The sequence below is a fragment of the Monocercomonoides exilis genome (assembly GCF_001643675.1).
Source record: "Monocercomonoides exilis strain PA203 chromosome Unknown scaffold40-978991, whole genome shotgun sequence".
NCBI lineage: Eukaryota > Preaxostyla > Oxymonadida > Polymastigidae > Monocercomonoides > Monocercomonoides exilis.
Window position 1 is genome coordinate 855,208 of NW_027150585.1, and position 119,793 is coordinate 975,000.

The following is a 119,793-nucleotide window of genomic DNA, read 5'->3' on the forward strand; positions in this document are numbered from 1 at the left end:
TCTTCACCTTCTCCAAATTCTTCACCTTCTTGACCTTCTTTTTTGGTTCCTCTTTTCACTTTGTGTTGCATCACATTCAACCTTCAGATGTTTGTAAGCTGTTCAATCAGCATCACCAGTTTGCCTTCCAAAATGAAATCTCAATAACTATTCTTCCTCTCTACAGTATCTTCGTCGCTGTATAAGCCTTCTGTGAGATAACGAAATGTGCTTTTGAACTATTTTCTTCTTCCGAAGAGGAACATTCAGCTCTGCTTCAGCGATTCGAATAGCATCAATTCGCAAGCTGTACAGAATGAGATGAAAGGAGTGAATGGACATCGAATGAGAAATGGCAGTGGGAGATGGAAGGAGCTTCAAGGCACATTGCGTTCATCCGCTTGCTTTATGACATCGCCAAGAAGCGAAGAGAAAGGAGAGTGAGAGTTCAAATGGAAGAAGCAATGAAGGTGGATTTCAGAAGCAAATTGAGCGCAGAGCAGAAGGAAGGAAATCAGAAGGAAGAGCCTAAGGCGAAGACGAAGACGAAACGGAAAGACGAGTTTTGCACATCGCAAATTGACGCTTTCGACACAAGGCTTGCACAGGCAGCGACAGAAAGGAGGAGGAGGGACAGAGGAAAAGAAGAAGGAGGTGATGAAAATGATGATGAACAGTACCAGACATTTTACTCGTTTGACAGCACATTCTCATCTTCCCAGTTGCATACTCAAAACATCACAGCCTCCTCGTCAGTTTCCACTCATCCTTTTTCTCCCTTGCCACACACACAATTGTCTGCCCCTTCTGTTCTTGTTGGAACTTCTCCAGAGCCACTCGCTCATTTATCTCCTGCTACATACTCCTCTTCACTCACACTAAAGTCCATTTGAGCATCCGGCCAAATCTCTTCCTCTCACTCTCATTCATCTATTTCTTCAGTTTCGCTGCATATCTCTTTTATGATTCTCCGGAAGAGCAGATTGGGCAATGCTGGTGTGTTTGCAAGCATCAGCGCGTCAGCGACGAGGGATGTGTTTGAGCCACAGAGTATCCTTCTGAACTATGCAGCGTATGTGGCTAGCTAGGGGATTCGTGTGCGTTGTGGCGAGAAGGAAGTGAAGGAAGGGAAGGGAGAGAAGAAGGATGAGAAGAGGAGTGAAAATGAGTTTGTGAGTGATAAAGACGAAAAGGGATCGTTGTGTCTGACAGATAAATGCATCGATAATGAGAAAAATGAAGGGGAAGAAGAGGAAGAAGAAGATGGATTTGACAAACACATTAAAAAGGCTCAGAAAGAAAGAGGAGCAAAAGAAAAGAAGAAAACAACAAATGAGAAGAATAAGCCTGTAACGATTCAAACCACTCTTGGCTCAGATTTTCTGCCTGAAATCAAAAATCGAAGAATGATGCAGCAACAAATATCGGAATACAATTCACTCTCTCAACATTTTCATCTGCTAACGCATCATCTTCATTCTCAACTTCTTCGTTTCCAACTTCATCACCATCCTTTTTTGCTTCAACTACTTAATCATGTTTTTATTTTTTCTTTTATTCAAGTTTTTTCATCAATTCATCATTTCTTTCTCTTCTTCTTCACCTGATTCATTTGCTAACAAAGAAGAAATTCCTCAAAATCATCATCCACTTCCACAAGTGACGCCAATCAATCCTCCTCTTCCAACAGCCAATTAGATACAGGCAAATCAATCCAAACTGTTCAAGATTCCTCGTTCAGGTATTCATCCTTCACCTGTATCATTGTCATTGGGAATATATGGAACTTATTCTTCTTCTTCCTCTTTCTCTTCTTCTTCTCATTTAAATTCTTCTTCCTCTTCTTCTTCTTCTTCCAATCAACCAAATGAAATTCCAGCTGTTTTTCAGCGTTGAACCGAAGACAAACAGAAAAGAGTAGTCGAAATGGCAATTTTGTGGGGGAAAAGAGAAAAAGAAAAAGAGGAAAAGAAGAGAAAAGAAGAAGAAAGAAAAAATGTGATTTGAAACGACAAATCGGAAGAATTAGCAGAAAGAAAGAGAATATGAGACGAAGAAGAAATGATAAAATGGATAGAGAAGAAGAAAGAGAAGGAGAAGAGAGAGAATGAAAAAGAGAAGGAGAGGAAGAATAAGGAGAGGAAGGATTTGGTAGTGAAAAAAGGAAAAGAAGGAGAAAAAGGAGGAAAGGGAAGAAAGGGAAGGAAAACAAGAAGAAGAAGAAAGAAGAAAAGAAGAAGAAGAAAATACAGATGAAGACTATCAAGATGAACTTTTGCTTTTGAAGCTAACTTCTCTTTTCACTCAGCGAAGACTGAAAGAAATCGAAGAGAAGAAGCAATTGACAAAAATGTTGGCTTTGAGAAAAGAAGAAGAAGAAGATGATGTTGTTGGGTTTTATTTTGCTGGCAAAAATAATTCGAAAAAACAAGGCGAAAAAGGGAATTAAAAAGGAGAAAATAAAAATAAAAATAAAAATGATGAAAAGAAAGACAAAAAGAAAGAAGAAATGAAAAAGAAGTGGGAAACCCAAAATGAAAAAGAAATTTCTCCGTCGCCGCTAATTCTCCAACTGTATTTTCACGATATAAACACACAAGCGGAATGGTTAGCAGCCGAAGAAGCGAAAAAGACGAAGGAAAACGAGAAAGAATTGACGTTTCATCCGATTATTTACAAAGGGACAGATTGGATTGAAAGAGAGAAGAAAAAGAAAACGAAAAAAAGACATAAAGAAATAAAGAAAAAATAGAAAAAAGAAAACATTAAAACATTATCTTCTAAGCCAACACACCATCAACCAATCTTTTCCAATCTTCTGGGAACAAATAAGGCATTCCATCTTTTGTCATTCTTTTCTTCCAAAACAAAAAGAAGTTGATTTCTTCATTGGACTTGTTGTGAATGGAGCTGATAGAAGAGATGGGTTTGGTGGGAGGATAAAGAAGAAGAAGAAGAAGAAGAAGAAGAAGAAGAGGGATCGGAAGAGGAAGAGGAAGAGGAAGAAAAAGAAAAAGAAAAAGAAGAAGCAAAAGCAGAACTTCTCTTTAAAGTGAGTGTTTCGCTTCCGAGCGGTCCAGCTTCTTTTCGTGTTTTTGAAGGGGACTGTTTGGAAGAGGATGTGAAACCGTTTTGCGAGAGGTATTTTTTGAGAGAAGAGAAAGAGAGGAGGATAAAATAGGTGGTGGAGAACGCATTGGAAGGGAGAGAGAGAGGGAAGAGAAGAAGGAAGAGAAGAAGGAAGAATGGAAGAAAGAGAAAGAGAAAAGAAAGAAAACTGTGCTGTGAGAGACAAACATTCTAATCAATCACTTCATCCTTCGTCTTCATCATCGTCATCGTCGTCATTTTCTTCTTCTCATTCTTCTTCATTTTTTAATTTTAATTTTTATTTTAATTTCTTCTTCTTCATCATCATCTTCTTTTTATTTTTCTTCTTCTTCTTCTTCTTCTTCTTCTTCCCACTCGAATTATGGATCAACCTCTTCTTCTTCATCCTCCTCCTTTGCTCACCTCGTCGCTCACACAGCGGCCAATGAACTTTGTGTAAAGGAAAATTTGTTTCCAGAAGAGTTTCACAAGCAATTGTAGTTATTGAGGAATTCAACGAGAAGAATGACGCAGAAAGAACCGGAGAGGAAGCCAACAACACCACAGGTATTTTCGAAGGGAGAATTTTCAAGAAGCGGAGTGGAAATGGAAGGAAGATGAGAGAGGATGGAGAAGGAAGAGGGAAGGACAAGTGATGAGAAGAATAAAGAGTAAAAAGACTAGTTCGAATAAGTTTTATTCATTGATTATCGATTTCATTGTATTTCATTCAACGTTTGATGAAGAAACTGAATCGAAAAGAAAGGACTGATATATTGTGATGATATTTCCGTCGAAGAAATAGATAAAGTCAAGAAAACAAATTGGTTTCAAAAGTTTGAAGTTAAATAATTTTTAATTGAAACAAATTTATAGCAAACTTCTTCAATTGTGTTTTTCAAAGTATTTTTTATTTATTAGGATAGTTTTAGCAAGTTGAGAAACTTGATATTTTTATCCAACAGTTTTATTTTTTATTTTTCACATTATTTTTCTTTGATCAAAAAAATTCTTTTCCACAAAAACCTCAAAAATGTATGTTTTTTTTATATAACAATAAAACAAATATATATTACAGATATTTTAGCTAAATGCTGAAGAAAAATCAATTTGATTTTTTGATCAGTAATACCACAATAGTATTTATTTTTTCGATTTTTGATCTTTTTATATGATATCAAAAAAAATCACCCAATTGAAAAAACAAGTTTGAAGGGACGTTTTTTTTTTTTGACTATAGAAAGTGATTGATAATAATTTTTGTAATAAACAAACTATTAAATTATTTTGTATTCAATTTCAATTTTATTGAAAAATTTTGTTTATTATTATTTTTTTAAAAATTTGCACCAAAAATAATTCAAATTCGAAAAAAAATAATTCAATTTCGAAACGTGAATTTTTTTGATTTGTGGAATGAATAACTTGTGTTTGTTGTTATAAATTCTTTAAATTTTTATCTCATCAGCAAATTTTGTTTATCAATATTTGTAAAATGATGCATTTTTATTTAAAAATATTCTTTCTTTTTGGATGAAGATTTATTGATTGAAGTTTATTTGAAAAGGAAAGAAATGCATTTTCATGTTTAAAACCGATATTATTCAAAATTTTGCCAATGAAACAATCACATTATTGTGAAAAAATAATACAATAATCGTGATTAAATTTTTTCAATTTTTATTTTGTTATTCAATGGAATGAATTTTTATGAAATTATAGTTATTTGAGTGATGATTTTCGAAAATGAAAAAAAAATTTTTGAAAAATTTATTTATTGATTGTTGCAATAAAAAAACAGTTTTCTATGAGTAATAAAATTTGATTGGTTAAAAAATAACTTAAACTTTTCTGAAATCCATTCTCGAGAAAAAATAAAAAATTACAGTTAATAATGAATTTCGAAATTGAAATAATCATTTTCGAATTCGAATTATTAATTCCGAAATCGAATTATTTTTTTTCGAATTCGAATTATTAATTCCGAATTTGAATTGTTTTTTTTCGAAATTGAAATATTAATTCCGAATTCGAATTATTAATTTTCGAAATTGAAATATTAATTACGAAATTGAATTATTCTTTTTCGATTTTGAATTATTTTTGGTGTAACAAACTAACAAATTAATAAATACATCTAAGTTTTATTAATTAAGAAATAACAAATATTTGTTAATGCTTATCCAATGAAACCGAATAACCTTCGGCTGAGGACTAGACTGATTCCATCCAGTTTCTTCATTCTTTTTTTTATAATTGAGAAACTTGAAGGACTTGGGTCCAGAATCAGTTTCCCAGGTAAATAAATGTTTATAATTATTATTTTTATAAAAATAAAAATTTCGAAAACAATTAATTGAATTATTTAATTAAACGTTGAAATTTTTATCTAAATGACGGGTGGAACAAAATTTGGAAAAAGAAAATTTCGCCCCATAAATATCATTCTTCAAATAATCTGTTGGTTATGATCAAAAAGAAACAAAAAATTACCATTTCTGGAATCGAACAGCCAATCTTTGTGGCTTCTTCTCAATTTCTTTTGCACTTCATTTTATATTACAAAAATTTAACTGTTTGTATTGCGATCATTTTAGTACTGCAAGATAATCAACGATGTGTGTATTTATCTTTCATTTTGTTATTTACCAAGCTTTGCCCTCTTTTTGAATATTTTTTATAACAAACAGAATGAGTTTGCCAGATGATGATAATCCTGAAGATAATAAATCAGAAGAAAATAATTCAGAAGATGATTGTTCTGAAGATGAAATTCCGACTACGGCCAGAACAGAACAGTTTTCAAGTTTGCCATTTTATTTGAATTGACCAATTCTGAACATAATTTTTGTTTTTTTAAATTCTATTGCAGAATTGTTTTGCGAACTGGAAGGTCGCAGAGAAGATGAACAGAAACAGAAAATTGAAGAAATGAATGAAATAGTTGATGAAATGGATGAAGAAGAATTTGAATCGATTTTCGCAAAAGATCTATACAATAAAATGTCAAAAATGATTGAAGAAAAGACATTATCATGGGGAAACACAATCTTGCTGTTGAAGCATGTTGGATACTGCAATGAATTGAAATGCTTGTCATGCTATGATTTTGATTATACATTATTGAGCGAAAGGATGAAAGAGATGATAATTGATGAAAATGAGAAGAAGAAAGAAGAAAAGAATGAAAAGTTTCTGACTGATCTTTGTGAATGTTATGCTTTGCTAATCTACCAGTTTTCATGTGAATTGCTTTCAATAATTGTGCCGTGCCTTCTGAAAGCTGCCTCGAAGAAAGAGGGAAATGAGGAGACTCAAAAAGAAGTGAAAATGGCTTTATTGGCGTTAAGCAACATTAAACAATGGGATGTGTGTTTATTTATATATTGATTGTTTTTTTTTCTTATCTTTTATTAGTTATTAGAAAAAGAACTGTATTTGAATGGGATAACAGAAGTCATCAAATATCACCAGGATAATCAGAATCTGACACGCCTTGCCTATCAGTCTGCTTGGAGGTTTTTGATAAAAAGATTTTACAACGACGAAAGCTTGGAAGACATAATTGTGAATGACCTGCATTTTGCGAGAGAAGCAAGAAGAGAACTGGAAGATCTGTCAAAGAGTGTGAATTGGAAGAGAAAAGAAGAAAGAAGAAAAGAAACGGAAGAAGCACTTGTTATCAGGAGATGGCTCCCTGAAATAAAAAAATACATTTACTTGTGCACATTGTGGAACGAAGAATGCTCTGGGCTTATCAGAAGCATTTGTCAAGTATTTCACGCATCAAGAGATATTTACCCAGATATAAGCCATGCATGCATTATTTCTTTAGGAATTGCAGCAGAAAAGCGAGATGTGGAGATTGATGTTTTACAGAAGAATGGTGTCATAGATGTATTTTTGGAGAAAATGAATCAATCAACTTTTGATTATAAAATGATAACTGATTGCTTGTATTTCTTTTCGAAAATTTCAGAAAGATTGAATGAAAAGGAGGATGAGGAAAAGGAAGAAGCGAAAAGAAAAGAGTTGAAAAGAAAGATATTTGAAAAGATGGAAGAAGAAGGATATGAAGATATTATAGTAGGATTTCACAAAGTATTTGATTTTCTTCGCAGACAATATTATTACAAATTGTCATTGGACTTTTCTGATTATTTCGTGAATTTTTAAGGAAATGAAACGAATTGAACAATGAAATTCAAAAATATTTATTTAATAATTTTTATTTTTATTTTTATTTTTTTTTAGTTGTCATTTCACAAAATTGAAAGCAAACCATTGAATTGTTTTGTTTTTAATTTGAAAAAATTGACATTTTTCCATAAAAAGAAAGAAAGAAATGTGAAATGAATGCATTTAAAACAACAATAGAAAGCACGAAAATTGTAATACATTACTGTTTTGCATTTCCAGTGGGCTTTAAATTCATCATATTTCTTTGGCGTATCTATTGATTAAAATAAAATAATTAATATCAAGTATTTCTTTGTAAAATCATTATGAAACGCATACAGAAGCTTCCATATATGACTAAGAAAAACGAAAATGAACAAAGCCAAAATATACTTATGTTTAACAAATTAACACAGCAAAAACACCTTTTCTTCACTTTTCTTTTTGTGATGCGTTGGATCTTCAGCATCAGGATCATGCAAAATAGTAAATTGTTCTGCAGTATATGTATCCTTTGTAGTTGATTTCCAATCACTGGTATCATCAATAAATCCAGAGTTATACTTCATCCAAAAAGATTGTTTATTTTCATCTTCATGAAAACAAAACAGCACACTCTACCCCAGAGAGTTTTGGAAAAATCTTTTGTTTTTTTAATGGATGCTTCTCTTTCTTCTTCACTCTCTCCTATATTCCGAGACATTGAAAAAAAGAAAAAACCGATTTTCTGATCAATAATGCTGTATTTTATTTCTTTTCTTTTTGAATTTTTATTTTTTGTTTTATTTTGAACAAGTTTGAGTTTAATAAAGTTGACACAATTTTAAAAAAGGTTATATGACTGCATATATCCATTATAGCAATGAAATAAATTCACGAAGCGAGGGTTTGGAAATTTTTAAATTATCAACAAATTTTCATTGTTCGATGAAGATCAATGTTCTTTGACCTTCGACAAATTGAAAAATGACTTGCATGGGAAAATTGCGGATCTCCTTTCATTTCAAAAAAATCATACAGAGCAACTTAATGAATCTTTTGAATATGCAAAGTTGCATTCAACTTCATTTGAATTGAAAAGTGAGACTTCAAACGCAGGTTCAACAGAAAGTCCTTGCTTCTGCATTGCAACAAATTGCCCTTTAACAAATTTTATTTGCTATTTAAAGCGATATGAAGACAAAAATAAACAAGGAAACAATTTTTCGACTTCTTCGAAAGAGCGCCAACGAAAAAAGCGTGACGAAGAGTGTATACAAAAAAATGACAGTCTTTGGCCTTGCCAACCAACATGTGGAAAAGGAAAATCAACGCTTAATTTGATAAGAAAGATACATTCTATCTTGAAAAAGAGTCGTGACATGGGAATTTCCACACCGACTCACCCTGCACAAAAACCTCCATATTCGAGCTTTGAAAAGTTTCACAGAGAATCTTTTTTCGAATCGTCTTCGATTGATTCAGCCCAACAATGCGATGTCAAGATTTCTGAATCAAAAATTCAAAATAAGAGTTTGGAATTGTTTCAAAGTGAAAATCAATCATCAAATACCAAAAGCCATTCGAAGCTGCAAGCGCCTTCTCTTTACACTGCAATGCCGTTGACGGACCTTCTTCATTCACCAGTAGTTCATGCAACAGCCAAGCTACATCTTACGTCTCATTCATCAAACCTTTCCTCATTTAGCCACTCTGAAGAGGATAGAATTTCCACAACTGCAAATGCTTCTTCTTCCTCTTCTTCTCCCTCTTTTTCCTCTTCGTCTTCTTCTTCTTCCTTCAATTTTCCTTCAGGAATCCTTCCTCCTCTTCCCTCTTCGCCTTCTTCGACTTATTACACCAAGTCTTCACGCCTTCCTTCACCTCCTCCATTGCGCCTGCAATCGTTTCACATGCGTCTGAACAAGAGCTGCTCTTCGGATGCCTTTTCCCAGCTGCCTCCTCCGCCATCACCGCCTTCTCCTTATTTTCTTTCTGCTTCTGCTTCTTCTTCTTCTTCGCCATCTTCTTTTTCTTCTTCACCGTCTTCTTCTCCTGCAACGTCATTCAAACAAAATAATTCTTGTACCAATTCTTTCAAGTATTTAAAAGAGAAAGAGAAAGAAGAGGAAGAGGAAGAATACGAGGAAGACGAGGAAGACGAGGAAGACGAGGAAGAAGAAAAATCTGTAAAAAATGGAAGGGAAGATATCGAAGAATCTGTCGCAGAAAAAGAAGAGGAACGCAAACACTCATTTTTCACTGCAGGTGTCGGAAATTCGCCTCTTTCTCCGATTTTTATTTTCTCGCATGCAACACAGAGGAAGGAGAAGAAGAAGAGTGTAGAGAAAGAAGTTAAAGTTGAAGAAGAGGAAGAAGAAGAAGATGATGATGAAGGATTTGATTCAAGTGCAATGAAAACACCAAAACGCACAAAATTATTGAAACACTCGAAATTTAGTGAAAAAGGAATATTTTCAGAAATTTTTGCAAAAGACGGACTTTCTCACGATGTCCAAAAGGAGACAAAAGCAGAAAATGAGAGGAAAATGAAGGAGCTCATTGGGAATATTCGCAAGGCTCAGAAAAAGAATGAAGGAGAAGCCAACGATGAAGAGAACAAAAGAGAAAAGGAAATATTTTCAGAAATCGAAGGAAAAACAGACAGAAAAGAGGAGATCGAAGAAGAGGAGAAAAAGAAAGAAGAGGAGAATCGAAGAGAAACAGAAGGAGAAAAAGAAGAGCGGAGAAATAAAGAGAATAAAGAGAATAAAGAGAAAATTGCAAAAGGAAAAGGAGATGAAAATACCAATTCAATTGAAAAAGAAGAAGAAGAAAAAGAAGAAAAATCAATAATGGATGTTAGTGACAGTGAAAGCAACTTGAGTGATGTTAGAGAAGAAAGAGAAGAAGAAGAAATGAAGATTGAATACATTAATACGAATAACGTTGACTCAAAAGCAAGAAATGAAGAAGAAATGACAGAAATGGATGAAAGAGGAGGAAAAAAAGGAGGAAGAGAAGGAGAAGGAGAAGGAGAAGGAGAAGGAGAAGGAGAAGGAGAAGGAGAAGGAGAAGGAGATAATGAAGAGGAGGAGGACGGAGAGAAGGAGGAAAAAGAAGAATTTGATGGAAATGCCGAAGAAATCTGCAGTCATCAGCAAAGAATGTTGAATAAGAGCAATAGAAGATCTATTTTTGAGCAGCAAAATGAATTCAAAAACGACAGAGAAGCTGAAATGGATGATGAAGTTTCAGATGAAGTGGACGGAGAGGAAGAGGAAGAGGAAGAGGAGGAAGAGGAAGAAGAAAAAGAAGAAGAAGAAAAATTCGAAGAAGAAAAGGGTGAGATAAAGGCAGACGATTCAAAAGAGGGCAAAGATATTGAAGAATCACATGTGAAGGAAAATGATCAGTTTCTTTTCGAAGACGAGGAAGAAGGAGAAGAAGCATGGGAAGCGTGCAATGAATCAGGAATATTTGAAGAGGAAGCAGTCAGAAAGGATTTGTTAACACAGGAAAAGAGAAAAATAAGCAGCAAAGAAGAGGAAGAGGAAGAGGTTGAGGAAGAGGAAGAGGTTGAGGAAGAGGAAGAGGAAGAGGAAGAGGAAGAGGAAGGTGAGGAAGAAGAACAAGAAGAAGAAAGAGAAGAAGACGAAAAAGTTAAAGCAGAAGAGGAAATGGAACCAACAGAGAGGGAAGGAGAAGGAGAAAGAGAAAGAGAACAAGCAACGGACCTCTTCTGGACAAACACATCAGCCTCATTCAGTTCGCTGGATGATTCGCTGGATGATTCGACCTCTTTTTCGCTTTCTGTGAAAGAGTCGATGGAAAGGAAGAAGAGGAGGAGGAAGAGGAAGAATGAGGAGGAAAAAGAAAAGGGGAAAGAGAAAGAGAAAGCGAAAGCGAAAGAGGAGAAAAGGAAGGAGGATATGGAGGATATGAAGAGTTTGGAAAGGAAAACTTCTTTGGTCCAGAAAAAAAGAAAGAAAATCAACACCAACGGACTGAAGAATGAGATTCGAAAGGAAGAGAATGCAAAAGCAGCAAAAGCCAAACAAGATTTGAGCATTCATTCAAGGCATTCAAATGGCCAAGTGAAAGTTAATTCAACTCGTCTCTCGCCTTCCTCAAAGATTTTCGAACAAGCGAAATCAAACAATTCTGATAAAGCCAGAAATCCTTCAACATCGTCGTCATCATCAACTTCTTCTTCTTCAGTTTCTTCTTCTCTGCAATCAGCAAAATCATCACAAAAGCTGAATGATAAACGGACCAAAATCCAATCAAAGCCAAAAGTATCGCAAAGAAAGCAATCAACAAAGGCATCATCGTCTGTGGCATTGGCAACTGCTCCATCGAGAATTCAGCCAAAAAACAGAGCAAAATCAGCACAAAATGAGCAAAAATCACAAATTAAACAGAAAGAAACAACCGAAAACAAGCCAAGGTGGAACTGTTCAGCCAATCCGGCCAGCAGGCAATTGAAGCAGAAGCCAGCAATGTTTTCGGTGTTCTTTCAGAAAGAGAAGAAGACAGAAAAAGAAAAAGAGAAGGATAATGAAAAAGAGAAGGAAAAGGAGCAAGTGAAGAAAGAGAATGAGAAAATTACATCAGATTCTTTTGAAGGTGGCATAGGAAAGACGAATGAAAAAGAAGATGAAAGAAAAGAAATAGATTTCTTGAGCAGACAAGAATCAGTTGCTGAAGAAGAAAAAGATGCGAAACAGAAAGATTCTGAAGCAGAAAAAGAAGAAGCGAAAAGAAGTTTTGCAAAAAAAGGAAAAGAAAACGAAATGTTGAGTAATGTTTACCCATCGGAGCAAGTTTCGGAGGCAGAAGCTGCAGAAGCAGAATCATTGAAGAAGGAATTGAGAGAGGAGAAAAAGATGACAAAGCAGACTTCAAAGCAACATAAGTCAACAGCAACTCCAAAGAAAACAGCACTTTCGGCTGCAAACAAGAAGTTTATCCATCTTTCTGCTCCTTCTCAAACAGAATCGGATGCAAAAAAAGAAATGAATGTTCATTTGCATCCAGTTGATGCTGAAAGAAACCAAAACAAACAAAGAAAAGCTCTTTCCCCCAAAATTGCAAAAGATGTTCAAAAGCCCAACGAAGCCGAAAAAACAAGCAAAAATGCCAATCGAACAAAATCGAGTTTCAGAAAATTTGTGCCAAAGAAGATAAGGCAGCTGGGCACGTTGAGAGAAATGTTGGAGAAGAAAAGCAATTTGACAACAGAAACAATTGGGAAAGCAAATGATCGTCAAGCAATTGACAGCCTGTTGAATGCATCTTTGAGTTCTCGGCTTTCTTCCTCGCGTTCTTCTTCTGCCTCAGCTTCTGCTCTTGTTTCTCCGCAAAGAATGCGAAATTCGTGTTTGACATCAGAAAATATAACACCTCCTCCAAATTCTCTCCATCTCAGTCAATCTCACTCTGTTTTAAAAGAAGATTCGCTGAATTGTTTGTCGAGTACTTACTCTTCCCAAAGTTCGTATATGACTTCTCCTCCTTCCATTCCTGTTCGCATGCAGAACCCACATCCCGTCACTTCTTACGCCTCTGCATTCATCAAGCGAATATCTTCTTCTGCTCATTAAATCAGGAAATGTGAATTTATTAGAATATTTTTTCTGGAATTTCTGTTGGAAATTTTATAACTTATGAAATAAATGTTTTCATTACAAACGAATATTGTTGTTTGCAGTGATATTTCGCAAATGATCGCATTCAAAATGATTTTTATTAAAATTGCGAAACTTTGATTGAAAAAATAATTATAATAAATATGAAAAAATGAAGGGGACAAAAAGAATTTAGCACTGGATTTGCTAACACTTGAATAGCACCTTTCGCACTTTGATGAATCAGTTTAAATTGCGTAGACTGATTTATAAAAAAGAAAAGTTTTTTTTCTTGAAAATTTGACAAAAGTTGAAAGAAAGGAATAAATTGTTTACAATAATTGGATGAAATTTGAATAAGACTTTTTTATTTGAATAAAGAAAGTTTATTTGAATAAGAAGCTTTTATTTCAAATACAGGCAGTTTATTCGAATAAACACGGTTTATTTGAGAACTGAGCCCTTTATTTGAGTTATTTATTATTGAGGGATATTCGATCAAAAAGTTAGAAAAAAATAAAGTTTCTTGATGTTTCACATATGTTTTTAAATGTGGATTGAACCTTATAATAACAATTAACATTCATTTCATGTTATATTTTGTTGAAATTCTTTGAAAATAGAAGAGTGAACGGAAAAATAAAATTTATTGAATTGTGAAAAAGAGTTTAATACTATTAGCAAAGGATTTCTAAAGAAAATATTACTCATTGATAGATCAAAACATATGACGAACAACTGGTTTAAATTTGTATTCAAAAGTGCATGTGCTTCCATAAAGGACAAAAATATCTTTGACAAAAATAAAGCAGTAAACAGAAATGGCAACATTAAAAATTGAAGTGCTGAATTGAATATCACTGCTGCATTTCACAAGATGAGCATCGTCAAACACGTTTCGCTCTTCATCAATAATCACTTGTCAGCAACAAAATCGATTCAAAATGGTTTCCTTTCCCATCGAATCAGCTAAGTTAACTTTCCATTCAACAATCGTTCCGCTTGAAAACTTCAGGAAAGATAGAGAACATAATTGAAGACAAGAAGACAACACTGAGCACAACGGCCTGCTCTTCTTCTTCTCCTCCTCCTTGTTCTATTTCATCATCATTATCTTCCTCCTCCTCCTCTTCTTCTTCTTCTCCTTCGTCACTTACAATGAAATTGCTTGCCAGCAGCCCTGCTGATATCGATTTCAGTGTTAATGTTAATGAAAATGCGCCTTCTATCGATCATCTCCTTCAGCCACTCCGCAATCTATTGGCAAACTTCTATCACGTTCTTATCAATTCAGTTCCTCTGCTCCTTCTCCAAAACAATTCTCATTCATTTCCCTTTCCTCCTTCCCTCTTCCCTCTTCCCCTCTTCTTCCATTCATCCAGTCCTCTCTCACAGCTCACATTTGCCAGTGCTGTGTGTAAAAGAATGTGGATGAAATTGCACCGAAGAAATTAAACCGATCGACAAATGCACTCATTTCCATTCGCCTTTCTGTTTCTTCCTTTTAATGATCGAATTGTTCTCATTGTTCTTCATTCATTCTTTCATTTCCCTTGCTGCTCTTTGAGCCTTCCTTTTCCTTTCTCCAGTGCCTCCCAATCTGTTCATTCTCCATGGCACCTCAGTTGCCAAGTCCTGTTATTTCCTTAAAGAATTCAGTTCTTCCCTTTGTAAAAAAAAGATAAATAATTAAATGAATCAATCATACAAACAAACAAACCTTTAAACAACATCAATTTGATAGTCTCTTCATCCATTTTCCCCTTTCCATTGCAAATATCAAATGAATATTTCACGCTTTCTTCATTTCTTCATCCAAATTGCTTTGCTGTCTCCTCCTCAATAAAGAAAACAATTTGCGAATAACGCTCCTCATTCATCTCTCTGCTTCGATCTCCTTCTTCTGGCCTGTCATTAATATGAGGTTGAACGTACAACGAAGAAATTATTTCATTTTCATCATCATCAGCATCAATTTTATGAGTGAAGCAGAGAAGAAAGATGAAGTTGTTGTTGAAGGCGGCTTTATATTACTAAAAAAGAAGCAATCAAATAAAACCAATGATGGAAGGGAAAGAATATTTATCATTGATTGAATGGCTAATGGCCGTCTCATTGTCTTTTCATATCGTTTATTTGGTAGAGTTTCTCAACTGCCGATGAAATAGGTGATTGAGCAATGGATGTGTGAAGAAACAAGTAGAATTTCTTTGTAGAAGGGCAATAATGTGCTTGGTCGAAAATCATGTTCCGATGATCCAACAAGGCTTCTTTGGAGGGAACGGAGAATAACTCAAAAGGATCAGTGAAAAATCATCAAGACTCAATCTGCAAAAATGCTTGCAAAAGCTTCATAGATTCAATCCATGATATAAATTATTGCATTTCGCTCATATGTGAGGACAAACAAATCGCTCTGTTCAAATCAACGGAGAAATTGTGGCAACCAAAAAATCGTCATCGGCTCAAGTCGTCAAAGGCATCGAAGAGAAAATATCCGATATATGCGAGGCCGTGTAGCAATACTCCAAGTATTCTCATTCCACGTGGTTTGTGAGGGATTCGGTTCTGCATTGTTTTGTAAAAAAATATTAAATGTAAGACAGCATCGGTTGTTGTCCAAAAAAAAAAAAAAAGTGCTTGAAATCCATGTTGCAGTATTCATATTTGGAGATGTACAACCAGTATTTTGAACAATCGCTCACAATCTTGAGTGTTCATGAAAACATCTCGTTTCTTGTAGTTTCGCTCCTTTCAAACAAAACACAAAATGGAAAGATTCAGTGAATCTGCTCATGCGCGAGACTCTGTTGGTGGATGCCCGGTAACTGCAAGCGTTTTTTGCGGAACAACTGCAGGAACAATGAGAATGAGGTAATTCAGTGATTTCGATTCAAAACTGTTCATTGTTCGTTCCATAAAAAACATGACATTTTCGGTAATGAAGCACCTGGCAAGCCTCTCCATTCTGCTCGCGATATCACATCATTTTTCATTTGAAACTTGTTATTACGAAAAAAAGGAAAAATCAATGATTTGGATTTTAATTTCCAACTTATGTTGTGATCAAAGTTGTCAAAAATTATAATTCAATAAAAAACCTTAAATTTTGTGATAAATAATGCTAATAAATAAATGAATCACGAAAAATTTTAATTAATAATCTTCATAAAACAATATTTCTCCAAATTTCACGGAAAGAATGTTTGATCATATATTTTTAATAATTTATAAACTGAGAATAACACATGAAAAACATCAAAAACATGTGCAATATTTCCATTATAACATCCTTTTGTTTTTAATTCGAATCTTACATGGTTGATTCGAGAAAGCAGACGTTTATTTGAATAAACTGTCTCTCATTCAATTATTAGGGGGTTTATTCGAATAAAGTCAGATCATTCGAATAAAAACTTTTTATTCGCATTTCATCCATTGTTCATCGAAACATTATGGCTTCAATGATATTTGTTATTTATTCCTTGTTTTTTGAAAATGAGTTATTCTTTTTCACAACTCAAAATTTCTATCAAATTTATCTAAACGTTTTTGTAAATAGTAGACCTGTGCGACACGACAAGCGATTTTTTGTTGCTGTCGGTCACCAAAAAAAAAAAAAGAAAAGAAAAGAAAAAAGAAAGAAAAAAATGAAAAAAAAAAAAATGAAAAATGAAAAATGAAAAATGAAAAATGAAAAATGAAAAATGAAAAATGAAAAATGAAAAATAGAATTTCATTTCTTTTCAATTTGTTCCATCAAGAATCTTCGTTGAATTGATTATTGCACTCCATCTTCATCAACAAGATTCATTTTGAGCTTTGTATGCAATTGTTCAGTTTTTTCCTCTTGAAGCCACTGTTCTCCTTTGCTTATTCTCTTTCTGATTATATTTTCAATGAACAAGAGAAGACGAAGAAAGAAATGTTTGTTGAAGAAACCTGTTATCAGCTTCTTTTGTGCAAAATAAAACAGAAATAAATCTGATGACGAAGAAGAAGAAGAAGAAATGAAAATCTTATTCAAAAACTGCTTGGCTGAAACAAGTCAATCTCAATTGAATTCTATCTCTGTTTTTCTTTCTCTTTTGCTCAGAAATCTTCAATTGAAATTCATCCAATTTTTGTTTCATTGCCCTTCACTTCCATTCCATCCATCATCTGAAAGTGACTCAACCCCAATTCATCTGAGTTGTGTGTCGTCTTCTTTGTCGAAACGAATGAAGAAGAAGAAGAAGAAGAAGAAGAAGAAGAAGAAGAAGAAGAAGAAAGGAAGATCACAATTGTTGAAATGAAGACAGATGCTGTGTGAATGTTTGAATGAGTGGGGGAGAGTGTGTGAGTGATGTCGAAGTGGAAGATGAGAATGAGAAGATTGAATGAAATGAATGAAGAACACGCAATTTTTGTTGAATATTCTTCGTGTGCAACAGAAAATGTTGATTCAATGCGAATTTTTTTCTCTTCTCTCTTCTCTTCTTTTCTTTTCATGTTTGTTTTTTCACATGCTCGTTTTCTTTCATCTTTCTTCTTCATCTCATTTTTCTCTTCTTCTTCAAATTTTCTTCTTTTCTGAGATGAGATGAGATGAAATGAAATGAATGGAAATGTGTTGAACATTCGCTTCACCGACTCCAAAGATAATCTGATGAGTATTTTGACAGCCGCAAAAATTTTGACTTATCTGCCAAATCAGGAAGAATTGCATGAAAGCTCGTCATGATATCTTCGTATCCTTCTTCTTCTATCCATTCAAACATCTTTCTTTTGATCGACTTTCTTTTCGATTCTTCCTTTTCATCTTTATTCTTTTCTTTCAATCTTTCTGAAATGCTCAAATAGAAATACAAGCAATCATACATAATTTTACCTTCCAAAGTTGATTGCTTCATTTCCTCCAAAAAGAGACCAATAGCTCCGCTTTTCAACAAGTCATCAATTTTCACATTTCTCTTTTCTGCTGCATTTCTCAAAGAAATAATGCATACATGGCTTATATCTGGGTAATCATCTCTTGATGCTTGAAATACTTGAACAATGCTGCAGAAAAGTCCAACAAGTTCTTCGTTCCACAATTCGCACGAGGATATGAGTTTTATTATTTCAGGGAGCCATCTCCAGATAACAAGTGCTTCTTTCGCTTCTTTTCCTCTTTCTTCTTTTCTCTTCCAATCCACACACTTTGACAGATCTTCCAGCTCTCTTCTTGCTTCTCTTGCGAAATGCAGTTCATTCATAATAACTCTTTCCAAGCTTTTGTCTCTTATTAATCGATAAATCAAAAACTGCCAAGCAGACTGATAGGCAAGTCGTGTCAGATTGTGATGTTCCTGATGATATCTGATGATCGCTTTGATCTCATTCAAATACAGTTCTTTTTTAATTTCCTTATAAAAATACAAGAAAAACAAAATAAATAGCTTCAAAAATGAAATAGAAGTGAACATACGCAAAATTGGCTAATGTGACTAAAAGCCAGTAAAGCTATTTCCGCTTCTTTTTGAGTCTCCTCGTTTCCCTCTTTCTTCGAGGCAGCTTTCAGAAGGGGAGGAACAATTATTGAACGATATTCATCCGAAATGAAGTAGAAATTTAGCAAAGCAAAACATTCGCAAAGATCAACCAAAAGCCTTTCGTTCTTGTCTTCTATTCTCCTTTCTTCTTCAATTATCATCCCTGGCATTTTTTTACTCAACAATGAATAATCAAAAGAATATGAGAAAAACTTTTTCAGCACTTTGCAATATCCAACATTCTTCAACAGCAAGATTGCACTTTCCAACGACAATGTCTTTTCTTCAATCATTTGGTGAATTTTATTGAATAGTTCTTCTGTGAAAACTGTTTCGATATCTCCTTCAGTCATTTCATTAATTAATCCATTCATCTCTTCGATTTTCTGCATTTGTTCATCTTCTCTGCAATGCTCAAGCTCATGGAACAATTCTGCAAATAGAATTTAAAAAAACAAAAATTTTGTTCAGAATTGGTCAATTCAAATAAAATGGCAAACTTGAAAACTGTTCTGTTCTGTACGTAGAAAGAATTTCATCTTCAGTAGAATCATCTTCAGAATAATCATCTTCAGAAATATCATCTTCAGAAATATCATCTTCAGAAATATCATCTTCAGAAATATCATCTTCAGAAATATCATCTTCAGAAATATCATCTTCTGACAAACTCATTCTGATTGTTATTAAAAATATTCAAAATGATACGTAATGCCTTGTAAATAAAAAAATGAAAGATAAATACAAACATCGTTGATTATCTTGCAGTACTAAAATGATCGCTTTCAAATTGTTTTGTTATTTTTATATAAAAAGAAATGCAAGAGAAATTGCGAAGAAGCCTCAATGATTGGCCGTATAAGTCCAGAAATGGAAATTTTTTGTTTCTTTTTGATCAAACCAACAGATTATTTGAAAAATGATATTTATTAAAAAAAATCTTTAAGTTTTTGAATCACATCTTTTTCACCAATGGAATAAATAGCGAATACATGACCACAGAGAAAAGGTGAAGCAAATAAACATAGTGAGTAACTGGAAGAGGTATTTTGTTTTTTTATGAAGAAGAATGAATTTGAAAACAAGAACAGATGATTTTTGAAGGTCTGACATGTTTTACGGATTGTTGCATTTTGAGATCATCTGTCAATGGATCATTGGGTTGCGAAAGATGAAAAGAAATGAATTTCTGAAAATCATCACAAATCGTCTGAACAAAAGAAAAGAAAAGAACATGATTTTGAACATGGAGAACATGTTTGAAGAGAGGAAGAAAATCAAGGCCCCAATGCTCCAATTGCCAAATAATCTTGTGCCATGAAGAAAAACAATGAAGTCCAGTTCTAACAAAAATGATGGATATTCTTCAGTTCATTGAGAGTGTATCATCAAAAGAAATATTTTCGTTTGATTGGATACTGTTAAAAGATTTGTTCATTCAAGTCCATTTTCGTTTCAGTTGAACTGAGATTTGGAATAGAAGGAGGAAGACGGCTTTTCCATGAGATACACTCCAGCAAGGTTATTTCTCAGCATATAAAAGGGAAAATGGGATTCTGGAGAAAAGAAAAAAATTCAATCAAATTTCAGTTTCCTTGGATCGAAGAGAACAGCTTCTTTTTTAAACAATACTCAGAAAATTCTTTCGTATGCCGCAATCAACCGTTGGTGAGATTGGATGTTTTCAATTCATCTTCAACGATGTCTGTCAAACATTGAGGAATTTGAAAAAAACAAATTCAGTTCGTAAAACATCACATCAATTCATTATCTTTGTGGATTGATTCCGATGCAAATAGGAATTTCTATTTGCATTTGATTTCATCACGTAATTTTTTGTTTTCCTTTTCTGTGTTTTCTTTCTGCTGTCAATATTCACCCTTCCAGTTTATTTTTATGAAATAAATTGATCATCGCTGCTTCAGTGTCTGTGTCTGTTTTGTTTCTTTTCTTTTCCTTTTTTATGATTTGCTGACATTCAAAATGATCATTGAAAGTGAAAAAATAAAAACGACAAATTCAAACAGAAATAACATTCTTTCGGTTATTCCGATATCAAAATGAATTTTCTCTTTCTTTCTTTCTTTCTTTTCCTTTTGTTTTTTTCAACAAATATTAATCGGTTATCCACATGATAAAATCCAACTTGGTTGTTGAGAAATCGTCTTTATTTTGCATGTAAATTTTAGTGAAAAAGGAAATTCAAAATACATAATAACAACACAAAATTGAAAACAGCTCATCAAAGAAACACACAAAAAAAATTAAAAATTATTTTTGATGAATAAATGTGCTTTTTGCCAACATTTTTTCACAAAATAAACAAATTCTTCAAAATGCACCCTTGCATTCTTCAACCACGATAAATAAGGATATCGAATGTTATATACTGAAAATTCCATTTTTATGAAAAAACAAACACCTTTTTTAGATGGAAAGCGGAAAAAGACTATAATTCTTGAGCATAAATATCGCAATTAAATAATCAGAAAAAGCTGATGCTTTTTTGTTTCTATTGTCATTTTCAGACTATTTTTCACATCATATTTTCTTTTTCACATCTTTTTTAAACTGACTCAATCTTCTTTGATTCAGCTGCCAAATTCTCAGAATCATTATCTTCTATCTTCCATTCTTCCTCCTCTTTATTTATTTATTTATTCATTCATTCATTTATTCATCTTCACTTTCTTTTTTCTTTTGTTTCATCCACAAAATTGCTTTTCTCCTTGTTGCAATCGCAAATTTCTGCTTTGGAACACTCAGAAAGCGACAAATTGTAATGCTCTGGCAAAACATGAGACGAAAGCGAATTATGAGAAGAGGAAGAGGAAGAAGAAGAAGAAGAAGAAGAAGAAGAAGAAGAAGAAGATAATAAAGAAGAGGAAGAAGAGGAAGAGGAAGAAGGATTTGACGAGATATATGAAGAAATGCAAGCCGAATTAGAATCAGGATTTGAATTTGAAGAACCAGAAGCCATGATAAGAGCAGAAGAGAACACAGTTGGAGAATAAGAAGAAGAAGAAGAAGAAGACAGAAGAGACGAATTCTGAGGAGTTGTTTGTTTTTTGGTAGAAGGATGAGAAGAAGCAGAAAAAGAGGAAGAGGAAGAGGAAGAGGAAGAAGAGGAATAAGAGGAAGAAGTTGAAGAAGAGGAAGAAGAAGATAATTTCTGAACATTTATAGTTTCACGAGGAGAAGGAGAAGAAGAAGAAGAAGAAGGGTTGACAGAAAACGAGGTGGAATGAGAAGGGGTGTTGGTGAGGAAGGAGTTTGAGCTGGAGAAGGAAGAAGAAGCAGAGCATGGGTTGTTGTGACCATTGAATGAGGAGGAGGAGGAGGAGGAGGAAGAAGAAGATGAAGATGAAGATGATGATGAAACATTTGATATGCTTGAAGAAGTATTTGAAGCATTTGAAGCATATGTCAAAGAAGAAGAAGAAGAAGAAGAAGAAGAAGAATTAAAAGAAGAAGAAGGATTTATTAAACGATCAGATTGAATTTCATCAGAAGTTTCTGTTTGATTTCGTTTGATGTGCAAAAAGGGGGCGAGTTGAGGAGAAGAAGAAGAAAACACAGGAAGACGAGGGTGAAGAGAAGAGGAAGAAGAAGAAGAAGAAGAAGAAGAAGAAGAAGAATGAGGAGAACAATGAGGAGAATGAGTATGAGAAGGAGAAGAAGGAGAAGAAGGAGAATGGAGAGGAATAAGAAAAGAGGAAGAGGAAGAGGAAGAGGAAGAGGAAGAAGAAGCAGATGAAGGAAAAAAAGAAAGTTTTTGATTGTCTTTTGATAAATTCATAACTTTCCTTTTGTTTTGAGCTGTTTTAATGAAATATCCAAGTTTTGCTGAAGGAAAAGGAGAAGTTTGTGTTTCTCGAGCAGAAAGAGAAGAAGGAGAATTGAAGGGAGGAAGAGGTGGAGAAAACAATAAGAGAGAAGAAGAGGAAGAGGAGGAAGAGGAGGAAGAGGAGGAAGAGGAGGAAGAGGAGGAAGAGGAGGAAGAGGAGGAAGAGGAGGAAGAGGAGGAAGAGGAGGAAGAGGAGGAAGAGGAGGAAGAGGAGGAAGAGGAGGAAGTCGAAAGAGGAGGAGGAGAAGGAGAAGGAGAAAAGGAGTTTGAAGAGAACAAAGAAGAAGAAGAAGAAGAAGAAGAAGAAAGATGAGCAGAATGAAGACTTCTTGCTGAGTTGCGTGCTTCTTCGTTGTCTGGAACAAATGGATGAGACAAGAAAATGGCGTCTTCTTCTTCTTCTTCTTCTTCTTCTCTTTCTTCTTCTTCTTTTTCCTCTTCTCTTCCTCTTCCTCTTCTTCTTCCTCCTCCTTCTCTTCCTTCTTCTTTTATTTCTGTTTTTTCTATTTCTTCTTTTTCTTCTTCTTCCCCTTCCTCTTTATCTTTCGCATCACTATGAATAACATCTTTCTTAACTTTCACTTCTTCTTCTTCTTCTTCTTCTTCTTCTTCTTCCTTTTCTCTTTCTCTTTCTCTTTCTCTTTCTCTTTCTCTTTCTCTTTCTCTTTCTCTTTCTCTTTCTCCTTCTCTTTCTCCTTCTTCTTCTTCTTCTTCTTCTTCCTTTTCTTCCTCTTCCTCTTCCTCTTCACGAGTGGATAGAGAAGACATAGAAGACAATGGAATGTTGAGTGTTGTTGAATCAGAAGGAGGAAGAAGAAGATGAAGATGTTGATGAAGATGAAAAGAAGGAGAAGAAAGAGGAGAAGAAGAGGAGAAGGAGGAAGAGGAAGAAGAGGAAGAAGAAGAAGAAGAAGAATTTGAAATGTTTTGTATAGGAATATTATTTTTTTTCATTTCTTTCTCTTTCTCTTTCTCTTTCTCTTTCTCTTTCTTTGACTCAACCCGAAGAATAGTAACTGGAGTGAATGAAACAGAACTTTCATATTCATTTGCTCCTTCAACAGCATTCTTTTCTCTTTCTTCTTTTCTTCTATCTTCTTCTTTTTCTTTTTCTTTTTCTTTTTCTTTTTCTTTTTCTTTTTCTTTTCCTCTTTCTCCTTCTTCTTCTTCTTCTCTTTCTCTTTCTCTTTCTCTTTCTCTTTCTTTCAATTCTTCTCTTTCATTTCTTCCATCTTCAATGTTTGTATCTTTTTCCATTTTATCTGAAACTTTATTGTTGAAATTAGCTTTGCTTAATCCTTCTTCTCTTGTCAATGTCGCATTTTTAACAGAAAATGATGGAGAAGAGGAAGAGGAAGAAGAAGAAAGAGAAGAAGAAGAAGAAGGAAATGTTAAAGAAGAAGATAAAGAAGAAGATAAAGAAGAAGATAAAGAAGAAGAATTTTGTGAATAAAGAGTATTATTATTATTATTATTATTATTATTATTAACAGAAGAAGAAGATGATGACGATGAAGAGAAAGAAAGAGGAGGAGGTAAAGGAAGAGGAACAGGAAGAGGTACAGGAAGAGAAACAGGAAGAGGAACAGGAAGAGGAACAGGAAGAGGTGGAGGAAGAGGTAATTTTGGATAAGAAGAAGAAGAAGAAGAAGAAGAAGAAGAATGAGGCGGAGGAGGAGGAGGAAGGAAATATGAAGAAGAAGAAGAAGAAGAAGAAGAAGAAGAAAGAGAAGAAACTGATTGTTGAAGTGGTTGAAATGATAAGTTATCGTCTTTTTTGTGAAGTGGAATGGGCAAATTCTGAGAAAGGGTGATCTTATGAGGTGGAGGAGGAGGAAGAGAAGAAGAAGGAAGAGGAAGATGAGGGAGTAAAAAAGGAAGAGAAGAAGAAGAAGAAGAAGATGGAGGAGGTGGTGGTGGTGGAAGCAGAAGAGGAAGGAACTGAGTGGAAGAAGGCAGCAAGGAGCTTCTATTGTTATCATTCAATGTGTTGATCGTATTGCTGTTTTTGTTGAGTGGTTGTGGAGTGAAAGAGCGGAAGGAAGAAAGAGAAGACAAAGCAGGAGGCAGAGAAGAAGGCAGAAGAGACGAGGAAGTGGACGATGAAAGGGTGAATGAAGAGAGCTGTGTGGAAAGAGAAGAAGAAGAGGAAGAGGAAGCAATAGAAGGCAATCCATTAAAGTGTCTATTTGAAGAATGAGAAGAAGCATGTCTTCTGCCATGCACAGACAATCCTACAGTTGTCTCTTTTCCTCCTCCTCCACCTCCACTTCCCCCTTTTCTTTCTTTTCTTTCTTCCTCTCCCTCATCCTCTCCCCTCTTCTCCTCCTCCTCCCTTCCCCTCATCATCATCATCCGTGCCCTCCTCCTCTCCTTCTCCTTCTCCTTCTCTGCAATCTCGTCGTCGATGAACTGCAGCGACTGCCCTGCCATCAGCGATGCAAACACTCTCTCTGCTTTGCTCTGCAGTGCTGCCCATCCTCTCCGTCCTGCTGCCATCTTCTGCTGCAGACGCATCTTCTTCTCCATCAGCTCCCCCAGCCACACTTTCCCTTGCTTTCCCCCTTCTGCCCCTCTCTTCTCGGACTCATTCTCTGCTTCTGCCTCTGCCTCTGCCTTCATCTCGTTAACTTCTGCTTCCCTTTCTTTTCTCCCTTCTTCTTTTCCTTCTCCTTCCTCATCTTCCTCCTTCTCTTTCTCTTTCTCCTTCTTCTCTCCTTCTTCTCCCCTCATTCTCGCAGCATTCCTCTGTCTATCTCCCTCTCTCCCTTCTTGATTCCCCCTCAGCCCCAGTAGCAGCTCTCTCTTCCGCATCACCTCCACCTCCACCTCTGACACTGCACACAGCATGTTCAGCTGCGACTGGCGGTGCAGCAGCAGCAGCCACTCCACCTCCTCTCGCGTGCTGCACTGGCCGAGCAGCGCAGACGTCGGAGGATCGAGCGACGGAGTGTGCGAAGGCGAGGGCGATAGATCGAAGTGTGGACTGTCTGCAGACGAGGGAAGCTGCGCGGGTGAAAGATAGCTCGGTGCTGGGACTGACATTAGTACAGGAAGCCCGAAAAAAGCAGAGGTTCCTCTCTTAAATATTCCTGTTCCGTCAATCGCCTTAGTTGATGGCCTCTTTGAAATCTGCCTTTCTTCTTCGACTGTTTCGTTCCAAGTCAGATGAATATCATCTGAAGATCCGTAAGACGTTTGCTGAACACGAACTGTACGATTGAACAGCGAGTTTCTTAGTGTAAACTCTTCCTCGTACTCTTCGGGCGTCAACGGAGATTTCAAAATACGCTTTTCAAATTGATGCAGTTGTTTCTCAAAAGAATGTCTCATCCTTAAACGACGTGTATGTGTTACAAAATCAATAGCCAAATCTGCTGTCCAGTGATATTTGTGCATCAGATACGCTGCAGCTACAAAAAGTGCTCGAGTATGACCCAAAAGAGAATGGATGAGTATTCCTTCACAAACAGCTTGCCCGTGATTTATAAACTGAACTAAGCAATTTATATTATAATCATCTTTATCAAAAAAATAAGAGTTATCTTGATCCAAAAGGAAATATGTAAGGTAGTGAATTCCAATTGCGGAAAAACGATTTGCTATTTGTGAACCGGCACAATTCACGACATGAGTGATTCTATTTGCTATTAAAAACTTAAAAATAACACAATAATTACAGACAGTAAATTCGAATCATACAAACTTCTTTTGACAATGCAGCATCAACAGTACCAATGTAAATGCCATCTTTCAATCTACTGACTGGTGGGATGCGCAAAGAATTCTGACAAGCGCTATTATTCATTTAAAAGATGCAATTTTTTTGATATTTTGCTATAGTATAAATTTCTTTTCCTCTCTACCTAAATTGGGATTTAAACTATATAAAAATTATTTTCACAAATAAATGAGTGTTATAATGGCAAGATCATATTTCATTCTATTTTGAAATTTATTGTTTTCTTTGCTTTTCGACATAGAAATAGCAAAAAACAAAGAGACTGAAAGCTTGCAAAATATGTTTTTTGTCCAAAAATAACTTTAGCAAGATTGAATGTTGAAAAATAATTATTGTTTTTTCTCAATAGAACACCATAGGATCAACTTTTAAATGGGACTTTTTCCTTTATTGGCACTTTTTTTATTTTCGACAACAAAAAGCTGAGAAGTGTAAAGTGGCTTTCAGTATTTGGATAACCGATTTAAACAAAGTTGATTCAATTTATTACCGGTTTGTTTTTTAATTTTTGTTTATTATTTAACGAGATATTACGTTTTTTTGATAAATTTGAATTGGTTTTTCCCACTCAACCAAGCATTTCCAGAAAATGAAAAATACTGTTTTCAAAAGCACAAACAGTTATCTATTTATTTTTTATTCTCTTTTTTAAGAAATATTTTTTTCGTGGTTTTTTCACATTTCATTTTAATAACAACATGCTAACATAAAACTGATTGTTTCTTTGCAAATATTATGAAATGAAAAAAATAATAATATGATATGAAAAACAAATACTCTAATAATGAAATGTTGTAAAAATAAAAATATATATAAGTAGTTCTTTTTGAAATGTCGCAAATGTTTAATTTCCAAATAAATCAAAATTTACATATTTTGTTCAAATTTCTGTTTCCACTCACGAATTTTCTCAAGAGTGAACAAAATAGCATAATCAAGAAATAGATTCAATTCCAGAGAAGTTTGGTGAATATTAACTAAATTTTGATCAAAATATGAAAATTTTGATATATTTAAAAATAAAACATTTGCGACACTTCAAAAAGAACTACCCACATGGGGGAAAATATGGACTTTCAAGCTTTTCATGCACAAAGCATGAAAAAATCGTTTCACTTAAAACATTATTAAACTTTATCACATATCAAAATAAATTAGATTTTCATATCTGTAAACAAACATCATTGATATAATCACAAAATGTTTTGTGTCCTCACATGTATTTCAAAAAATAATCCCATTTTTTTCAAATTTTTTGATCACAAAAAGTTAATCAAAAGTGCGTAATTTTTCAATGAAAATGCCTGAAGTTAAATATTTTGTCCCACATTTATTTTTATTTTTTCAACATTTCATTATTAGAGTATTTGTTTTTCATATCATATTATTATTTTTTTCATTTCATAATATTTACAAAGAAACAATCAGTTTTATGTTAGCATGTTGTTATTAAAATGAAATGTGAAAAAACCACGAAAAAAATATTTCTTAAAAAAGAGAATAAAAAATAAATAGATAACTGTTTGTGCTTTTGAAAACAGTATTTTTCATTTTCTGGAAATGCTTGGTTGAGTGGGAAAAACCAATTCAAATTTATCAAAAAAACGTAATATCTCGTTAAATAATAAACAAAAATTAAAAAACAAACCGGTAATAAATTGAATCAACTTTGTTTAAATCGGTTATCCAAATACTGAAAGCCACTTTACACTTCTCAGCTTTTTGTTGTCGAAAATAAAAAAAGTGCCAATAAAGGAAAAAGTCTTATTAAAAAGTTGACCCAATGTTTTTCGATTTTGGCAAACTAATTATTCAAAGTTGTCAACTTATTATTAGAAATTGTTTAACTTTTTATTCAAAGCAAATCAAATTGAGTATTTTTTATCAAAATAATTTTTTGTGAAAAATCGGTTTTTGGATGAGTATCGGATAGAAAATAAAATATTAAAAATTTTCATTATCAATAAAAAGGATGAAAAATCGAACCTCAAATATTTCTATTTGTGGATAAACATGAAAATTTCATATTTTTCAGAAAAAAACAATCATCATGAAAATCCTATAATAATAAAATGAATTTTCCTCATATTGTTTGAAAATTCATTATTCAATAAAAAAATGTTATTTGCATCAATATTTCAAACTAAAAACAAAAAATTATTACAATTGAATACAACAATGAATGTACTTTCGGTATTCCTCAATTGTTTTTTATTGTTCATCTGAATGTATTTTAAAAAGAATAACTTTTTTTGATTGAATAATTCATAATCAAACTATGTGAGATAAAATAATTCAAATGTAATCCGATTTCCATGATGATATTTTCTGAAAAATCTAAAAAATTTCATGTTAATACACAAATAATAAAATTAGAGGTTCAATTTCTCCTCTATATTTCGAATATTAACTGAATATGATATTTTAATCACTTTTTGATATTTAATCAGTGGAAGGCTTAATTCAAAAATTTTTTTTTCAAAAAATACTCAATTTTTTTTATTTTGAAAAAGAAGTTTACCAATTTCGAGTAATAAATGGTTTATTAATCAAAATACTATCATATTCAAGATGTTTCGGAATTTGAAAATGTTAATCATATAATCATTGAATTTTTTTATTATTTATTGTTGATCAATCATTTGAATTCTTTGGATTAATGCAATTAAAGAAAAGCGAAACTGGAAAAAACTTTGGAGAATTCTGAAATAAAAGTTATTTGCTTTAAGCTAAATATTAGAATTTTGTTTTTATTCTCTTTTTTCAAAACAAAATTAGAAGTTTAACTAAGTGACGAATTTCTACCAATAACACAAATCAACCATAAAGATTTTTTATGAGATGCAATGACATTTTTCAGTTTGTTATTGAAATTTCATTTTTATCATTATTTGTAATCAAATTGTTACACATTTTCACTATTTTGAAAAAATTGTTGAAGTTTGAATTTGAAATAACAGAAAGAAAAATGAAAGAGATGTGAAAATAACAAAATAGGAAATACTCGAAGAGTGGCTTTTCAAGATCAAATATTGGGGCCAATTGCATTATATGCATCTTCAAAATGATTCTTCATTTGAATTAGCGTTTTTATCATCTTCTGTGACTTATTAATGGGCAAACAATTTATCTCATCATCTTCACATTCTTTTTCTTGTTCTTCTTTTCCTTCTTCTCCACCTTCTTCGACTTTTGCATTGCACTGACCAAGCTGAAGTCATAAACCTCCAGAAGTTAGCGTTATCGAACGGATAACGAAATCTCGGTACATTTAGATAGCCACACGACTTGAGCAGTTCCACCCTGTCTTGGAAAAAGCGAGAAACGAAAAGAACCAGTTTATGTTTGCGCTGGCAAGGCAGCTTGTTGAACAGCTTTCAGCAGCTGCTGCATTGACGCTGCTGTGGCAAATATTGGCCAGCAGCAAACCGCTCAATGAAGTTACGAAGCAGGCACTGGATACATCATCACAGGCAAAAAAAAAAAGATAAGAAGATCAGGATATTGCAGAAGGAGAATAAAAGAGAAGTGTTTGAAATGTGCAACCTCATTCCAACTACGTCTGCCATGAAAGGAACATGAAAGAACAAAGGGAACTTGGGTTTGCTGAGAAAGTCGCGAAGCAGCAGTGCTGGAGGAAGGAGGATGACTGATGCAGATGAAGTAAGCGGAGTGAATGTGTCTCTTCCTCCTTTGCTGAATACGTCTTCTGGCTCTTCTTCTGGTTCTGGTTCAGTTTCAGTTCCATTGCATTTTCACAGGGAATTATGCTTCAGGGGTCTATACAATCACAAGGGATTCAGTGAATTCAAGGGCTTATTCAAACTGGAGTAATGAACAAACAAGGCAGCGCAGTTCGTCTGCCTCCTTTGGGAATGCAAGAGTCAAATGAAGGAGGAAAAGCACATGAAGGGAGGATATCGTTGAAGAAGGAGAGGTTTTGCGAGTTGGATAGATTGCCGGATTTGTATGGAGGGATGAGTGGAATGTTGGGCGAGTGAGAGGAAGACTGAGAATGGGATGATGGTTTCATAAAACCAGACCAGAAGATATTTTTGAAAGTGTCGTTCAAAAACAGCTGGACTATACTACCTTTGGAACTGCATAAAGCTTCTTTTCTTCTGAAAGTGTTTCTGTTTCAACCATCGCTAAGTGCAAACAGAAATGGAGCTATTTCTTCTGTTTCTGCATCATTGTCATCTTCTGTTATCACTTCTTTATCCTCATCTTGTTCCTCCTCCTCCTCCTCCTCCTCCTCTTCTTCTTCTTTGTCATCTGTATCTTCTCCTCCTTTCTCTTCTTTCTCTTCTTTTTCTTCATCTTCCTCTTATTCATTTTCTTCATCTTCATTTCTTTCATCTTCATCTTCTTCATTTTCAAATTCTTCTTCAATTTCCTTGTCAGATTGGACAATTTGTGGCGTCAAGAAAAGAAAAATGGATCCTAAAGCTTATCTTTGTTTTTTATCAGAAATTGATAGAATGGATGATATGACATATCTGTTTGATCTTTTGAATGGAAGAGGAGGAAGAGGAAGAGGAAGAGGAAGAAACCGAAGAAGAAAAAGGAGAAATCAAATGGTTGTGCTCAGAAAGGATATTTTTATACGACGTATGATCGATCAAGTTACAGGCCAGTGGAAGAGGAATAAGCAATGCTGAAGAACAAGAACAACAACAACAAGAAGAAGAAAGTGAAAGATTCCTTCTCGTAATCTATCAGGACCTGCAACTGTTCCACCAACGATCCTTCGATGGCGGACACTACCAGATGCCACGCTCACTCAATCGCCCACTATTCACCCACCAATCACACATTACACACGCCATTCCCATCTCACATCACTCGTATCACTCGTTCTACCACTCACACAGCGATAACCGCACATCCTTCAAAGCCTGGCAAGAAGCAGACGAGCCACTGGAAGATCAGTTGGAGTATTCTCTTTTTCTACCAAACGCGCATGGAAAAAAGCTGTTTGTGATGACCTTTTTGCTCTCGGGAGAGTAAATGCAGGAATAGCTGGAGGAGCTGCTTGGAATCTTCGATCTGCGAATGAAAGGAAGCTGAGATATCTTTCTGAACATTGTGAGCAACAAGTTTGGTTCCCCGGAGCTGGAGAAGACTTCTCGATATCGGCAGCTGCAGATGAACTTCTCCTTCTTCTTATCTGCGTAGAAGCATGAACAGCACACACCAATTATACCAAATAATCCTCCTTAAATGTGATATGCTTTCTATTGTCTTTAATTGTTAATATAAATGAAATAAAATATATTAAATTTTTATATATATTCTTTAAGATAATATAATTATTTTAAAAAACCACAAAAAGAAATACGACATGGGACAATTTCTGCATTTCTGAAAAATTCAATTATTTATTCAAAACATTCACTCCAATCTTATCATAATAAGTCTTCCATTTTAATGCAAAAAAATGCGGAAATTTCTATATTTGAGAAAAATATTTGTTAAAGAAAAATGGAACATAATTCAGAAAGCAATAAGTTTCGTACCAATTTATTTCTTCATCAAAATTTTCTGTTGGTTAGATCAAAAAGAAACAAAAGATTTCCATTTCTGGCCTTATACAGCCAATCCTTGAGGCTTCTTCGCAATTTCTTTTGCATTTCTTTTTATAAAGCAAAAACTTAACTGTTTGCATTGCGATCATTAACATTTTGCAAGATTATCAACGATGTGTGTATTTATCTTTTATTTTGTTTCTTATTACACGTAGCCACTCTTTTTGAATATTTTTTGGAACAAACAGAATGAGTTTGTTTGATGATTATAATTTTGAAGATGAAATTCTGACTACGACCAGAACCGAGCAGTTTTCAAGTTTGTTCTTTTGTTTGGATTGAACAATTCTGAACAAAATTTTTGTTTTTTTGAATAACCTTTGCAGAATTGCTCCATGAACTGGAGCATCGCACAGAAGATGAGAAAAAGCAGAAAATCGAAGAGATGAATGGATTAATTGATGAAATGAATGAAAAAGAATTTGAATCAGTTTTCACAAAAGAACTGTATCATGAAATGGGCAAAATGATTGAAAAAAATACATTATCGTGGGGAAATGCAATTTTGTTGATGAAGCATGTTGGATATTGCAAGGAACTGAAATGTTTTTTTTGTGATCCTTTTGGTGGTTCATTATTGAGCAAAAAAATGTCAGAGATGATAATTTATGAAAATGAAAAGACAAAGGATGAAAAGGATGAAATACTTCTTATTGAACTGTGTGAATGCTTTGCTTTGCTGATTGAAGATTTTATTACAAAAAAATTTCTTTCAATCAATATGCCTTGCCTTCTGAAGATTTTATCGAAGAAAGACGAGAGCGAAGAAGTTCAAAAAGATGTGGAAATGGCATTGCTGGTTTTAAGTAATGCTAACACGTATTGTGTATGTTCGCTTCTATTTCCACTTTGATATTTTTGCATATTTTTCTGATTTTTATTAGATGCTTGAAAATGAAATTTACCTCAATGAAATCAAAGAGATTATCAAATATCATCAGGAGCATCACAACCTCACTCAGCTTTCCTATCAGTGCGCTTGGAACTTTTTGATTAACAAAATTTTCAAAGACATAAGCTTGGAAGAAGTGATTGTGAATAAACTGCATTTCGGAAGAGAAGCAAGAAGAGAAATCGAAGAACTGACAAGATGTATCGACTGGAAGAAGAAAGAAGAAGAAAATGAAAGAATAGAAGTGTCTATTTTAAGGAGATGGCTTAATGTTATTGATAATTACTTTTCCTCGTGCGAATTGTGGAACGAAGAACTTGTAGGACTTATCAGCTGCATTGTTCAAGTGTTTAAAGCAGCAAGGGGTAGATACCAAATCATACGCAATAAATGCCTTTATTCATTAATGGATGCAGCAATTGCGAGAAATGTGAAAATTGAAGATTTGTTGAAAAGTGGAGCTATTGATTTTATTTTGGAGGAAATGAAGCAATCAACTTTGGATGATAAAATTATGTCTGATTGCTTGCATTTCTTTTTGAATATTTCAAAAAGATTGAAAGAAAAGGATGATGGAGAAACGGACGAAACAAAACGAAAAGAATTGAAAAGAAAGATATTCGAAAAGATGGAAGAAGAAGGATTTGAAGATATCACAACAAGCCTTTATGGAGTGATTTCTTTTCTGAACAATGAAAATTTTAATGGTTTATCGCTGAATATTTCTGATTATTTTGTGAATACTTAGCCAAATTCTTTTCAACAAAAACTGAAACTCCAAAATTATATTCTCTTTTCTTTTTTATTCATTTCACAAAATGGGAGGAAAACAATAATTTGATTATTTTGTTGATTTCATTTCCTTTTTTAAAAAATGAAAAATAAGAAATTCTTTTCTTTTTAAAAAATTCCATCAAGAATCTTCGTTGAATTGATTATTGCCCTCCATCTTCTTCAACAGGATTCACTTTGAGCTTTGTATTCAATTGTTCAGTTTTTGCCTTTTGAAGCCTCCGAACTTTTGAGCTTATTCTCTTTCTGATTATATTTTCAATGAAAAAGAGAAGGCGAAGGAGAAGAATGAAATGGTAATTCTTGAGAAGAATACAAAAGAAATGAAGAAAGAAATGTTCGTTGAAGAAACCAGATGCCAACTTCTTTTGTTCAAAATATAACAGAAATAAATCTGATGACAAAGAAGAAGAAGAAAAAGAGTGAAAATCTTATTCAAAAACTGCTTGGCTGAAACAAGTCAATCTCAATTGAATTCTATCTCTGTTTTTCTTTCTCTTTTGCTCAGAAATCTTCAATTGAAATTCATCCAATTTTTGTTTCATTGCCCTTCACTTCCATTCCATCCATCATCTGAAAGTGACTCAACCCCAATTCATCTGAGTTGTGTGTCGTCTTCTTTGTCGAAACGAATGAAGAAGAAGAAGAAGAAGAAGAAGAAGAAGAAGAAGAAGAAGAAAAGGAAGATCACAAATGTTGAAATGAAGATAGATGCTGTGTGAATGTTTGAATGAGGGAGGGAGAGTGTGTGAGCGATGTCGAAGTGGAAGATGAGAATGAGAAGATTGAATGAAATGAATGAAGAGCACACAATTTTTGTTGAATATTCTTCGTGTGCAACTGAAAATGTTGCTTCAGAACGAAATCTTTTCTCTTTTCTCTTCTCTTCTTCTTCAAATTTTCTTCTTTTCTGAGATGAGATGAGATGAATGGAGACGCGTAGAATATTCCATCTACAGATACATCAAATATTCAGAAGTGTTTTTTGATAATTCACGATAATCATTTTCGTTAACAAAAGAAATGAATCCATAAAGGCTTGTTGTGATATCTTCGTATCCTTCTTCCTCCATCTTTTTAAATATCTTTCTTTTCAATTCTTTTCGTTTTGTTTCGAACATTTCATCATTCTCCTCCCCTTTCAGTCTTTCCGAAATTGAAAAACAGAATCTCAAACAATGATATACCATTTCGTTATTCAATGTTGATCGGTGAATCTCCTCCAGAATAACTTCAACAGCTCTGCTCTTTAATAAGATATCTTCATGCTCAACTCCGTTTCTTGCTGTAATTATTAATACATCAACACATTCATTGCGTATGATTTGGCATCTACCCCTTGATGCTCGAATCATTTGAACAAGGCTGGCTATTAGTCCAGCAAGTTCTTCTTCCCACAATGTGTACGAGTTTAAGAACTCAGAAATCACATCGAACCATCTCCTGATAACAGACACTTCTTTCACTTTTGTTTCTTTTCTTCTTTCTTCTTTTCTCTTCCAATCCACACTCTTTGACAGATCTTCCAGTTCTCTTGTTGCCTCTCTTGCAAAATGCAATTCATTCACAATCACTTCTTCCAGTGTTCTGTCCCAATAAAATCTTTTTATCAAAAACTGCCAAGCAGATTGATAGGCAAGTCGTGTCAGATTGTGATGCTCCTGGTGATATTTGATGGTTTCTGTCATTTCATTCAAATACAGTTCTTGTTTTATTTGCTTATAAAAACCAGAAAAAAATGCAAAAATATCAAAATGGAAATAGAAGCGAACATATAAAATATGTGTTAACATTACTCAAAGCCAGCAACGCCATTTCCACTTCTTTTTGAGTCTCCTCATTTCTCTCTTTCTTCGAGGCAACTTTCAGAAGGCACGGCACAATTATTGAACGATATTCATATGAAAACTGGTAGATTAGCAAAGCATAACATTCATAAAGATCAGTCAGAAACTTTTCATTTTTTTCTTCTTTTTTCTTCTCATTTTCATCAATAATCATCTTTTCAATTCTTCTTTTCAACAAAGATTCTTTAAAGTGCATAATCCATATATTTTTCATCACTTTGTAATATCCAGCTTGCTTCAATAGCAAGATTGCACTTTCCAATGATAATGTCTTTTCTTCAATCATTTGGTGAATTTTATTGAATAGATCTTTCGTGAAAACTGTTATGATATCTCCTTCAGTCATTTCATTAATTAATCCATTCATCTCTTCGATTTTCCGTTTTTGTTCATCTTCTCTGCAATGTTCCACTTCACAAAACAATTCTGCAAATAGAATTTAAAAAAACAAAAATTTTGTTCAGAATGGTTCAATCCAAATTAAAAAACAAACTTGAAAACTTCACAGTTTTGACCGTAATCAAAATTTCATCTTCAAAATAATCATGTTCAGGATAATCATCTTCTGAATTATAATCTTCAGAATTATCATCGTCTGACAAACTCATTCTGCTTGTTCCAAAAAATATTCAAAAACAAGGCAAAGCTTGACACGCAACAAAATAAAAAATAAATACACACATCGTTTATTATCTCGCAAAATAAAAAAGATTTCAATACATACTACTTTGTTTTTTGCTTTATAAAAAGAAATGTTAAAGATATTGCGAAGAAGCCTCAAGTATTGGCTGTATGAAGCAAGAAAAGGAAATCTTTTGTTTTTTGATCAAACCAAAAGAAATTCAAGACGGTGAAAACGTTATGATTTTTGATTTTCTTAGGAAATGAAGCAGTTTTTGACAAATTTCGGAGAAGCATCAATCAATAAAAGCTGAATGGAATATCTATCATTTTGAAAAGTGAAACAAGTAGATAAGTTTATTGTTAAAGAGAAGATGTTATACATATTTCTGGACTTCAATTCTGACAAAAAAAAGGGTAACTGATGTTTGTATTCTCAAAAAATGCTATCTATTTTTGGCATTCATGCATTTTCCTTTTGTGCAGATGATTCGTGGAACTGTTGAAGATGAAAGAATTCCACAATCAAAATGCATAAACAATACAAAAGCATTGTGCATTTGCTTCAAAAGAAAGCGAACTTGAAACAAACCAACAAGAAGAAAGAAAAAGGTGAAAAAGTATCAACCACAAAAGTGGCCAAAAGAATTGGAGAATAAACAAAAATGAAAATCATTGTGAAGGCTAGCTCCAACGGCAAAGTTTCATCGTTTCACATATCGGCTCTAAAGCAACAAAAGAAGAATCAGACAATGACTTTTATGGACTAAATCATTGAACACCTTCGACAAAAAGAAAGCCATTTTGCGAGATTGAACGGGAAAGAAAGAAAGAGATGCCAAAAGCCTCTAATCCTTGAGAAACATCATTGAATACAGCAAGTGTTTTGTGATTTCCTATAAAGCTAATAAGATTGATCCGACTCCAACAGAAGGAATTTATCTCATCATATGGATTTTCTTTAACCAAAATATGGAGATTGATAAACACATTGATTCTTGTTCTGGAAACATTGTTTGTTCCGATATTATTCCTTTTGAATAATCCATAGAATCTTTTTAAATTCATTCTTCAATATTTCAACAGAATACAAAAACTTCAACTTTGCCATCTCCTTTATCTTACGTTTTTTCACAGGAAACACAGAATGGAAAGAATGATTGTGATGTTGAACATCTTTAGAATTTTCAGTGATGTGTGCATCCAACAAGCAATTAAAGGAGAAAAGAGAAGAGAAATTAGAAAAAAGGAAAAGAATATTTGAAAAACAATTTTATGAAAAAGGAGAAGATATGTTTGAGAGACCAGTTTGTTGGGGAAAATTGCGGAAATTGTCATTTATGGGGAATTGGAAGATCTGCAGAAATGTGAGGATTTGAGAGAGAAAGAAGAGAGATAGAAAAAAAAGAGGAGGAAGAAGAATGAGAAGAAGAAAGCTGAAAGTGACAAAGAAAAGTATTTGGTAAAAATGAAAGAGAAGAATGCAAAGATTGTGCTATCGTGCTTCACTGTTACGAGATCAAAGAAGAGTTTTGTTGAAATTATTTTCAAAAACTGCATATTGAAGGTTATTATATTGTTTTTCGCTTATTTATTGGTTTTTTCCCCATTTCTTTGTTAACATTTCCGCTTTTCTCAATTAAAAGTGGAGCATTTGTTCTTTTTTTTATTGGATTAAAAATACTTTGCGCTTCCTTATTGAATTTTTTGCTTTTCAGAGTGGAATTATGTGGTAGAAGATTGATTTGATTGATTGATGATTGAATAATGATTTTATCCTTCTAATTCAGAACCTGAAGAAGCTGCTTTTTCTTTTCTTCATCATCCTCTGAAAAAAAGTGTTTCTTTATTTAAAGCATCCAAATTATGCAATCCTTTTTCTATATTACACATTTCAACAACAAAATATGCTGCCTCGAGCAAATATGGTGCAATATTCTAGCAGTTTTGAAAAATACTGCAATTTGATCCAAACTTTTTCTTCTTTCATATCATAATTAATGAAGCAATCTTCTCAAAATATTTTCATTTGAATTGAAAATTGAATTGAGAAACCATTCAGAAATAAACAAGTGGAACAAAATTCATAAACTTAAAAAATATAATCCCATATATAAGCAAAAACATTATAAATTCAATTTGAACATATTTGCCAACAATACATATCTTTGGCAACAATCATTTAGCTTTTTTTTCTTTTTCTTTTTTTTTTTTTTTTGTAAAACATACCCTTAATTATATTTGAAAAATCAACATAAATAAAAAAATGCAACAGATCAAAAATCGAAATGGAAAAAAAGGTGTCTGGCAAGCCGAAAAGCATCGAGCAGCGTAAGCAGCTGTACAGCCTGGATGGGATCCGCGGGATATGCGGGATATGTGTTGTGTTCTACCACCTGGTGGGAACTATATACCATTACCAGCCGTACACGAAGATTGTGAATCACGGATACTTGATTGTGGACTTTTTCTATTTGATCACCGGGTTTGTGTTGGGGTATGCGTACGACAAAAAGAAAACGTCGCTGTCAGCCTGGAGCTTCGTGAAGAGGCGTTTTGTGCGGCTGCAACCACTGGTATTCCTCACTTCGCTGGTGCCAACGTTTTTCTTGCGGTACTTGAATGCACCTTCAATCGGGTGGGTGAATTACGGGGATGTTCCTGTTTTGAACAGGGTGGTACTGCTGATTTTAGCGACACTTAACATTCCAGCGCCGAAAAGTCTTGTGTACTCAGCAAAACCGTCGATGTTTCCTCTGAACCCGCCTCAATGGTTTTTGGTATATGCTTACATTGGGAACATCCTGTACATAGCGGTGTTGAGGCATTGCAGGACGTCAGTTCTTTGTGTGTGTGCTGCAATATCCGCGTTGTGCACCGGATACATGACTTTCACATCTGAGTTTGGGTACGTGAACGGAGGATTCCTTCTAAACGATCGGAAGATGGCGCCGTTTGGGATTGTGAGGCTAATGACACCTCTGCTGATCGGGCAGGTTATAAGCAGGGTTTATCAAAAGCAGGAAATGAAGTCGAAAGAAGAGGAAAAGAAGGGAAAGAAGAGTTCAGGGGGAATTCGATTTGCATTCTGGATTGCGAGTGCTTGCCTAATTTCGATGAGCAAAGTTCCGTATCTACGCAAGGAGGGGGAAAGTGCATATAGAAACGCAGCGTTTGACACATCAGCAGTGACGATTATTGAACCACTGATATTGATGGTGATCATCAACGGATGCCAGCCGAGCCAATGGGAGTGCGACCTGTTCGTGTGGATGGGAAAGATGTCATATTCACTTTTCTTGTGTCATTGCATTTTTATTGACTTTGTGTCCTGCTGGGTGGCGAACAACAATCTTTCGTTTGACTATGTGTGGATCATGTTTGTGGGGATTATTGTGTTGAGTGTTGTTCTTGCGCATTTCTACGAGATTTACTTCAACGAACCTGTACAGAAGTGGATTTCGGTGCATCTTCGTGTGTAGAGTGAGGCAAAATGTTTTTTATGAAACCATCAAAAATCAAATAAATGAAGTTGGCTTGGAAAAACATTAGTGCTGCATGATTATTTCTAATTTTATTGTATTTATGTTTTTGCTTTTTGTTTTTATTAAAACAAACACCTTTCCATGTCGAAGTGTAAATCAATGCTTTGAGTTGAAAGTGAATTGTCAGCAATGGCAAATCAAATATTCATGAAATGTTTTCACTGTTTTCTTTGTTTATTTTTAATATCTTGAAACTTTTGGATGGTCGTTGGAAAAATAACTCCTTATTGAAAGCGGAAAGGTTTGATTCCGATTCTAAAATAGAAATGTTTTTCGTGCTGCGATATTTCATGGAAAGAAAACCATTTCTTCAATCAAATATATGGGAATACAAAAAGGTTTGATTGCTCATGAGAAACTGAATAAAAATGAACCTTTTTGTTCTTCTTTTTGCGAGACACACAAAATTAGCTTTTTCGAAACAATGCCACTTTAATACTTGTGATATATTTTAATCTCATCTTTTAAAATAATAAGAAAATTATTTCTCTTGCATATTAATAAATTTTAAAAACATAAAGAATCCAAATATTCAACATAAAAAAAAAGTTCGGTAACACTCCAAAATCAACGAGGAAGATAAATGAAAAAGCTAAAGTCCTAACTGTCATGATTTATGAATATGATAAACAAAAAAATAAAATCCATCAAAATCAAAACTGATTTAATGAATCCAAATCTCTTTTAAACGAAAGAAAACAGGAACAAAACCTATCAAACGAAAAGAGAGACGAAACATTAATCATTTCCACTAATTCACTTGCGGATTCTGGAATGGCTTGAGAAAATGATTGCGAACGAGTGTCATTGGCCAGTTGTAATCCACCAAATGAAAGACATTTGCTCAAATTGTTCGATTTGAAGCTATCAGTTTCTTTCTCATTTGACGAACAAGCTTCTGCCACTCTATCTATCTCATTCACACTCATGTGTACTTTTCCATTCTTTTTCTTTCTTCTCAGCTTTCTCTTTGCTTCTGAATCCACGTGATTCCGTTTTTGCCGCATTAACATGATGTCCAAATGCATAATCTTCTTTTCTTCCATTTTTAAAGCTTCAAATACTTTTTTCTTTCTTTTTTCTTCATTTTCAAACTTCTGAAAAGATAAAAGCAGCACAAACATGAAAAGCTCAGAGAAAGAAGGGAAAAGAAGATGGTGAAAGAAACTGTGCGAAGAAAACGAAGAAAAGGAAGATAATGACGAAAGACGAGATGAAAAAGAATCCTTCAAAGAATTCCGAGTGAAGGTGAAAGAGGAAGGAGAAGGAGGCAGTTGATGAATGCTGAATGGATACAAGGCAGACAGCTTCACAGGAAACTTGTTTGTTTGCAACAGCCCCAAACACGATTTGTTAGAAGAGAAGGAAGAAGAAGAAGAAGAAGAAGAAGAATTAGCAGAAAATTGATCGAAACAGCATGAAGAGAAATAATCTTTATGTTGAAAAGCAGAAAATTCACCATACGATTGACAATGCTCAGTTTTATTGCACTTTGATGAAACCAATTTTGAGGCTATTTCTCTTGCTGAAGAGTCAGAAAGAGAGCGGTTGTGATAGCAACAATGATGATATCTGTGACAATATGTGTTAATGCATTGCTCATTAACATTAACATTGGTGATCTGCTTGTTGCTGTTTGATGAAGAGGCGGACAAAGGCAATGAAGAAGACAACGATTGCTGCGGAGAATGAATGAACGGTGGGGAATTGCAAGAAGAGGCAGATGGGAAGAAGCTTCGATATTTCGAAGAAGTTGAAGAAGAAGACAGATTTATCATCAAACTTTTTGGGCGAGCAGAAAGAGCTGAAGAAGCAGCAGGGGTATTTGAAGAAGGAATGAAAGAAGAAACAGCCGACAGATTTGAAGAAGCCAATGAAACCGAATAGCGCTTCATTGGCGAATCAACAGCTGAAGAGTTGTTCCTCCTCTTGTTCGCATTGCTGGCATTTTCTGCAATGAAAGAGCGTCTCATTGAACTGCACTCACGGCAATGGCATCTGATTCCAGAAAGAAACATGGAAAGCGGGTGCGAAAGAGAGGAAAGCGAGGAAAGAGAGAAAGAAGAAGGAGAAGGATGAAGAGAAAGAGGGATCGGAGGAAGATGCAGAGCAGAGGATAGAGAATTGTCGTTCGAAAAAGACGGGGAGAGAGAAGAAACAGAAGAAGAAGAAGAAGAAACTTCTTTCTCTATTGGACTGATCGGATCATTCAAACGCGGAGGCGGAGGAATGATTCCAAGTTCAGATGCACTTTTGTGAGAGGAAGAAGAAAAATGAGAAGGAGGAGGAGGAGGAGAAGAAGAAGAGCTGAAATAACCAGAAAGAGTGTTTGGCGGAGAATCCAACAGATTTGGAGAAGAAGGATGCATTGCGTGGTTGCTGGATTCTTCATCACTAACATCAGACTCTGCAGTTGTGTGCTTGCTTTCTTCACCACTTTTTTCGCTTTCCTCAGACGAACAATGCTTATTTGACTCAAATGTATCACAAGTGCAACAATCGTTCTCTTCGTCCTTCCCTTCTTTCTCCTTTTTCTCACTTTTTTCCTTCGCTTTTCCAGATGCTTCTTTGCACTTCTCAGCATTCGCTGCCTTCTTTCTTGCCTCTCCCCATCCATCGCTGGAGGCTCCTCCTCTCCCAAATCCATACACTCCCTTCGCAAATGTCACTGTCTCATCGTTCAGCTCGTTCTTCACCACGAACAAATCCTTCAAATTCTGCTCATACAAAAGCAGGTCGCACTCATCTTCTCTCAGCCTTTGCAGAAGCAGAGTGTCGATTGAGGCAGAGGCAACAGGAAGAAGAAGAGAGAGGAGAAGAGGAGGAAGCGAGGAGGAATAAGGAGAAGATGAAGGAAATGAAGAATATGAAGAAGATGAGAAAGGGGAGGAAGGAGAAGATAATGAAGATAAGTTTTGATCATTCACAAAAGACAAATTGCACAAGTTGGATGATTGCTCTGAAGAATAATTTGGAGAAGAAGAAGAAGAAGAAGAAGAACTTTGAAAAGATGAATTTCTTTCTGAATAAATCGGACAAAAGTTGCATTTCCCCCCCAATTCTGAATGAAAAATTAAACATGGCTCAGATTTCGATTTGCAAAGTGCATATTTCTTTGAGCAAAAAGAAGAACATTTTGAACTATCACAACTGCTTTTGGCTTCGGCATCAATATCATCCAGTTGCTTCTCATTTTCATTGATGGTAAATGAGTTTCCTTTATTTGTTTCTCTTTCTCCTTCTTTTTCTCCTTCTTTTTCTTTTTCTTTTTCTTTTTCTTTTTCTTTTTCTCTTTCTCTTTTTCTTTCCAACTCCTTCTGTCTTCTAAGGAACAAGTGCCAATCCATCAGAAATGCCTCTTCGTTTGCGGGTGCGCAAAGATAAACAGCAGAAAAAGAGAGAACGAGAAGAAGAGGGCAACAAGAAGACTTGGCAATCGACACGACAGGAAGAATAAGCAGAACAGAGGAAAATTCTGTTGGAGAAGGATTGTTGTTATTGCTGGAAGAAGAAGAAGAAGGAAGAGAGAAAGAAGAAGGAGAAGGAGAAGGAGAAGAGGAAAAAGAAGAAGGATGAGAAGATTTCAAAGCACTGTTACTGCTATTTATGCATCCCGTTTTATTATCATTTCTTTGCAAATTTATTCCAGCATATTTTTCCCACAATTTCTGATGAGAAGAATGTGTCTTTTTCAGCAAATTCTTCCACATTCCAACATTTTCATTGAATTTGACAGAAAACTCATTCAAATTCTCTCTTTCGCCAAATTCTATTTTGTGATTTTCTTTCTCTTTAACCATCTTTATTGTATCATAATCTTTATTTCCAGTGTTATCTTCTTCTTTCTGAACACATTTTCTTTCTCTTTCATTCTTCTCTTCCTTCATTTCTCCTTTTTCTTCATTTTCTTCCTTAACTTCTCCTTCTCTCTCTTCTTCTTCTCCTTCTTCTCCTTCCCTCTCAATCCATCTAAACACTCCCAATTCCACACAAGCAGAATGAACCAGACACAATTTGTGTGCAACACACTGCAATGTTTCTATCTCATTCATTGGCAGATGATGAGACAAGGGAAGAGAAGGAACTCTCACACGAGAAGAGGAAGAGGAAGAATAAGAAGAGGAAGGAGAAGGAGAGAAAGGAGAAGGAGAAGAAAAGGAAGAAGAAGAAGAAAGAGAAGATCCCAAATGAGAGCGATATTTTGAGCTTTTCTTTTGCGAGTTGAAAAGAGAGAAGCGTCTGACCAAAGGAGAATGAGAGGAAGTGGGAGAGATTGGAGGAAGAGCAGAAGAAGAGGAAGAAGAATGCAAAGAAGAAGAAGAAGAAGAAGGAGAAAAGGAGGAATAGGATGAAGAAAGAGAAGAAGAAGAAGAGGAAGAAGAAGAGGAGGAGGATGAAGCAGACGATGCTGCTAAGTTAGAAGAAGAGGAATACAAAGAATTTGACCGAACAGTGAGATTTCTGGGTTTAGGAGAGGCAAATGAAAGAGAAGAAAGAGAAGAAGAAGAAGATGATGATGATGAAAGGGGAGAAGAAGAATAAGAATAAGAAGAGGAAGAGGAAGAAGAAGAAGAAGGGAACAAAATATGGTTGGAAGCGTTTAATGTTTGTGGAGAAGGCAAAAAGGGGAATTTCAGAGCAGGACAAACACGATGTCTTCTGAGGAGAGTGGGAAGAGAAAGAAAAGAAGAAGAAAGAGATAAATTAGAAGAAAAAGAAGAAGATGATGATGAAGGAGAAAAGAAGGAAGTGAAAGAAGAAGAAGAAGATGATGAAGAAGAAATTGGATGTTTTAATAATATTTCTGCAGTATTCACAATCAAAGAAGAAGAAGAAGAAGAAGATGATGACGAAGTCTGAAGAAGAGAAGGAGAAAGCGAAGGAATGCAAGAATATGAAGAAGAACGTTCATCAACAAGGAGAGCAGCAACAAAAATGGATTTTTCTGTTTCTTCGCCATTTTTCGGAGATTTTGGAGATTTTTGAGAATTTTTTGAGTTTTGAGGGTTTTTTCTGTTTGTTTGTGTTTTGATGGAAGAAGAAGACAAAGAAGAAAGAGAAGAAAGAGAAAAGGAAGGAGAAGAAGAAGAAGAGGAAGAAGAAGGGAAAGAAGAAGAGAAAGAAGAAGGCGAAATAGGAGAAGGAGAAGGAGAAGGAGAAGAGGAAGAAGAGGAAGAGAAAGAATTGCAAAGAGGAGAAGGAGGAGATTCATTTTCAGAGAAGGAAGAATTATTCACATTGTTATTATCATGATGATCAAAAGGAGAAGAGGAAGAAGAAGAGGAAGGAGAAGGGGAAGAAGAGGAAGAAGAAGAATGAGAAGAAGAAGACAAAGTTGAATGATGAGGAGGAGGTTGAGGGCTTAACACTTGAACAGAAGAATACAGAAGCTCAGGAATAGAAGAAGAAGAAGAAGAAGAAGAAAGAGAAGAAGAAGAAAGAGAAAGAGAGAGAGGAGGATCCAAACGAGGAGAAGAGACGAGAGGATTCGAAAGAGAGAGAGAAAGAGGAGGAGGAGGAGAAATTGAACGGGAAGGATTTTCTGAAGAAGAAGAAGATGATGATGATGAAGGAGGAGAAGGAGAAGGAGAAGGAGAGGGAGAAGGAGAAGAAGAAGAATTTACAGGAGAAGAAGATGAAGAGGACAATGATGAATCAAGAGAAGATGAGGAAGCAGAAGATGGAGGAGGAGGAGGAGGAGGAGGAGGAGAAGAAGAAGAATCAAAAGGAGATTTTGATGCTAATAAAGAAATATTATTCATTTGTTGTTTTTTGTTTGTTTTTTCATCTGAAACAGAATTTTCTTTGAAAGTTGAATGGAATGAAAAGTCCTTCACAACAGAACGAATCAGAATGGGGCGAAGATCCAATGAAAAAGAAGAGGAAGAGGAAGAGGAAGAGAGAGAAGAAAGAGAAGAAGAAGAAGTTGAAGGAGAAGAAAAGGAAGAAGAAGAAGAAGAAGTTAGAAAAGAAGAAGAAAGAGGAAGAAGAAAAGTAGGTTGATTAAGAATGACATCGAGATCTTCCTGAGGAAAGATAGGTGAATGGAATCTTTGAGCCATCGAGAAAGCAGAAGAAGAGGGAAAAGAAGAGGAAGAGGAGGAAGAAGAAGAAGAAAGAGAAGAAGAATTGTTTTGAGTGAAGATGAAATCAAAAGAAAGAAGAGAAGTGAAAAACGGTTCGAAAGGATTGTTGTGTGCGTGATGGACGATGGAATGAGAGGAAGAGGAAGAGGAAGAAGAAGAAGAGAAGGAAGAAGAGGAATTTGAGGAAGAAGGAGAGGAAGAAAAAGAAGGAAGGGAAGATTTCATTGGTAAAATATCAACATTTTTTTGTTTTGTTGTTTGAGAAGAATGAATTGTGATTGAGTGTTTTCTATCAGAACTTGTCAAATCGTTATTTTCTGTTTTAACTTTGTCTTTTGATATTTCTTTCTTCTTTTCTTCTTTCTTTTCTTCTTCCCATTCCTCCTTCATCTCATTTCTTCCTCCTCTTCCTCCTCCTTCTCTTCCTTCTTTCTCTTTTTCTTTTTCTTTTTCTTTCTCCTTCTCCTTCTCTTTCTCCTTCTCCTTTTCTTTTGTTTCTCTTCTAATCATCTCGTATTCCTTGTCTGATGTTTGTTTCAGTGCAATTTCAGAGATAAACCGAACAGGATCGAGAAAAGCAGAAAACAAAGACAAAAGAGGCAGAAGAAGATGAGAAAGAGAAATGGAATGGAACCAATTGAGATGGAGAGGAGGAGATGGAAAGGGGGAAGAGGAAGAAGAAAGAGAAGAGGAAGAAAGAGAAAAGGAAGAAGAAGAGGAAGAAGAAGAGGAGGGAAATGAAATTGGAGAAGAAGCTAAATTGGATGATGATGACGATGTGATTGATGAATTGACAGACGAAGATGATGAAATACATACGCTATTTATAGACTGAGAAGAAGAAGAAGAAGAAGAAGAAAGAGAAGAAAAAGAATTTAATGGAGTAGGAGAGGAGGAGGAAGAAGAAGGAGAACTTATAAATATTCCCGAATTCTCCTTCTTTTTCTTCCTCAAATCCTTCCTTTTTTGCTGCCTCAAAGCCAAAAGCGAGAAAAGCGAGGCGAAAGAAGAGCGAAGCTGAACAACAGAAACAAGAACTGACAGAGCGCTGTCAATTGAAATGACACATGTCAAATCTCGCGAGCAGCGGAATTTCCGGGTGCGGCGATTTTTGACATGAGAATGATAACGGTGATGATGAAAATGAATGGGAGGAGAAGAAGGAGAGGAAGAGGAAGAGGAAGAAGAGGAGGAAGAAGAGGAGGAAGAAGAGGAAGAACAAGAAGAAGAACAAGAACAAGAGGAAGAAAATTCTTTGTTTTGTGGTGAAGGTGATTGTGAATGAATATTAGTTGGAGAAGGAGAAGAAGAATTAGAAGGGGAAGGGGAAGGCGAAGGAGAAGATGATAATGATGAGAAAGAAGAAGAACGAATTGAATGAGAAGAGGAAGAAGAGGAAGGGGAAGAAGAAGAAGAATGAGAAGAAGAAGAAGAAGAATGAGCACAGAGGAAAGCAATTGACTGAAGAAGACTTTTTGTGGTGGAATGAACAGAAAATTGGAGATAATCGAGAATTTCGTCTATCCAAAAGGGATTGTATTCGAATGAGAGGAGAGAAAGAGAAGAAGAAGGAGAAGAAGGAGAGGAAGAAGAGGAAGAAGAGGAAGGAGGAGGAGGAGAAGAAGAAGAAGAAGAAGAAGGAGGAGGAGGAGAAAGAGAAGAATTATTTGGTTTGGTTGGATTGGAAGAAGGATTCATTTTGGAGTTGGTAAATGAAGGAGAAGGAGAAGGAGAAGAAAAAGTTAAACATGATTGTGAAAGAGAAGAAGAAGAAGAAGAAGAAAACGAAGATGATAATGAAGAAGAAGAATCCAAACAACTCTTTTTAATTATATAATTTCCCTTTTCCAATGTTTTCATTTCCAAATGAGGAGAAAGAAGAGAAGGAGGAAGAGAAGAGAAATAGACAGAAGAAGAAGGAATATCCACAAACACTCTTGGAAACTCATCCTGAATGAATGAGGAAAGAGGAAGAGAAGAAGAAGAAGAGAGAAAGGAAGAAGATGAAAGAGAAGAAGAAGAGGAAGGCGAAGAAGAAGATGTTTTGTCCAAAATGAAAGAAGGAATAGAATTCATCAACAGATTCCGCGAACCAGAATCGAGTGAAGATTTGCTATTATGACTAGAATTTGTATTTGTATTTGAATTAAAATTTAAATGAGAAGAAAAAGAAGAAGAGGGAGAAGAAGAAGAAGATGTTGATGATGAAGGAGAAGGGAGATAAGAAGAAGCAAAAGCAGAAGAAGAAGAGGAACGAGGAGAAAAAGAATATGAACGCATTCGAAATTTCATTTCTTTTTCGGTTGAAATTGAATTTTGATGAGAAGAAGAAAGAATCACAGAAGAAGAAGCCAAAGCAAAAGGATTGGATGAATGAAGAGAAGGAGGAGGAGGAGGAGGAGAAAGAGGAGGAGAAAGAGAAGAAGAAAGTGAAGAAGAAAGAGAAGAAGGGGGAAAATGAGAAGAGAGAGAAAAAGAATGATCGGAAGAATTGATAGAAGGAGAAGAAGAGGAAGAAGAAGAGGAATGAATTAATGGATTGCTTTGAGTATTAAAAGATAATTTCATCGAAGAAGAAGAAGAGGGGGTGGTGGTGGAGGAAGAGGAAGAAGAAGAAACAGAAGAATTTTTTCCATTGAAATGGAGTGGATGAGAAACAGAAATGAGATGAAAGAAAGAAGAAGACAAATCTTCAGAAGGAGGAAGAAGAGAAGGCGAAGAAGAAGATAATGATGAAGAGGAAGAGAAAGAAGAAGAAGGTTTATTGAAAAGAGAAAAAACCGAAGAAAGTGAATAAGATGCAGGCATTTCAGAGAAAGTCAGAAGAAGCGAATTTTGAAGAGGAGGAAGCAAAAGATGAGAAGAAGAATAAGGAGAAGGAGAAGAGGAAGAGAAAGAAGAGAAAGAAGAAGAGAAATAAGAGGAAGAAGTTAGAGAAGAAAGAGAAGAAGAGGCAATTAAATCAGAAGAGAAAGGAAGAGAAGGAGGAGGAATTGGAATGGAAGAGGAAGAAGAGGAAGAGGAAGATGAATGCTTTGTTGAAGAAGAATTATCAATTGAAGAAGAAGAAGAAGAAGAAGAAGAAGGTTTATGCGATGATTCAGAAGGTAATGTTTCCGATTCAATAGCAGAAAGTATAGAAGAAGAGGAGGAGGAGAAAAAAGAAGAAGGAGAAGGAGAAGGAGAAGGAAGAGAAGAAGGAAGAGAAATAATGTTTGCAATGTTATTTGATGAATTATCTGATTCGTTTGCTTTTTGATTAATTTCGTCTTTCTCTTTTTTCGTTTCTTTTTCTTTTTCTTTTTCTTCTTTTGAATTTTCATCTTCCTCTTCCTCTTCAATCTTTTCATCATCATCTTCATCAACATCATCTTCTTCATCTCTTTCTCTTTCATCTTCTTTTTCTCTTTCACAATCTTCTTCTTCTCCTTCTCCTTCTCTTCCTCTTTCCTCTCTCACAATCAAAGGCAACACTCCAACTTCTTCCAGAAATGAGAAGGGAACATTTGGATTGGTGCAAATGGCATACAAAAAAATCAATGTTTCATTGGAAAGCGATTCACAAGCAGAAAATTCTTCTTCTCTTTCTCTTTCTCTTTCTCTTTCCCTTTCCCTTTCTTCTCTTTTTAATTCTTCTTCTTCTTCTTCCTCCTCTTCTTCTTTTCTCCTTTTTACTTCATTTTCTTTTGATAACCTTTGAAATATTTTTTCGCTTTTCTCTTTTTCTTCTTTTCTTTCTCTCTCTTCCGCTGCCTCTTCTTCGTTTTCTTCTTCCTCCTCCTCCTCTTCTCCTTCTTCTCCTTCATTTTCATCTTCTTCCTCTTCTTCCTCTTCCCCTTCTTCTTCTTCTTCTTCGTTCTTGTATTTGTTTTCATTTTCTTCATTTTCCTTCTCCTCATCATTATCTTTATCATCATCATCATCTTCTTCTTCTTCTTCGTTTTCTTCTCTCTCTTCCTCTTCTTCTTCCTCCTCTTCCTCCTCTTCTTCTTCTTCTCCCCCAAATCTTCCTCTTTCTTTGCATCTCAAACATTTCCTCAGCAAAATCTGAAGAAAATTGACTTGTGAATGTTTTTCGATCGTTTTTGCGAAGAATTCTCTTTCGACTTCGTTCATTTTCGAAGAAGACGATGAAGAAAATGAATGTTTTTCGTTTTCTTTGCTTTTCTGTGTAAAAGAAGAAGAAGAAAATATTGAAGAATTTTGTTCTTTCTCTTCTTTTTCTTTCTTTTCTTCTTTTCTTTCATTTTCTTTCTTCTTCTTCCCTTTCTCCTTTTCGATTTTCTCCTTCATTAAACTTCTTCTTCTCCCTTCTTCTTCTCCAAGTTTGTTGAAAATCGTGCTGAGAATGTCAAATGCTTTGATTTCAGTTGAGGTTTGAGGAGAGGCAATTGAATTGGAAAGAGAGGAATATGAATGTGTTGAGGAGTGAAATGAAGAAGAAGAAGAAGGAGGAGGAGGAGGAAGAGGAGGAGAAGGAGAAGGAGAAGAAGATGAAGAAGAAGAAGAAGAAAGAGGAGAAGAAGAAGAATTTTCTATTTCGTTTGTATTTTCATTCTTGCTCATATTAGGAGAATTACTGAATAAATTACCACTTTTATTGTCATTTCTTCTTTCAACATGTTTTGAGGCAAAACGAACAAGAAAGCGGAAGAAAGAGTTGAGCATTTCAAAAGAAAGAGGACGAATTCGATTTGAAGAAGAAAGAGAAAAAGAGGAAGAGGAAGAAGAATGTGATAATGAAGAAGAAGAATATGAAGAAGATTTCTTTATTTTGAAAATATTTTCTTCATTTCCTTTTATTTCATCATCATCATCATAATCATCATCATCATCTTCTTCTTCTTTCCTCCTCTTCTTTTCTCTTTCATCTCCTTCACATAACATTCTTTTCTCTTTCTCCTTCTCCTTCTCCTTCTCCTTCTCCTTCTTCTCTTCCTCTTCCTCTTCTTCCTCTTCCTCTTCCTCTTTCCTTCTATTTGTTGCACATTCCATCCAGAAAGAAGGAAATAGCATCATTTGCACTAAACTTGGCAGAGTTGAGAACAAAAATGGAGAATTCATCAGAATAAAGCCAATTTGATGAAGAAGATACAAATGAGAATCAAATATATTGATTGGAGAAAGAAGAGAAGAAGAAGAAGAAGAAGAAAGAGGAGGAGGAGGAGGAGAAGAAGAATTAAGAAATGCTGAATTCTTTGAAATTTCCTTCTTTTCCCTGTCCCCACTCCACATCATCGTTATTTCATCTTTTTCTGACAGAAAATCAGTTTTTGAGTGAGGAAGAGAAGAAAGAAAGCGATTTGGATGATTTTTAAGCCAATGAAAAAAGAAAGAAGAAGGTTGCAAAGAAGCAGGAAGACGAAGCAAAAACAGGTTTTGCTGCGTCATTTTGAAGGGATTTTCAGACAAAAGAGATTCATTTGAAGATGATTGAGAAGAGAAAGAATGAGAATTCAATTGAATGGCATTGTTATGAGGATTAATGCTATGAGCATTAACTATTTCTGCTTTTTCTGCTTTTTCTTCTTTTTCAGTTTTTTCCTTCTTTTCTTTCTCTCCAATTTGTTTGTTTATCATCGCATTCGCATTCCTCTTCTTCTCATTTCTATTTCTTTTTATACCTCTTCTTCTTCTTCTTCCTCTTCTCTTCTCTTCTCTCATACTTTCAAACAAATCACTCCAAATTAAATCTTTTTCTACTTCTTTTCCTTCTTCCTCTTCTTCTTCATATTCATCATCATCATCTTCTTCTTTCTCATTGGGAAACAAACATGAATTAGAAAGCAGCATTTCTTCAATGGAATTCGTGTTGTTGCTGAATAATTCTTCAAATTTAATTTCTTTGTCACTTAAATCTTCACAACATAAATCCATTTTGTTATCTTCTTTCTTCTCTTCTCCTTCTTCTCTAACCTTCTCCTTTTCTCCTTCTCCTTCTTCTCCTTCTCCTCTTCTTCCTCTTCCTCTTCCTCTTCCTCTTCCTCTTCTTTCTATTCTATTTGCTTTCATCCATTGAAAAATGCTTTTGTGCAAAAAATACTCCAAAAGCGCTCGTTTTGCGTCAATTCCGAAGCATTTGAGAAGAGGAGGGACATTTAGACAGGAAGAGAAAGAGGAGAGAGAAGAAGAAGAAGAAGAAGAAAGAGAAGAAGAAGAAGAAGTGAATAAAGATTGAGTGATTGGAGATGTTCGAGAATGAAATACAGAAGCAATAGGAATTGAACACAACATTGTTTGCATGTTGTTAATAGAAACATTTGTGTGTGTGGAAGAAGAAGAAGAAGAAGGAGAAAAAGAAGAAGAAAATTTTAAAGAAGAATTAGAAGAAGAAGAAGAAGAAGAAGAAGAAGATGATGATGATAATGAGGAATTCAAAGAAGAATAAGCAACAGGATTATTAGCAAGTCCAGTGGCATAATCATAATTCACTCTTCCATCTTGGAATGTCTGCATCCAACTCAAAAGAAGAGTCAGAGGAAGAGGAAAAGAAGAAATTAAACTGTTTTCATTTTCTGTGCCATCAAAAATCAATCTTTTTCTTCTTGTTTCGCATTCAAATTGTTCCTTTTTTCTGCTTTTCTTTTTTTCTTTTTCGATTTGCTTTCTTTTCTTGTATGCTTCCACGTCCCAAATCGGAATTCTGTTTGAAAGTGCTTCTTCTCCTTCAATTTCAAACATCTTATTCATTTTGGCTATGAAATCTGCTTTTATCATCTTCAAATGCCTCTTCTTCTCTTTCTCTTTCTCTTTTTCTTTTTCTTCTTCTTCAACTTCTTCTTCTTCTTTTTCTTGTTTAACATTGCAATTCTTCTTCTTCTTCTTTTGTTCTTTTTGCTTCCCTTTCCCTTCTTTCTCTCCCTTCTCTTCTTTTTCTTCCTTTTCATTTTCTTTTTGGTTTTTCATCTCTTCTTCCCATTCAAACGCAATTTTCACCATTTCTTCAGGCAAAAGTTTGTCAGCAATGTTGTTTGTGACACAAAGAGGGACATAAGAGAAGGGAGGAAAAGAGAAAGAAGAAGGAGAAGGAGAAGGAGAAGAAGAAGGAGAAGGAGAAGAAGAAGGAGAAGGAGAAGCAGAAGAAGATGACGATGATAAAGATGATGATAAAGAAGAAAAAGAAGAAGAAGAAGCATCAAAATTTCCAACAGAATCAAAGAAAGAGAAAGAGCTTGCTTCGTTTTTGCAGTTTGCAGACAACACACAGCAGATGAGATGAATAACGAGAGGAGGAAGAGAAGAAGAAAGAAGGACAGAAAGAAGATGAAGACACAAAGAAACAGGAAGAGTTGGAATGGGAATGACGCGCACATTCTGAGAGGAGGGAGAAGAAGAAGAAGAAGAAGAAGGAGAAGGAGAAGAAGGAGAAGATGATGACGACGACGACGACGATGATGATGATGAAGATACAGAAGAGGAAGAAGATGCAGAGGAAGTTGCAGTGGAAGAGGAAGTTGTTATGAGTGTATCATTATCTTCTGTTCTCTTCACCACAAATCCAATTTCATTGTGTTGGTTTGCAGCTTCAATTTCAGGTGAAAGTTTCCTCTTTTCAGCTTCTCTTGCATTCTCCTTAGATTTCTCTCTTTCTTCTTCTTCCTCTTCCTCTTCCTCTTCCTCTTCCTCTTCAGAGCTCATTCCATTGCTGTTTCTTTTGCTCTCAAATGAATTCAGCGCTGTGCTTCCACAATCATTCCCTTTCTGAATAGCTTCCTTTTGTGGATAAAATTTTCTTTCCTTCTTTTCTATTTCCATTTCTTCTTCCTCTTCTTCCTCTTCCTCTTCTTCTTCTTCTTCTTCGTATTCTCCCTCTTCATATTCGCCTTCCTCATATTCATATTCATATTCTTCATACTCTGTCATACTCTCTTTTTTTGTTTCATCATCAATATTTTTCTCCTCAGTTTTTTCTTCCTCTTCTTCCTCTTCTTCCTCTTCTTCCTCCTCATCCTCTTCTTCCTCCTCATCCTCTTCTTCCTCCTCATCCTCTTCCTCTTCCTCTTCCTCTTCCTCTTCCTCTTCCTCTTCCTCCTCCATCTCTTTTCTTCCTCTCTCTTTTCTTCTTCTTCTTCTTTCATTTCTCCTTTTCTCTTCAACCTCTTTTTTAGCTTCTTTCGTTTCTTTTGTTTCTTCAATTTCTCTTTCGCTTTCAATTCGCACACATTTAGGCACAAATCTCCAGAAGCAGCGAGCAAAAGGCAGCAGAAAATGCACCAAAAGGGAGCGAGCGAGGAGAAGAGAGAGCGGAAGATAGCGGATGGAGAAGAGGTCACGCACAAACTGCACCGTCGAAATGAAGTTGGACAGAAGATAATCCAACGCAGAGGCAGAAGACGTCTGCTTGCGTGTGGCCAATGAAGTTTTCTGTTCATTAGCAGATGATGATGATGATGTTTGAGAAGAAGAAGAAGAAGAAGAAGAAGAAGAAGAAGAAGAAGAAGAAGAAGAAGAAGAAGAAGAAGAAGAAGAAGAAGAAATTCCTTGTGAATCTTTTATCCTTTTCCATTTTGGCGATGGAAATGAGACAGAAGGTGTTGGGCATGCAAAGTCGTTTTCCACGCATTTCACAATGGCTCGCGCATTTTCGGTGATTTCTGGAGATGCCCACTGGCCGCAGCTGGACAGATACACTTCTGCATCCTCCTGCAACTTGCACTCGTTGTGCTCCGCTTTCTCGCTTCCTTCTATTCTTCCTGTTCTTCCGATTCTTTCTTTTTGATCTCTAACGCCATTTCTATCGGTTCTTTCGCTCTTTTCACTCATCATAACAGCCATGTCAAAGCACAGGAGCATAAGATATGAGCATATTCTATCAAGAAGGGGATAATAGATCACGCGAGGATTTTTGGAGCGCTTCTCATCCTTGTTTCCTTTGAACAAAATGCGAACAATTTTTTCATTCTTCAGTTTCATCACTGTTAGAATTGTTGTCTTCACAGCTGTTTGGATAAGCGGATCTCCATTGTTGAAGAATACCATTGCCGAATCAAAGAGAGGAAAGCGAGACTGAAAAAAGCATTATTCATATTTGAGTAATTCAAATAAATTCATACCCCAAAAAAGAACAACGGAACATTCATTTCAGTTATCTTGAATCCGAGAGATCTGATAACAGAAATGTAGTAAGAAGCAATTTCGTTGTCCTTAAATGGAAGAGGCAGCTCCAAAATTTTATTTAATCGGTTATTCGATAAAAAACAAAGCAGAGTTGCCTCACTCCTTATATTCTGAATCATGATACTAATTGATTGCAGTATTTCTGCCTTTAAGGAGTTTTTGCAGTCACAGCACAAAACTTTCTCAAATCTTGGAAGTATTTGCTTATTTAGCTCTCTTAATGGGGTTTGAAAACAAAGGCAAATTTAAATAAATGCGCAAACGTTAGCATTCCATTATCCTCATTTGTTTCTGTTTTTAATAAATGATGCGTTAAGTTCTTTAGCGCACTAATCAAGTTACTTTCCGGTAATTTTTTGTTTTGATATGTTCTTGTCAAAAGTATGCAGCATTTCCTTACTGGGTCTATAACATAATTATCGCTTTTTTTCATAACGTTTTAAGAGTTAAAAGCTCTTGAAAACGTTCGATTTAGCACTAATTAACAATAATGATAATTTCAATATTAAATGCTTGGGAAAGATCAAGTTTCATCAAAATTTTTTTAATATTGCCATTTCATATTCAATTGCATCATTATTTATAACACAATCAAGACCTGTGCAACACGACATGCTATGTTTTGTAGCTGTCGGTCCCTTAAAAAAAAAAAAAATTCGCCTTGATTTGTTTAAGAAATATCGGTATCAATAATAATATTAATTTTATGAAAATAATTAGAATTGTCCAAGAGATATGGTATATCAGCAATAGATCTATCTCGATTAAGATCAATCAAATATATCGATTTATGTGTATCTGGTGGTAGTTATCATCTTGTATAATAAGTTTGAATAGGCAATGATAATAAGATAGAGATCAAGGGTTGTTGCTGATACTCTTAGGGGTTTATCATGATTGGATTTTCAGTGAAGTTCTATAAAGAAGGAGTTATTGATTGGTGTAATCGAGATATATCCATAGCTGACATACCATATCTCCAAGAAGATGAATTAGCTGAAAGATTAACTGAAAGTGTCGAAGATGGTGAATTAATGTGACAATTGATGCGATCGTTGTTGAAATCGTTGTTGAAATCGTTGGTGAAATCGTTGATGTGAGCGTGTGTGAAATCGCAAATAAAAATAATCGATTAAGTTTTTAGTTTTTGAGCAAATGGGTCGGAAGAAGATATACGCTACTGTGGAAGAAGCTAAAGCGGCTCAATAGAAACAAATTAAACAGTTTTAGGAAAACCGAAAGGAAGAAACTGTGTATTACAAGGAACATGTATCTGAAAAAAAGAAGAAATTGGTCGAAATATTGAGGAGAAAGCTTATCGAAAGTGATGAGCTGTTAGATGAGTTGATGGAATATGTTGATGGTTAATGTGAATATGTTTATTTTTGGTCGAATGCGTTTTCTTGTTTGCCTGGACAGGGATGACAGGTTGAGCTGGACAGGTGATGTGAGTGAGTGTGTGCTGTGGAGTGGAAATATTGAGTTAAATCTCCGTGCTGGAAGTGTGGATAGGGTCATTGCTGGACCGGATTTTTTTATTTCATTTGAAAAGTGCTACCAACATACCGTTTCTTCCAACAAGGGTGTTTTTCAATCAATTTGTCATGATTTTGAGGGTTTTTGCTTGAACAATAAGTATTGTCCTTTTGCCACATTGCCACATGGATTTGTTAGTGGCACACGTTATTTGTTCGTTGGTGGCACACATCAGTTATATTGTTTTTGTATTAATGATTCCAAAAAAACGAATATGTTTAGTTAATTTCCACAGAATAGTCAAGTCATCTTCATCTTCTCGTCGTTTGAGGAATTGTTCATACTCTGGCTTGAGTTTCAACACCAGATTCTGTTTTCTCTTCAACCCAATCTTTTGTGCTCACATCTGTCTTTAATTTCCAGTTGGAATGAGCGATCGCAATTGATTTCAACTGGTCTGAAACATAGTGCCTCAGAACATCTCCATCCTTCTTTGAGTTTACTGTGATGCTCCTGACAGAACACATCGATGACAGAGAGTGACGTTGCAATGATATCTTCTTTTGCCTCCGTTGTTGGAATAGCCCTTGTGTTGAAATTGGTGAAAACTTTGCTGATAAATTAACAGAGAAGTTGTTCATAGAATTCATTGTCGAAAGAGTTTGCGAAATCCTAAAGGAATGTGAGATTGTTCTTGTATTTTGAGTTACAATCACAAACAACATATCTTCTGTCTCCAATCTCAATCTTTACTAGGTATGTGTGATTTGTCCCAAATATGAAATAAGCTACGTTCTCAGCTGTTCTTCTTGGCTAATTCTTCTCATTGATTCTGATTGTTGAATCCGTGATTATTCTCTTCTATGTTTCAAAGTTAGCTGTTCGATCATCTCCAACATTTTTCAATTCGTCGAGTACAATAAGCATTTTTCCTTCGACGATGGAGTTGAACAGTCCTGTCAGTTCTGCAATCTCTGTCACATTCGGACATGAATATCCTGCCAACAGTTCAGCAAGTTCATTTGTCCAGGTATTCTTTCCAATACCTTGCAAACCTTTGAGAACAAGTGATGTTTCTGTTTTTTCACCAGGATTTTGAACAATTGATGAAATCCAACAGAGGATGTATTGATAGAGTTCTTCGTTGTTGTTGGCGATAACTTCTCGTGTGAAATCGAGGAATGGTTTGATGATTTCGTCATTTTGTTCGTTTGCCATTAGATATTTAAACCCATGGAACAGAGAGAATATTCGAGAGTTTTCTGAGAAGAACTTTTCCCCATCAATCGATAGAACATGAGAGTATTGTCCGAAAGCTGTCTCAACTGTGAGAGTCTTTTTGTTATCATGGCAGAGTTTTATTGTTATGAAGAGTTCGTGCATTGCTGATTTTGTTTTGAATGTTATTGAATAACAAGAGGTGTGAATGTCAAACTCTTTCACAATGAATTCCATCCTTGCTTCAACTAACCTCAGAACTTTTGTGAGATCTTCAGCGACTTCAGACAGTGAGGAGTATTGTTTTCGATTAGCTTTTTCCCTGATTTCAGAGAATGAGAACGATGAGTTGAGATCTATTTCATGAACAGTAATCTCTCGTGGAGGTTCTTCCTTTTGCTCATTCTCTTTTCTGAAGAGTGGAATGATCACATCGTTGTAATATGTTGGATTCCATCTCTTGACAATCTTTTGCAGAACAAATGGATGTGATTTGTGACCTCTGTATCTGTTTCTGTTTCGTTTCTCTTCATAGTGAGTGATTGCATTTGCTGTCAGAGCAACCGTCTCTCTGATTTGATTGAAAAGAAAATCAATCGATTGGTTGTCGAAACCATTAATGTTGACGAGTGAGTTGAGAGCTGCAAATAATGGTAAAAGAGTTAACTCAGAATCAAGTGACAAAGAACCTGTATCGTTATGTATTTCAACATCTTTGAGTCCATCAACAAGAGCAAGAGCAACGATTGGAGACGTATCTACAACACCATTTTGTGTGAGAAGATTGTGTGGTTCAGCTGCCATTGCCACTGATGTATTCTCTGTTTTGAGTTCAATACCGAAGATATCAAGAACATTCTCTAGTGATGAAAGATATCTGAGCTCTCAGTAATTATTGAGGGGAGTGTATTTTGTGATAATTCTCTTACGCTCTTTCATCTCTTTGTCTGATGAGTCAGCTTGATCAACAAGTCTCTGTTTTCCATCTCCAATACCTGCAAAAATGTCGATATCGTACACCGAACTCGTGAACACTTTGGTTTGTGATGAACATTTGAGGTGATAACCACACAGCTCACAATAAATATGAAGACCACCATGAGCTGTTTGAACAAGAACGACATTTCGAGGGAGTTTCTCGAATATGGAATTCCTGATGGTTTTCATTTGTTCAGCTTGAATGGATTTGTTGATGTCAACATCAACGACACAAAGATCCTCACATTTTCTGATATTGACAGCTGTTCCAGTGTGTCGTTTGTCCTGCTTCTTGTTAGAGTATTTTTTGTGGTCCAACAAGTCAGCAATGTGATCTTTCATTCGTTCTCCCATCGTTTGCTGTTCTGTTGACATTGAATCAATTAATTGTTGGATAAAGTTGTCAAAGTCTGTTTGGGGGTTTCTCATTTCATAAAAATAATAAAAAAACAAATTTTTTTTGAAACAGATTTATTTATGAAACGTAAATTTACGGGGAAGATGACGATGAGGTTAATGTCGAACTTTGACGGGGAACAGTTAATTTTCACATTAAATGTATTTTGCCTTCTTTGCCCAGTTTGCCCGTTTGCCCACATATTTTGGAGAATGTTATTGACCCGGTGCACCCAGTGCAGGTGGAAAAGCTCGGAGATTTATCTCAATATTTCCCAGCCACAGCATCACTCACATTACCTGTCCAGCTTAACCTGTCCACCCTGTGCAGGCAAACAACCATTAACTTTTTCCATCAACTCATCTAACAGCTCATCACTTTCGATAAGCTTTCTCCTCAATATCTTAATCGACTTCTTCTGTTTCTCAGTTACATGTTCGCTGTAATACTTCGTTTCTTTTCTACGTTTTTCCTGAAACTGTTTAATTTGTTTCTGTTGAGCCGCTTTAGCTTCTTCCACAGTAGCGTATATCTTCTTCCGACCCATTTGCTCAAAAACTAAAAACTTAATCGATTATTTTTATTTGCGATTTCACACACGCTCACATCAACGATTTCACCAACGATTTCAACAACGATTTCAACAACGATCACATCAATTGTCACATTAATTCACCATCTTCGACACTTTCAGTTAATCTTTCAGCTAATTCATCTTCTTGGAGATATGGTATGTCAGCTATGGATATATCTCGATTACACCAATCAATAACTCCTTCTTTATAGAACTTCACTGAAAATCCAATCATGATAAACCCCTAAGAGTATCAGCAACAACCCTTGATCTCTATCTTATTATCATTGCCTATTCAAACTTATTATACAAGATGATAACTACCACCAGATACACATAAATCGATATATTTGATTGATCTTAATCGAGATAGATCTATTGCTGATATACCATTTCTTTTTTGAATTTATCCCAAAGAATTTATAGAATATCGTTGATATGATTGCATATAACATGAGCTGCAGTTTCATTTTATTCCAGTCTCGTTTTCCACATCTGTTTGGGTGAGATCCAGCTCATGAAGATGTTGTTACATGAATGAAGGATAACAAATTGATCAAGGAAGAAAGAGAACAAAGAAATTTGGAATTCACAGCCATTGTTGAAGTAATTCGTAGATCAGGGACCGAATGAGAAACTTAGCTTAAAGCAATTCACAAAAAAAATGATTATATTAACAATAACTTTGTTAATATGCAAGCTTTAAATATCAGAGAGAACAGACGTGAGAAATTCAATGTTTAAAGAAGAAGGAATAAAACTTGATGCAAGACTGATAACTTTAGAGACACGCAATGAGATTGCTGTTCCATATTTATCAGAGTTTCTTTTGATTTGTCCTGCATTCGCAATTAAGACATTGTGGGATAGAGTTCAACAAGCCAACCCAAACACAAACAGTCTGCTCCTTAATACAAACACATTTGCTCCATTTAAAGCAGGAGGGAATCGGAGAATTGCCGAGGAAGCGCTGCTCAACGCAGGGAAACCAGAAACATATTCTCCATTCTCAATCATGGCAGCATCGATTTCGGCTTTGACAATGGCAGGTTTTCCTCCAGCTCAGATTACAAATGCAGATTTAGCCTCATTAATGGGCAAGGTGATTGCTATTTCAGGAGAAGGATTGACAAAGCAGGCACAACACGCTGAAGAAGAGGAAAAGCGAGGAAAAGAAGTGTGCAATTGTGAAAAAGCAGTGTGACATTTGGAAAAGAAATGACAGAAACCAAGTGATAGACGACTCCCAAACAACAATGCCTTCGATGATTGAAGAACCAAAGGAAGATGAGAAAGAGGATTCAGAATATGACAAAAGGTTCATTATTCGAGAAAGAGTACAACAAAGGAAAGAAAAAATTCAGAAGGAATGGATAATATTAAAAGCTGCGGTTATGATGGAATCAGAAACCCTCAACAAACATGTGATCTCAATAAAAGAGAAGGAATTGAATAAATTTGTTTTTTTCAAATTAAAGTCACATCAAATTATAGAAAAAAGATTGAATGGCAATAAAACAAAAAACTGCGAGAAATGAAGGAAATAATAAAATAGAATTATATAATGATAATCAAAACAAAAGAAAGAAAACATACGATGATCAAATCTTATATTTAATCTTGGAACAACCTTATATTGCGATGGGACAATACATAAATCTGTTGGAAGAGAAAATTAAGGAGAAATTATTTTAATTTGAAAATTATAATTTCCAAGAATAAATATATAATTAAGAAAATCATAAGATAATTAAAAAAATTAAAAAAAAAATGAATAAAAATGATTAAAAATAACGAAATTATTTCGAAAAATTTATAATGAAATAATCAAGTTGTAATTGAATAAAAAAAAATTAACAGATAAAAAAACAATCTCCTTCCCTTCTCTCCTTTTTCTGCACACATTTGAGATCTTCATGAGATGAATTTGAAGCCACTCTCACGTTCCACCTCCATTTCCCTTCGTCCAACACCTCCCCCACAAAGCAACTGGAATTCCCTGTTTTGAGCGCTTTCTCAGAGAGAGAAGAGAGAAGAATGTGCTTCCCAGGAAGGATAGAAGAACTCGTCGCGGAGAGGAAGAGGAGGAGGAGGGAGAGAGAAGGAGAGCGAACGAAGGGAAAGAGAAGATGAAAAGGATGATGAAAAGGGGGAAGAAGTTGCTATTGATGAAGATGAAGATGAAGAAAAAGATGTTGATAAATTATTTCTTTTTGTTTGGTTAAAAAGAGGAGTAAATGATGTACATAAAGATGGAATTTGTGTGGAAGAAGAATGTGACGAAGAAGAAGACAGTGATGAAATACATATTGGAGAAGAAGAAGAAGACGAAGAAGATGATGATGAAATGGGAATAAGTGGATTTCTCTCAACAGAATCAGCTGAATCAGTTAATTTACAGAAGAAAGGAATAACATCTGAAGAAGAAGAAGAAGAAGAAGAAGAAGAAGAAGAAGATGGTGGTGGTGGTGGTGATGATGATGAAATTTGAAGAGGAGAATGCATATTTGTTGATTCATGGATATTCTTTGAGTGCTGAAGAGGAGAAGATAATGAGTTGTTTCGCGAGCGATGAGAAAAAGAAGCAGAACGCGCAGAAATGAACGAGGGAGGAGGAGGAGAAGAGAAGAGGAGAGGAATTGGAGAAGAAGAAGAAGAAGAAGAGAAGAAGAAGAAGAAGAAGAAGTTGGAGTTGAAGTTAGAGGCGGTGATGATGATGAGAAAGAAGAAGATGTTGTATTTGTTGATATCAAATTCTGTTTTTCTGTCAAAACACATTTTTCATGAAGTTCTTCGCTTGTATCAAACATGTCAGCGTTTTGCTCAACAACAGTGTTTATTCTTCCATCTTCTTCTTCTCTTCCTCTTTTTCTTTCTCTTTCTTCTCCTTCTCTTTCTTCACCTTCTCTTCCTTCATCTTCTCTTCCCCCCATCAACATCTTCCTCATCTCCTCCACTTCATATCGCAGTTGATAGTTTTCTCTCCTTATCCCATCCTCTTCAACTACCAACCTTCTGTTCTCTTCCCAAAACTTCTTCTTCTCTTCCTCAAATTTCTAGTTTCTCCTCTCTGAATCTCTCAACATCTTCTTCATCTTCATCCATTTCATGTCTTTCTCTTCAAGAAGTTCAAGAAGGCTTCGGCATCCTTCACACAAAATACGAGAAAAATCACTTTTATGAAGATATAACACAATTTCTTTTTCTTTTTCTTTTTCTTTTTCTCTCGCACTTTCTTTATCTTTATCTTCGTTTTCTTTCTTCAGCAATTGAGTATTTTCTTCATCTTTTCTGATAATTTTCTCTTTCTCTTTCTCTTTCTCCTTCTCCTTCTTTTCCATCTTTTCCATCTTTTCCTTCATTATCTCTTCTTTTTCTAATTTTTCTTCATCCAATTTGAGTTTCACTTTCTTTTTCACTTCTTTTATTAACGTCAATTCTTCATTCACATATTTCTTTTCTTCAGAAAAAGAAGAAGAAGAAGAAGAAGAAGAAGAAGAAATAACATTTTTCTTTCTTTCTTTTTCCCCATTCCATAAGCATCACAAATTCCCTCTTTTTGTTTCTGTCTAAACTTTTCTTCCTTTTCTTCCTTTTCTTCCTTTTCTTCCTTTTCTTCCTTTTCTTCCTTTTCTTCCTTTTCTTCCTTTTCTTCTTTTTCTTCTTTATCTTCTTTATCTTCTTTCTCTTCTTCATTTTTTCGTATTTTTTTGTATTTTTCTATTTTTCTGAGCCTCTTCCAATCGGAGAGCCATCAAATGGGCAGAAGAAATAAAATTCCTGTTGAACGAAAAAGGAGAAAGAAAAGAAGAAGAAGAATTCATAGAAGAAGAAGTTGAAAGAGAAGACGAAGGCAAAGCTGAAGAAGACGAAAGAGAACGATTTCTTGTTTGAATGCGAAGGAGATTGGAGGAAGAGCAATAGGGAGATTGTGCCTGAAGAGGAGGAGGAGGAAGAGGAGGAGATGGTTGTAGAGAAGAAGAAGAAGAAGAAGAAACATCAATTATTCTTTCTTTCTTTTTTCTCTCTCATGTTTTGTTGAATTGTTTGAAATTGCTTGAGGAAATAAAAGATAGCGTTTTGAAGATAAGGCAAAGATAATGAAGAAGATGGTTGAGTGCATTTGAAAAGAATAATAGTTCCACTTTCTATCAGCAAAGGTTGGAGTAATTCTTTTCAGAAGGTTATTTCCAAAGAAAAAATCATGATTGTGCAAACTTATTGCTCTTCTTTTTGATTTGCATTTCATTATTTTCAGAAGTTTTGAAAAATAGTCTTTCAAACAAAACAATTCAATGGTTTGCTTTCAATTTTGTGAAATGACAGCTTAAAAAATTAAAATAAAAATAAATATTTTTAAATAAATATTTTTGAATTTCAATGCACAATTCGTTTCATTTCCTTAAGCATTCACAAAATAATCAGAAATATTCAATGATAAGCCATCATAGTATTTTCTGTTCAAAAAATCAAAGATTTTATGAAAACTCTCAATGCAATCTTCAAATTCTTCTTCCTCCATCTTTTCAAATATCCTTCTTTTCAATTCTTTTCGTTTTGTTTCGTCCGTTTCTTCATCCTCCTTTTCTTTCAATCTTTCTGAAATGCTCAAAAAGAAAAGCAAGCCATTCCACATAATATCATCATCCAAAGTTGATTGATTCATTTCTTCTGAAAACGCAACTATTGTGCCTTCCTTTAGTAAAACATCAATTTTCACATTTCTCTTTTCTGCTGCACTTTTTAAAGTAAAAATGCAATCACGGCTTATATCTGGGTAATTATCTCTTGATGCTCGAAACACTTGAACAATGCAGCTGATAAGTCCTACAAGTTCTTCATTCCACAATTCGCAGAAGTAAAAGTAATCATAAATTGCATCAAGCCATCTCCAGATTATTTTCACTTCTTTCACTTCCTTTCCTCTTTCTCCTTTTCTCTTCCAGTCAATACATCTCATCAACTCTTCCAATTCCCTTCTTGCCTCTCTTGTAAAATGCAGCTCATTCACTATCACTTCTTCCAAGCTTTTGTCGTTGGAAAATCTGTTTATCAAAAAGTTCCAAGCGCGCTGATAGGAAAGCTGAGTGAGGTTGTGATGCTCCTGATGATATTTGATGATTTCTGTTATCCCGTTCAAATACAGTTCTTGTTTTATTTCCTTATTAAAATCAGAAAAAAATGCAAAGGTATCAAAAAGGAAATAGAAGCGAACATACGCAAAATTTGCTAATGTGACTTAAAGCCAGTAAAGCTATTTCCACTTCTTTTTGAGTCTCCTCGTTTTCCTCCTTGTTCAATGCAACTTTCAGAAGGCAAGGTACGATGTTTGAAAGCAATTCATCAGGAATGCATTTATCGCAAAGCAAAAGATAACATTCGCAAAGATCAACCAAAAGCCTTTCGTTCTTTTCTTCTATTCTCCTTTCTTCTTCAATTATCATCCCTGGCATTCTTTTACTCAATGATGAATCATCAAAAGAATAACAAAAAAAGCTTTTCAATTCCTTGCGATATCCAGCTTGCTTCAACAACAAGATTGCGTTTCTCCAAGATAATGTCTTTTCTTTAATCATTTGGTGTATTTTATTGAATAGTTCTTCTGTGAAAACAGTTATGAATTCTTCTTCATCCATTTCATTAATAATTTCATTCATTTCCCTGATTTTCTGCATCTGTTCCTCCTCATCGCACTCTTCAAGTCCATCAAACAATTCTATAATCGGAGTTCAAAAACCAAAAAAAAAATCTTTAAAAACCATTTTTTCCAAATTATTGAGCAAACTTGAAAACTTTTCATTCAAAGGCATCTCTTTCTTTCTGCAATGAAGCTCATTGTCACAAGACGATTTCATCTGTTTTAAAATTTATAACTCTCTATTTGTCAAAACTGGTTTTTATCATCAAAATTTGAGATAAACACAAACATTGTTGATTATCTTGCAGTTTTAAAACGATCGCTTTCAAATTGTTTTGTTTTTGCTTTATAAAAAGAAGAGCAAAAGAAATTGCGAAGGAGCAGCAAGGATTGCTGTATGATGCAAGAAATGAGAATCTTTTGTTTCTTTTTGATCAAACCAAAAGATATTTCAGATGAAGAAATAGATTTCGATTTTCTTTCACATTTTGTTAGTTGAGTTCGTTTTTTATTGGTATGAAATTGGGTATGCTTGTTACACAGAAATTGAGATTTTCAGAAAAAAAAAAGAAAAAAAGCAATTTAATTTCATAATAGAATATCATTTTTCGACTGTTTTCAAACAATGTTCAGATTGATAATAATGACTACAAATAATTGCATGCTCAATGAATTCTATTTTATTATTTTCTTATTTTTCAATTTTCAGTTTTCATTCAAGATGATTCATCAGATTTGTGAAGGAAAAAAAAAGGCGAAAAACCAAAAAATATGAAAGAAATTGTCGACTCAATTCGAAAATCAGTCAAACAGCAGAAGAACATGGCAAAATGGTTTTGAAGCGAAATGAGCAAATAATGAAAATTCTTGAAGGTTCATCTTTAACATCAAGGATAGCAGGACAAATGATTGATGGAAAACTAACAATGAATAAAGATGACATTTTTCTTTTGTTTTCATCAAACACTTTGGGAAATCAAAAATCCTTATGACTTGGATTGAAAGGAGATCAGATGAGAAATGTTGTGAAGGCAGCTGTTCCATGAGAAGCATTCATGAAGCATTTCAATTCAACAACACCTTCAATAGTTCATCAAAACTCCAGAAGAAATGAATCAGAGAGTTCTGCTGCTAAGCCAAATGAATGAAGAGAGCTAAAGGGAAATCGTGTTCTTTGTCTGAATTCCATTTTGCACACACTTTTCTCTTTTTTGGAGCAAGCCAGAAACTCTTCATTGGACTTCAATGGCTAATGAGAATGAATGGATATCCCTTTTTGAATCTCTCTTCAACCCTGCCTTTTTCTCTTTTTCCTCAGCGAAAAACACACTCAGTGAAAGAAGAAACACCTGTCTCTTCACTCATTTCTCATCTGACATTCTCAGGATGTTTCATCTTCTGCATTGGCTTCTCTGCAAAAAACATCTCTTGTCAAATCATCCTCCTTTGTGGTTGCTGAACATGCTGAAATGACACGATAAACAACAACAGCAAGTTCAGTGGTGATTGAAAGACAGTTGAGCAGGCTTTGGGTGAATCAAAAGAAAGAAGTCTTTTTTGATGTGTTTTTTGAATTCTGTATGAAATGATGATGATTGTCCGAAGAATTTCTCCTCATCATCAATTTCTTTCTTTTTCTTCCTCTCCTTTCCAAACAATCTTCCTCATTGCTTCTACTTTCTTCGCTTGGATTTCTTGAAACCTGTTAACCAAATTGTTTTTTGGATACTGTTGCCTTCCTTGTTGGGTCATCCAAATAAGGAGGAGAAAAAGAAAAAGAAAAAGAAGAACATTTCGAAACAATTGTTGTTGATGAAGAAGGAGAAAAGAAATATGAATTTCATCTGTTTTGAATGTTCAGCTTGAATGAAGAAGAAGAAACAGAAAAGGACTTCCTTTGTCTTTTTTCTTTCTTCTTCATTGTTTCCTTCAAAACAAAATTATAAAATCTCATTTAAAGATTTTAGAAAGAATAACATCGCTCCCCCAATTTTCAGAGGAAGAAAAAAATATATTATTTAATATTCTCACATTTTGTTTAATGTAGACAGTGATGCAAAAGAAGAGGAAGACGTTAATGTTAATGTTGAAGCCTGTGTCAATCTGTCTGAATGAAGTGCAAATATGACATTTTTTTCGAATAAATACCTTCATTCGTAACATTCTCTTATTTTTCTTCCTTCTTTCTCAGCTCGTTTCTGCCTTCATCTCAGATTCTCCCTTTCTCTTTGATTCATTCATAACAACCATCTCCGTTCATTCAACGTCCCATTCTCCTCTTTTCTTCAATGCAAACATTCCACGTTGTTCATCTCATTATCAGATTTGTCTTTCCTCTTCCAAATGAGCAATCGCACATTCAACATCCAACAACTCATCCATTTTGTGTGCTCTTGAGACAGAGTTTTATTCCATTCTGTCTGAAATATGGTTATCGTCTGTTGATTGATCAAAACTCACCAATGGCTTGGTTCTGTTGATTTTGCACTTTCATTCTTTGAGGATGCTCAGATGAAATGAATGAAGCTGTTTCTTCGAAGAAACAAGAAACATCATTGAAGATGGTTGTGTGTTGTCTGATCGTGTGCAAACTGTTTGGCTTGATGAAGTGCATCAATTGCCAAAATTCAACAGAAATGTGGAAGAAGAAGATGTTTGTCACAAATGAAATGAAATGAGTCACAAGAACTCTTCACTGGAAGATGAATGGCAAAGGCGAGGAAGAAGTCTCGTTGTGAACAAATGGTCTTTCATTTGACCACGTTGCATAAGGAAAAAGCAATGAGCGAAAGAACTGAATGTGATAAAGAAAAAAAAAATGGCTTTCATTCAAGATGGTGAGTTAAAAAAAGGGAGAGTTGCATTGTTGAGTGGTTGAAAATAAGAAGCAGTTCTTCATTAAAAAAAACGCCCAATCCAATCAATCGAATTGAACAAAAAAGGGAAATGAGGTACTTTTATAAACATCATACACGTTATTTGAATCCCAATAAGCAACAAAAAACTTGTCAAACTCGCTCCATGTTGCAACATGAGAATATGATGGTGATTGCATTCGGCCTTTTTGTTCAACAATTCCCTTTCACGAAGCAATTGTTCTTCTCTTCTGCCAAGATATTAAAAAATATCGTCAATGAATATTTCAAAAAAGAGTGAGAAAAAATCACATAATCTGCGAAAATGCTGCTTGATATGGATTGTTCCAGAAAATGATGCACAACATGAAAAAAAAGCTGTTCTTTGAAATGGAAGTGAAAAGACATAAAATAAAAATAATTGGTTTTGCATTTTTAATGAAAACTCTTCAAAAAAACACACATGCCCTTTCTATAGCAAATGGAGAAGATTGTTCAATCACTGATGCTGTCAATCTCCTTTTCCATTGTTTCCCAGTGCTCCTTTCTCCATCATCCATTTTCCCCCACATAAATGTCCTGCTTTTGATATTTCCATCCACGTTTTTTTCTGAAAAAAATATCACCGAATTTAATTCTTTCCAAGTGCTGTCCAATTGTTGGCATTCTTTTTTTTTTTTTTTTTTCTAGTCCAATTGCTTTGAAATCAAATTTGTTTTCATCAACTGCTCCAAATGAAAACAAAAAAATATGCATTTCCCATCTGATGGTCGTTTCTTACCATCCAACTCGCTTCTCATGTTCAGCTCAGAAAAATAAAGGAATGAACATTTATGTTATTAATAAGATTCTTGGGCTCTGAAAAAATGATTTATAAAAATATCTTCTCAATGAACAAGAGCTGTAAAAAAGCAAACGCTTAAAACATTTTCTTTCAACTACCGAACTGCTGCATTTCCTTCCATGATTTTTTTTTTTTAAAAATCATCTCTCTCAATTCCATCATTAATTCCCAGCTGTCGCTGTCTCATTCGACCATGCAAAATAATATCCCATATTCCAAAAGATATATTTATTGAGAAACTCTCATCTTGTGAAAAAGAATTTCCATTAGTGTTCAAAGATAAGAGTCTGATCAAAGAATCCATAACAACAACAAACCAACAAGGATAAAGTGTTCTTTTTCTCTGCAATACCTTGCCAAAAGTTCTTGCAAAAAAAAGAGTGGAATGAGGAAAGGCATTTTACAGATTGTTTTGAAAATATTATATTTGTTATTATTTCTCTACCTCGATTATTCTTTTCATTTGGATTGATAAAAATGTTGATGTCTTCCGAATGATGCGTTTTGCAAAAAGTCGAAGAAAATGAGCGTCACCGAAAAGTTCACTGGTTTGCATCCATTGTTGCGTTTTAATTTTTGGGAATTGCATTTCTATCTTTCTTTATAATTTTGAAGCATTGTTTGATGGACTTGGAGAGTGCGATGAGGAGGAACAAGTGCAGAAAATAGAGGAAATGAATGAAATGATCAATGAAATGAATGAAGGAGAATTCAAATCAGTTTTCACAGAAGAACTGTTCGATAAAATTCTCCAAATGATTGAAAAAAATTCATTGTCATTGGAAAAGGCAATTGTGCTGTTGAAGCATGTTGGTTCTTGCAAGGAATTGAAAAGCTTTTTTTGTTATTCTTTTGATAAATCATCGTTGAGCAAAAAAATGCCATCGATGATAATTGATGAAAATGAAAAGATAAAGGATGAAAAGGATGAAATGCTTCTTATTGAACTGTGTGAATGCTTTGCTTGGCTGAATGAAGATTTTATTTCAAAGGAATTGTTTTCAGTCATTGTTCCTCGCCTTCTGAAAGTTGCCTCGAAGAAAGAAGAAAACGAGGAAACTCAAAAAGAAGTGGAAATGGCTTTGCTGGCTTTTAGTCACATTAGCCAATTTTGCGTATGTTCGCTTCTATTTCCTTTTTGATATAATTGATTTTTTTCCCTTGTTTTTTGATTAGGATGTTCCAAAAGAACTGTATTTGAGTGAACTCAAAGAAATCATCAAATATCACCAGGAACATTCCAGCCTGACGCATCTTATCTATCAGTATATTTGGCAGTTTTTGATTTATAGATTTTCCAACGACGAAAGTTTGGAAAAAATGATTGTGAATGAACTGCATTTTGTGGGGGAAGCAAGAAGAGAATTAGAAGAGCTTTCAAAATGCATCGACTGGAAGAGAAAAGAAGAAGGAGGAGTTAAAGAAGTGAAAGAAGTGAAAATAATTGGGAGATGGCTTCTTGTTATTGATGATTTCTTAAACTGGTGCAGATCATGGAACGAAGAACTTGCTGGACTTATCAGCTGCATTGCTCAGGTGTTTCGAGCATCAAGAGATAATCTCAAAGATATTCGCAATGGATGCCTTTCTTCATTAAGAAGAGCAGTGGAAAAGAGAAATGTGAAAATTGATGACTTTTTGAAAAGTGGAGTTATTGATCTCTATTTGGAGGAAATGAAGCAATCAACTTTGGATGATAAAATTATGTCTGATTGCTTGTATTTCTTTTTGAATATTTCAAAAAGATTGAAAGAAAAGGAGGATGATGAAGATGAAAAAGGAAAAAGGAAAGAAATGAAAAGAAAGATATTTGATAAGATGGAAGAAGAAGGATACGTAGATTTCATCGAAAGTTTTCGTGAAATGATTGATTTTTTGAACAAAAATGGTTATCGTGAATTATCAAAAAATACTTCTGATTATTTTGTGAATATTTAACCAAATTCTTTTCAATAAAAATAGAAACTCCAAAATTACTACTTTTTCATTTATGTTCTTGCACAAAATGGAGAACATTCATTTTAGGCTTTTCAATATCCATTTTTTTTATAACTTCAAAATGATGAAGTGAAGATGTGAAAGCAAAGCAAAGATTTGAAACAATAATTTTTCGTATCTTCTCAATTTTATTTATTTCTTTTTTGGAAATATTCATAGAATGGATTTTTTTATGTGGTCTTTGTCAAAAAGACCCTTTTTGAAATAAAACTGCCTTATCTATAATTTCCAAATGCCTTTCCTCCTATTCAATTGCAATTCTGGTAAAGTGGAACTTATTGGGTCCGAAAATTCTCATAGAAATCATCTTGAATTATTTCTTAAATATACTTCATTGTTAAAAATTCGATTAATAAATGAACAATTAAGTTTCAGCAATTAACAAATTTGTTGTGAATTTCAGTTTCATTACCAAAAATTTAACCAGAATTTTTGAATATTTGTCGAAACATAATAATTTTTCTTCATTCTCCCGTATTTACTTCTTAATTTAACTTTAATCAAAAAATCTTCAAATAAAATTGTTTTTGAAAACAGAATCTGTATATATTTCCTCATCTAAAAAGTTTTCTTTTCAATATCCAGAAAAAATTTTTGTATGGATCTGTTCCACGATTTGAGTGGCAATGATTTAAAAATAATGTTCTGATAGGATTTTTCAATAAAAATCATAATTTTTCAGAACAAAAAATATCATTCGATGAATGATGATATTCAAATATGTCAGAATTTGGTGAAATATTGATTATTATTCACAATGAAAATCGGAAACCAATATGTTGCATCTTACCCAGTCTGTTTCCAATTATTATTGGAATTAATATTATTAGTAGGGGGACCGTTCTTTCAAGCTTTTTTTGTGCAAGGTTTTGATAAATTGCTTCACTCATAGCTTTATTTCACTTTATTAGATTTTAAAATAAATCTGATTTTATATCCTTAAACATGCATCGTTGAAATCAAAACATAAAGTTTTCCAACATTTCACTAATATCAAAAAATGTTCCTTCATTTATAATGTTTTTTGATCTCAAAAAGTCAATGAAAAGTGCATAATTTCTCAATGAAAATGCTTGAAGTTAAATATTTTGTCCCATGTGCTTATTATAAAATAAAAAAAATCATTTCCCAACTGCTACAAAATAGACCGATGCCATTCCGTGATAAAAACTCGCAACAGCAATCAGTCAAGAAAACACGAACGAAACATTGATCGAAAAATAAAAGTTTCGAGTTTTCGAACAGTTTTTTAGAGATCGTTTTCAAAAAATATTTTTCTGAGTGCAGCTTTATTTTATATGTTTATTGTTCTTATGTTATGAAACAGATTTATGAGCTTTAATGAAATGAAGATGATGAATACAATTTTTGGTTTCAATAAAAATACTGGTACCAATATAAATACTCACTTACGAAAATCTGTCATTTCACATATTGGAAAAAACAAGAGCAGGAATCGTAGTTGTGGCTTGATATTCAGTAGGCTATCCATAAATGCGAAAATAACATCAAGTGCAATCTGTTTTCAAGAAAGAAAAAAATAAGATTAACTCCAAAATAAGTTTTTGCTCCAATTTGTTGCATTTTTTGGAAGCTTCTTTTATTTTGATTTTCAAATTTTATTTTTCGAATCTGAATGAAAAAAAATGAGCATCAAAACGAGTCTAATATTCTTTGAAACAAAAACTTTCAGAACCGAAGCATCGACAACAAAAAGTCTCAAATCATTATAAAAGAATTTACAGACCAATTACATAATAATAACACACTCAAAGATCAAACAAGCATTCTCAATCATCTCATTTTCTGATGAGAAAATGCACGCCAAAAAGATACATCATTTTTAACAAATTTGACAAAAGCAGACAATCTTCAAAATGAATGAGCAAAAACATCAACACTTTTGCCACAATCAAAAATTCATATTTCTGAATAACAAAAAATCATGAATGTGGAACCTGTCAAACATTACAGCTGTACAGTTTTCACTTTATCTTTGACCAAGCCAGAAATAAAATTTATCTTCACAAGCAATTCAAACCAAATCAAATATAGTGAAACAAAAATTATCAAAAAACAAATCTTTCCATTTCCCCCACTTATTTTTCATTTTGTGCTTTTCATTTTTTTGAAAAAAATTTATTTTTTTAGATTTTTATTTTTTATTTCCCAAGATATCCATCGATCAATCCTCCATCAAGACGAAAAATCGAATGTTTGCGTTCAAATACAAATGCCTTCTAAACATTAGCCAGCAACCACTTCTCCTCCACTGCATATCTCACTGCCGACGCAAACTCCAGCGCCAAATCCAAACATCCAAACTTCACCACGAAAAACTGCTTCTCATCGCTCCCAAACTCCACATAATTCACTCTCACACACAGCTCGTCTCCTTTCACTCCCTCAACAGCACAATGCGTACAACATAACTTCTTCCCTGCTTTTCCTTCTCCTGTCAATCCCCCTTTCTTTTCATTCTGCTCTTTTCTGCTCTTTTCTCCTCCATTCACTGTGGATGAACCTTTCTCCGATTCAGCTTCTCCTTCTCCTTCTCCTTCTGCTTCTGCTTCTGCTTCCAAGCATGCCTTTTCATAGGCGACAAGTGAAGAAATGGAGTATGACGCATCGACTGAGGCAAAGAGACGGTCATCGCTGCTGAGAGCAGACTTCAGAGAGGAAATGGAGTTCAGAAGAGCATTTGATGAGGTAGATGCAGACTTTGATGATGAAAATGAGGAGGTAGAGGAAGAAGAAGAAGATAATGATGATGAAGCAGAAGCAGAAACAGAAGCAGTGGAATTCGAATGAGGTCCGAATCTTTTCTGAGAGGTGAAGTGTTCGGCAATGCGGAATCTGGAGACGGTGATGATGTGTCTTGTCCACTCAGCCCCCTTCCCGTCCACCGAGTGGAAGCACATGCACTGGAAGAACGGCCTCTCTCCAAAGGGAAGCGTAAACCGCACGGGAATGCCCCTCACCAGCGGCTTCATCCGCATTAGAAGAGGGATCTCGTGTCCAGACACTTCGGCCTCTTCCTCCCTCTCCACACACCAGTTGTAGATGCTCAGCTCAGCAGAGCTGTCCACATATGCTGGCACAAAAGAAGAGGAAGAGGAAGAGGAAGAGAAGGAGGAAGCAGATGAAGGAGGAGAAGAAGAAGAATCATTGGTGATGGGAACTCTGCCTGAAATGACAGAAGAAGGCAGATTGCACATGGAACATAAAGGAATAGCAGTGTTTGGAGAGACAGCGTAGCAGAGAGAAAGAGGAGAAGAAGGAAGAGAAGCCTTCACAGCAGACGAGGCGATGTCCATGAGGGCGTTGCGTATGCGAGTCATGCGATAGACAGAAGCAGTGGAAAAGCTGAGTAAAGGAGCTGAAGGATCAGCAGTAGAAATGCCGATGATTTGGCAGCTGCATCGGAAGGGGTGGACAAAGTGGAGTTTGGAGATGTGTCTGTTGTCGATGCAGCAGAGGAGGCGCAGACGAGAGGCAGAAGAAAGATAGAGAGAGGAGAAGGAGAGGGAGAGGGAAGAAGAGGAAGAGGAAGAGGAAATGGAAGAAAAAGAAGAAGATGACGATGATGAAGGTGACTGTGATGATAAAGTGGAAAACGGTTGGGAAGATAAGACATTCCAGTTTTTGTTGTGCATGAAGATGGCTGAGTGCTTTGCGGCTTCAGTCATTTCTGCCTCACCCAATGCAAGTGGATGTGTCTTCAGCTCTTTCTTCCACTCGTTCATCATCTCCACCTCCAGCTTCGTGGCTGAAGGAGGCAGATATTCCCTTTCCAGGTCGATTCCGTTCTCAAACACCCCAATCATCACCTTCTCCGCTGTGATCTTGTCCTTCATCTCTTCCGTCATGTTGTTCCGCTTTGCCATTTTGCCTGCTCCCATGTTCCCTTTCTGGCTCAATCCAGACTCTGCCTGCGAAGCCATTGAAGGAATAGGAGATGTCTTGTTCGATTCTTCCACCCCTTTCTCTCCGCCTTGTTTCTGCTGCATCTTCAGCTGTTGTCTCTCTCTCCTTGCGCTCCCAGGCATCAGCAGCTTGATCTGCCCTTTCTCCTTCGCATTCTTCGGGTAAGTGTCCGCCAGCTGGAAGAAGAGGGTGTGTGTGGTGGTGATGGCACAGAAGCCAAACAGCATCTGCTTGTTGAGACAGACCACGCCGAAGGAGCTGGCGAGGAGGTGGCTGCGAAGGAGGATGAGGGAAATGGGAGAGAGTGAAGAGGAAGGAGAAGGAGAAGGAGAAGAAGAAGAAGAAGAAGAAGAAAGGGAAGCCTGAGAATGTTCATTTGGCAAAGGAGTAGGAGGAAGAGGGATTGGTGGTGGTGATAATGGAGAAAGAGAATGAGAAGAAGAATGTGATGATGATGATGATGATGATGATGATGATGATGACAAAGAAGAGTTAATCCTATCCATATTTTCACTCTTCTTTGCTTCTATCAGTTCCATCTGTGTATCTTCCATGCAATTCTTCTTTTCTCCTCCTTCCTCTTTCTCCCTCGCCAGCACACAAATAATCTCCCTCTCAGCCAATGCGTATGCCAAAGTGTCTGTGATTGACTTGTCTAATCTGACTGATGCTAAATCATCAGCCAAGCAGAGGTAGCCCAACACTGCTTTCTTCATGTGAGGAACGATGCTAAGCCATTCAGACACAAAATGGAGTATTTTGTGTGCTGCTCCTTCGCTTCCACGCTGGCAGCTCTCTTTGGCTGCATCTCGCATAGACTGCATGTACTCTCGCGGGCGGGCTTTGCGGCGGATGTCTCGAAGAGAGAGAGAAGAAAGAGGAGAAGAAGAAGAATTTGAAGAGGAAGAGGAAGAAGAGAGAGAAGAAGAATTCATATTTGAGTGAGTTTGTTTGGAAGATTGAGGTGCAGTTGGTGTTGGTTGAGTGGATTGAGAAGGGAAAGCAAGGGAATTGCTGAGAGAAGAAGGAGGAGAAGGAGATGGAGGAGATGGAGAAGAGGAAGAAGAAGAGGAAGAGGAGGAAGAAGAAGAATGATTAGCATTCACCTTCTTTGATGAAGATATAATTAGAGGAAGAGGTTTTGCTTTGTTGTTGATGGAAAAGGGAGAGAAGAGAGAGGAATTGAAAGAGGAATTCAGATGAATATATTTCCATTGGAGGAGATGGAGGAACATCTGAATGAGAGGCAGAGGAAAGAGATGGAGAACAACAGAACGAAGAAGAAGATTGTGCTGATGAGAAGGAGAAATAGAAGAAGAGGAAGAGGAAGAAGAAGAAGAAGAAGAAGAATTTGATGATGAAGGAGAGGAAGAAAAATTAAATGAAGAAGAATTAAATGAAGATGAAGATGAGGATGAACTCATTAAGAGGTTGTGGAGAGGAAGAAGAGGAATATTTCTCAATAAGAGAAGGATGTTGAGTGAGCAATCAACAACAGATTCGATGATGGCATTGCAACACTCATAAGGAAGATCAAAGAAGGATTTATTGAATGAAGGAGAACAAGATGGAGAAGAAGATGGAGAAACAGAAGAAGAAGAAGATGGAGAAATAGAAGAAGAAGAAGAGGAGGAGCAGGAGGAAAGAGAAGGAGAAGGAGAATAAAATGAAGAAGATGAATGAGTGTTGATGTGTTTGTAGAGTGCCCAAGGTGAATGAGGCAGACGAGAAAGAAGAAGAATTGGAAAGGGAAGGAAATTAAGAGAAGAAGAAGAAGAAGAAGAAGATGATGATGATGATGATGATGAGAAAGAAGAAAGAGATGAAGAAGGAGAATTAATTGAAGGAGGAGGGGTGGGAGGAGGAGGAGGAGGTGGTGGTGGTGGTGAAGAAGAAGGTATTTGTTGTTCTGTAATTTCAATTGATTGATCTGAAGAAGAAGAAGAAAGAGAAGAAGGAGGTGAAAGAGTGTATTTTGTATTGTCAGTCTGTTTGGAATAGGTAATATACACAAATGTGTCATTGGCTGTGTCTGTTTGAATGGAAGAAGAAGAAGAAGAAGAAGAATTAGAAGAAGATGATGATGACGATGAATTCTTTTCTTCAAATAAACTTGAAATTTTTCTGACTTTTCTGTTTTCTTGTGCCAATCCCACAATCAACTCTGCATAGAAAGGGCACAAAAGCTGATGAGTTATGCAAATAAGTTGAATGTTTGATGCAATCCCATTAAAAACTTTAGAAAATTTGGTGGAAAGCGGAATATTAGTTCCTAATTTGGCATCGTCGAACATCAAATCTGAGTCAGAAATTTTATTTTCTTCCAAAATTTGAAGTTCGAAAGGAGAAAGACGGAGAAGAGGAGAGAGGAGGAAGAGAGAACGTAGAGAGAGAACTCTTTGTGTGTGGGAGAGGAAGAGGAAAGGGGAAGAAGAATTTGATGAGGAAGAATTAGAATTAAATGAAGAAGAAGAAGAGGAGGAGGAGGAAGAAGAAGAAGAAGAAGAAGAAGTATAACTCTTTCTCTTTTTATTAGCTTTTACAGCGTTCAGAAGAGAAGAGAAGAAGAAAGGCGAGCGAAGGAAATTTCTGTATTCTCTTTTTGAGTCATGAGAAAGAGTCCAAAGATGATAGGAAAGAATACGAAGGAGCAATTCGATGCAGAAAGAAGGAGAAAAAGAAGAGGAAGAGGAAGAAGAAAGAGAAAGAGAAGAAGAAAGAGAAAGAGAAGAAGAAGAAGATGATGATGATGTTTGAGGCATAAATGAATAAAATGGTGAAGAAGGGGAGGAAATATTGATGTTTCTATTTATTTCTTCTTCTTCTTCATTTTCTTCTTCTTCTTCTTCATTATTCAATGCATTTTTCATCATATTTGCTATTCTTTCTTCGAATTGCTCATCTGAATGAGAAAACACAAAAAATGTTCCTTTTTCTTCTCTTTCTTCTTCTCTTTCTTCTTCTCTTTCTTCTTCTCTTTCTTCTTCTCTTTCTTCTTCTTTCTTTCTTTCTTTCTCTTCTTCTTCATTGAAATTCAATTGATTTGATGAATTGTTCAACATATTTGGAGAAAGAAGAGAGAAAAGAGAAGAAAGAGAAGAAGAAGAAGAAGAAGAATTAATGTTATCATTTGCATTCACATTTTCTTCCCTTCTTTTTCCTCCTCTTTTTTCTCTTCTAATTCCTCTTCCATTCAACACACATGCTGTAATTTCTTTTAATTCTTCTTCTCTTCTTCTCTTTGATTCTCTTCTTATCTCTTCTACATTCATTTTCTTCTCTTTCTTTTCTTCTTTCTTTTTTCTTTCTCCTCTTTCTTCTCCTTCTTTTCCTTCTTCTTTCTCTATTTTTCTGTTATTTTTGAATGAATTTGCATGTTTTTCAGCAGAAGTCAAAAAGAACAAGTTGAAAGTGATCAGAAGAAGTTCACACGAAATAACACTCAAACAATCAGAAGAGGAAGAGGAAGATGGAGAAAGAGATGAAGAAGAAGAAGAGGAGGAGGAGGAGGAAGAAAGAGAAGGAGGTGGAGGAGAAGGAGATGATGATATTGATGATGAAGATGAAGGAGAAGGAGGAGGAGGAATTGGAAGAGGAGGAAGAGGAGGAGGAGCAGAAGAAGAAGAAGAAGAAGAAGGATTTATTTGAGAGAGAGAAAGAGAAGGAGGAGGAGGAAGAGGATGATTAGATGAAGAAGAAGAGGAAGAAGAAAGAGAAGAAGAGGAGGAGGAAGAGGAAGAAGAAGATAAAGAAAGAGAAGAAGGAGGCAGAGGAGTAGCAGGAAGAGGAGTGGTAATGTTAGAAGCCATCACAAGAGACAATTCAAACATCGAAGAAGAAGAAGAAGACATTGAAGATGAAAAAGAAGAGGAAGAGAAACGGAATGAAGATGTTGATTTCATTGAATTTCCTTCTTTTGTATCTTCTTCTCCTCCTTCTTTGTCCTCCTTATCATAACGATTGTTTATTGAATCTGTTGTCTTTGATACATTCTTCTCTTCCAATTGAGAAGAAGAAGAGGAAGAAGAGGAAGAGGAAGAAGAGGAAGAGGAAGAAGAAGAGGAAGGAGGAGGAGGAGGAGGAGAAGGCATTTGTGTGGTAAATGAACGTTTTTGCCTTGTTGATAAGGAAGAAGAAGAAGAAGAAGAAGAAGAAGAAGAATTATTTTGTTGTTGAAGTGAAGTTGAGAAGAGAGCGAGAGAAAGAGAAGGTTGTGGAGCTTTTGGAACATTTAATTGAGAAGAAGAAGAAGAAGAAGAAGAAGAAATTTCTTTCTTTCTTTCTTTCTCTTTCTTCTTCTCCTTCTTTTCATCCTCTTCTCCTTCTCCTTCTTCTTTCTCTTCTTTCTCTTCATCTTCTTTCTCTTCATCATTACCTTCATCGATAAATTCATCATCTGACAGAAACATAACTTTCTCTTCTAATTCCTTCCTCTTCTTCTCCTTCGCCTTCTCCATCTCAATTTCTCTCTCTGCTTCTTTCTTCAAATCAGGCAAATCACTCAAAAATGGTGATATCCAATTGATAAATGGAACATTGTTTTCTTCTTCTTCATTTTCTTCATCTTTTTCTTCATCTTCTTTGTTTTCTATTCTTTCTTCTTTTCTAACTTTATCTTGATCTTCTCCTTTTTCATCTTTCTCACAAGAAGAAGAAGAATATTCAGAATCGCACAAACATTTCCTTCCTCTTCCTCTCTTCCATCGCAATGCCAACGGATTCAATTCACAAAAACCGCTTTTGACTCCACTTTGTTTCAGAAACAGAGCAAAGAAAAAGAGAGAAAGAGGAGAAGAAGCGAAAAGAGGGGGAAGATTAAGCAAAGAAGCAAAGACAACAAATGGATGGTTGAGGACAAGAGGAAGAAGTTCTACTCTAAACATGCTTTTTCCTCTTCCTCCTCTTCCTCCTCTTCTTCCTCCATCTCCTCCTCCATTCATCCTCTCATTCAGCAGAGCTTGCACAAAGAGATGGGACGAGAGAGGGAGAAAGAGAGAAGAAGCCTCCATCCACAGAGAAGAAGGCATGGCTGTTATTTGAGTGTGCATCTGCCTCATAATCTTTCGGGCTGTTGATTGGAATTGCTCTTCTTTTGAGAGCAGAGAACGGAAGAAGTTGAAGACAGCTCCCCAAAGAAGAGGATTCTGCTGAAGGGGGAGAGGGAAGAGAGGAGATGAGGCAAGGGGAATGAGGGAAGGATGAGGGGAGGAGGGGGAAGAAGAGGGGGGAGAAGAAGAGGAGGAGGAGGATAATGAGGAAGGAGTTGTAAGGAAAGGATTATGATCAAATACAATTTGATTGAGCATTTGATCAGCAAATGAATTATTAAGAAGATCTCTTAACATTTTATTCTTCTCTTTTTCTTCCTCTTTTCCTTCTCTTTCTCCTCCTTCTTTCCCTTCCTTTCTCCTCCTCTTCATTCCGTTCTTGTATTCCATGATGATATCTGCTATTGTAATTGGCTTAACTCTTTCCTTCCTCATGCTCATCCTCTGCTTAATCTCATCCAAATATGCTTCTTTTCCCTTTGCCATCTCACCAAACAAATCTTCTTCTTCAAACCCTCCTTCTTCTCCTCTTTCTCCTCTTTCTCCTCTTTCTCCTCTTTCTCCTCTTTCTCCTCTTCCTTCTCCTTCTCCTTCTTTCTCCTCATCCATCTTGATATCCAAGAAATAATCTCTGTTTCCTTCTCTTCGTGTGTTTATCTCCAAAACAGACAGAACAAGAGGAATAGCTTGTTTGAAGAAGGAGAGAGAAAGATGATGGCATTTCAGCTCCTTTTCAGCTGTGGTTGAGGAAGAGAGAGAAGAAGAAGGGGAAGAAGAGGAAGAAAGAGAAGAAGAATTATTAGTATTATTATTATTTGTATAATTAATGATATTTTGAGCAATGTGTTTGTTGAGGTGATGAGAAGAGGATGAATAGAGCAAGATGTCTGCATTCTGAATGGTGCGTGTGAGGGCAGAGAGACACACAACAAGAACAGGATCAGACAAGAGAGAGAAATAAAGGAGAGAAGAAGAGGAAGAGGAGGAGAAGACGGAGAAAGAGGAAGAATGAGAAGAAGAATGAGAAGAAGAAGAAAGAGAAGAAGAAATATCATTTGAGATTTTATTGTTTTCATTGTGAATATTCACAAATGCATCATCGTTTTCCTCAACAGAAGGAGATTTGAATGAAGAAAGCAAAGAGAGAGAAGAGGAAAGGGAAGAGAAGATGAATTGCTGATTGTTTGGGAAAGAGCATAAGGAAGGGAAGGTGAGGAGGAGTTGATGCACTTTGGATTGCAGAGGGTGGAGGAAGAAGATGGGAGAGACAGAATAAGAGGAGGAGGAGGAGGAGGAGGAGGAGGAGGAGGAAGAAGAAGAAGAAGAAGAAGAAGAAGAAGAAGAATTTAATCTTTCATTTTCTTCATTCTTTATTTCTTCTTCTTCTTCTTCTTCTTCTTCTTCTTCTTCATTATTTGAGTTATTGTTTCTAACAACAGGCATAAGAAGATGGAAGACAAAGCAAGAGCATCTGTTTAAGATGATTGTGTGTTTGTCTATTTGAAGATGAGACACAAAGAGAAGATTTTGAATGAGGCGGAGGAGAGAAGAGGAGAAGAAGAGGATGAAGAGAGATGGGGAAGAGGAGGAGGTGGAGAGAGAAAAAGGACTGAAGGGAGAACAAGATGATGAAGAAGATGATGAAGGAGAAGGAGAAGGAGAATGAGAATGAGAAAGAGAAGAAGAAATTGATTTATTTTTCATCCTTTTATTTCCTCCTTTCTCTTCCTTTGCTCTTGTTACAATCTCCCCGAATTCAAACAAACCTTCACAGAAGTTTGTGTCAAACAAGAAGATTTCCAATCCATTTTTAAAAGCAGACGTTCTTTCAGAGAAAGAGAGGAAGAGGATGAGGGAACAACAACAGACTGAAAGCAAGAGGAGAGTGTTGTTGAGGGAAGAAGAGCATTCAGAGAGATAGAGAGAGGAGAAAGAAGAGAAAGAGGAGAGAGAAGAAAGAGGGGAAAGAGAAGAAGAGAATGAAGGAGAAGAGAGAGAAGAAGAAGAAGTTTCATTAATGTGATTATTATTGTTGTTTTTTGATGAGATATCATCATTTAGAGTGATATTTGAGAATTTATTGTATTCTTCATTGAAGACATGATTATGATTGCACAAGATAACTCTTTCTATCAGCTCCTTCTCTTTCATCATCCTTTCATTCTCTTCTTCTTTTTCTTTTTCTTTTTCTTTTTCTTCTTCTTTCTTTTCATCACTTCCCTTCTTCTTTTCCTTCTTCATTGAATTGAAATGTTCTTCCATCATCTCTTCCATCTCTTCTCTTCTTGTCTGATACGAATACCTCTTCACTACAAGTTTAGCTTCATCATTCCTCCTCTTTCTTTCTCTTTCTCTTTTTCCTTCTTCTCTTTTATTTCCTTCTTCTTCTTCTTTTTCTTCCTTTCCTCTCCCCAATCTCTTCACAATCCTTGTAATTGCCTTTATTCCCTGATTATCCACACAGCATGCATTGAACAGAGCAGAAATGGCCGAAGAAGAAGGAGTGGTGAAGGAGATGTTGAGTGTGGAAGAGAGGAGAAGGCAGAGGAGAGAGAAAGAAGAGGAGAGGAGAGGAGAGAGAAGAGGGGAGAGTGCGAAGAAGGGAAGAGAAGAAGAAGAAGAGGAAGAAGATGATGATGATGATGAATTATTTTGTGATATTTGATTGTTATTTACTTCTTTCTCCTTCTCTTTCTCTTTCCTTTCTTCTTCTTCTTCTTCTTCTTCTTCAGCATTTGTGGCGATGTTGATGAAAGAGAGGAGAGAAGAATAAACTTTGCTGTTGATACATTCAGTTGTGAAACAGGATGATTTCATACTCAATGAAGATGAAAGGGAAGGAGAAGGAGAAGGAGAAGAAAGAGAAGAAGAAGAAGATAAAGAAGAAGAGGAGGAGGAGGAAGAAGAAGAGGAGGAAGAAGAAGAAGAAGAATTAGAATGTTTATTAGATGGATGGGATATAAGTAATAAAGCCAAAGTGAATAAATGTCCAAATGAAATGAACATTCTGCTGATGTTTTCTATTTCAATTTCAGATGAATCTATTTGGTTGGTTGATGTATTGTCATTTGATGAGGAAGAAAGAGAAGAAGATGAAAGAGGAAAGGAAGAGGAAGAAGAATTTGAAGAAGAAGAAGAAGAAGATGATGATGATGATATATTTGTTTGTTTCTTCCATAAAGATTTCCAATGTTTCAGAATATTTGAAGTTATTTCACTGGATTTATCAATAAGACATATGAGAAGATGAAGAAATGAAGAAGAAGAAGAGGAAGAAGTAGAAGAATAAATTGAAGAAGGAATTTTTGAATCGCAAAGAAGAAGAAGAAAATCCGGAGAAGAACATAAATGTGTGAGTAAAGCAAGAGAATTAAGAAGTTCATGAGAAATTTGTGGAAGAGAAGAAGAAGAAAATGAAGAAGAAGAAGAAGAAGAAGATAAAATAGAAGAAGAGAGAGACAAGAAATGAGGGAGAAGAAGAGAAAGGAGAGAAGAGAGAGAAGGAAGAAGAGAAGGAGGAGGATGGAAGATGAGAAGCAAGGAAAGACAAATTGGTTTGTATTTGATGGAATCAGAAGAAGAAGAAGATGATGATGATGATGATGATAAAGTGTGATTATTCTCAATAGAATTCTTTGATTTATCACTTTCATTGGAAAGAGATGAAAGTGAATAAATCTTCATCAAATGGCAAAGCAACGGCAGAAAATGAAACTTCGGAGAAATTGGAAGAATACCCTCAACCACAATATTTTCCAAATCCTTCTTTTTCAATTCTATTTCTCCGGACTTTTTTGCTGGCAGCCCGAAAATTCCGCTTTTTGCTTTGTTTTCTCTTTTTCCTGCTTCTTCTCTTTCTCTTCTGATTTCTTCTGTCTCTTCATTCAACAAACAATTCATTAAATTAGTTTGTTCTCTTTCTCTTTCTCTTTCTCTTTCTTTGTCTTTATCTTTATCTTCATTTGAAGAAGAAGAAGAAGAAGAAGAAGAAGAAAGAGAAGAAGAAGAATTTGAAGAAGAAAGAGGAAGAATGTTATTTCTGGCAGAAGCGACAGAAAGAGCACGAGACATTCTTCTGTTTCTGAGGCCAGGGGGAAGATGAGAGAGAGAAGAGGCAAAAGAAGAGAGAGGAGAAAGAGGAGAAGATGATGATGAAAGAGAAGAAGAGGAAGAGGAAGAAGAAGAAGATAATGATGAAGAAGATGGAATTAAATATGAATAAGCAGAGAAGGAAGAAGAAATAGAAATGACAGAAGGAAGAGAAGAAGAAGAAGAAGAAGAAGAAGAAGAGCAATTAGAGATGAAAAGAGAAGCAACATTTAACATTTGTTTCCAATCATCTTCATTGAATGGAAGAGGAATAGCATCTTTGTTCTCAAATGAAGAAGAAGAGGAAGAAGAAGAAGAAGAAAGAGAAGAAGAGGAAGAGGAGGAAGAGGAAGAAGAGGAGGAGGAAGAAGAAGGATATGATAAGCCAAGCAATCTTCTTCTTTCTTTGCCTGCACGTGGATACACACAAACATCTCTATTTATTTCTCTTTCTCCTCTTTCTCTTTCTTCTTCTTCTCTTTCTTTTCTTCTTTTATTATTATTATTATTATTTATTCTTCTTCTTCTTCTTCTCCATTTGTTTATTTCTCTCTCGTATTCTTCCTCTTCCTCTTCTTCTTCTTCTGTTATGTTTCCATTCTCTTTCTTTTGAATAAGAGAAGACAAAATGTTATCAGAGAAAGAAGAAGAAATCGCACGAAGGAGAGAGAAAGAGAGGAAAGAGGAAGAAGAAGAGAGAGAAGAGAGAGGAGAAAAGGGAGAGAAAGAAGAAGAAGAAGAAGAAGAAAGAGAAAGGGGAGAAGAAGAAGAAGAAGAAAAGATGAAGATATCAGAAGAATTGAATGAGATGGCAGAAGAAGAAGAGAAAAGAGGATGAGAAGAAATGGTTGAAGCAAAACGATATCCAAATGAAGAGGAAGAGGAGAAGAGAGAAGAAGAAGAAAGAGAAGAGGAAGAGGAAGAAGAAGAAGAAGAAGAAAGAAATGAATTTTCATCGATTAAGCAGAGAAGGGCAATGATAAGAAGAGGGAGAGAAGAAGGAGAAGAAGACAAAGAATAAAATGGATGAAGATTGGAAGAGAGAGAAGAGAGAGAAGAAATAAAGGAAGATAAATTAGAAGAAGAAGAAGAGGAGGAGGAGGAGGAGGAAGAAGAAGAAGAAGAAGAAGAAGAAGAAGATAATTTCTGATGAGAGAGTAGAGAATAAGAGAGGATGAAAGGGAAGAGATGGCAGAGAAGAAGAAGAGAAGAAGCAACCATTTGGATGTCTTTGTCTGTTGAAGAAGAAAGGCTGAATCCTTTGAGAGAGAGAGGAGAAGAAGAAGAAGGAGAAGAAGAAGAAGAAGAAGGAGAAGAAGGAAAAGAAGGAGAAGGAGAAGGAGAAGAAAGAGGAAGGAGAGGAAGGAGATGTTTGAGGAGGAGAGAGAGAATGACAGACACACGAACACATCTCTCTTCATCACACAAATCAATCTTTTTGAATGAAAAGAGAGGAGGAGAAGAAGAAGAAGAATTTGAAGAGGAAGAAAGATGAGAAGAGGAAGAAGAAGATGAAGAAGATGATGATGATGATGAAGGAGAGGGAGAAGAAAGAAGAGAAGAAGAAGAAGAAGAAGAAATAGAAACTTTTGATTCATCAGCATTATCATCATTAAATGTATTGTTTTCTTCGTTTTTCATATTTTCCTCTTTCATTTCCGTGTTTGGCACTTCCAAATTAAGCATCTGACAGCATTCTTTGATGAAGAAGAAGTCAATAATTCCTTCTTCTTCTCTCTCTTTCAACAAATTCTTCATTCTTCTGATTTCTTCTTCTTCTTCTTCTTTCTTCTCTTTCTCTTTCTCTTTCTCTTTCTCTCCTACTTTTTCTTTCATCTTTTTCTCCTTTTCTTTCTCCTTTTCTTTCTCCTTTTCTTCTTCCATTTTACTCTTCTTCCTCTCTTCTTCTTCTGCTTTTGCTTTTGCTTCTAACATCTTTCTCTCTTTCTCTTCTCTTTCTCTTTCTCTTTCTCTTTCTCTTTCTTCTTCCAATTCTCTTCTTCTTCTCTCTTCTTCTTCTCTCTTCTTTCTCCTCTCCTCTTCTTCTTTCTTCCTTCTTTCTTCTTCTTCTTTCTCTTCTCTTTCTCTTCTTCTGTTCTCTTCTATTTGTCTTTCTAACTCTTTCTGTAATTTTTCCTCTTCTTTCTTCCTTTCTTCTTCTCTTTTCTTTCTTTCCTCTTCTTCCTTTCTCCTTCTCTCCTCTTCCTCTTTCCTTCTCCTCTCCTCCTCTTCTCTCATCTTTCTTTCTTCTTCCTCTTTCTTCTTCTTCTCTTCTTCTCTTCTCTTCCTTTCTTCCTCCATCTTCTTCTTCTCTTCTTCCTCTTTCTTCTTCCTCTCTTCTTCTCTCTTCTTCCTCTCTTCTTCCATCTTTCTCATTTCTTCTTCTGCTTTCCTCTTCATCTCAATGCTTGCTGCTAATTTTGCTTGCTCTTCTAATTCTCTTCTTCTCTTCTCTTCTTCTTCTCTCTTCTTCTTCTCTTCTTCTTCCCTTTTTATTCTCTCTTCTTCTCTTCTTCTTTCCTCTTCTTTCCTTCTTTTTCCCTCTTCCTCTTCTTTCTTCTTTCTTTCTTCTTCCAACCTCTTTCTCTCTTCTTCTTTCCTTTTTTCTTCTTCTCTTCTCTTCTCCTCTTCCTCTCTCTTCTTTCTCTCTTCTTCCATTCTCTTTCTCTTTTGTTCTTCTAATTGCCTTTTAAGTTCTTCTTCTTCTTTTCTTCTTCTCTCTTTCTCTTCCTCCCTCTTCTTCCTTTCTTCTTCTTCTCTTTTTCTTCTTTCTTCTTCCTCTTTCTTCCTCTTTTCCTCTTCCTCTTTTCTTAATCTTTCCTCTTCTTCTCTCTTCTTCTTTTCTTCTTCTTCTCTTCTCTTTCTTTCCTCTTCTTCCCTTTTTCTTCTCTCTTCTTCTTTTCGTTTTCTCTCTTCTTCTTCTTCTTCTCTTCTCTTCCTTTCCTCTTCTTCTTTTCTCCTTCTTTCTTCCTCTTCTCTCTTTTTTCTTTCTTCCTCTTCCTTTCTCTTCTTCTCTTCTTCTTCTCTTTTCTTTCTTTCCTCTTCCTCTCTTCTCTTCCTTTCTTCCTCTTCTCTCTTTTTTATTTCTTCCTCTTCTTCTTTCCTTTTCCTTTCCTCTTCTTCTCTCTTCTTTCTTTCCTCTTCCATCTTTCTCATTTCTTCTTCTGCTTTCCTTTTCATCTCAAGATCTGTTGCCATTTTCGCTTGTTCTTCTAATTCTCTTCTTCTCTTCTCTTCTTCTTCTCTTCTTAATCTTTCTTCCTCTTCCCTTTTCTTTCTTTCTTCCTCTTCCTTTCTCCTTCTCTCCTCTTCCTCTTTCCTTCTTCTCTCCTCCTCTTCCTTTCTCATTCTTTCTTCTTCCTCTTTCTTCCTCTTCTCTTCCTCTTCTCGTTTCGCTCTCTCTTCCTCTTCTTTCTTCTTCCTTTCCTCCTCCTCCTTTCTTAATCTATCTTTTTCTTCTTCTTCTTTTCGCTTTCTTTCCTCTTCTTCTCTTTCAATTCGTTCTTCTTCCTCCTTCTTCTTCCTCTCCTCCTCGGCTTTTCTTTCTGCTTTTTCAATTTTCTCCTTCTCCTTCTCCTTCTCTTCTTCTTCCTTCTTCTTTTTATCTTCTTCTTTCTCTTTTTCTTTTTCTTTTTCTTCCTTCTCTTTCTCCTTCTCTTTCTCCTTCTCCTTCTCCTTCTCCTCAGATACTGTTGATGCTGTTGTAACAAGCCCAGAAAATGCACTCGGAGTGTTCAAACTGACTGTTGCTTTGACAGTCGTGAAGACAGAACTCTCTCTTCCACTCTGCATTTCACTTGATAATGAAGAAGAAGAAGAAGAAGAAGAAGAAGAAGAAGATGATGATGATGATGATGATGATGATGATGATGAAGAGTCAGAAGAGCTTATTTCTCCTTCTCTCACGTAGCGCATCTTCTCCTCTGGCTTCTTCTTCCAATTTTTGCTCACTTTCTCTCCGTTCAGCTTGCTCAGCTTTCCCTTCAGAAAGCAACCAAAGAAAAGATGATGTTGCCACAGTCCATCCGGATATGAGTCAAAAAAGGGGTTTCCTGTCAAATCGAGTGCTGTTAGCACTTTGAACTGGGCAAGGACAGCGAAGACTTCCTCAAACTCTTCCAGATCCCAGTCGAATTCGTTGTATGACAGATCCAACGCAATCAATTTTGGAGCGGTGGGGAAGAGAGGGGCAAGAGATCCAGAAATAGCGTTATGAGAAAAATTCAAGATGGTGATGTTTTTAAAGGCATCAAAGCGAGGAAATGCTGGGATCTGGTGTCAAACATTTGGTAAAAATATTTCGCAATCATATTTGATTTTTTTTCAAATGTGATATGTTATTCATTGAATTAAGAAAAGTTTCCAAGTAAAAAAGAAATGGCAAACTCTGTTGTGTTGTGCATATAGTTCTTCCAATGAGGGAACCCCGTCAATGTCAAGATCCGATATTTCATTGCGATCAATCCACATTCTGCGAAGCTTCTCAAATCCAGCTTTTGTTCCAACTTGATCTCTGCTTGCTTCTCGAATAGAAAATCGTGAAACTTTGTTCCCTCTTTTGTCAATTTGTTAAATAAATGGTAATAATTCTGAAGAATATTCATTTTTGAAATTTCAAACCCAATGTCAATTTCTTTTACAAAACCAACCGGAACAACCATTCCCAGGCCTTCTACTGAATTGATCATAAATTGACCTTTTCCTTTTTGCTGACAATCGTTGTTAAAGCAAAGGTATATTGGATATTTTTTCATTAGATGTTTGTTCTTTGAAACAAGTTCTTTCAAAGTTTCTAAGTCCAACTGAAGTACAGTTGTTCCAGTAAGTTTAATGCATGAATGCTTATGATTGCTTCGATCACTCATTGTAGTGAAATGTCAAAAACAGAATAAAAAAAACCCTCTTCAATTAAAAAAAGAAAAGAAAATTTCTTATTCTTGTAAGAAAGGGTAGGATCAAACTACTGTTGAAGAAAAAAAAAACATGATTCTTTTGATATTGTTTACTGTTGCGTTTTCTTTTGGCCACGATGGTGCTCTTGTTAATTCTGAGTTAAATGCTTTGCGATATGGCATTGATATTTCTTCTTGGCAAAGTACATTTGATGGATCTAAAGCCAAAGCTAATGGAGTGAAGTTAGTTATTTGCAGAGCTGGGCATGCATTAAACAAGGATAAATGCTGGGAAGCATTCACAGCATCTGCGTTGAAAAATGGACTTGAACTTGGAGCATATCATTTTGCCACTTTTCATTTTACTGATGTTTCGAAAGATTATACCACTGCTCTTGCAAATGCAAAAAATCAGGCGAATTGGTTTTTAAGTATTCTGAAAACAGCAAAAATTAATTCATATGTTGCACTTGATTTCGAAATGGAAAATGGTCATTCCATGAATCTTAATGCTGCCCAAGCAACCGAGTGCATTTTGGCTTATATGAATATTATTAAAAATGCAGGATACAAGCCAATTCTATACAGTGGTGCAAGCATGCTGTATTCATCTGTTAATGTTACAAAAATTATGCAGCAATATCCATTGTGGTGTGCATACTACTTTAAATACGGAACGGCAATGGACTTCCCGATGTGGGATGGCTCGTTCCCAAACACAACCTGGGGTAAAAGGATGCAAGCATGGAAGAGCAGCATCAAAATGTGGCAATTTACTTCTGAAGGATATGCCAAAAAGTATGGATGCGGAGGTACAAATTTGGATAAAGACTATTTGTACTTTTAAACTTTTTTGAGATTTCTCGAAAAATATTGATGTATCGTATTTCGAATGTATATAATTTCCACTGTAATGTTAGTTATCAAATGTTATCAAATTTTGTTTAAAATTAATCTTATTTTTGAAAAGTTGAAATAATTCATGAGTGCTTTTAAGGTTTATTTTTTTATTTTTGTTTTGAATTGTTTTTTGCAAAAGAGGAAAATGGGTATTTTTTACCCGTGAATAACAATTTGCTTTATTTTATGACTAAAGTGAATATCTTTATTTTAAATATGTTTGTTCAAAAAATCATGTCGTACAAATTACTCCTTGTTGAAATATAAAAAGATCAAAAAAATTTTTTTCTTTACAAATAAAAACGATGATTTATTCCAAACTTTTTCTTCTTTCAAATTGTTGCTAGTATTTTTTTATTTTCAAAATTTTTCAAAAATTTTCAAAAAACATCTTTATACTAAATAAGTTTCAATAATGATTTGGGGGAAAATACGATCTTTCAAGCTTTTTTTGCACAAGGTTATGAATAATTGCTTCACTCATAGCTTTATTTCACTTTATCAGATTTCAAAATAAATTTGACTTTCATATCCGTAAATATGCATCGTTGAAATCAAAACATAAAGTTTTCCTTCATTTCACGAATATCAAAAAATTTACCAATTATTATTGTGTTTTTTGAAATGAAAAAGTCAACGAAAAGTGCATAATTTTTCGATGAAAATGCCTGAAGTGAAATATTTTTCCACATTTGATAACAAAATTCAAAAGGAAAAAAAGAATCCTCCCATATGAATGATTATTTTTGTAGTCATAACTTTTTTTCGGGGAATTGATAAATCAAAGGTTGTTCATCTTTGACTTAAAATATTTTTTTTTTAAAAAATGAAAAATGTTTTCCATTCTTTTTAAGAGCCAATGTTTGAGATTTATTCGTAGCAAATTTTACAGCAATTGGAAGATAATATTTTGGTATTCATATAATTACACACAATGCAGATTTTTTTCTAAAAAAAAATATTTTTCGAAAAAACATGATATCAAAAATAATCACACATATTCAAAAAAACAAAAGAATAAATAAACAAAGCAAAAGATATTTTTGTGCTCGTTTCGCAAAAATATTTTCATGTTCGAAAAGAATAAATATAAATTTGAAATATGAATAACTTGTATTTTGTGTTTGTAATACTTGTTTTTAATGTCTCGCAATAACAGTTAGTTCATCAATATTATCCAAAAATGATGAAATCATATCGAATATGACCCATAAAGTTCATTGTCATATTTTTTGTGCATGAACATTTTTTGTTTTTATTCTATTTATTTTCAATCAAACATAATTACATGGAGAATTATGCATAATCACTTTATTAATTTTCATTGATTGATTTTTTTCAATAGAAAAATCGATTTTTGATCAATCAATTCAATTTTTCGAATTTTCAGAAATATGTTGAAGAAAATCTAAATGATGTGAATTTATGATAAATATAGTTTTCACTTCGGAATAACGAGTTTTTGTGAGAATTTTCCGAAAACAGAAAATTTCACACATTTTTTGCTTATTTATTATTAATTATTTATTTCTTCTGAGAGGAATAAAATATTGTGCATTTTTTGCAATCGGATATGCGTGATTGTTAAAAAAAACACTTTTTTTCTATCAAAATTTTCTGGTTGAATATGCATTTTCAATGTCTGTTAATGAACACTGAAAAGTGAAGACTGCGTTGAATATCACATCTGCTTTTTTTTCATATCAAACTTTAGCATTTGTAATTATTCTGAAACATAAATCATCCGAAAGGAATTTATTTTGAAATTGATTAAAAACCTTTTTGAAAACAATACACTTAAAAATGTTGTGATTTAAAAAAAAAAATTCCCGCATTGTCTCGGAAAGTTGTTCAAAGACTGATGTGATTTTTTATGAATTGGACTGTATTTCATAAAAGATGAGTTTTTCATTATCAAGAAAAACAATTTGCAATTGTGCAAAAACTCGTTTGGAAGAGATTTAACTTTTTCAAAAGTCTTCATTGAAAGGAGTATGAATTTATCAGTGTTTATTATCAAAATTCAAAGTAAATTCTCAAACCGAAATTTATGATAGAAAAAATTTGATTTCAAAAATTTTCACACGCATGAAACAGAGTGATATTCTTCTAAAAAAACTTTTGCAAACTTTGCTATCAATTGATTTTCAAATATGTGCTCATATTTTTTGTTGAAATGTGATTGCAGAAGCAACAGGAAGTTATATTTCAAGTGTCAATGATCATAATTGTGATATTTTTTCAAAAAGTTTTCGTTGTTAAATATGAAGTTTTATAAAAAATGAACATTTTTTTATTTTTGCTGCACATCATTCAAAATTTCACCACAGTGTCATGAATCTCACGTTCAAAAAGTTTGCGCATTTTTATATAAGCTGTGGAAAAATTAGGTGTTGATGGGAAAGCTGATCGTTAATGAGATGATCAGATTAAACCAAGAATAAAACATTCGCGGTTTTTTTAAAAATAAGAAAAGAACATTCTGAAGTTATTTTACACATCTATTTCGTCGATCCACTTCATGATTCGAATATTTTTATCTCACCTGTATTTGAGATTGAATAAAAGCGGATTTGTGTCAAAATGAAATTATCAAAAACTAATAACAGTTTTGCTTTTATTTCTGACAAAAGTTCCAACAAAAATTTTGAAGTCAAAAAGAATCACAAATATTGAAAAAAAAAACAAAACTGCCTCATCCTTTTTTCGAATGATTTTTTTCATTTTGAATGCTGTTATCAAAGGTTATTTGAAAGAAACATTATGAAAAAATAAAAAAATTTTCTTTTTAGTTCGAGGAAATAAGGTTCTTTGTAATTTGGGAAGTTTTAACAACAACAAAAATTGCATAACTTTTATGTATTAGTATTCCACATTTTTTGATGCTTTATTATTCTGAAATATAGCAAAAACTGCACTTTCAATTTTAATCTTCATTGCAATAGTGAACTTGCATCAAACCATTTGGATTAAACATTCATTGAATGACATAAAGTTTTTTTATTTAATTTAATTTCATTAATTTTGTTAATCAATCAATTAATTATTTTATTTTATTTTATTTTATTTTATTTTATTTTATTTTATTTTATTTTATTTTTATTTTATTTTTTTATTTTATTTTTCATTTTTTATTTTTTATTTTTTATTTTTTTATTTTTATTTTTATTTATTTTTTTTTTTTTGATGCAAATGGAAATGAAGATATTTGATCTTGAGAAAAAAATATCAAAAAAAAATACTTAAAAAAATTGAAAGAAATAAAAATACTTAAAAATTAAATATTCAATTGATCAAAAATACCAATAAAAGATAATCTGTGGGAGAATAAGGCAATTTTCTTGTTCTTTCTGGCTTTTTTTTCGTAAACCTATTCCAACAGCACTACGCGTGTGAATTATTAAACACTACTCAATTTTTTTGTTTCATAGTTTCCAAATGCAGGCGATTCAGATTGAATAAAACAAACAACAAACAAAATGTGTTCAAGTTGCCTTTTTGAAGCAGAAAATGGATCAGAAGAGACATTGGCGTTAAAATTGTTTGAAGGTTCAGCATTTGTTCATGCGATAAAATTTTCATTCTTTCTCTTTCTCATTTTGGTTTTTCAAAAGAAATGCTTTTCAAACTAGAGGATTGTACAGCTGAAGATCAGCAAAAAATTATTGAGAAAATTTTTGAAATTATGTGGGACTTGAATGAGGAAGGAATGCGTTCTGTTTTTTCTGAAGAGAATTTCGAAAAATTGAACAAAATGATAAAAAAGAAGATATTATCTTTGGACAATGCGCTTTTGTTGATGAAGAGCATCGGATATTGCAAAGTGTTAAAAATGTTTCGGAGTGTAAAATTTGTTGAATCTTCTCTGTGCTCGGACTTGGAGTCAATGATAATTTGTGAAGAAAAGAATGAAAAAGAAGAAAGCGAACGTGGAGCAAACATCAAAGAGAGGAACGGAAAGTTGCTGACTGACCTTTGCGAATGCTATCTGATGGTTAACAACCTCTTTTCAATCGAATTGTTATCGATTTGTGTGCCTTGCCTTTTGAAAGTTGCATTGAAGAAAGAGGAAAGTCAGGAAACAAGTGAAGAGGTGGAGATGGCTTTGCTGGCTTTGAGCAATATTGAATATAGTGTATGTTTATTACTATTTCGTTTTTGACGTTATTGAATTGTTATTTCCTCCTTTTTTGGATAGGAATTGAAAATAGAACTGTATATGAATGAGATCAAAGCGATCATTGAACATCATCAGGAGCGTCACAACCTCACTCGACTTGCCTATCACTCGGCTTGGCAGTTTTTGATAAGCAAACCTTATTTTGAGAAGGAATTTGAAGATTTGATCACAAACGATCTTCATTTTGTGAAAGAGGCAACACGAGAACTGGACGAGCTGATGAAATGCGTGGATTGGAAGAAGACAGAAAAGGACTTAAATAAATCGAAAGAGGTGCAGATAATATGGAAGTATCTGAAGACAGCTTGGAAATATTTTTCAAAATGTCAAGCATGCTGTGAGCGGATACAATTCAATGAGTTTGCTGAAGGAGTTGTCAAACTTTTCAAAGCAGCAAAGGAGTGTGAAAGAAGTTTACAGACAGAATGCGCTTTCCTGCTGATGCAGATGACATTGGGCAAAGCAGAAAAAATCGATATTTTTGTGAGGAGTGGAGCAGCAGGATGCATTGTGGAGGAGATGAGGCAGCAGACATTGGGAGATCGCTCAATTGTCATATGCATCGCAGCATTTGAAGCACTTTCAGAAAGATTGAGCAAAAAGACCGACAACACATTCAAGAAAGCGAAATGGAAGATGATCAAAAGAGAGATATTTGACAAGTTTGAAGAAGAAGGATATGAAGATATCATTACGAGCTTTCAGGAGATGATGAGCGCTCTGAAAGAAAGATGTTGGTTCAGACTGTCCGAAAATTTGTCAGGCTATTTAATCCATATTTGAATCAAATGCTTCTCTTTATTATGAACATCTTCGCCATCACCACCATTTCCCTTCTTTCCATCAGTTTATTCTTCTTCTCCAACTTCTTTGAAACATCAAGCGAGGAAGCCAACAGAATCATATGAATAAATTGGTTTATAGGTTTCAAGAAATGCAAGTGAAGAAAGCGAAGACAACAAGCAACATTATTTTGTTAACAGAAGAAGAAGAATAAATAAAAAGATGCTGTTTTTGTCATTCAAAAACATACACACAAGTTTCAGACACTTTGATTCTGATGCCAAACAATAAACTTTTTTGAAATTGTGTTTCTTTTTGTTTTTCGTTTCAATTTTATCAGACTCATTCATTTTGTTTGTTTCCTTTCCTTTCTTTTTTGCTCATATTTTTATTGATAAATACTCTTTTGAGAATGGTTGTGAGGTTATTTGAATTTCAATCAGAAGAACGAACTCAAACTGAGTTGAAAGTTTATTTCTCTGAATTAGTTTTATTTGCTTATTTGTTCATTCATTTGTTTGTTTTTAATTTTTCCAATGATTTTTCATCGATTGCAATTACCAATCAGCAATTCTTTTGTGAAGTGATTTCTGCAGTTGAGGAAGTTTGATGGATTTGAATCTATTTGAATGGAATGAAAGGCATCATTGACAGAAAAATGTTCGGTTTGCAAACATTGTTTCACTCGAATTCTTGATGACTATTTTATTTCTTTCCTGTTTATTTTTTCTTTTTCAGTTTTTTTGAAGAATTGCATCATAATCTCGATCGATGAGCTGGAGCGAAGCCAAAGAAGAAAATGGAAGAAACAAACGGGATATGTCAAAAACTTAAAGAAGAAGAAATCGATTCTGTATTTTCTGAAGGATTATTCAACATGATAGGAAAAATGGTTGAAGAAGAGAACTTGTCAGCTCTGAATTTCGTCACTCCACTGAAGCTTTTGGGATAACAATGAATTGGCAAACTTGTGAAGCATTTGCCGTTTTTCAAAAAATATGACAGTTTATTATGTGCTAGCTTGAGGAAATGAGATTCATTCCATTATGTAACTCCAAAATGGTATCTATTTCTTTTTCATCATTTCACAGAATGACCACAAACCCAGGCATTTGAAGTTTTTGTGAAAAAATGCTTGTTTTGTTTGCCCACTCATTCAAAATGAAGTGGAGCAACAACAAAAGAAGAAGTCAGCTACTCTTATTTTGAGAAGTTCATTTGAATGAAAGTGTTTTGGAATGGAAGAAGAAATGCTCAAATGAAAAAGGAAGAATTTCAAATGACAACCGAGTGAATGAAGAGAATCATCAGAAGATATTCTTTTCTGACAAAAAACAAGTGAAATGATTGGGAGAGCTTTTGATGCTGATTGGAAGAATGGACAAACAGGTGAATAAAAGGGAAAAAGAATTCATTTTTGATTGACAACTTCAGAGAAAAATATTATGAATGATTTTATCATGCTTCTTCTCCTTCATCAATTTGTTTGCTTCTTTATTCTGCAATTTCAATATTTTCAACTGGTTCCTTCAGCAAACAATTCTTTCTTCATTTCTTTTGGATTCTTCTCCAACATCTTTTCTTTTTCATTGAAAATATAATCAGAAAGAGAATAAGCAAAGGAGAGCAGAGGATTCAAGAGGCAAAAACTGAACAATTGAACACATTGTTCAAAATGAATCTTGTTGATGAAGATGGAGGGCAATAATCAATTCAACGAAGATTCTTGATGGAATTTTTTAAAAAGAAAAGAATTTCTTATTTTCATTTTTTAAAAAAGGGAAATAAAAACCATATTTTAATTCATTCAATTCTTGTTTTCCTCCCATTTTGTGAAATGAATAAAAAAGAAAAGAAAATATTATTTTAGAGTCACAATTATCATTGAAAAGAATTTGGTTAAACGTTAATAAAATAATCAGAAGTATTTTTTGATAAACCATCATAGTATTTTCTATCCAGAAAATCAAAGATTTTATGAAAACTCTCAATACAATCTTCATGTCCTTCTTCTTCCATCTTTTCAAATATCTTTCTTTTCTTTTCTTTTCTTTCCTCCTCTTCCTTTTCATCTTTATTCTTTTCTTTCAGTCTTTCTGAAATATTCAAAAAGAAATAACAACAATTCTTTATCAAATCATCATTAATTGTTGGCTGCTGAATCTCCTCCAAAACAGCACCAACAGCTCCGCTTTTCAACAATTCATCAATTTCCACATTTCTATTTTCTGCTGCATGCCTAAGTGTATATAGGCATCCATTTAGAATTTCTTTGTAATTTTCCCTTGATGCTCGAAATACCTGAACAAAGCTGTAAAGAAGTCCAGCAATTTCTTCTTTCCACAATTCGCACGAGGAAAAGTAATTATCAATAACATTAAGCCATCTCCTTAAAATAGACACTTCTATTCTTTCATTTTCTTCTTCTTTCTTCTTCCAGTCGATACATCTTGTCAGTTCTTCCAATTCTCTTGTAGCTTCTCTTGCGAAATGCAATTCATTCACAATCACTTCTTCCAAGCTTTTGTCGTTGTAAAATCTGTTTATCAAAAACTGCCAAGCTGATTGATAGGAAAGCTGAGTGAGGTTGTGATGCTCCTGATGATATTTGATGATTTCTGTTATCCCGTTCAAATACAGTTCTTGTTTTATTTCCTTATTAAAATCAGAAAAAAATGCAAAGGTATCAAAAAGGAAATAGAAGCGAACATACGCAAAATTTGCTAATGTGATTTAAAGCCAGCAAAGCCATTTCCACTTCTTTTTGAGTTTCCTCGTTTTCTTCTTTCTTCAAGGCAACTTTCAGAAGGCGAGGCATAATGACTGAAAACAATTCCTTTGAAATAAAATCTTCATTCAGCCAAGCAAAGCATTCACACAGTTCAATAAGAAGCATTTCATCCTTTTCATCCTTTGTCTTCTCATTTTCATCAATTATCATCTCTTTCATACTATCGCTCAATAATGAATCATCAAAAGATTCTAAGTAAATTATTTTCAGCTCTCTGTAATACCCAACATGCTTCAACAGCAAGATTGCGCTTTCCAATGATAATGTCTTTTTCTCAATCATTTGGTGAATTTTATCGAACAGTTCTTCCGTGAAAACTGATTTGAATTCTTTTTTTTCCATTTCATCAATTAATCCATTCATCTCTTCGATTTTCTGCTTTTTCTCATCTTCTGTGCGATGCTCCAGTTCATGGAGCAATTCTGCAAAGGTTATTCAATAAAAACAAAAATTTTGTTCAGAATTGTTCAATCCAAACAAAAGAACAAACTTGAAAACTTCTTGGTTCTGGTCATAGCTTGAACTCCTTTTTCACATTTATCATCATCGCACACATTCATTCTGCTTGTTATTAAAAATATTCAAAAAGAGGTGCAAAGCCTGGTAAATAAAAAAATAAAAGATAAATACAAACATAACTGATTATCTTGCAAAATAAAAACGTTCGCAATACAAACAGTTAAATTTTTGCTTAATAAAAAGAATTGTAAAAGAAAGTGCAAAAAATCCACAAGAATTGGCTGTATGAAGAAAGAAATGGAAATTTTTTGTTTCTTTTTGATCAAACCAATAAATTATTTAAAGAATGATTTTTATTAAATAAAAAATCATTAACTATTTGAATCACATCTTTTTGTCCAATGGAATTAATAGCAAATACTTTAGCAAAGAGGAAAAGAAATCTGGCAGATTGAATGAGCGAACGGAAGATGTTTTTAGTTGTTTTTTGTGGAGAAGAATGAGTCTGAAAACAAGAACAGATGGTTGTTGATGGTTTGACATATTTTGTGGATTGTGTCATTTTGAGCTCATTTGTCAATGGATCATTGGGTTGCGAAAGATGATAAGAAATGAAAATCTGAAAATCATCACAAATCGTATGAACAAAAGAAAAGAAAAGAACATGATTTTGAACATGGAGAACATGCTTGAAGTGAAGAAGAAGATCAAGGCTCCAATGCACCAATTGCCAAATAATCTTGTGCCATGAAGAAAAACAATGAAGATCTGCTCCAATAGAAAAAATGGAGATTCTTCTGTTTATTGAGAGTGAAACATCAAAAGGAAATTTATTCATTTGATTGGATGTTAAAAACAGATTTGTTCATTCAAGGCCGTTTTCATTTCAGTTGAAATGAGATTTGGAAGAAGGAGGAAGACAACTTTTCCATGAGATACACTCCAGCAACGTTATTCCTCTGCAAATGAAAGGAAGAATGGGATTTTGGAGGAAAGAAAGAAATTCAATCAAATATCAGTTTCTTTGGAATGAAGAGAACAGCTTCCTTTTTGAACAAAACACAGGAAATTATTTTGTATGCTGCAATCAACCGTTGGTGAGTTTGGATGTTTTCAATTCATCTTCAACAACATCTGCTAAACATAGAGGGGTCAGTTATAAATGCAGCTGCTGAAACACCACATCAATTCATTATCTTTCAACGATCGGTTCCGATTCAAATAGGAATTTCTATTTGCATTTGATTTCTTCGCTCCGTCTTGATGAAACGTTTTATTCAAGTGAGCGTTGAAACGGTCTATTTGCTCATCATATGATATGAAATGAGACACTGATAGCTCAGCTTCCCGAATAATAAAGAAACAAATACTTCTTTTTCCATGAAGAGCAGTTTACATCGAAAAGGCTCAGAATCATCCCAGGCATCACCTGCAATGTCGTCATCATCTTCCTATTTTTCTTCTATTGCATAATCATTATTGCTATCACAATTTCTGTTGTCATTCTTTTCATCAGTTTCTTCTTCCTCTCCTCCGCCGCGATCAAATTCTTCTTCGAATTCTTCATTGCATCCAACTTCTGCATCTTTGCTGGATCATTCAACAGAGAAGACAACTAAATGCTCAAAACATATCACTATATAGGCTTCAGGAAATGAAAACAAAGAAATTGACAAAATGATAATGAAAATTTGGAAGGAAGGAAAAAGAATAGGTCAGAAACAGAAATAGAAGAGTGTGATGAAGACGATGATTTAATAGATTGAAAAGGATTGAAAAGGGAGATATTTGAATTGTTTCAGGAAGACGAACAAGGAGGTTGCGTTTGGAGGATTGCGACATTGCATCGTTAAAGGATAAATTTATTAATTTTTTAATATTTTTTAATATTTAATTTTATTTCATTTTTAAAGAAAAATTGCTCAATCTTTTAAGAGCCCAAAATAAAAATTATTTTAGCTTCAAACAAGCAAATTGAATTATGCGCGTATTCAGTGAAATGAAATGAAAAAATAAATAAATAAATAAATAAAACCATTCATATAAAACACAAAACTCAAAGCAATTAATAAATATTGGTGATCGAAAAGAGATTTACAACAATTAAAAGATTTTTATCATTTATGCTTTTTGCATAATTGAAATAAAACAGCGAAAGCTAAAAAGAAATACTTTGGATAAAAAATGACATTAAAAAAGAAGAAAAGAAGAATCATAAACATAAAAAGAAAGCAAATCAAAATGAAAATTTGTTGTTAAAAAGCGAGAATTCTTGATTCTCTTTCAAAGAAATACAAATAAATGAAAATCGTCAAGTTTTGAGCGAACGAAATCGAGCAAAGCTTTCAATGAAGATAAACAAATATCACTTCAGAAAACAAAAGTCTCACAAATAAACAAACACGTAACACATACAAAAATTAAAGAGGCATAAATCAAGTTAAAAAACAAGTTCTCTCTCAGATGCTTATCATGAGAAGTACAAATTATTCCATAGAAAAAACGAGCTTCTGAGGAACAAAATAAAAAAAAAATAAAATAAAAATAAAAAATAAAATAAAATAAAAAATCAAAAAATAAATGAATAATAAAAAAATTATGAGAGAGAACTTCAGTTTTTATTTTTCGACTTTTAAAAAAAAAATGCCTCAAAAACGGCCAATCCTTTGCGGCCAAAAAATCTGGGCGAAGAAGACTTTATATACACAAAAAGAGAATTACAACATATCACACTTACAGATCGTCATTATTATCATTATTGTCATTATTATCATTGTTATCATTTTTTGTGCCATTCATATCCGTCCCGTAGACGGCATCTGCAAATGTGATATCTTCATCCGTGAAGTGCATATCAAACAGCGAAACCAGCTTCCTCTTCCCTACTGCCCTCACTGCAGCATTCTTTGAGCGTATCTGGTCGCCAATCAGCGTCAGCCGCTGCCTCAACAGCAAATGCTCTCTCTTGTGCTTCTCTATCCCCTCGTAATTTCTCGCTGTCATTTCTCTCTCCTCCTCGTTGAACACAGCAAATGCAGTCGACGAAAGCTGGTAGAAAGCAGATACAATTGCTTCATATTGCTCGTTCTGATTGATTGATGTCAGCAGTTGCTGCGCGTTGTCGAGAATTGCCTCTCTTCCTTTGTCGAATGAGTCGTGCCCTGTCACCATCGATGACATCATCACAATCTCCTTCTCGCCTTCTTTGATCGGCAGCAGAGCTAACAGCTTCCCAGACACATTTTCGATGAACGCAATCTGCCCTACCCACACCAGCCCGTTGGCAAACATTGAAACAAGAAACAAGACGCAAAATACCACAATAACAGCAACCAGAATAGTTACGGATTCCTGCACCTCTTCCTTTCCTGAGGTCAAAATCATGTTCGTCATCTTGTTTATACCTGCAACAATATCATTTCTGAGTCCATTCAGAATGAATCTTGCTTCCGGGGTAAGAAACGTGATGTTCTCAACTTCCATCTTTGAAATTCTCTGCAAATTTATTCTCATCCTTGACAGCAGAGCTGCGAGACCAGAAATGGTCCCGGTCAATCCATATATCCGCATTGGATCCACCTGAGAGCAGTCATCAGATTCCGCAAGGAAGCATTCTGTATCGTCCAGCAACGTCACTTGATTAAAGTCACTCTTCATCCGCGACACAGTCACTGAATCGTATGTGACATCGTCTGCGTGCGAATACTCTGAATCTCCGAAGTGGCACCCCAAATGCACCGCCTCGAAGTATTTGGACATCGGAACCAGCATGTTGCGTGCAATGAGTGGATCACCAGAGCAATGGGACGAGTTGTGCATGACCGGATTGTTTGCTCTAGGAAACGTGATTGATTGGTCTGTCTTCAGCAGCGGAAGAGGCTGAAGAATTGACGTAAGCAGAAACTGGATCTGGAACAGAATTGAAGCACGCATTCCAGAAAGAATGATGTTAGCACAGGTTGGCTTGTAATTGCTAACATATACACACACCAAAGCAATTGTCACTCCAACCGCAATAACACCAAGAATCGAAGACAGAACTGTTGCAATCCTGATTCTTGCGTTGATCGGACTTGGAAGCTGCTTGTATGCTGCTTCGTGCTTCTCTATCTCCTTTTCCATTTGCTCTTCCCAAGTTGCATCCTCAACTGCATTCCTGATCAGTCCCATCAGCTTGTTTTTTTCAGATTCGTCGCTGTCATCGTCATCATACAGGTATTTTGTGTCAACAATGCCAATTTGCCGGATTGGCTGTGTCTGCTCAGGAGTCACATTAATATCCGATGCGTTTTGTTCTGCTTTTGTTGGTGCTTCATTCACAGCAGGCATCGGGGGAGGCACATCAATCTGTGGAAGCGATGGGTTTTGGCCAAACATCATTGGATTTTTCTGTTGATATAAATTTGTTGGTGACAACGGGGGCATTATCTGCGTCGAGTTGAAAATAGACCCCGTTTCGTATTCAGACATCGTGTGCTGGATGGAGAACGAGGCTGTGGACATCAGCCCAAAGTGGGGCTGGTTATTATTTCCATTGTTGTTAAGGTTTCCGCCTCCGTTATTTGAAAAGAGCTGTGGCATGAGAAGAGGAGTTTGTGACATGTTGTTCATGTCATCGTCCTGGTTGATGGCAAGCGGTTTGCTCATTTGCACCCCACCAAATGTATTTCCACCAAACATCGGAGACAATTGCCCCTTAGACATATTTCCAGCTTGAGCGATGTTTAACCCAAATAGCCCAGCATCTTCTTCTGCATTCTTTGCCATTCCTGTCACTTCGGGCTCAATTTTCGGCTTTCCAAAAGAAGGATCAATATTCGACAGCAATGGGTGCGTTGATTTTATTGTTCCATTTCCTTGTTCATTCATTTGTGCTCCCTTTGCGTTCTCCTCGCTGACTGTTGGCATTTGCAATTGCAATCCAGCAGTGGAAGGAATCGGCGTAAGATGATCTGCAAACAGTGAATGAGAAGATGAAAGCGAAAACGGAGAATCCCCAATTGAATCCATCGAAGGACCCGCACCTGAAAGCATGGAAGTTGCAGATTTTTCATTAGAAAGCTCTATTTCGGGTGAGTTTTGTTTCAGAGAAGCTTTCCTTTTCTGCTGTGATTCCATCAATGTTTGTGAAACAAACATTGGATGCGCATTGATTTCACCCAGTCCTTTGCCACTCAGATGAGATGCCTGCAGAGAATTGCACACAATTTTCGATTGACTGTCTCCTTGCCCACTTTCACCTCCTCCTTCTTGCAAAGCAGATGCACCAGGATCTTCCAAGAACTCTCCATTGTGGTTGTTATCACCGTTGTGCATGTCGTTGTTGTCCAAGTAGTTGTCGTATGTCTTCGTCTCCATGCTCTCCCCCATCTCAATGTTGATCGTAAAGTCGTCCTCTTCGTCTTCACCTCTCAGAAGTCTGCGAATGACACTCTGCATCTTGTTCTTCGGCATGTCCAGCATGGTCTGATACGCCCTCATCCGGTTCTTCACTGCGGATCTGTTGAATTTTAGAAAGAGAATAAGCTGGATGATTGTAAGAGGAATAAGAAAAACAGCGATTATAACAGAAAAGACAATGATGATCTGGTTGCATTGTGTGTACATAAGGTTGAAGTAATAAATGATGACTCTTTTCGCTCCTTCCAAGATCGGCACAGGGCAATTGAATACCAAATATTGTATATTTGACATGTATTCGGGGTCATCAGGACGGGAAGATATGTTCGAAAGATACAAATGGTGAGTGATCTGCGAAACAGTCGCAAGCACCTCCAACATCGACGATGAGCGGAGCGTCTGCCTTTTGATGTCTATCACCTCCGTTGTCTCTCCGTCCTGTTCCTCTTCCTTTGTGGTCATCGTGAAGAAATACGTGCTGACGTCTGCTGTCTCCCACACCTCCAAGTTTGTGGTTGACTGGTGGATTCTGCCGAGCATAGAGGCCAGGCTTTCTGATGTATCATCCATCATCTTCAGCAGATCTTTCTTCTGAATCATTCCTGATGGCCACTTATCTGAAGAAGTCGGGGTTGTGAAGTTGTACCTTTTGTCGTACACAAAGAAGTTGTACCCGATTGTGGCTGAACGCGCTGAATGATATGACAAGTCGCACACATTCCGCAGCGTTTGCAGGTTGCTCTGATACGAATTCGTCATAATGATATACACAACCAGGGCTGCCACAAGCACACCAACGTTGATGAAATTCAATGCGATAACTGTGCATTTCAGTGCTGCAATGTTGCTTTCATGATTCCCGTGCTCGCCGTGCCCTCCCATCACCAGATCGACAATCGCTGCTTCTTTCTTCTTTTTCTTTCTCCTCCTCCGATTTGTTGTGCGATGCCTTCTCATCCCACTCGAAGACTGCTGCCATTGCGCCTCGCTTCTCGCAAGAGATTCGCGATCTCCTTCCAAATTCTGCGCTTCCAATGAAGAACCCTCTGCTCCTTTGTCTCCATTGGTGCCATCCTTAACGCTCCCTGTATTCACCTCAAAGCTTCCCCGCCTCACAACGCGAGGCATATTCGCCTCATGCTCTGCACCCGTCCTGTCTCCCCCTGCGCTTCTCCTCCCGCTCATCTCGTATGCCTCTCCCATCCCAAACGACCCATCGTGGAAGCCTCCAGCGTGTGTATGTGCCATCGACTCGCTGGATCCGTAGTCCTCTTCAATCTGCTCTGCCCGGTTCAGAATCATCTCTGCCTCATCTTCGTCGTCGTATATGTCCAGCAGCAGCCGAGCATAGCTCCGCAGCACACCTGTGTTCTGTCCATGCGAAGCAATCAGCTCTTCGTAGCTTTTTCTAGCAACACTCTCGTCCTTCACAATCGAATTCAACAGAACAGGAATCGCCTTGTAGTCTGGCTGGATAGCTGTCGCGTTCTCAAAGAAGTCCTTCATCGCACTCACAGCCTGCTCGTGGTGCTTCTCTGCCTTTGCCAGCAGCGTCGTGAAGGCAAACGAGTTCATGTTGCCTGCCCCGTTCCCGCCGTTTTGCCCATTTGCGCGCCCTCCGTTCTCTTTTGCCTTGCAGAACAGCACAAAGTTCAGAAACATGCCCGGAGAAAGCGACCGGGCTTTTTGGATGAGCGTGTTTGACTTCATGTAGTTTTTGCGGTAGGCAGACAGAAACGTCGCATACTGGAAGCACAGCATGCTGTTGTTCGTGTTCGTCTTCAGTGCTTGAGTGTACACGTAATCCGCAAATGTCAAATACATCATCGAATCATATTCTTTCTGTTGTATAAAGCGAAGGGATGGCTCCACTCTTTCTGGATTCCTCAAAGGAGGCAGAGCCAAAGAAGGATTTTTCATGCAAATATCGGACAGCTGGTTGCCAAAGGCTGTTAAAAGATACTTTTTCTCTCTCATCTTTCGGCCAATCTTGGGCAACAGCACTGCACAAGCAACAATTCCCGCTATTAGTCCAACAACTTGAAGCACAATAGTAATAATCCAGTTGTCTGTTGCTCCTTCAATTGCATACAGAATTTCGTCTATAAGTCTCAAACATCCAAATATGCACCATTTACTGCCCATAAGCAGATTTCCATTCAGTTTGTATATCGGCTGAATATACACAAAATACACCATCATCACCAGAGAAGATCCAACAGTTACCACTCCGCGCCAGAATGGCCATTCAATCAGTGTTCTCATCGCAAACACACATCCAAACACAAGTGACGAGTCCACCGCTTGCCACAGCCCACTTGGCGATGACCATAGCCCACCATGCTTCGGATTATGGTTGAAAATCATGTTGTTTATAAATATTGAAGATATTAGAAGAACAATAAGAACCAGCATTGACACAATAAATCCCAAAAACGATAACAATGAACCCGAGCAACTGCCTTCAAATCCCCGATGGACCATTTGTCCTTCGGATTTATAGCAATCAAATATAGTTATGCATATCGAAGTCAATGGGATAAACAAGATGGTGTATGTAAAGTTCACAAGCCAGCGCAAAAGTGAAATGACCCACGGCTGCGAGCCAGAAATAACGCCTTGAAAAATCGCTGTAACCGCTATGTATATAATGAGCAATGCCAAATATCCTGCGCATCCTATTATTACAAACGAAACGTAATTTCCTGCTAAATATCCAAGAGACGTTCCATCTGGAAAGCCAACGCACTAACAGTCGCATGAATAAAAAATTTAACCCCAAAAAATATGCATTCATCAAGTTCAGGATTGCGGAATGATAAATAAATCACAATGGAAAAAATACAAAGATGAAAATCGCAAACCAAAGAAACTGTATTCACTTTTTGCGTGGAAACGTCAACTCGAAAGAAACTGAGTGTAATCATCTGAAGCACTGTGAATGCCCATACGAAAATTTCCCATGTTTTGCTCGGATGTTTCGGTTGATGGTAAATAGGTGAAAAAAATGAAAATCCAACTGTTTCCAGTTTACTGAAACCTTCTGCTTGAGCATATTCATTCGTCATCCCACTTGATGTCGAACACATCGACATGCTCTCTTCGCTGGCCATTTTTTTTGACCTCTCTTAAAATAATAAACAAAAATTTAACGAATGGTTTTTATGATGATCAGTATCCATATTTTTTGTTTTTCTTTTTTTATTATTTGAAAAATTTTCCGTTTCATCATATTATGCATCTTTTATTATTCAAAACAGAAATATGTTATAAGAAAAAGAAAGACTTTTTATTTAAAAGAAAAAAAGAAAAATATCATTAACTCTTTTTGTTTCAATTGCAGATTGTGCAAAAAATTTTGAACAAGATCGATCTCTCAACAACCACAAGAAGAATTATTCTGAAAATATCATTCGAAATCCTATTTCTGTTAGATTTCAATTTATTTTTAAACAATATTCAGTCGAAACAAAAATGAAAGTCTAGGATGCCAATTGAGTTGGTGATGAAAATATGTTTTTTGAAGAAAAATATCAGAAATTTCCCTCTTGTTTTTATTGAGAAAGCAATCTTGTATTCAATTTTGTGACATGTCAAGTGTTTATTGTTCCATCTGTTATGAAACATGAAAAAAAACTTTTCCATAAAAAAAGGAACAAGGAATGATTTTTGCATTAATTAATAAAACAAATTCAAACGACAGTTATGTTAGTTAAAAATTCATCTTAAAAAATAGATTTTTTTTTTTTTTTCAATCAAAAAATTCCGCAACTATGTTTGTTATATCAATATTTGATCTTTTTAATTGAAAGACTGACACTTTTTGTAATCACACTTTCGTATTATTCTTGATATAAAATATCTTCTCAGTTCGATTTTTGTCAAAATATGTTTCTGCAATCATAATATCAAAAACAATAAGAGTTCCCAAAAATAAATTATTTTTGAAATAATCCAAAAAAGAAAAATATTTTGATCAAAACTAGAACGAAAGTATGATTTCAAAAAGGATCAGCCATATTAGCATTTCAATGAAATTTATCACAAAATGGCAAAATTCTTGGTAAAGTTTTTTTGTTTAATTTTCAAATAGAATAAAAATGTCATGTTTCGATCTAATTTCTGTTCCCAATCATGAAAATTCACAAAAATGGAAATAGTAACATTGTTGAGATATTGTTTTCATAATGGCAAAGTTTGGTGAGTTGGTACAGAATTTTTATCGAAATTTAAAATTTTTTCTTTATTTGATAATTTAACAAAAGGAACATTACAAAAAAATTTTGACAAATATTATCCAAAACAAAAAGAGAATAAAAAATGGAATTTAATGGATAGCAATTCATTTTAAACAACAACGTGGGAAGTATTTAAATAAACCGTTCAAATAATTAATGAATGCGTTTTATTCACTTGGTGTTTTTTGAGTTTTGCAAAAAATTTTTTTGAAGTTTTCCCATTGACAAAAAATTTTCAAAAATGATTGCTTTTCATTCAGTCAAAACGAGCAAACTGCAGAAAATGAAAAATAACTAAAATAGTTCTTTCCATAGAAAAAATATGCGCTATGCACAAAAGAGGCTGATGATAACTTAACGTAGTCACTGAGAACATTTTTTAAATCTATTTATTTATTTATGTTGTGTATTAAATGATAAATAAAAAAACAAATATATTCGATAATAAAGAATATTTCAAATATTTTTCAACTTATTTTTTATTAAAAACATCTTAAATACTTTTTAATTTTAATAAATAAAAATATAAAAATTTTATTATCCCGAAGTCTTCAAAGTTGAATCTTGTTTTAAAATCTAAATTTATTAATATATCTTTCATTTTATTATATGTGTTGTTAAATAAAACTTAAATGCGAAACATCCTTTTTTTTATAATTTCAAAAATTGATTGCTCCCGCAATATTTAACTTTATTATTGGTTTTTTTTCAAAAAAAATGTAATGTTAAAAACCAAAATTTCGATTCCAAACGTGATTTATTTTTTCTATTTAATCACGTTTTATTAATGTTTCAAAATTTTGTGAACATCTCAACGACTACGAAAAGTTATCAGATACCACAAAAGACAAATTGAATCGTTTTGTTAAGATATAAAAATTCATCAAAAGTCAGTTTTTCTGAAATGAAAAAGATTTATTTCAAAAAACATTCAACACCGCAATTAAAAATTTGTGTATGAATAGATGTCATATATGCTAATATACAAGTGTGCAAATTGCTGGAAATTGATATTGAATATTTATTGAGATATTTTAATTTTAAATTTTTGTCCTGATAAAAACAAGTCCGGATAAAAAACCACCCTAAGCATTTTTTCACAAAAATTTCAAATACCTTATTTTGTGGTCATTCTGTGAAATGATGAAAAAGAAATAGATACCATTTTGGAGTAACAAATACAAATACAAAAGCATCAATTTTTGAGTTAAAATTTAAATATGATTCTCTTTTTCTCAAACATTAACAACATGAGCTGATAATTCATCACGCAATTTAACAAAAATTATCATTGAAAAAGGATGCAAACAACCATTTGCTGATAAAGGGTATAATCAAAAAAGAAAAAACAAGCACAATGATAATCATTATGTGAAGAATCTCATTTCTTCAAACATTTACCGAACAGTAAGAAGCAGATAACACAGAAAAAAAAATTATTGTTTTTTTAACAAAAAACGGTCAAAGTCTTGTTGGATCATAAATCAATCAAATCAAAAATAAATAATCAAATAAAAGAAAATAATTAAATATTTGTGAACAAAGTGAGTTTCTTTTTCTCAAACATTTACAAAATAATCTGAAATAATCAATAACAAAGCATCATTATATTTTCCATTGAGAAAAAAAACATTTTATGAAAACTCTCAATGCAATCTTCACAACCTTCTTCCTCCATCTTTTCAAATATCTTTCTTTTCGTTGTCTTTCTTTCAATTTCTTCCAATTTATTATCCGTCTTTTCTTTCAATCTTTCTGAAATTTTTCTTAACAAAGACAAACTTTGCACTATTGAAAAATTAACCAAAGTTGATTGCTTCATTTCCTCCAAAAAGATTCCAATAGCTCCGCTTTTCAAAAAGTTATCAGTTTTCACATCTTTATTTTCTGCTGCTTCTCTTAACGAATTAAGGCATTGTAATTGAATTCCAAAGTAATTATCTCTTGATGCTCTATACACTTGACAAATGCTTCTGATAAGCTCAGAGTATTCTTCATTCCATGATTTGCAATTGTGAAAATAAATCTCCAACATTTTGAGCCATCTCTTTAAAACAAGCTCATCTTCAGTTTTTTTTTCTCTTTCTTCTTCTTTTCTCTTCCAATCCACACTCTTTGACAGATCTTCCAGCTCTCTTGCTGCCTCTTTCGAAAAATGAAGTTCATTTGTAATCACTTCTTCCGAGCTTTCATCGTTGTTAAATCTATATATCATAAACCTCCAAGCTGATTGATATGCAAGTCGTGTCAGATTCTGATGTTCCTGATGATATTTGATGATTTCTGTGATTTCATTCAAATACAGTTCTTGTTCAATTTCCTATGCAAAAAAGGAAGAAAATGCAATTTAACAATATCAAAATGGTAAAAAGGTTCTCAAACCAAATTTCCAATATTGCCCAAAGCCAGCAACGCCATTTCAACTTCCTTCTGAGCTTCATCGGTCTCGTCTTTCTTCAATGCAACTTTCAGAAGACAAGGCACAATGATTGAATCCATTTCAGATGAAGGCCATCTGTTCAACAACAAATAGCATTCACAGAGGTCAATCAGACGCTTTTCGTTCTTTTCTTCTTTCTTCTTCTCATTTTCATCAATTATCATCTCTTTCATTCTTTTGCTCAATGATGAATAATCAAAAGAATAAAATGGAATCTTTTTCAGCACTTTGCAAAATCCAGCATGCTTCAACAGCAAGATTGCGTTTCCCCACGATAATGTCTTTTCTCCAATCATTTGGTGAATTTTATCGAACAGTTCTTCCGTGAAAACTGATTTGAATTCTTTTTTTTCCATTTCATCAATTAATCCATTCATCTCTTCAATTTTCTGCATTTGTTCAACTTCTCTGCAACGTTCCACTTCACAAAACAATTCTGCAATAGAATTTAAAAAAACAAAAATTATGTTCAGAATTGTTCAATCCAAATTAAAGAACAAACTTGAAAACTGTTCTGTTCTGGCCGTAGTCAGAATTTCATCTTCAAAATTATAATCATCAAACAAACTCATTCTGTTTGTAATAAAAAATATCCAAAAAGAGGGGCAACGTGCAATAAGAAATAAAATAAAACACAAATACACACATCGTTGATTATCTTGCGGTTCAAAAATGTTCGCAACACAAACGGTTTTGTTATTGCTAAATAAAAAGAAGTGAAAAATAAAGCGTAAAGAATCCGCAAGGATTGGTTGTCTAAGCACAAAAAATGAAATCTTTTTCTTATATCTGATCGAGCCCACAATAATTTATTCCAAGGATCTGGATTAAATTTCGATGAATAGTCGAACAAATTGAAAAATATCCCACATGTATGGAATTGAATATTAAAAAAAATCTGTTTCAACATTCAGAGTTGAACAAAGAAGGGAAAATTTGGTGCTTTTTTGAAGTTTACAAAAAAGTGATAAAAAAAGCAACAATTTGCACATTAAACTGTGCATTTAAACATTATTGCAAATTAAAATCCAAACGTTTGAAGTTATTTTTTTTTGATGATTTCCTTTGGAGTTATTTGGAAGCTTTGAATCATCGAAATGATTTTTTCTGTTATTTCAAGGTGTTTGCTGGTTTCAGTGGATGTTTCAAATTTAATATGTTGAGAAAAGTTTTGAGATATCAGGATGATTTTGTTATTTGTTCGTTTCTTGAGTGGGTCATACAGGCTGAATGAAAATTAATGGAAGTGAATCAAGCTTTCAACAATTTACATTTTTTTGATGATTGGGCTCACGATAATTGAACGCATGAGAGACCTAATCAAGGCAACAATGGACAACATTGTTAATCGAGCATTGAAAGTGATTTTATTCCGAAAGGCTTTGAGGCTGAGCGAAGATGAAAGAATTCGAGATGGCGAAGAAAGATTAATGCAATATGCAGAACCAAGCAGATGCAGAATTTTGAGAACATTCAATCATATCAATCATTTAATGGTGTTGCCGCTTGACGTGTATTTATCTGAAAAGACGCTTGTTGAATTTTGTTGAAAGTCATCATTTTTGGTTGCTTTGATGGTTATAATTGATTCTCCAATATCAGCTTGGATTTCGATGCAAACACAGAAACAATACGATCGATGCCGAAGCGGATCTTCCAAGGCAGAACAAACAACAATTGAAGTGTTTGATCAAATTATGTGTGCAATTCGTTAGATGTTACATTTATGCATTTTTTATTTAAATAAGAAAGAAAGAAAGAAATTATATAAAAATTCAAAAATTGCTCATTCTTTTCAGTCAATAATAATTTCATGTTTTATATTTCCAATAAACTTTTTCTTTTTTCTTTCTGTTTTGGTGCAACATTAATGTTCTTTTGAAATTAGTTAATAATAATAAATGGCTGGGAAGAAATGATAAAAGACAAGCTGCTTCAATCAGGAAGACGACAAGATGAACTCATTCGCAAAGGAGTATTGTTTTATAATTGTGAATTCTTGATTGAACTTTTCCTGTTTTTCTTTTTTTTCCTTCTTTTCAATCATTTTGATATTTTTTGTTAACTTCTTTGAAATTTCACTCAAAAACTGATTCTTGCAACAGGTCCTCTTCAACACCATCTGTGACATCCTCCAGTCGCTTGTTGAGACACTCACCCTCATCTGCTTGTTGGCCTGTGTTTCTGGCAGCATCTGCCTCTGAAGGCGTCTACGCTGTTTCCTTCCATCCGAATCATTGAATCACTCAGAACATCGCTAGATGGTATTCCGTTGATGTTGAATAGCATCCGGCTGGACAAGGCAGACATTGAGAGAATGGAGATGCTGCTGCAGTCAGTTGAGTCCTGACAGATGCGAAGAGGGAGGAGGAGGAGGAGGGGGAGAAGAAGAAGAAGAAGAAGAAGAAGAAGAGAAAGAAAGAGATAAAGAAGATAAAAGAGAAGAGAAAGAAGAAGAAATTTGGAAGCATTCAAAAAAAGGCGTATCATAACATTCAACTTCGGAGAAAAGAGTTAGACAAATGAATGAACCTCAGCATCATCATCGGCATCGGAGTAATAATTCTGCTTTATCTTCTTCTTCTTCTTCTTCCTCTTCCTCTTCCTCTTCCTCTTCTTCGACAACTTCATTGATTGCCTTATATAGCCATCGCAAAGGACAAATGAAAAAGAGGCTGACGCAGAACAAAAATGAACATTTTGCGAAGATGTTAAAGAGGACAAATGCATAATCACTCCAGAATAGAGAAGCTGGAAAAGGAAAAAATGGCTTCACTTCGTTTCAGATCGAAAGCGACAAAGAATGCGATTCATTGAATGGAATGCACTGAACCTCTTTCTACTCGTTAACAAACTTCCTCTTCATATTCTTCATTTTAACTTCCTCTTCTTTCTCCTTTTGTTCCAAATCCTTTTCTGTTTTATCCTTCTCTGCATTCGCCTGTTCTTGTTTGAATTCACTTGATACTTTATTTGATGGCAATAGATGAGAAAAGGAAGCTATTAGCTCTAAAGTGGATGCAATAACTTTGAAATTGGTGGAATAGAATCTTAACATACAGCTGAACAAGAGGAAATGGATGAAGATGAAAAAAAAAAGAGGAAAAAAAAGAAGAATAGGAAAATGATAGAAAACCCTAATCAGATAAAAAAACAATGAATAAGTTGAGAGCATGTTTGCAGATTGAAGCTGTTGAATTTGATAAGCGTTGCCATATAAATCCGTTTTATTCAGATCGGTGATGATCCTAACAAAATGAGGCGAATACTTCAGAGACGAATAGGTGGAATATTCAGAGCTTAAAGAGAAAGAATTTATTAATGAAGCATCAGAGTCAAATACAGTCACAGCGATAAGCTTATGGTACTCAGTTTATGAAGCGCTTCTATTCTGTTGAAGCTCAAACGAGTTTAGAAATTCATTTCTTCTTCTTCTTTTTTTTTTTTTTTTTTTGAGTTCATTGAACCATCGCCTTCTTCTTCCCATCCAGATGTTCAACTTACCATTCTTTCAATCTTCGCTGGAGCTAATTTTCCGAATGACATTTTGATATCTTCTTCTTCAATAATCTTATAAAAGATTTATCAATAGTTTTGTTCCAACTTTCAGAACAGTTTTTTTTCCAGTGAAAATTCCGAAACTCAGTCGAAAACAGACTTGTCATGCGGAAGTGAAATGAAGCGTGCGAAATCGATCGAAGAAGCACACGCAAAGCAGCAAATGTGAAGAAGAAGGGGAATGAAGGAGAAGATAAAGAGAAAAGAAAGGCAAAAAAGTGAAAGAAGAAGTTTTCATTTGAAAATTGAATCAAAGTTGGCAGTTTAATGAGAATTTAACAACCATTTTTCAATCAAGCAGTTTTGTGGCTTCAAAACCTGTTTCATCACAAACTAAATCATTAGATGCTTCAATTTTTAAAAAAATTCAATTGCATCTTCTGAAATTCTTTAACATTTCATTCATCAACAGGTTCCACCATTGCTTTTCTCTTTTCCAATTGTCTCACAGAGATAATATCGTTTTCAAGAGAATATTTCTCATATTTTCTCAAATTCATCGCATTGCATCAATAATCCGTATGAAAAGCATCATTTGTTGCTTTTCTTCCTTCTCATTCACATCTATCATCACTTTCAATGGAAGAGCTTGAATCACAATCAGAATGTAGGCTCATTTGACTTCTGAGTTAATCAGTTTGGCTTTATCTCTGCTCCGTGAACGAATTTGTGCTGTTTGAGGAATATTTAGCTGTTGAAGGATGATGAAAAATACAAATGAAATCCTTTGGACAGAAAACACTAATCAGTCAAGAGAATGTTATTTCTTTGTATTCGTCGTTTCTTGATTTCTTTATTTCTCTTGCTCATTGGGAATTGGGTGAGGATATCATATTTTTGATGAGCATTTTGCAAAGCAAGTTGGACTGAAATACAGAAAGAAAAAGCAAGAATGAGGAAATGTCTGCGATGAGAAGCTTCAATAAACACACAAACGACCAAAAGAAGAACGCTATCTTTCCATTCAAATTCATCATACAAATCCTCAATTTTTTGAGGAGTTTTTATTTCTCTTTTTCAGTTCGATGAAATCTGAAGGAACGTGGAAAAACAAAGAAAGAAGTGAGAGGAACACAAAACTGCTGAAAAGAACAGAGGAGAAGATTTCAAAAATGATGAATGAACAAGTGAATACTGATTTTTAACGTATTTTTTCTTAAAGTTGACAATTCGTTCAACAAAGATTCTTGATGAAAAGAAAAGAAAAGAATGGAATTTTTGATTTTTCTTTTTTTATTCTCCAAAAAGAAAGCAAAAACTTGATTTAAATGATCCATTTATTTATTTATTAATTTTTTCATTTTGTGAAATGAATAAAAAAGAATAAAAAATTTCGGAGTTACAAAATCAAATAAAAAAAAAAAAAATGAGTTTCATTTTTTCAAATATTTATAAAATAATCATAAATATTCAATGATAAACCACAAAAATATTTAAAGTCTAGAAAAGAAACTACATCGTGAAAGCCAGCTATAACATCTTCGTATCCTTCTTCTTCCATCTTTTCAAACATTTCCATTTTTGTTGCATTTCTTTTCACTTCTTCAGATTCTTCATCCTTCTCTTTCAATCTTTCTGAAATATTCAAAAAGAAATACAAGCAATCATACATAATTCCATCATCCAAAGTTGATTGCTTCATTTCCTCCAAATAGAGACCAACAGCTCCACTTTTCAAAAAGTCATCAATTTTCACATTTCTCTTTTCTACTGCTCTTCTAAAAGTAAAAATGCTATCACGGCTTATATCTGGGTAATTATCTCTTGATGCTCGAAACACTTGAACAATGCAGCTGATAAGTCCTACAAGTTCTTCATTCCACAATTCGCAGAAGTAAAAGTAATCATAAATTGCATCAAGCCATCTCCAGATTATTTTCACTTCTTTCACTTCTTTAACTCCTCCTTCTTCTTTTCTCTTCCAATCTACACTCTTTGACAGATTTTCGATTTCTCTTCTTGCCTCTCTTGCAAAATGCAGCTCATTCACAATCACTTCTTCCAGGATTTTGCACCAGAAAAATCTTTTTGTCAAAAAGTTCCAAGTGGACTGATAGGCAAGCTGTGTCGGATTCTGATTTTCCTGCTGATATTGAATAATATCTGTTATCCCATTCAAATATAGTTTTTGTTCAATTTTCTAATTAAAAATCGAAAAATATGCAAAAATATCAAAATGGAAATTGAAATGCTCATGCAGTTCCATCATCAATGCAACTTAACGCAAACAAAGACATTTCCACTTCTTTTTTGTTCTCCTCGCTTTCCTCTTTCTTCAAGGCAACTTTCAGTAGACAGGGCACACAAATAGACAGCAATTTTGATAAAAATGAATAGTTGAGAAAAAGATAGCATTCGCAAATGTCAACAAAAAGTTTTTCGTTCTTTTTATCTTTTATCTGCCGTTCTTCCATGTACTTTTCCCTTCTTTTGCTTAACATTGATTCTTTAAAGCTTCAAATGAAAAATTTTTTCTTCACATAGAAACGACAAATGCGCTTTAGGAATACGAATGCATTTTCCAAAGTCAATTTCTTTTTTTTAATCATATCATCTATTTTATTGAACAGTTTTATTGATAAAATGGATTCAATTTCTTCATTATTCATTTTCTCCATAGTTTTATTCATTTCAAGGATTTTCTTTCTCTGCTCAATTTCATACCTATTTTCCAGTTCAGAAAACAATTCTTCCAAAATAATGCAAACATATCAAATGTAATGTTTCAAAGTTTAATAATAATTCGCAAACTATAAAAGTTATATGTATATGACAGCTCCTGAACATCATCATTAGATTTAGTAATATTGCACATTTCTATTTTGTTTGCTGTACGAATGGTCAATTTGCGCGAAACATCATATTAAAAACAAAATAACAAAAAATAAAGAATTGATGATTGTTGACAAAACAATGATAAAGGCCAAACTTAATTCCTTTGATTAGTTAAAAAAATCAGTGTTAAAAAAGATGTCACAAAGAAGGTAACGGTTCAGGTTATTTTAAGTCATAAACGAAAAAGTTAAATTTCTGTCAGATCAGATTATCAATAATTTGTTCCAAGGATCTCGATGGAATTTCGAATGAAAACTTGAACGAATTGAGAAATAGCCCACATATATGGAAATGAATGCTTCAGCCATTAAAAAAAATATATCGATAGTTGAAAACCTTGATTTATTTTTTTTCATAGAAAACAGTTGTTGAAAAATGATATGGAGCAAAATTCTTTGATTTATGAATAAAACAATTTTTTTGTTCCAAACTTTTTCTGCTTTCATTTCATAAAAAGATAATCAAAGCCTGGGTGATTGATTGAAAAATTGATAGAAACGTCAGTTTGCTAAATTTTTTCTCGTCAGTGGAAAGTTACAATTTAACTCTTGATTTTGGATAATAAGACATAATGTTCATTACAATAAATATTTTCAGCTGTATTCAATAATGATTTAAGAACTTTATCATATTTCTTTTCAAGAAAAGATTATGAATCATAACAATTACACTTAATTTGAAAAATGATTTTATTTCAGTTTCACATTCACATTGAATGATGGTTGTTCAGTGTGCATATTGTTGTATAACCTAATAACTGCGTGTGTTATTCTTTCAGGGCAGCAGGCGGAAAAGGAAGAAAAAAAGCTCAAAATGGAATAATTTTTTATCCAGGATCAATATCGAATTAAGAAAGCGAATTCAGACAGAAACTTTGCAGAAAAAATGGATTTGGATGTGAAATTGAAGAATCAACTTCATAAACACTTGAAAAAGTAAGTGATTATGAATTTTTGTTGAAAAAACTGTTCATTTTGAAACAAAACATTGAAATAATTCTCAATATATGTTCGTTTTATGTTCAAAGTTTTTTTTGAAGAAATTATTATTAATTTGTTTCATTCAGTCACTGAAGGAACCGTAGATTTTTAAAATTTTCGGAAGAAAAGTGCGGAAAGAAAATGACAAATCGAAGAAAGTCAAGATATTTCGAAGATGATCTCATTTGGATTTGACGTGGATTATTTTCGAAGAAAGATCATTTTTGTGAGAGAAGAAAATTGAAAGATGAAGAGATGGAACATTAAAGGGATTGCATGTGTTTTCCATTGGAAATGGAATGAAGAATTTGTTCGAGTGAATTGTGCAATGGATTTGGAGGTTTCTACACAAGAAGAATACAGAAGCAAAAGATAATTGCCTAAAAATGAGAATGTTAAAAAAAGTGCATAAGCACCTTTATTGTCAAGAAAATCTTCAATCAATTCCTTCTCTTATAATTGAGAACCACGATCTATGGGTAGTCGCCACGATCGGATCAATGATGCAATCACCATTTTTCCCGCAGACAACTGGACTTACACCGGCAACCGAAGCAGCCTCACTGCCAGGTGGGGTGCAAAGCCAGCTTGGGGTCCAAACGCTCCTTCCACCAATTCCTTCTTCTGCGTCGGTATCTTCACAATCAAGTCTTCCAGATACAGCGGCAAGAGCAACCGAAGAAAAGAGCACAGAAGAAGAAACAGACTCAGACTTGCACGAAAGGGCTGCTGACGTTTTTAATAGCATTTTCGGTCAGGAACCAAATAGATCCATTTTTGATCTTCAACTTCCTGCCTTTTCAATAGAAAGTATTGAACAAGAATACGCGCTTCAGGATCTAAGCCCAGTATTGCAGCCAGCGCCTCCCCCCTTCCAAAAATCGGCCAATTGGTTTAATAATTCGTTGGATTCTCTGGGATAAAGAATAGAGATGTGTTTGTATCAGGCTTTCAAGGCTCAGCTTCTGAGCTTGGCTGACTCAGACCCTCATCGGGAAAGTGCACAAAGGGGAGCTGACGCGTTACTGCTTATTGCGAAGGCATTGCAGGAGGCGAGAACAACCAGGCTGCAAGGAAGATTTGGTTTTCGGATGGTGGAGCAAATGAAATCAGAAAATGTGACGGGATTATTAACCGAACGCCAGGAGCAGATTTCAAAGGAGACAAGATTAGCGACAAGCTCCTCAACCCCCGTTAAAGTTACGAGCAGAAAGTCAACAAGTTCCTTATGGTCTAAAGGAGAGAGGAGCTCTGCAACACAGGGGCTTCCAAGAAGAAATTACACTGGCCCAAGAAAGATCTGGGGCTCACAGTTTTTTCGGAGAGGACCCCGCTCACAGGCAACACGAGAAGGAAAACGGCAGAGAGATGGATGGACCACAACGAACTGGAGATACTACAGCCGAAGTCGGGGTCAACAATAGAGAGGGGAGATGGAGCGAGGAAAGGAGTCATGGGCAGGACAAGGATTGGAGGAAGAACGGAGTTTTTCATAGAGGCTTGGGAAAGAATTGGTGGTGCCAAGTTGATAAAACAGGGCGTGCAGGCGATGTGGAAAAGCAAACATATGAGAAGGAAGCTAAGGGATATGCCGTTCAGAGATGGAGCCGTTCACTCAAACGAAGATCAAAGAAAGGTGTTCGCAGATCTTCTGCAGGAACAGATAGAGATAGGAATTGTGGAGGAGATAAGGTCAGAGGAAGTGAGGCACAGGAACAACGTGTTTATGATCAGAAAGAAATCGGGAGCATGGAGGCAGATACTGGATTGCCGGAGATTGAACGCTGCCTTGATAAAGACGCACTTCAAATGCGACAACGAAAAGACAGTGGAGCGTGTTCTGAGAGGACAAGATTACGCAGTTACAGTGGATTTGCAACAGGCCTACTATCTGCTTCCGGTGTCCAAAGACCTAAGACCATATTTGGCTTTCAGATTTTCTGGAAAAGACTACACATTCAGAGGAATGCCGTTTGGTTTCGTAGACGCCCCAAGAATTTTCACGCACGTGATGAGGAAGGTGACTTCAGAAATCAGGAAACGATGGGATGTTCGTGTGATCGCATATTTGGACGATTTCCTTATATTACACGAGAACAAGGAATACTTAGCACAGGCCGCCAAAGAGATTATCAGGTTTCTGGAGGAATTAGGTCTTTTGGTAAATCAGGAGAAAAGCCAGTTGAGACCAAGAAGAAGGTTTTCTTTCCTTGGCTTCGAGTGGGACTCGTCGAAGATGAAGGTTCGGCTTGCGAGAGACAGAAAAGAAGCACTGACTCGCTTGTGTCGCAGATGGGAAAAGGAGTGCGTAAAAGCAAGAATTGTGAAAGTGAAAGATCTGGCTTCCTTTATTGGAAAACTCAACGCTGTTCGGTTTGTTCAGCCAGACGCTTCTCTATGGCTTCACTCCATGCATCGTATGCTTCAGAAAGGAATAAAGGAAAGAGGATGGAAAGGCAAATTGAGGTTGAATGCGTCAATCCTGCAACAGATTCGGCAATGGATATCGAAGTTGAGAGCACACCCAAGACGCAGACTTATCCCAGTATTTTCCCCGGATGCAACTCTTACAACAGATGTATCGGAGACGGCTTGGGGAGCATCTCTTCTCTTGAATAACCAGCTCCTTGATAACCACAATCCATTCCCCCACAGAGTGAAATAGCAATCGTCCAATTTCAGGGAACTAATGGCAGTATTTCTTGCTCTGAGCCACTTCTCACCAATCCTTCAGGAACATCACGTGTCCTTTCTTCACCTAAGATCGGACAATACATCCGTGGTGTTCAACATAAACAGATGGAATGCAGGGAAGAAGCTTCGACCAGTGCTGAGGAAATTATGGAGA

General features: G+C 35.0%; 22 protein-coding genes across 22 annotated transcripts; 10 read left to right on the forward strand and 12 right to left on the reverse strand.

Moving 5' to 3' along the window:
• Positions 1–344: 344 nt before the first annotated feature.
• MONOS_17994 (uncharacterized protein) lies at positions 345–872 on the forward strand (the record flags this gene model as incomplete). Its single annotated transcript, XM_067870970.1, has 1 exon — positions 345–872. One exon carries the CDS (start codon positions 345–347, stop codon positions 870–872), a length of 528 nt encoding a protein of 175 aa, XP_067722854.1.
• Positions 873–5,536: 4,664 nt separating this feature from the next.
• On the forward strand, positions 5,537–7,363 carry MONOS_14339 (uncharacterized protein). The gene is made up of 4 exons (XM_067867134.1): positions 5,537–5,687; positions 5,760–5,875; positions 5,942–6,438; positions 6,487–7,363. The coding sequence occupies exons 2-4, from the start codon at positions 5,761–5,763 to the stop codon at positions 7,243–7,245; spliced, it is 1,371 nt and encodes a 456-aa protein (XP_067722855.1). The 5' UTR covers positions 5,537–5,687; position 5,760; the 3' UTR covers positions 7,246–7,363.
• On the reverse strand, positions 7,351–7,958 carry MONOS_14338 (uncharacterized protein). The gene is made up of 4 exons (XM_067867133.1): positions 7,865–7,958; positions 7,674–7,811; positions 7,588–7,605; positions 7,351–7,522 (listed from the first exon to the last, which is right to left on the reverse strand). The coding sequence occupies exons 1-4, from the start codon at positions 7,949–7,951 to the stop codon at positions 7,469–7,471; spliced, it is 297 nt and encodes a 98-aa protein (XP_067722856.1). The 5' UTR covers positions 7,952–7,958; the 3' UTR covers positions 7,351–7,468.
• A 651-nt stretch (positions 7,959–8,609) lies between these two features.
• Positions 8,610–12,941, forward strand: MONOS_14337 (uncharacterized protein; the record flags this gene model as incomplete). The annotated part of the gene is made up of 1 exon (XM_067867132.1): positions 8,610–12,941. The coding sequence occupies one exon, from the start codon at positions 8,610–8,612 to the stop codon at positions 12,831–12,833; it is 4,224 nt and encodes a 1,407-aa protein (XP_067722857.1). The 3' UTR covers positions 12,834–12,941.
• Positions 12,942–16,438: 3,497 nt separating this feature from the next.
• MONOS_14336 (uncharacterized protein) lies at positions 16,439–19,045 on the reverse strand (the record flags this gene model as incomplete). The annotated part of the gene is made up of 4 exons (XM_067867131.1): positions 16,439–17,502; positions 17,718–18,244; positions 18,307–18,803; positions 18,871–19,045. 4 exons carry the CDS (start codon positions 19,043–19,045, stop codon positions 16,971–16,973), a joined length of 1,731 nt encoding a protein of 576 aa, XP_067722858.1. The 3' UTR covers positions 16,439–16,970.
• Positions 19,046–20,464: 1,419 nt separating this feature from the next.
• On the reverse strand, positions 20,465–26,025 carry MONOS_14335 (putative Dual specificity phosphatase, catalytic domain; the record flags this gene model as incomplete). Its single annotated transcript, XM_067867130.1, has 2 exons — positions 20,465–25,874; positions 25,924–26,025. 2 exons carry the CDS (start codon positions 26,023–26,025, stop codon positions 21,054–21,056), a joined length of 4,923 nt encoding a protein of 1,640 aa, XP_067722859.1. The 3' UTR covers positions 20,465–21,053.
• Positions 26,026–31,512: 5,487 nt separating this feature from the next.
• On the forward strand, positions 31,513–33,292 carry MONOS_12414 (uncharacterized protein). Its single transcript, XM_067865034.1, has 4 exons — positions 31,513–31,662; positions 31,736–31,806; positions 31,874–32,373; positions 32,432–33,292. Exons 2-4 carry the CDS (start codon positions 31,737–31,739, stop codon positions 33,185–33,187), a joined length of 1,326 nt encoding a protein of 441 aa, XP_067722860.1. The 5' UTR covers positions 31,513–31,662; position 31,736; the 3' UTR covers positions 33,188–33,292.
• Positions 33,293–37,970: 4,678 nt separating this feature from the next.
• Positions 37,971–39,733, forward strand: MONOS_12413 (putative acyltransferase). Its single transcript, XM_067865033.1, has one exon. It carries the CDS (start codon positions 37,988–37,990, stop codon positions 39,179–39,181), a length of 1,194 nt encoding a protein of 397 aa, XP_067722861.1. The 5' UTR covers positions 37,971–37,987; the 3' UTR covers positions 39,182–39,733.
• Positions 39,734–39,736: 3 nt separating this feature from the next.
• On the reverse strand, positions 39,737–54,309 carry MONOS_12411fu12412 (uncharacterized protein; the record flags this gene model as incomplete). Its single annotated transcript, XM_067865032.1, has 1 exon — positions 39,737–54,309. One exon carries the CDS (start codon positions 54,307–54,309, stop codon positions 39,898–39,900), a length of 14,412 nt encoding a protein of 4,803 aa, XP_067722862.1. The 3' UTR covers positions 39,737–39,897.
• Positions 54,310–56,784: 2,475 nt separating this feature from the next.
• Positions 56,785–58,494, reverse strand: MONOS_12410 (putative Poxvirus D5 protein; the record flags this gene model as incomplete). Its single annotated transcript, XM_067865031.1, has 2 exons — positions 56,785–57,962; positions 58,071–58,494. The coding sequence occupies 2 exons, from the start codon at positions 58,492–58,494 to the stop codon at positions 56,785–56,787; spliced, it is 1,602 nt and encodes a 533-aa protein (XP_067722863.1).
• Positions 58,495–58,811: 317 nt separating this feature from the next.
• Positions 58,812–59,063, reverse strand: MONOS_17995 (uncharacterized protein; the record flags this gene model as incomplete). The annotated part of the gene is made up of 1 exon (XM_067870971.1): positions 58,812–59,063. The coding sequence occupies one exon, from the start codon at positions 59,061–59,063 to the stop codon at positions 58,812–58,814; it is 252 nt and encodes an 83-aa protein (XP_067722864.1).
• Positions 59,064–59,826: 763 nt separating this feature from the next.
• Positions 59,827–60,294, forward strand: MONOS_12409 (uncharacterized protein; the record flags this gene model as incomplete). The annotated part of the gene is made up of 1 exon (XM_067865029.1): positions 59,827–60,294. One exon carries the CDS (start codon positions 59,827–59,829, stop codon positions 60,292–60,294), a length of 468 nt encoding a protein of 155 aa, XP_067722865.1.
• An 812-nt stretch (positions 60,295–61,106) lies between these two features.
• On the reverse strand, positions 61,107–61,595 carry MONOS_12408 (uncharacterized protein; the record flags this gene model as incomplete). Its single annotated transcript, XM_067865028.1, has 1 exon — positions 61,107–61,595. One exon carries the CDS (start codon positions 61,593–61,595, stop codon positions 61,107–61,109), a length of 489 nt encoding a protein of 162 aa, XP_067722866.1.
• A 1,780-nt stretch (positions 61,596–63,375) lies between these two features.
• On the reverse strand, positions 63,376–65,123 carry MONOS_12071 (uncharacterized protein). The gene is made up of 4 exons (XM_067864658.1): positions 65,018–65,123; positions 64,876–64,967; positions 64,310–64,806; positions 63,376–64,251 (listed from the first exon to the last, which is right to left on the reverse strand). Exons 2-4 carry the CDS (start codon positions 64,943–64,945, stop codon positions 63,493–63,495), a joined length of 1,326 nt encoding a protein of 441 aa, XP_067722867.1. The 5' UTR covers positions 64,946–64,967; positions 65,018–65,123; the 3' UTR covers positions 63,376–63,492.
• Positions 65,124–68,950: 3,827 nt separating this feature from the next.
• Positions 68,951–70,629, forward strand: MONOS_12070 (uncharacterized protein; the record flags this gene model as incomplete). The annotated part of the gene is made up of 3 exons (XM_067864657.1): positions 68,951–68,975; positions 69,043–69,542; positions 69,604–70,629. 3 exons carry the CDS (start codon positions 68,951–68,953, stop codon positions 70,363–70,365), a joined length of 1,287 nt encoding a protein of 428 aa, XP_067722868.1. The 3' UTR covers positions 70,366–70,629.
• A 1,449-nt stretch (positions 70,630–72,078) lies between these two features.
• Positions 72,079–88,354, reverse strand: MONOS_12069fu15845fu15846 (putative golgin subfamily B member 1; the record flags this gene model as incomplete). Its single annotated transcript, XM_067864655.1, has 3 exons — positions 72,079–87,761; positions 87,876–88,044; positions 88,110–88,354. The coding sequence occupies 3 exons, from the start codon at positions 88,352–88,354 to the stop codon at positions 72,666–72,668; spliced, it is 15,510 nt and encodes a 5,169-aa protein (XP_067722869.1). The 3' UTR covers positions 72,079–72,665.
• An 82-nt stretch (positions 88,355–88,436) lies between these two features.
• On the forward strand, positions 88,437–89,891 carry MONOS_15844 (putative Glycosyl hydrolases family 25). Its single transcript, XM_067868746.1, has one exon. It carries the CDS (start codon positions 88,473–88,475, stop codon positions 89,226–89,228), a length of 756 nt encoding a protein of 251 aa, XP_067722870.1. The 5' UTR covers positions 88,437–88,472; the 3' UTR covers positions 89,229–89,891.
• A 3,189-nt stretch (positions 89,892–93,080) lies between these two features.
• On the forward strand, positions 93,081–94,244 carry MONOS_13273 (uncharacterized protein; the record flags this gene model as incomplete). Its single annotated transcript, XM_067865963.1, has 2 exons — positions 93,081–93,416; positions 93,480–94,244. The coding sequence occupies 2 exons, from the start codon at positions 93,081–93,083 to the stop codon at positions 94,242–94,244; spliced, it is 1,101 nt and encodes a 366-aa protein (XP_067722871.1).
• Positions 94,245–96,465: 2,221 nt separating this feature from the next.
• MONOS_13272 (uncharacterized protein) lies at positions 96,466–97,595 on the reverse strand (the record flags this gene model as incomplete). The annotated part of the gene is made up of 4 exons (XM_067865962.1): positions 96,466–96,483; positions 96,546–96,899; positions 96,958–97,457; positions 97,526–97,595. The coding sequence occupies 4 exons, from the start codon at positions 97,593–97,595 to the stop codon at positions 96,466–96,468; spliced, it is 942 nt and encodes a 313-aa protein (XP_067722872.1).
• A 2,632-nt stretch (positions 97,596–100,227) lies between these two features.
• Positions 100,228–106,007, reverse strand: MONOS_13271 (uncharacterized protein; the record flags this gene model as incomplete). The annotated part of the gene is made up of 2 exons (XM_067865961.1): positions 100,228–105,642; positions 105,759–106,007. The coding sequence occupies 2 exons, from the start codon at positions 106,005–106,007 to the stop codon at positions 100,228–100,230; spliced, it is 5,664 nt and encodes a 1,887-aa protein (XP_067722873.1).
• A 3,501-nt stretch (positions 106,008–109,508) lies between these two features.
• On the reverse strand, positions 109,509–110,144 carry MONOS_13270 (uncharacterized protein; the record flags this gene model as incomplete). The annotated part of the gene is made up of 2 exons (XM_067865960.1): positions 109,509–110,008; positions 110,075–110,144. 2 exons carry the CDS (start codon positions 110,142–110,144, stop codon positions 109,509–109,511), a joined length of 570 nt encoding a protein of 189 aa, XP_067722874.1.
• A 7,301-nt stretch (positions 110,145–117,445) lies between these two features.
• On the forward strand, positions 117,446–119,564 carry MONOS_13269 (uncharacterized protein; the record flags this gene model as incomplete). The annotated part of the gene is made up of 2 exons (XM_067865958.1): positions 117,446–117,793; positions 118,146–119,564. The coding sequence occupies 2 exons, from the start codon at positions 117,446–117,448 to the stop codon at positions 119,562–119,564; spliced, it is 1,767 nt and encodes a 588-aa protein (XP_067722875.1).
• Positions 119,565–119,793: the final 229 nt, after the last annotated feature.

What these genes read in the sequence shown, in the direction of transcription:
- MONOS_14339 (XM_067867134.1), top strand. Translation starts at nt 5,761, where the DNA reads ATGAGTTTGCCAGATGATGATAATCCTGAAGATAATAAATCAGAAGAA. An exon ending in CAGAACAGAACAGTTTTCAA is followed by an intron (nt 5,876 to 5,941) that starts GTTTGCCATTTT and finishes ATTCTATTGCAG; the next exon opens with AATTGTTTTGCGAACTGGAA. An exon ending in GCAACATTAAACAATGGGAT is followed by an intron (nt 6,439 to 6,486) that starts GTGTGTTTATTT and finishes ATCTTTTATTAG; the next exon opens with TTATTAGAAAAAGAACTGTA.
- MONOS_14338 (XM_067867133.1), bottom strand. Translation starts at nt 7,951, where the DNA reads ATGTCTCGGAATATAGGAGAGAGTGAAGAAGAAAGAGAAGCATCCATT. An exon ending in CCAAAACTCTCTGGGGTAGA is followed by an intron (nt 7,812 to 7,864) that starts GTGTGCTGTTTT and finishes TTTTGGATGAAG; the next exon opens with TATAACTCTGGATTTATTGA.
- MONOS_12414 (XM_067865034.1), top strand. Translation starts at nt 31,737, where the DNA reads ATGAGTTTGTTTGATGATTATAATTTTGAAGATGAAATTCTGACTACG. An exon ending in CAGAACCGAGCAGTTTTCAA is followed by an intron (nt 31,807 to 31,873) that starts GTTTGTTCTTTT and finishes TAACCTTTGCAG; the next exon opens with AATTGCTCCATGAACTGGAG. An exon ending in GTAATGCTAACACGTATTGT is followed by an intron (nt 32,374 to 32,431) that starts GTATGTTCGCTT and finishes GATTTTTATTAG; the next exon opens with ATGCTTGAAAATGAAATTTA.
- MONOS_12413 (XM_067865033.1), top strand. Translation starts at nt 37,988, where the DNA reads ATGGAAAAAAAGGTGTCTGGCAAGCCGAAAAGCATCGAGCAGCGTAAG.
- MONOS_12071 (XM_067864658.1), bottom strand. Translation starts at nt 64,945, where the DNA reads ATGAAATCGTCTTGTGACAATGAGCTTCATTGCAGAAAGAAAGAGATG. An exon ending in TTTGAATGAAAAGTTTTCAA is followed by an intron (nt 64,807 to 64,875) that starts GTTTGCTCAATA and finishes CTCCGATTATAG; the next exon opens with AATTGTTTGATGGACTTGAA. An exon ending in GTCACATTAGCAAATTTTGC is followed by an intron (nt 64,252 to 64,309) that starts GTATGTTCGCTT and finishes GATTTTAATAAG; the next exon opens with GAAATAAAACAAGAACTGTA.
- MONOS_15844 (XM_067868746.1), top strand. Translation starts at nt 88,473, where the DNA reads ATGATTCTTTTGATATTGTTTACTGTTGCGTTTTCTTTTGGCCACGAT.